A 121,896-nucleotide genomic window follows, 5' to 3' on the forward strand; every position below is an offset into this window, starting at 1 on the left:
TGATGCTTGCCGAAGGACATTTCTAATGTGCATATAAATAACTTCTCATTTTTCAATTATTCCATTTTTCGACACTAAAAATCGATACAAATTGTGCTCTTCCCGATAAGGGTGGCAATTAGGTCATATGAGCCGAACTTTAGCCAAACTTACAAGATCAATAAGATTCGACCTCATAATTATAAATATAAACTTAACAACAAAAAGTAAACTTTTCATGTTATTAGTTGTTCTGATTTGTGTCTTTTTTCTTTCTTTAAGCGTGGTGGAAATAGCCTTGCCCATTCTCTTGCTCAGATTGAACTTGTAAACTCTATGGAAGGTGAATCTCTTCCTGTTATCTTGGTATAGTGTATATATGCCCAATATTAATTATTGATTTTCAAAAATAAAAAGCTAACAATATACTCATTTATAAAAAAACAAGGGTAAATTACAATCACCTCCCTAAGGTAAACTCTATTTAAGAAAAACCTCTTATGTTTTAGAAATTACATTCAACCATTTGTAATTTGTAAATTTATTACATCCACCCTAAGAGTGTCAACAAGTCGAACTCGAGCTCGACTATTTGTACTCGAGCTTGAGCTCGGCGAGTTGAGATTTTCTGGCTCGAGCTCGAACTCGCATCAGCTTCTGTGAGCTCGCGCTCGAGCTTGAATTCGGCTCAAGGTTAAAAATAAAATTAGCTCATCATCAATAAAATAATTCTATTATTATTATTATTATTATTATTATTATTATTATTATTATTATTATTATTATTATTATTATTATTATTATTATTATTATTATTATTATTATTATTATTATTATTATTATTACTAGTAAGCATGCTCGTGCGCTGCACGGGATCATATTCAACAAAATAAAAATAAAAAGTAATTGTTTAAATAAATGATAGTACAAATTGTAATAAAAAAACTATCAAATAATATTAAAATATATCTGTGAAATTTAAAATTACATTACTATTACTTTATTTTATTGTAGCATATATTTTTCATTCTACAATCCGTGTGTGTGTATATATAAATATATATATATATATATATATATATATATATATATATATATATATATATATATATATATATATATATATATATATATATATATATATATATATATGTATGTATGTATGTACCACGTACACACACCGATTGTCAATATATAAAATATATATTAAATAATAAATAATATAAATTTAACAAAGGGAGCTGCAATTTCAAATATCAATTGTTTCTCATTCAATGCCGGATAAATAATAAATAGAAATAACATCTATACGTTTAATGAAAATCAATATCACACAAACATAAAAATCTCATTTTTCTTTCTTTAATATAACTCACACAAATTAAACCTCTCACACCCCTCTGTTTCTTCTCACAAACCCTTTCTCCCACTCATGTTTCTTCTTCTTCCTTCTCCTCTTCTTCTTCTCATCTTCATCCTCATCCTTCTCCTCCTTCTTTTGCTTCTTCTTCATCGTCTTCTTCTTCTTTTTATTTTTCTTGTGTTTCTTCTTGTTCCCGCTTATTCTTCATGTTTTTTCTTGCTTCTTCTTCTCCTCCTCTTCTTCCTCATCTTCTTCTTCTTCTCCATCTTCTATTTCTTCCTCTTCATCATCTTTATCATCCTCGTCTTCAATATCCTCATCTTCTTGCTCCTCCTCTTCGCCTTCCTCCTCGTCTTAGTCTTCCTCTTATGCGTCTTCATATCTCCTCTTCTTCCTCATTGTTCGTCTTCTTCCTCTTCTTGATGTTCTTCTTCTCCGTGTTCTTCTTCATCTTTTTTCTCTTCTTCTTCTTCTTCTTCTTCTTCTTCTTCTTCTTCTTCTTCTTCTTCTTCTTCTTCTTCTTCTTCTTCTTCTTCTTCTTCTTCTTCTTCTTCATCTTCTTCTTCTTCATCTTTTTTTCTTCTTCCTATTCTTCTATTAATCCTTTCTTCTTTTTCTTCATTTTTCTCAATCTCCTTTCTCCTCCTCCTCCTCCTCCTCCTCTTTCTCCGTCCTCTCCTTCTCGTTCTCCTTCTACTTCACCTTCTCCTCATCCTCTTTTTTATTCTCCTTTTTCTTCTTCTTCTCCTCCTCTTTCGTCTTCTTCTCCTTCTCCTCCCTCCCTCTCCTCCTCCTCCTTCTTCGTCTAGGTTTTAGTTCAAAATATATTTTTTTTATATATAAGATATCTATTTACAATAAATTATTAACGGTCAATTTCCATTCAACTCATGTCTTATCCAATATGTTATTATTTTCTCAACATTATATTGATTACTACTTTCATGATACAGTTTTCACATTTAATTATAAGTAAATGAATGTACGCTAAGTAATAAATATTTTTCCCAATATTTTAACATCAACCAAGTAATTAAAACACGTCAATACAAATAAGCCACTGAAGCAATATGGAATAGTACATTGAAAGGAAGAAGAAAAACTTTTTATTTGTAGATTAAACTTGACAAAGATCATACTAACACTAAACATGAGAAATTATAAAGACATTGACCAATCTGAAAGAATACCCATCAACCCACTCCATGCATATCATGTGCAAATGTAAATATATTATTGATTTATCAAAGGAGTATAAGCTGTCTAGAAAGTGACATAAAAGTTGAGAATTTGTATCTCAGTGCTAAGACAATCCCGATTAATCTCTGAATTAAGTCAATCCTACTTAATCTCTGAATGTAAGAAAGGAAAAACAACGAACCATTAAACATCACGGACATCGAGCAGGAAGATTATTGAGAACCAAATTTTCCGAAAAAAACTACAACCGTTTTTTCTGCTGAAGGTTCAAAAGTTGAAGATAGGAATTTCGATGAATCGGTAGTGTGTAAAGAAATACCTTTGGAGATGGGAATTTCGATGAATTGGAAGATCTGCATTCTTGTACTGGTGTGATGATGTAGCATAAACTGTTATATATCTTGTACTGATATGTGAAAGAAGTAATAAAGATGAACAACATATATATAATGAATAAAACAAATTTGAAATTTTGTAATTTGGCTTACACATGAATGTCCCATTATTTATTCATATATAAGAAGAGTGGTTGTTGTGAGAAGTTGCGAATAGCAGTTCACTGAAGATCGTGGGTTTTGTTGCCTTGCGGTTTTCCTGAATTTACGAATCGTGAAGAAAAACTCTGTCTAGTTATGGGATCGTGCTTTTCTTTTAGAAAAATGAAAAGAAGAAAAAAAAATAGGAAACAAAAGAAGAAGAGGTTTTTAAAAGAATAAACTAAATGTAAAACGGAAAACGACTAAAATACCCCTAGGTTTAGGTTTAGGGTTATAAGTCAAAATATCTTCTTTTTATATATAAGATTATTATTATTATTATTATTATTATTATTATTATTATTATTATTATTATTATTATTATTATTATTATTATTATTATTATTATTATTATTATTATTATTATTATTATTATTATTATTGTATAATATATAAATAAATAAATAAATAAATAAGAAGCTCGTAGCCGGCTCTCGCGAGATTTCGAACAACTATCTAGAGCTCGAGCTCGAGCTTTTGTACGTCAAGTCAGCTCGTCGAGCTCACGAGCCAGCTCAGCTCGTTTACCACCACTAATGAACCCCCCTACAAAATGTTGTTAATGTAAGAAATTTAAAATTGCAGGGATGGATACAATTATGGAAGCATGAGAGGGTTTTTCATAAATAAACCTTACCTCAAGGGTGCGGTTGTAATATTTGCCCTTTAAGCTTTCTTCAAATAGCACATCTTATATTTTATGTATAAAAGAAAGAAACGTTGGGCAACCCTAGAAAACCCTAATGGTATTTCTGTAATTAAATATTTTTTCTACTAATTTCTAACTATAATTTACTAATTTTTTAACTATAATTTTCAACAATTATCAATCTCCTATTTTTCATCAATATATTTCAAATCTTAAGAGATAAAGATAGAAATTCGATTCGTTATTAATCTATATATTTGGATTATAAATCTTAATATGTCAAATTTAAAAAACCTAGTGTTATATAAAATATGAATAATATTACATTATTAAATTTTACTATGTTAGTATACTATATTTTCTTATGATGTATTAAATTGATTATTTTTTTTTCACTTTAAAATAATATCCCGTGCATTGCACGGGGAAAAAATGCTAGTTGTCTTTAAAAAAAAATGATTAAAAAATATGGCATTCCTACTGCCGGAGGAGTTTTAATTCTTACATTAACAACCTTTTGTATATTACATTGGATTTTAAACTCGTGGTAGATTTCTAAATTTACCACGTTTTAACAAATCGTCACACATTTTTTTTTTCTTTTTTTTTTTTGGCACATAAAATCAAGGAATATATGCTCTCAGAAAAAGAATATACCATCATGGAATATGCCATGAAAGATATCTATATGCTTTGACTTTTTATAATATGGTTAAATATTGTTCAGAATAACATTAATCTCGGACCTGTTATTACCATTTGTACTGAATTGCTGTAATATCGTTATGTGCTTGATTAACATCTGAACAATCAAACCACCTATAAAAGAAAACACTAATTAACATCCAAATTCACCACAGATAAAAAAAAATTACAAGAAAAATGATTTCCAACACTGTTAAAAATTTGTTACTATTAATTATCTTTCTATCGGCCATTTCTTTCCAAGCGTCAATGTCTTGTTCGATCACGCACTAGTACGAGGTTCAAGTAGTCAATAAGCTCCCACCTAGGGACAGTTCGTTGTATCTGCATTGTGCGTCTGGAAACAATGAAGTTGGCAGAAGAACAATTTACGTGGGCCAAAACTTCGGGTGGAAATTTTGCGAGAATTTTATGTCGAATACTTTATTTTTCTGTCATCTCTGGTGGGGTTCCAAAAATCGTGCTTTTAATGTGTTCAAATCGAATCATCGGAATGATTGTAACAAGTATGTATGCATTTGGTCAGCGAGGAGTGATGGTATATATTATCAAAACGGATACTGTTGAGTGTAGATTTTACACTCAATACGTTTACTTTACGTGGATCTTTTGTTTAGATTTAATTATATTTGTGCTTTAATTGATTGATTTTGTGTTTTATAGGTGAAAAACGAGAATTAGGTGTCCATGAAGGAAAAAAGATCAAAAAGAAGGAAAAAGTTGCAAATAAGGAAACAAATCAAATTGGAAGAAGGAATCTCGCCACAGCTTTGACAGTGTCCACGATTTCGAGCATATCTCTCTCATACGAACTCCGAATTAGGTGATTTTGTCGGCATTGGAAAGCTAATTTCAAGGGCTACAATTCTTATTTACACAATATTCCAAAATTCGGACTCCAACATGGCGAAAATCGAATAACAAGTCCTGATAGGGGGAAAGTGGCGGAAATTGAGTCCTATTAGGTTTCTACTACTTCCTTATCAAGAAACGCCTATAAAAGCAACATGTCTCTACACCATAAGGACGAAAATTTGACACCACAAACGCGAAGAACGAAGATCAACGAAGACTCAAGCATAGTTTTTCTTATTTCTTTTATTTTTATTTTGTTTATCATAAGAATTACGAGTAGCTAAGTTTTTATTCTAGGATTTTGTTGGAACCCTATGTAGGGATTGCGAACCCTTTTTCTTGAGATTATGCAATTATGATTTTATGATTATTTCTTCTATTTGTTATGATTGTTAGTGCATGAACTTGATCAATTTATGTGCTTTATCTGTGATTATTGGGATTGACTCGACAGAGCTATTTTGATAATTAGACGGTAAGTAAAAGAGCCTTCGAGTAGTTTTCACCGGATGAGTGTGTCAATTGCATGTGGTGTCGTAGACATACAGATATCACCTTAGGTAGCCATTTACGAGACTTGTTAGTTAATGCTTTATTTATAATTGGTTTGCATAGACATATAGTGAATCGTTTATGAATAATAGACTCATAATACACGCGACAGCGGGTTATGAGTAAATTAGTGTCTCGGGTTAATAATCATGAATCATAAATTTCATAATTGAGGGAATTTGGGTGAGCAATTCTTGCGTAGGGGGAAGATAAAATCCTAGGTCTGTTTTAATTGATATTTTCCCGTGTTATTTGCTTTCTTAATTAGTTTAGTTGTTTAATTGATTTAATTTGACAAACTTGCGTAGGCTGGATAAAAATCATAATTGTTAGAATTTGGTACTTAGGATTAGGTAATTTGCGTATTCCCTGTGGGATCGACATCCGACTCTCACGAGTCCACTTTATTACTTGTTTGCGATACGTGCACTTGCGTGTTGGTATTTAGCACCCAACAAGTTTTTGGCGCCGTTGCCGGGGAATACGACTAAATTATCTATTTATTCTAATATCAAATTTGAGCAATTTTTCTTACTTCAGCCATTTAATTTTTATTTTTTTTATTTTTTATTTTTAATTTTGATTTTTTGTTTTTTTTTTACATGTCTGGTTACAATGTTGGGGCACCTCAAACGGGATATGAATGGCTTCCATCTGACGAATACCTCCAAAACACCTATGATATGCCTCCGTTTTGTTCAGCATGTGGTAGAAATCATTTTTCCGATCAATGTTGGGGATCACCAAAGGCGACAAATTTCGTCGAAATTACCAACGGGGGTTATTGGAACACTTACACCAACACATACGAGCAAAGCTTTCAAGACCAAGATTTGAACGAGTTTCAACATAGAGAGCCACAATTCGATGATTTTCAAAATTATTATCCAATGCAGCAGCAGACCACTGATGAACAACTTGATTTGGTATCCGTTATTGCCGAATTCATGAAGTCCACTCAATCATCATTTCGAAACATGGAGATACAACTGGAAGAAATGACGCTCAAATTAAAATCTGAATCTCTTGAAAATATTCCAGACGAAATCGGCAATGGTTATATCAAAGAAAAATCGGGTGAAGCCTGCGGTGAGAAAAATCTTCTATATCCGGAAAATAGTGTCGATGTGATAGAAATAGAAATTACGAAGACACTTGAGCATGATGAATCTGAGAAGGCAATCGAGCTAAACCACGAAGATGCCTCAGAACAAGAGAAGAAGGAGATGGATGTAATGATTGAAGATATTCTAGTGGTGGACCCTGTCGTTGATCTAAATGTAGATTTGAAGGCATCAATAGAGGTTGACGAGAAGACGAAGGTGTTTGAAGTGGAGGTTATACGCGGACGTGAGGTTTTTGTGTACCGATTTGAGGGAGCGGGTGATGAAGATCCCATCTTAGCTTCGTACCGATTAATTACAACCAAGAAAGACTACAAGCTAAGGTGGACCCTGATATATTGCAATGCTATCCATGCATTGGTTGCAATTAAAGTGATAGAGCTCATGGATGGATGCGCAATCTACAAGGCTTTGGATTGGACATAACAGTTTTAAGAAGCAAAGTCTGGCTGAAGACTTAAAACTTAGCGCTTCTCGGGAGGCAACCCGAGCTTTCGTTTTTCTTATTTTACGTTATTTTAAATTTTTATTTTTGTTTTTATTTTATATATATATATAAAAAAAAAAAAAAAAAAAAAAAAAAAAATTTAGGGGCACTAATACGAAGTTTTTATTTTGCAGGGACCTAATTGCAATTATTCACACGGCCGTGCAAGGAAAAGGCAGGAATCTCACACGGCCGTGTGAGATTTCGGCGCAGCTACTGGACAAAAACGCATAATGGCGCGGCCGTGCGGATTTCTTAACTAAATCTCGCACGGCCGTCCGAAATTCGAAGCCGCTACTGCCCAAATATGGAAAATGGTGCGGCCGTGCGGATTTCACGCTTAAATCCCGCACGGCCGTCCGAAAAAAAAAAAAAAAAAAAAGGGGCAATTTTAAATACAATTTTTCACACATTCTTGAGCCGGTACCCGAGCTTTCGGATGATGAAGATGATGGTGATGCTCATGCGCAAGGTGGAGTTGGTGAGCAGCCCGACGATGGTCCCGACATTTAAACAGGTGTTTTCTATCCTTACACTCCGGGCGAATCACATTGAGGGCAATGTGAATTTTAAGTTTGGGGGTGGTAAACTACTTGTTTTCGTTTATGTGCGCTTTATTTGTGTCTTAATTTTTTTTAGTTTGCATGCTTTAGTTTTGTTTTCGTTGCATCGATGAATTATGATGATGAGAGATGGTCAATGTTTGATGATGAGACTACTTGTTTTATGCTTTTAAGGAGTAGATATTTGTTCAACTTTCGATTCAACGGAACGTAGAAGTGAATTATTGCTAGGAATCACACCTTGTGCATTGCTTTGGTTGAATGTTTTGCATTTTAAATTTGGAATTTATTTGTGCTCAATCATGCTTTGTTCGGTTTTAAATCTCACCTTAGGACATTTATGATACGAAGTGTTGATAGTAAGTGATTTGGGATATGATTTGGGCCTTCTTTGAACCGTTTGAGCCTTTCAAGCCTACCATTTTTGTCAAATTATCCTTAGAACCTTGATTTGAGCCTCGGAGAAAATGTGTTCTTTCTTTTAGCCAATATGTAGAAGGTAGAAAAGTGGAGATTTTTGAATAATTATCCCTTGGTGGTCGGTCGAAAAATTCTTATAAGATCTTTCTTCTTCTTCGATTAAAAAAAAAAAAAAAAAAAAAAAAAGAAAAAAAAAGAAAAAGGATAGATATATATGTGCATCTTCATATATATATATATATCTAAATTCTTCGATTCGAAAAAAAAAAGAAAAAAAAAAGAAAAGAAAAAAAAAAAAAAAAAAAAAGGGAGAAGAAGAAGAATAGATTAGAAGGGAGAAATAAGGACTAATTGTGAATTGGGTTGAAAACTTGATCCATTGCCTAAAAGGCGAAAGTGTTGACGTGTGAATTTTGGAGAATCGAGTTTATTTAAGTCCCTAGAGGTGAATTCATTGTTTAAAACGCCTATCTTTCAAATTTTGGCGTAATCACCTCAATTCAAGACAATTAGCCACACATACCCATATTACCTACCTCGGACCAAAGAGCCTAACAATTGAAAGCCACAAAGTCCCTATGATCCCAATAGCTTATTGTTCAAATATTAGTTGAGTAAAATAATTTGGTGAGTATTTGGAGTCAAATATATGCATGTAAGTATAAATTTTCTCTATTTTTAACTTGCAAATATTGGATACTTGAAGCAATTGTATGATTTGTGGTTTTTGGTAATAGTAAGTGACTAAGTGCCGTTGAATGTTAAGTTTGCGAATACCTAGGAATTATCATCATAATTGCAAGTTCTGAAAACATGAAGTTGATCAATCGATCTATGTAATGAGATGTATTGTCATGGTTTGTGTTCTTAATTTGATTTTACTTGAGGACAAGCAAAAGTTCAAGTTTGGGGGTGTGTTGAGTGTAGATTTTACACTCAATACGTTTACTTTACGTGGATCTTTTGTTTAGATTTAATTATATTTGTGCTTTAATTGATTGATTTTGTGTTTTATAGGTGAAAAACGAGAATTAGGTGTCCATGAAGGAAAAAAGATCAAAAAGAAGGAAAAAGTTGCAAATAAGGAAACAAATCAAATTGGAAGAAGGAATCTCGCCACAGCTTTGACAGTGTCCACGATTTCGAGCATATCTCTCTCATACGAACTCCGAATTAGGTGATTTTGTCGGCATTGGAAAGCTAATTTCAAGGGCTACAATTCTTATTTACACAATATTCCAAAATTCGGACTCCAACATGGCGAAAATCGAATAACAAGTCCTGATAGGGGGAAAGTGGCGGAAATTGAGTCCTATTAGGTTTCTACTACTTCCTTATCAAGAAACGCCTATAAAAGCAACATGTCTCTACACCATAAGGACGAAAATTTGACACCACAAACGCGAAGAACGAAGATCAACGAAGACTCAAGCATAGTTTTTCTTATTTCTTTTATTTTTATTTTGTTTATCATAAGAATTACGAGTAGCTAAGTTTTTATTCTAGGATTTTGTTGGAACCCTATGTAGGGATTGCGAACCCTTTTTCTTGAGATTATGCAATTATGATTTTATGATTATTTCTTCTATTTGTTATGATTGTTAGTGCATGAACTTGATCAATTTATGTGCTTTATCTGTGATTATTGGGATTGACTCGACAGAGCTATTTTGATAATTAGACGGTAAGTAAAAGAGCCTTCGAGTAGTTTTCACCGGATGAGTGTGTCAATTGCATGTGGTGTCGTAGACATACAGATATCACCTTAGGTAGCCATTTACGAGACTTGTTAGTTAATGCTTTATTTATAATTGGTTTGCATAGACATATAGTGAATCGTTTATGAATAATAGACTCATAATACACGCGACAGCGGGTTATGAGTAAATTAGTGTCTCGGGTTAATAATCATGAATCATAAATTTCATAATTGAGGGAATTTGGGTGAGCAATTCTTGCGTAGGGGGAAGATAAAATCCTAGGTCTGTTTTAATTGATATTTTCCCGTGTTATTTGCTTTCTTAATTAGTTTAGTTGTTTAATTGATTTAATTTGACAAACTTGCGTAGGCTGGATAAAAATCATAATTGTTAGAATTTGGTACTTAGGATTAGGTAATTTGCGTATTCCCTGTGGGATCGACATCCGACTCTCACGAGTCCACTTTATTACTTGTTTGCGATACGTGCACTTGCGTGTTGGTATTTAGCACCCAACAGATACGATGGAAAATTCGTAAAAAAGTATGATTGGAAATAAGACAATGTTTAATGTATTCCTTAATCCTTACGAACGTCGGATAATGTAACCTAGTTACTTCCCCCTCTTTATTTTTTTATTTTTATTTTATTGTTTTCGTCTTTTTGGTATAGTTATGCTAAATGTACTCGTTCATGTTTGTTACGTTCTTTGGTGTGGACATTAAAAAAATAGAAGTTTCGAAACTTTCGATTCGAAATCGTCCAATGGAGATTGTAAAAGTCATGTATGCATTTGGTCTGCATTGAGAAACGGCATCTATCATCAAGACGACCCCTCAGGAGAATTGGCCAAAAAAATACAAATATGGATTTCTAATTTTGTTATCGCCATATTTATTTATTTTCAAATTATATTTCTTATTGCTTCGGTTATATTTCATTCGATGTAGTTACGAACAATGTGGAGAAAATTAAATATGTTGAACAATCATCCCAATCATTGACGGAGCCAGGATTTGCGGTCAGGGTGAGCTAAAATTTTACGGGGTTCGGAGGTAGAGTCCCTGAATTTTTTTAAGAGTTTTTTTTTCAAAAATATAGAGCAAAATAAATAAAAATTTGTATATTTTAATTAAATTATATATATTAAATTTTATATTGTCCAAAATATAATTATTAGAGCTCTTTAAACTATATTACAAATTTGTTGGGTGGGCTAATTAAAATAGATTAGGAATAAAATATGTGTAAAAATAATAACTAAACATAATTAGCATTAAAATATTCCATAAAAAAATAAACGAGCACCCTTCAACGTGGCTCCGCCACTGATCCCAGTTAAGAGTTTAAAGTGTTAGGAGTGAGATGTATCACTTAATATCGGAAAAATTGGCTAAAACTCCCTCAAATATATTTTGTACAGCTAACAGTGCGTTCGGATGTTTTTAATTTGTTAAAAGTCCCTGTGGCAGTTTAGTTAGACAAAGTTAAACTGAAAATAAACAACTTAGACGGATAATGGACACTTTAGTTAAAGAATTTGGATTGGAAATAGACATATTAGATGAAAATAATATTTTTTTTTCAATAATGTTGCGATGGAAATTAGGCGATCGCCGGCATGGGACTGGTGGAGATAGGCGAAATAGTGGAAGAAATACTTTTCTTTTTTTAGCATTTTGAAGATGGATGAGTTGGAGGATAATAATGTATTTTTAGTTTAAAATGATTATTTTCTGACTTGACTCTGTGTACTTTCCTTTTTTCTTTTTTCTTTTTATCAATCAACAAACCGGTCAACCTTACTATGTATTCGATTAGGGGAAATATGCAATACCCCCCTCAAATGGAAAATATTATGAGTAAAACCCAATTGACTTTTAAGACTTTTGCACAAACCCACATCCCAAACTTAATTAGTGAAACCCCCTTAATTAAACATAATAAGACATAAGTACCCTTATTAATAGTTTTTTATAATAAATCAAATATTCAATCACGATATCTTTCCATAACCGTTTCCCTTTATTATAGGCGGACGTGATTCTCTTTGATAGACAGACGTGAGTTCAGTCGAGATTAGGAGAGAATAGAGATTTCATCGCCATTCAACCATTCTTTGTTCGTTGCCGGAGTTAAACTGCGTTTGAAGGTTAGAGATTCTTCTTTATTTTTGTTGGTTTTCGTTAATGGGAAACTGCGTTTGAAGGTTAGAGGTGCTGCTTTATTTTTGTTGGTTTCGTAAAGGGGGCTGGGCTGTAGTGTGTGTATTCAGATATGTGTGTACGTAGAACCGAATTTTATTGTTTATTTTTGGGTCGTCTTAATTGGTGTAAAGGATTGTTACTGATTCAAAATTTTATTCCGTTTTACACAGAGTCATGTTGTGACTACTCTGTAAATTAGTTGTTCGTTTTGTGGTAATTGATATGCTAGTGTAATTTATTGTAATTTGTTTTTTGCGTTACTTGATATGTTAGTGTAAGTTTCAATGTGTTTGTTGTTGTAGAATTGAATTCGGATAATATTATGTGATTTGCATTTACAGAGTAGTGCAAATTTACTCATCAGAAGTAGTCACATAGTAGTCACATTCTGAAATTTTTTTGGTGTAGTGCTGCACAATATGTCGTCAACCTTGATGATTGTGTTGAAGTATGGAGGCTCGTTTGGGGTGAAGATATGTCAGGGTGATTTTGTGTATGAAGACCTCGTTGGCTTTGTCACCGATAAGTGGTGCAGTTTGAATGCGAGGGATATATCGATGACTTACAACGTTGATGGATATGGCGAGGGTATGCTTGGCGATAATGCTTGTAATTTGTTTTTTGCGTTACTTGATATGTTAGTGTAAGTTTCAATGTGTTTGTTGTGGTTGAATTGAATTCACATAATATCATGTGTTTTGCATTTACAGAGTAGTGCAGATTTATTCATCAGAAGTAGTCACATAGTAGTCACATTCTGAATTTTTTTTGTGTAGTGTTGCACAGCATGTCGTCAACCTTGATGATTGTGTTAAAGTATGGAGGCTCGTTTTGGGTGAAGATATGTCAGGGTGATTTTGTGTATGAAGACCTCGTTGGCTTTTGTCACCGATAAGTGGTGCAGTTTGAATGCGAGGGATGTATCGATGACTGACAACGTTGATGGATATGGCAAGTGTATATTCTCACTTACTGACTTACTGAATATGACTCACATAATAGTCATATTCTCATTGTTCTGTTAATAATTATGACTATTGTTGATTCATCAATTAGTGATTTATGAATTTCTTGTTTGTTCCCCACTCTCTCTTTCGATTTTTTTTTCCAGATCTGAACAGCAGCAGTAACATGACTATAGTCATATTCGAATATGACTATAGTCTTATTTATGTATTTTCCGAATATGAATATGACTATTGTTGAATATAATCTATCTTCTCGTTTTCAAGTAGACTTCTAGTAAGTAGATTCAAATTGATTTTTTGTGTGGATACTGATTGGATTGTTTTCGTAAACAATAGGAAATATTCGTTGTTTTATATGATTTGGTAAACATGACTATGCCATATAATCGGAATTTTTAATTTCAAAAAAAAAAAAACAACAATGTAAAGAAAGAATATGACTACAGTTAATATAGTCACATATAGTCATATTCAATTATAGTCATATTCGGGTTGCAAACTTGTGGAGAGAAAAATTTCAATTTTTTGTTTTAAAAAATAAAAAAACATTTAAAAAATTATTTTTATTAAAAAATATTATAAATAAAAATAAATAAAAAATGGCTAAATAAAGTCCGAAAATAATATAAAAATAAAAAATAAAAAAAATAAAATCCGAAAATATATATTTTTTTTGATTTGGTAGCATTTTTTTAGGAAGTTGAAAGCACATTTTTAGGAATTAAATTATTATTATGGAAAGAGAGAAAAAATAAATAATTGAGATAAATTATACTAATTATTCCTAATTGGTGGGATTTAGGTGCCTCATTAATAGGAATTTTGTAAATAGTAGATAATTATAATAAAAAACGTGCAGGATTTAGTTTCCTTATTAATAGGAATTTTGTTAATATTAGATAATTATTAAAAAAAAGTAGTATAAGGGTAAAATTGGAATTAAATATTATAAGGGGTTTTCACAAAGAAAGAATTATGGCATGGACATATCACTATTTTTTATCTATAGGAGGGGTGTATTGCTAATGACCCCATTCGATTAACCATTTGTATTGTAATAATCTGGTGTATATATATATATATATATATATATATATATATATATATATATATATATATATATATATATATATATATATATATATATATATATATATATATATATATATATTGAAATAAAATTCCATTAATTATTTTCTCAATTTGTTAAAGATTTCATTTGATTAATGACATTAATTTGTAATTATCTGACCTTGACTATTTGAGCCAAATTCAGTTCTTGAAATCTTGTTTTCTATTTTACTTTCTTGATCTGTACCAAGATTTGATAATTTATTTATAAATATAGACCCATATTTTATTATAAATGTCAAATGATATTTCAATAATATTATTAACCAATTCAATTAATTACTCAAAAAAAAAAAAACTACCTATAAATTGGACACTAATCATCAACATCAACACAATGCACCACATAGAATTCCAATTTCTTACAAGAAAAAATGAATTCTTCCAACACAATTAAAAATGTGTTACTAGTTATTTTCTTATCAACCAATATTTTCCGAGCAACGAGTTCTTGTTCGGGTACTAGGAAATATACGGCCCGAATAACCAATAGTCTACCTCGTGATTCTGCTCCATTGCATTATCATTGCGGTTTGGATTTGGATTTCGGCACAAAAGTACTAAGAGAAGGACAAACGGCGGAGTTGGAGTTGTGTGTGAGCCCTATTGTCGAATATTCCGCATTTTTCTGTCGACTTTGGTGGGGATCGAAAAATAAAACTTTCGAGATTTTTAATTCAAAAAAATCAGATGAGTGCAAAAGTCACGTATGCTCGTGGTCTGTGATGGGTGACGGCATCTATTATCAAGACGGACCCTCGGGAAAATTGGCCAAAAAATATGATTGGGATTCAAACGCAATGTAGTTCTATTTTTGTTTATAATTTTCGAATAATAATAAATTGTTGCTCCGGTTATTCTTCTTTTTCGGTATAGTTACGATTAACGCTTGCCAACGGACATTTTTAATGTGCGTAGGAATAATTTCAATAGTTTAGAATTAGTAAAAAGTACTTGGCTCTTCCTTTACTTGATTTGTGACGCAATTGAATAAATGTATTCGGCTTAATTTAAGATAAAATTTGTTTTTTAAATGAATAAAATAATCATGTTTAAATCTCTTGTATTATATAAAGCATGCACCAAAAGATAAAATTCTATAATATAAGGCTTTGAAGGAATACACAATCTCTAGGGATTAATTATTTCAAAAAAAAATTGAGATATATTTTTTTTTTTTAAAGATTGAAGGATTTCACTTGTACTATAACAAGTTACACAATTAATTACTTGTAATCTATTTATTAATTCATATAAGTTTCTCGGATTATAAATTTATAAGTGATAATTTTCTCTAAGTGATTTTTTCTTTAATATCACTACTGCAATTATATATATCACCCTTTGAAAAACTATAAAAAGAGTAAAATAAAATCACTATTTATTTTTAACAAAGTAGCAAAAAAAAAATGGCTCATATAATAGCTACAAAATTGTCACTAGTCTTCATTCTTATTTCTTTCATAATTCTAAAAGCAACACATTCATGCCATTTTACGAAAGAGTATAACATTTCGATAGTCGATACTATCCATTTACCCGAGCTAACATTTCATTGTGCATTTAGTGAAACCGATCTCGGGAATCATACGATTCGACTACTTACAAATTGGAGTTGGACATTTTGCGAAAATCGAATCAGCAATACCGTGTTGTACTGTATTTTTTGGTGGGGTTCGAAACATCAGGTTTTCCAAGTTTACAATTCGAAATGGGGGAAAAGAGAATGTGGAAGCGGGTTATGTCGTTGGATTGCGAAATTTGACGGTTTCTATCTGAGCGACGACAAGTACACGCCTGTGAAAAAGTACGATTGGCTGACATGAGTATTTTAGTATGATTTTTCATTGTATCGTTTTACTTTTAAGGAATCGTATAATTAAACAAAAAATAAAATTGTTGAGCAGATAGCGAATCGTATAATCTAAACGAGTACACGCCTGGTAATTGGAATGAGTACAATCTATCCCTTAACGATGATCCATTGGAGGGTAAGTGTCTGTAGTTGCAGTAATATTACGGTCGAAGACAGCAAATTGCAGGCCAGGACGATAAACTTAGTTAATACAGTAAAATTACTGTCTCGAACAGTTAAATTACTATCTCCGACAGTTAAAATTACTGTCTCGAGACAGTAATATTAATGAAAATAATTTTTTTTAAGAAAAAAAAAAGGTTTCTAAAAGAAACAAAAACAAAATAGTCAACACCGGAAACCGCCGGTCAACGGCGGTTTACCTGCCGGAAAAAAAAAATCAGAAAAAAAAAAAAGTCAACGCGGTGATCGGCTGTTTACAGTGGATGAGCAGTGGCGGTTAAAATTGGGCTACATTGGGGTGTAAATCATGAAATTGGAAATGAATTAAGGTTTCAAGGAGTTGGGGGTAATTTTGGTGTATAAAAGAGTTTTCCTTATTTGCAAATAAGTTTAAATGAGATGGATTTATTTACAAGACACAAAAGTTATATGTCCCTTTTTTAATTAATTGTTCTTGTGATTGACCTATTTGCCATTTACCCTTTAATATATCAATTACATAAGTCATATTATATTGAGTTGAACCTCAGTCTATATTGTATATTACATAATAAGCCAAATTATGGTCACCCCTGATGTATGGTCAAACTACGGAAAAGCTTTTATGTTTGGGTAATTACAATTACCCACCACAAATATGTATTGTCTTACGAAAATCCCCTCCCTCAGTAGATAAACTGAACACCGTAAAAATAGACGTGTAAGACAATACATAGTTGAGAGGATGATTGTGATTACCCAAACAGGAAGAGTTCTTTTATAATTTGACCATGTCTCACGGGGTGGCCGTAATTTGCCCAACATAATATAAAGATCGTATTATAAATCCAAACATAAGATATCTGATCTAGATACTAAATTATCATGGAATATATATATATATATATATATATATATATATATATATATATATATATATATATATATATATATATATATATATATATATATATGAAGATGAACAAAATCTACTTCTATGTACCAGATTTTAATTGCAACATAGTTACTGATTTTCATCAATTTCGCTAATAATGCAATGGATTGGAACAATTAAAATATGTCAAAAAAAAATCGTATATAATAATTATTTTAAATATTTAACGATATATTTAATTAATTTGCAATCTAATTATTAATTATAATTAATGCTGAAATCAAGAACCATATCACCCTTAGAAGTACTATATAATAAAGCAGAGAAGGGTCATTTTTTTCCAACTCAAGTATCCAAAACTATGGCTCATATAATATCTTCAAATTTGTCTCTAGTTTTTATTCTTATTTCTTTTGGCATTCTAATAAAATCAGCAAATTCATGCCATTGGACTAAAGAATATCAAGTTATGATAGTCAATAATATAGATGGACAACCTTCCGACCTAAGATTTCGTTGTCAATCTAAAAACGACGATCTCGGAAGTCACACGATTTCACCATCCGCGAATTGGAATTGGACGTTTTGCAATAATCTTTTAAAAAGAACACTATACTTCTGCCATTTCTATTGGGGTTCGAAGCAACAGGATTTCAACGTTTTCACTTACAAATTGGGAAAGGAAGAATGCGGGACCGGTGTATGTAGTTGGACTGCAAAATCCGATGGCTTCTATCTAAGCGATGGTACATCCACACCCGTGAAAAAGTATGATTGGCGCTGACGTGAATTTTATTATGATTTTTATTTTATTGTTATTCTCTTTGGAGAATTAATTTAGTGTAAAACTAAATAAAGTTGGTTGCGAACGATGTTAAAGAGTTGAATTGTTATTTGATTATTTAAGTAAAAGTCGAGATTTCCTTCCCACGACTTGTATCATCTACAAATTCTCAAGGGCAAGAGATGTGAGCAATCTATTTATAACGTATTTTATTATTGTGGTACAATATATACAAGGTTAATCATAACTATTTTTTCATCAAATCGAACAAATTCGCAGCCAACTATACATATAGTTGCATTGGATAAATATATTATTAATAGCTTGCAAATTAGACTAAAAATGTTAAATACACTATACATAAGTTGTATAATAACAGACTAGATCTAGAAAGAGTTTGACAATAGAATATGAATTCGGATTATTTGATTTTATGCTCTCTTCTTTCACCAACTAAGTCACATTACAACCAGACTAGTATTATTTTCTTGTATTGACGATTGGTGTAAGTAGTAGGACTGGAAATTGAAAAGGAATTTCCGATTTCCACAGATATTGATCTGAAATTCTCCCATTTTTGGAAAAATATTTTTCATTTACAATTTTGAAATATTGATTTCATTTTTGCCGATTTCTTTTCTATTGTAGTTGGATTAATTATGAGATTCTAAATTCCTATCCAATTTTAATTTGTGAAAAGAATTCCAAAACTTCTGATTATCTTTTTTCAAAAATTTCACTTATGATATCATATTATCATTCTATGCATTTTAGGTGAATGAAAAATTGGACCAAGCCCAATCAGAAAATTTCCAATTTTGGATGAAGATTTTCCATTTCAATGTACGGAATTTTTATTTTTTTCATATATTTTTTGGAACGGAATTGAAATTAATTTTCCACTTTCTCCTTCGTTCTCATTTTATTTCTTTCTAGTGATTTTTTTATATTTCAAACTAGTTGTCACTTTGGATTTCCAGTAAAACATTTATTGTATTTTTCTCATATTTGCTCTTACTACTCTTAATAAAATTAGATGAAGCAATTAATGAAATGGATTTTTAGTCATTTTATTATGATTTTCCCAGAATTCATACATATTTATTAGTTTTTTTTTTTTTTTAATACGTGTGCATCATTTCAAAACGACAAATAAAATGGGAATAATAGAGTAGTAATTATCGGAATCCGATTTCTTCATTTCACTAAAATAATGAGTAATCTTGAAAATGCAGTAGTCTAGTTTTCAATGCTACTTCAGTTTAATTAAATAATTCAATGCTGCTTCAGTTTCAAAGTATAATTTATTTAATGTAACCTAATAAAACACTAAATGCACTCAAAATATTAATCCCAAAAAAAAAAAAATTTCCCCACTATATATTTTGAAGCAAAATATAAATAAAAAAATAAATCCAAAAAATAAAAATATGGCTTCAAACATGACTAAAACCTACTTATCAATCCTCTTCCTATCAGCTAACCTCATCCAAGGAATGGCTTATTGTTTCTTCACGGACGAATATACCGTCAGAATATACTCCGACGAAACGCTCGGCGATTACACTCCGTTGACGGTGCAGTGCGCTTCCGGCAAAGAAGATCTCGGCAGACGTTCAATCGACAGGCACCAAGGACAAAAAATATACCAGTGGAAATTCTGCGAGAACTTTATCGGGAAATCGATATATTACTGCCATTTCTGGTGGATGGGGAAGAGTAAGAGGTTTGAGGTTTTCAATTCGGATTTCGCGAAGAGGAAGTGCACTTCCGGCACGTGCTTGTGGATAGTGAGGAACGATGGGTTTTATATTGACAATGAACTCTTTCGGAAAAGTGATAAATGGTACACGTGGTAGAGTCACGCTTTTGTTGTAATCGTGTGTTTCTTCTATAATGAGAGATTAATAACCAAGTATACCAGATTTAAATTATGATAACAACTTGGAATTTTTTGTATATATATATGGTCTCATTATCGATGAGAGGAACGTATGTCAGTTGACATAAGTTCGAATCTCCTTCTGTTCATGTCAACTGACACCATATAGGTGCATAAATATACAACTAACTTAAAAGTTGGTTATCGTGAATATCTTCAAAAACACAACTTTCTTACACGAGAGTTTATAATTGTCCTGCTTAGAACATGTATTTGTTGAGCGATCACCTCGACTAAAAAATTAACGAGCATTGAAAAACTTAACAATGCCTCTAAAGACTTGAACATTAGAGAAATGTGGTGATGATTATGATGAAAAATTTGTAATTGATTCATTCAAGTGGCAGAGGTTGATATATCGAAATATTGTACCTTTATAAAGACTACAGTATAAAGAATAATTTCTCCAGGTCCCGACTCAGTGACAACGTACTAAATTATTAATTCGATAAAATTTAATATTCCAATAAATTAATAGAATTGTCCGTCCCAATTGTATTAATTTATAGAAGTTTAAGTGCATGAGTGTGTATATACAAAAAACATACTTTACAGTAGGCGAAAAAATGGCTTACCAATCACCATTGTTGAGCTCCTCTGAAAGAAGACAGTGTTTTCCTACCATCTTCATCCTCCCCAAGAACCTGAGCTCCATCAGCACCACAGATTTATGTGTGTGTGTGTGTGTGTGTGTGTGTGTGTGTGTGTGTGTGTGTGTGTGAGAGAGAGAGAGAGAGAGAGAGAGAGAGAGAGAGGGGCTAATGATAAATGTACTGTACAAGAAAATGATTCATTATAGAAAGAAAAAATAAAATGAAGTCAAAACCAGCCACTATTATGCATTTATGTTTATATTGGAAACAGCCATGGCAGCCATCATTTTTAAAAAAATTATAAATAAATATATAAAAAATAAATAAAAACGCTCAAGTACACTATGAGTATAAAGATTCAATTTTTTTTTTACAGGAACTAGGAGTTGTTAACAAACAAACTAGATAAATAAAACACTACAAAAATCAGGAGGGCGAAAAGTATCAGGCAAATGCAACAGCACTCTTCTGCTGGGATGTGTTGTACAGAGTGTCCGATACTTTCGACGGAGGCCAATACCGAAAGACCGATCTACCAACAATGTTTCTTATAGGCAGTGGACCCCTGAAAATTTTATTAAAAATTCAACCGGTATTTAGAATATCAAAATTTCACCTCAAAACTTTAACACGAAAGAATACAAACTTCCGCGATATATATGTGATTACCAGTTATGTGAGTCGAAGCTGTTATTGCGATTGTCTCCCAATACGAACACGTAGCCTTCCGGAACAAGCTATAGAAAAAAAGTGTAATAATTTAATATGCTTTCGCCTCGTTATAAAATATTAAATAACGATCACAAAATAATTACCACTGGATCCATTTCGTAGTCGAGTGGCTCCAAGATGAAATCCTCGTCTTGAGCCACACCGTTGACCATCAATTTCCCACCACGAACCTGTAACAAGGCATATTTTAGATTTTCCGATAAGATGTGTGACAGAAGCTAAATAGATTCAAACACCACTTGATAACTACTTACTTCTACATAGTCACCAGCTTTCGCTACAATTCGTTTAATAAATACATCAGATGGACTGAAACCAATTTGCTGCAGAGAAGGTCAAACAGACAATAACAAAGTCAACTCCATCACTAATCATGGCTATGGAAGCAACTATTATATAAATGATGCAAGCACCCAATTCTAAAGGTACCTGAAGAATTAAAGGAGCCTTGAAAATCACAATGTCCGAGATTTCGGGCTTCTTAAAAATATACGATACCTGGGAATCAACCAAAAGAACAAGAATCCATAAGAATTAGCCGTTCTCTCATATGAAAGCTCGGTAGAACTACATCAGCATTCTGGAAATTTAATATTATATCCACACCATCAACACTTACTTATGTACGTTGAAGGATGAAGCCCGCGTTTACAGAAGAAAATGGAACCTAACATCTTGCAACTAGTTACAATCTTCTACTACCATTTTATGGCTCAATAAAAACTGAAAAATACGTAATTGCTCAAAAACAAATTCTCTTAGGCCATGCAAACAAATGAGTAGACCCTTCATACTATTTATGTCATTGTTTTTCCGAGAGTTACAGATTCGAAAGGCTTTCTCAAGAACACTAATTTAAAAGAAATACTATAACCCCTACATACAGTACAGACACGTCGGATATGTAAAGAAACCAACATACAGGAAATACAGTTAAACCTATATAAATTAATACATATGGGACAAGCAAAATTCTATAAATTTAGAGGATTATTGAATTATCAAATTAATTATTTAGCACGTTGCCACCGAGTCGGACGGGGAGAGATTATTATTTACGTGAGGTTATTAATTTATCGAGGTTCTACTGTATACATAATTCACTTAAAACTATGATACTAATGCATCGGACACGAGCATCTTGATCAAACCTACTGCTTTATTACGAAATTGTATATATATATATATATATATATATATATATATATATATATATATATATATATATATATATATATATATATATATATATATATATATATATATATATATATATATATATATATATACTTCAGCAAAACAAAGGTCTTGTTTTTCATCTATGTACACAACACCAATTGATAGACTAAAGATTACACAATTCACTTATAACTACAGCAATCACCAACTAAAAACCTATTCATGCTACTCGAAAAGTAAAAACTAAAAAGCCATTAAATGGCACTTAAAATCAACAAAATTTCAGCCAAGTTGTAAATCTATTACCTTCTCGGCTAGAACACGATCGCCTACATCAAGAGTTGGGTACATAGAAGTGGAGGGAATCGACCTCGGTTCCGCCAAAGTCGACTTAAACAAAATGCTTACGCTGAAAGCAGTGAAAGCCGCCTTAGCCTCCTCAGAGGTGAAACACATGTTCATCACTTTCAACAACCAACTACTGCTATTGATTCCGCTACCGATTCCGCCACGAGGTGGCGTAAGATTCAGTGTAGGACTCGGCGCATCAATATTCTTTGCCATGGCAAACGCCTCCCCCTCCAAACCCTTAGCCTTACCCTTAGCCTTAGCATTACCCTTACTACTGCTACCACCACCATTGACAATCTTGGTCTCGACGGTTACTTCCTTGCTGCTAGCGGCGGCAGAGCTACTTCTAACAGCAGCGCCTCCTCTATCGACATCCGTGCTCGTGGATTCGTTGCACGGTAGCCACTTCGAACCGGGGAGGAAAGGAAGGATTGTCGATGCCTTGATGGGGGAAATCCCTAAAACGGTCGAATTCGAAGAAGAGCCGATCGACTGCTTCATCAGAGAGATCAATCCCATAACAACCGGACATTGCGCCTGCCCGCCGAGAACTTCCCCGGCAAGAGACGAATAGACCGAATTCGGCTTCGATTTGGGGCGGCGGAAGTCGGAGTAGTCGGAGTCGGGCTTCTGCGAGGGCGGGTGCTGGAAGAATCTGGATCTGTAAGCGCACTCTTGGAAGAACCGAGAGGCGGCGCATTTACTGGACGCCGTGGAAGAGGAGGCGGCAATGTTTGAGGCGACGGACGCCGAGAAGTTCATGGTGAATCGGATTGCCATGGCGGCGGCGGAAATTCAAATTCAAACGAAGATGTGAAATTTTACAGACGAGCGAGGGCTCTACCAGAGAAATGATGTCATCAGAAGAGAAGAGATCGCCGATTAATCGGAGGGGAAAAAGGGGGGTAATTGAGCGGTGAGGGTTTATCAGTGGGGAGGGTGGTGAGATGGGGACGAATTGGGGTGCATAGTTCGGAAAAAGCAAAACCCTAGGTGGTGCGGCGGCGATAGGGCGGAGCTTCCCCGGAGAAAGGGGAGGAATCGCTGGATGGGTGGGAGGCGGGTTTTGGATGGGAAAATATTCAACGAGATCGACTGGATTTGGGATTTAATTAAAGGATAATTCGTCACTACTGTTTGATGAAGCTGATTGTGGGGTAGCCTCTTTCTGTGAAAGTACATATATGCCCCTTTGTTCTTTTTATTTTTTTAATTTAACTTTGTGAAGTTAATATTATATTGTGTTGGGATAATTTATTTATACTATAAAACAAAACAAAAACTACTAATTTTATTTGTTGGTCAATGGAAAAACAATAACATAATTGATGAAGTTCAAAACAATATTAATTTCAGCTAGGAAATAAAATGAGAATTGAATCAATTATGTCTAATTTTAAAATATATTGTGTATAAGTATAAATTAATTTATGTATTTTAATTTAAGAGGGGATTCGATACGATTGTCAAAAAAAAAATTCAATATCGTGTACCAGTCGTATTCTTCAATACTAATATTACATTTACCGTACCAAAAATTGTGGTATACCAATATTCGGTATACCGTTACTTTCGGTAGGATATGGTTAGTACGTGATATTATATCACCAATCATATAGAAATAGACTTGAATGGTGTTATACAATTTTTTTTTTTTTTTTTGGCAACATTTGAGAACTTCCCCAATTTATTTTTGTACAAGAAAAAAATAACTGGTGTGAGTCAAATAAAAACATTAACCGAGTGTTTCATATCTTCACGAAAAGTTTGATTTATGTCTTTAATATGCTATAACCATCATTCATGAGTGATATGAAAATTAAATCTTACTCATAGGTTTTAACTTATGTATTACTAATATTAAGTAGTCATTTATATTTTTGGTATGGTACTAATATTGTGTCGGATGCATTGGTAATCGTTCTTTTCGTTATGTTTTGATAATTTTAATCCAGTTTAAAATCCTCAAAATAAGAAAATAGGATAACAAGGAAAAGAAAATAGAAAAATTGGCTAAAAGTCCCTCAAAAATATTGTGTATAGCTAACGGGTCGATAGATATTTTGAATCTGCTATAAATTCCTCATAGTTAGACAGCTTAGACCGAAAACAAACAGTTTAGTTGGACAACTTAGGCAAAAATAAACTTTCCAAATCCAACTAAATTGCCCCAGGGACTTGCATCAAAATACGAAAATATAAATGGTTGTTTAGCAAATTGCCCTAAAAGAAAAAACAATGATCCAGACCCAAATTGGTAATTTAAGGCTCATACGTAGGTCCATATATTTTTTATCTATTTTTTTATTAAGATCATTTTGTTGACCGAGACCGCGTCTTGATTCGTCATCACTTGCATCAATTCCACCTCTATTTGCTTTCACACCCTAAACTTTTGGAATATGCACACGCATCATATCACAAAATCTAATTTTCTAATTTCATAGTCAAAATGAGAATACATAAAGTTAATGAAATACTTATAATAAATTTTTTTTTAGTAAAAATAGGAATTATTAAGATTATCATTTATGAGAAAAAATGAATGTGACGAACTAAATTCAATAACGTTCCGAAAATATCGGAAATCAAAATAGAAAAACTTGTTCTCGATGAATTTCAACCATTGCGTTTCAGTATTCACCTATAATATATAAAAAAAAAAAATTATATATGTTAATATTGTAATATAGAATACTAAAATATTTCAATATTATATAACATTAAATTTTATATCCTCAAGGGTATTGACTAGATTCAATTTGTCACCTACTCACCTTAACCACGAAGCAAAAAATAATTTTGCTTATATTATTTGGGCCAATGAACTACGAATTTAAGTTAAAGATTAAAATTCTTAATAATAAAATGATTTAATTTGTTTGACTAGTGAAACGAGACAGTGAAGTTAAATTCTTAAGACTAGTATTGTGAAATATATGTTCAAGTGTAAATTTTGAAATTTAATATATTGTTAAATTTGAGATAATTTAGTCGGTTTTTTGAAGTGTTTTCGAACTTGTTTTTTTAGTAAAAATATTTTGTTACGTAGAAATTAAATTATAGTTCACAGAGGTGTATGTACATGACTTCTTTATACTTTCACTATGGCACATATTTCCCTAATATTTTAATAAACACATAATCCTTTTGTACTTAAAAAGAATTATCCTCCTAACGAGCATGATTGTTTACCAAGTGATATACATAGGGGGTTGATGTTCTTATATTAAAAATATAAGGGGTGTTGTGCACAAAGGTTAAACTACGGGAGGTCATGTACTTATATTAAAAGTGCAAGGGGGTAATGTGCACAAAACTCAAAGGAGAGGGAGTTAAGTGCTATTTACCTTAAAAAGAAAAAAAAAATGCTACATGGCCAAGTGCTGCCAGCCCATCTCTTTTAGTGGATATAAACCATACAACAAATAAAGCCCATGGACTGACCCGTTTACAAAACGAATTTTGGCTAATGGGTCAAAATGCAATTCTTTCAAATTCTTCTTCTAATTTTCTCAAAATATTGTGGAAAAAAATAGATAATATTGATGAATATTCATTGTAAAAAAAGTTGAGGGTTGTTTCGAAATTTGTGCGCAATTGGGAATTTTTTGGGAATTTTCTCAATTCAATTATGAAATCTAATTTCACATAAATTTTGATTTGTTTTTTTTTTTTGAAGTAACATATTGTAGAATTAACATTACTATTTTTATTTTATTTTTGTAATGTTATAATTGTAGCAGCTCTGAAAGAAAACTACAAACATTACTATATTTTTTATATTTTTTATGTAATAATAATAATAATAATAAGGGTAAATTACAAACACCCCCCTGAGGTATGGTCAAATTACAAAAAACCCCTCTTGTTTGGATAATTACATCTACCCCCTCAACTATGATTTTTTCTTACACATCCACCCTTATGGTGCCAAATTCAACATAATCATCTAGATTCCGTGAAATGTGCTCTAGTTTGTACTCATTTTTTGTATAAATACAGTTTCCGATGCACCACAAACTGATATATACAAGCTAAAAATCACATATTATGATCATCTTGCTTCATAATGTAGAGTTTGAATGGGATAAAACGGGTACAAAAATGATAATATTCCATATAATCTCGAAGATTCCACTAAATTTGAGGAGTTGAGGGGGTGATTGTAATTATCCAAACAAGAGGGGTGTTTTTGTAATTTGACCATACCTCAGGGGGTGTTTGTAATTTACCCTAATAATAATAATACTACATACGAATAATAATAACAAATAAATAAATAAAGAAAGAACACTAATGTTGGTAGCTCCACGCCACGTGGGGCCAATGAATCATGAGATTTTTTTTAAAAGTAAATGTGATTAATTTACTTTTATGTTCCAATTTATAATATTAAAAAGAAAAATAATTATAAAATATTTGAACATTGTCTATTATCATATCTTCTGTGGTCTGCCCAAAGTTTTATGGGTGTGTGGGGTAATGTAGCTTTTGTCGGCTAATAATCGGCGCATTCTTCTTTATTCCAAAGTTATATTGCTGCCATGCTTTGCCTTTTTCTAATCTATTTATTAATAATCAAATTATTGAATATTTATATTGTAATTATTTTAGTGTGTATTACACTAATTTAGCATCATTTAGATTTAATAGTTAAAAAAAAAAAAAAAAACCTTTTTCCATTAAATTTATTTAATTGAAATAAGTCCGATGCTTATTAAGATTGCAACACAATGAGGAAAATTGAACTACAATTCTCCTCCTATTGATTCTCAATTCAACTAGTTTTACCCATTGAGCTTGCACTTACAAATTTATTAAATCAACTGATTTCATTCAATTATTTATCGACCAACTAATCGATTCAACCGATTACAAAACTAATTCGATTGAGACAAGTGAGTAAATTAATTAAATATTTAATCATATGTTTTCGATTACTTGAGTGGTGATCTTAAAATTAATTGAATCAATTGATTAAACTGAGATGGGAGCACTAGACGAGTCAGTGATTGAGTTCTCGTGCGCGGGAAGGTAAGGCAATGTTTGGCTTGGTTTCCATTTCGATTTTATTTTTATAGAAAATGAATTCGTATTTGTTTAACTTTCGAAAAATAATTCCGACAACAATTTCAAAAGTGTTTATCTCCTCCATATATGATTTGACTGCTACAGTAAAAAGATTTGAGCAGTAAAAAATATCTTCACTTTATTTTTCTAATTCTTTTTATAAAATACATTTTTCCAACATATGTATCAAAATAAAATAAAAATAACTTCCAAAACAATTCTAAATAACTTTTAATTAATAAATTTGTCAAAAATTCACCAAACATACAACAAAATGTAAAAAAATGAGATGTAGACTGATTTAATCACATGAGGTACTCTACGGTCAACGTCAAAAATCCTAGGAACGCAATAAATATATATATATATATATATAGAGAGAGAGAGAGAGAGAGACTTTTTGAATTTATCGCTAACATCGCTGTCCGTGACGCAACATTTCCCTATTTTCACGCACACCACTGTCCTGTCCCTCCCCACCCCTCATTATCCTATTATTCTCGTTTTATAATTTACAAGAAAATATTGGAAACTGTAATTACCTTTGTTTAAAATTTACAATTTCATAATTTTTTTTTTTTGACATTTCATAATGTTAGGGCATTCCATTGGGTAATAAGATGGGTCTTTAAATATCATTTTAGAGACTCAGATTCTTAAAAAAAAGTCATCTAAAATGAATTAATTTTATGTATTTATTTATAAATTATTTCTTGTTATAAATAAATTATAGCTTAGTTTTGTACATTAAATTTTCGATAGTTATTTTTTATTTGCATTATTTTAATTTTTTAATATATATTTCACTTAGAAAAAAAATTGACTTTTATGTTTTTGTATTTTCAACAACAAAAATAAAAATTTCAACCACAAAAGTAAAAAAAAATTATTTATTTTATACCTGAATTTCATGGTCCAGTAATCATATCTTGGCAATCAAACGAGGGTATTCTAATTAGGGTCGTTCATTCGATAAAACCATACCGGAGTTTCGGAAAACCGAAAATTTGGTACATCAAAATTTTGTACCGGTAACTTAACTAAACTATTCGGTTCGATAGGGTTAATTCTAGTTTTTCGATTTGGTACTGGTAAAACTGAAAATATATTTTCTTAATTTTAAAAAAATGTAAAAAGGATATTTTAATTAATTTTTGAATTTGACAAATAATCGACCTTAAAAACAAAAAGTTCATCAATAGAGGCTAATTTTTAAATAATGAAAAAAATTATCAATGTACAAGTATTTTATAATTTGTTATAATCTTAAAAGGATTTAAAATAAAAATAAATAAATAAATAAATACATATTAAATATTTTGGTATTCGATATGGCACAATATACTGCTCATCAATACCGTATATCGTATGGAACACCACAATTAAAAAAAAAAAAATACCGAAAACCGTATTTTTAGCTCAGTGGTTCGGTAGGTTTACTGACCAGGTAAACACTCATAATTCTAACATAGTAACGATAGAGAATACTCATTTTTATCTTTTTTACTTTTGTTCGCAATCTTGTTTATGATTTTTCTCCTTGTTCACGTCTTCACTCTGCATTCGACTCGATCAATGCTCGTTCGACCTCGAAATATCTTCACTCCAAATAAAGTTTGGTTCGAACTCGACTCATGCCCGCCTAATTAAAGCTCGACAATTATTTGTCACACCAATATGAAACGCCAATTTGAACATGAACTCATTTACACACTTTTATATACGTAGCATAGCATGTACCATAAGAAAACAAATTTCGGACAGTGTAAATTTGGAACCACGCCGGAGAATCACCATCATTACATCACTTGTCATCATTTTCTCAAATAAAAAATTACTTCTACACAGCTGATAACTCCACCCCACCACACCACCACCAAAACTTTCATCAAATTTGATTATTTATGTGCCTGCATTTTCAAACCTTCAGTCAGAAAACAGACCCCCTCTCTCTCTCCTCTCTCTTTCTCTCTCTCTCACACACACAAAAACACATAGGGATTCGCGCAGAAAGAAGTAAAGCAAAGCAGCTGTACGAACAGCCAAGATCAAATCTTGACAACAAAAAGTCACACATTCTCTCTTGCATGCTCACTGTTCACTCCTCACTCCTCACTCTCACACTTCTCTCTCTCTCTCTCTCTCTCTCTCTTCTTTCTCTCTCTAGACTCTACAACCCCTCAAACCAAAAACCCCACGCAAGAACACAAACACACGAAACCCATAATGGAGGAAAGGCCGGAGACGGAGCTGATATCGATACCGGCGACGCCACGCGCCTCCACGCCGGAGATACTGACACCATCGGGGCAGAGGTCGCCGCGGGCAATGGCCAGGGAGGCGGCGCTCGGCACCGCCACGGCCAAGTCGTGGACGCCGACGTCGTTCATCTCGCCGAGATTCCTGAGCCCCATCGGGACCCCGATGAAGAGGGTGCTCGTCAATATGAAGGGCTACCTGGAGGAGGTGGGCCACCTGACCAAGCTCAACCCCCAGGACGCGTGGCTCCCAATCACCGAATCGCGTAACGGCAACGCGCACTACGCCGCGTTCCACAACCTCAACGCCGGCGTCGGCTTTCAGGCGCTCCTCCTCCCCGTTGCCTTCTCCTTCCTCGGATGGTATATATATATGATACTTTCTCTCACTCCATTAAAATATTTCTTAATTTTGATTAATTCAGACGAAATTAATTAAGGCAAAAAAACTCTGATTAATCGATACATAAATAAATCAATAAAATCAATTGGATTTGTAACATAGCCTTCATCAAATGGATTCTTGTAGGAGAGAGCCTCTATTCGATGATTTTCGGAAACTATAGCATCTCGATTTTTCGAGTACACTTAAACCTCTATAAATTAATATAGTCGGGACTAGGGAAATTCAATTAATTTAGCGAATTATTAAATTTAATCTATTATTTAACCAATTCGGGATCGAGAGAAACTATTATTTAATCTAGGTTGTTAATTTATCGAGTACTTACATTGTTGTTCTTGTTCGTTGTGTTTGCCTTTGGAGAATGCTGAAAATTAATTTCTGAATTATATATATAATCGTGGGCCGATCGATTCAGCAGATTACATTTTGACCCGATTACAGTTACATTTGTGTCCACTAATTTAATTATGTTATATAGACGTAAGTTTCGACCTGTCTTTGTGATTCTATTTATGCTCTCGATTTAACGAAATGTTTGTCACGTTATTTGTATGTTCTTATAGGAGTTGGGGAATAATAGCATTAACCATAGCCTACTTCTGGCAACTATACACATTGCGTATACTCGTTCAGCTTCACGAAGCAGTTCCCGGAAAGAGATACAACAGATACGTCGAACTTGCTCAAGCTGCATTCGGTGAATACTTGCTTCTATTGTAACTATTTGACTAATCGAGTTTATTGCAATTAGTACCCCCGTGTTATATCGAATTGCTAAAAAAACTATCGCTTGTTATTTTATTGGCAAACATCCCCATTTATGGGGGTTGTGTGGAAAAAAAAGAAAAATAATTGAAGGGTTTCGCGAATGAAATAGCATGGGGTGGTTTTTTAGCAATTCGATATAACACAGGGGTACTAATCGCAATAAATCCTTGATTAATTACTCTTTCTTGAAGAAAAAAAATTGTACGTCACGAAGTTTTTATGTATCTATTTTTTTTTCTACTAGGGGAGAGACTAGGTGTATGGCTCGCGCTGTTTCCAACCGTGTACCTATCGGCCGGTACGGCGACTGCATTAATTCTTGTCGGAGGGGAGACAATGAAACTATTCTTCCAAATCGTGTGCGGCCCACATTGCTCTTCTAATCCGCTGACAAGTGTCGAGTGGTACCTCGTTTTCACTTCCCTGTGCATTGTGCTGTCACAACTGCCCAATCTCAACTCCATAGCTGGACTCTCGCTCGTGGGCGCGGTGACAGCGATCACCTACTCCACTATGGTGTGGGTCCTCTCCGTGAGCCAGCAAAGGCCGCCCACGCTCTCGTACGAGCCTATTTCGATGCCTACTTCAACGGCTTCGGTTTTTACCGTGTTGAATGCACTTGGAATTGTTGCGTTTGCGTTTAGAGGCCATAATTTAGTTCTTGAAATTCAGGTTTGTGTATTCTCTATTCTACTCTTTCTTACGTACACAAAGTATTTTTTTTTTCTTTCTTCATTTGCTCGAATTGTGATATTTTTTTTAGGCGACGATGCCATCAACTTTCAAGAAACCGGCCCACGTGCCGATGTGGAGGGGAGCGAAGGTCGCTTATGTCTTTATTGCTATGTGCGTTTTCCCCGTTGCTATTGGCGGTTATTGGGCTTACGGAAATCTTGTGAGTATCGTTTATTTTTTCCTTTCCTTTTAGAGGGCCACCATATAAAGATAAATTTGGTATAATGAAGTGTTATTTGTGTGTGACATGAGGGTGTAACTATTATTGTTATATATGAAGCTATTATTAGTTTGAGTTTATTATTGCAATTGGTACCCTGTTTAAGGGGTTGTAGGCTAAAAATTTTGAATCGTAGGGGGTTTTTGCCAATAAAATAACATGGGGTAGTTTTTTAGTAATTCAATATAACACAGGGGCAGTAATAACTGCAACGAACTCTTGTTAGTTTTGTTATTTAAATTTTGTGTTTATTGCATTCAACACCCCTATACTATACCGAATTGCTAAAAAACTCTTCGTCCTATAAATATTAGCAACAAAACCCTATGATGCATTTTTTTAGCACACAACCCCTCCCCTAAATGCTGCACTTTTAGGGGGTAGTTTGCTAATAAAATAGAATCATAGGGTGTTTTTGGTAAGATAAATACATGGAGTTTTTTGTGAATTAGAGTAAACGAAGGAGTGTTCAATGCAATAAACCCCCTTTAAATTTCTCCGATTTAATATATTACCGTTTCACTTAATACCATTTTACAAGCAAAATGATCCCTTAAAACCCTTATATTTGGAGTTACTTGTGCTAAAAACATATTATTTACCATTTTGTCCTTACTATATGTATATCAACAGATGCCCTCCGGAGGAATCCTCAACGCCTTATTCGGGTTCCACAGTCGCGACATTCCAAGAGGACTACTCGCGGTGACGTTCCTCCTCGTCGTATTCAACTGCCTGAGCAGCTTCCAAATCTACTCGATGCCCGTTTTCGACAGCTTCGAAGCGGGCTATACGGGTCGGACCAACCGACCCTGCCCGATTTGGGTCCGGTCCGGGTTCAGGGTGTTCTACGGGTTCATCTCGTTGTTCATAGGCGTGGCGCTCCCGTTCTTGTCCAGCCTGGCGGGGCTGTTGGGCGGGCTGACCCTACCCGTGACGTTCGCGTACCCGTGTTTCATGTGGGCCCTCATTAAAAAGCCCGTCAAGTACAGCTTCGACTGGTATCTTAGCTGGGTGCTCGGCTGGTTGGGTATTGCGTTTAGCTTGGCTTTCTCGATTGGAGGGATTTGGAGCATGGTGAATAGTGGACTCAAGCTCAAATTCTTTAAGCCGCCTAGCTAAGAACTGGAAATTGTGATTTTGTTTTATTGTCAATTGAAGATTGTTTAATATAATGTACTACTTTGATTTGTTTTGTTGCATGGTTTTGATGCTAGAAAATATTTTAGCTTTTTTAAATTTTATTTTTTTATTTTTTTTAATTTTTATTTTTGGAAGACTTTTATGAAACTATTGTGTGTAAATTTATAATTATATAGTCAATCTTGATGATGCCCTTTTTCCTTATTTTTTCTTGAATACATATATTTGGCCTATTTTGGAGCAATGAATATGAAATTTCTTGCTATTATCTACCCCTTATGTGGTTTGCAATCTCCAATTGAAGGGGAGAAGAAGGATCTAATACATAAATTCAAACTAAACTTGGGTATGAGGCGGTTTATACTATGTTACACCCGGTTAAACACGATTTTATTTACACATAAATACACACATGTATGTTAGTTTTTATAGATCAATAATAAAATTCATATGGTGTAGCCTAGAAATAACCGGATAAACTTTGATCACAATTCATTGATAGTGAGCAAGAAGAGTTGTCCACTTGGCAGAAGGTGTGAAGCTGATTTAAAGCAGTTTTTTCCTGAGGGACAACTGAATAGAGCCTGAATAACTAAATGGATGATGAGCTGGCGCCTGGCAGCTTCTCACTGGAGCTGGCAACACATCACACGTATAAAGGATTATGCTCAGCCGAGTGAATTAGTTAGTTAGTTAGTTAGTTAGTTAGAACACGTACAAACACATTCAGTTGGTGAAATATTGTACTCTAAGTTTTGTGTTCGATTGATCAATAAAAGGCATTGCTCTCTCCCCGTGAATGTAGATCTATTTTGATCGAACCACGTAAATTTTTCTCGTTCTATTTACAAAGATCGAACCCCGTGAATGTAATTATATGAAGCAAAAAGAGAAAAAAAAAAATTTAATAATAATAATAATATAATGTTTTGCCTAATGAAAGTCCACCCAAATGGGCCATGGTCGGCGATATGTCAATTGATGTGTTATCCCAATTGTGGAACAAAATCAAGATGATGTATATTCACTGACATCGACATATAAACCAGCTTACCTCTTTATCCCCAAACACTAGAAATCACACCTTTTATTTCTAGGTTTAATTTTCTCTATGAGTATATACATCCAATTAGGTCACATTTGTACTACATTATTCGATGGATTGTAAATAAAAATTAAATTTACCATTCATCTAAATTACAATATAAATATATATACTTTTCGCACCTAGGGGTGTAAATCGGAATGGAATTCCAAATTCTATCAATTTTGATCCGAAAATTTCTGAATTTGCAATTGTATTTTTCATTCTGATTTTTGAAGTTCCATTTTTTTGGAATTTATTTAGAACGTAATCGGAATTGTATATAAAATTATTAGAAATTACAATTTCATATCCGATTTTAGTTCCGAATATTTCGATTGTTTTTCAAAATTATTTTATGATATATTCCATAATTTAAATTATATTATATTTTCTATGAAAAGTATAAATATTAGAAACTATTTATTGGCATTTTTTCTTATCAGAAAACCTATGTTTCAATTTGTTGTTCCAGTTTTATTTATTGCGTTTTGTCAAATATTCTTTTAGATTTTCTTGTGAAAAGAAAAATATTGTGAAAATTTCTATCATATCCGAATTTGGAACAGGATATTATAAACTAACGTAATTTCCGAAATTCCACCGATTTCGAGGCATTCCGATTTTCTTCAATGGAAATTGGAACCCATTTTTTACTAACGAACAAAATTGATTTTTTTTGAAAAAACTATTTCCGATCAATTCCGTCGGATTTCCACCAATATTCACACACACCTAATAACATGAAATTCTTTGGTATACATTTTATATTTACAAACAAACTCGCAATCAAATCAAATTGTGCATCGAAAAACTTTGTTCTTCTATAAGATGAACTCTATTAAAAATGCATGCAAAATCTTTTCTTTAATATCTTCTCGTTCAACATACAATTAAACCTCTATAAATTTATACATTCAGAAATTACAAAATTCAATTAACTTTTGAGCTGATAATTTATTACGTTTTTACCGAAACTTTGAAACAAAAATTTATTTAATCGAAATTATTAATTTATCGATGTTGTACTCTAATTTGAACTCAGAACGAGCAAAAAGTTAATCAATTCAATTCCAAGTAAATACAGACAGAAAAATAAACGACAAACATAAACAAGAAAATATCACAGTATAGTACACATAAGATTGTTATTACAGATTCCCCAAAAACACATTTACACACAACCCCATAAAATTAAAAAAAGACATGAAATTAAATGGCTGTCTTTTCCCTGTAAATTCTTATGCCTACCAAAATATACTTATTAATTACCCAGTAAGAAAACATGTCAGATCATTAACATTTAACCCTACCAAAAGTGAACTAATTAATATCCATTTTCTTGAAAATCTGGAAATATTGATTTTCCTTTTTTTTTTTACTTTTTCCAGATCATTTAACGTCCTTAGCCGCCGGTGTGGAAATAGCAAGATCCGGCCAAGAAAAGTAGTCACCCGTCTCAGCCGCGCCGCCACCTTCACCACCGCCACCACCCATCTGCCACGTGCTACAAACAGGAGTGCTCTCCCCGGAAACCACCGCAGCATCAGTGTCTCCTCCGCCCATCGCCACTTGCTCGAGGGGCGGCCACTCTAGAACATCGGGCCCACAGCCCATACCCGACCCGATTCCCAACCCGTACCCGTCGACGAAGGGGAAAAGCCCACCACCCGAACCCATTTGTCCAGCAGTATTACTCCACCAGCAACTTAATACACTCCCGGATTCCGCCACAGCATCCTCGTTCAAGTTCACCCCAACACCATGCTCGTACCCGGAGCCCGGGCCCGAACCCGGGCCCGGGCCCGTATTCGGGACAACCGGGTCGGTGTATCGAGACTGCGCCGTCGCGTCATTTTCGCTGCTGCAAGAAACCACCAAGTTGTTGTTGGAGCTGCTGGTCCTCGGGGTGGCGGTGGCGGCGGTGGGAGTTGCTAAACGGCGGCGTTTGTTGGAGGAGGAGGAGGACTTACGGGTGCCGCCGCCGACGGGGACCTTGCGCAACGCGCCGCCGCGAGTCCAGTAGCGGCGGCAGGACTTGCAGAAGTGGCGGGGCTGGGAGAGGTTGTAGTTGTTGTAGTAGCAGAACTTGGTGTCGGTGGAGTCGCAGCGTGGGCAAGGGGGATGCTCCGCCGTGCCGGAGAAGAGGCGGCCGCCGGATTCTGGTTGTGGAATTGGAGTTGTTGTGGGGTCCATTGGAAGAAGTTGAAAGAGAGTGGGAAAAAGGGGAATTTTTCTTTGTGGGGGTGAAGAGTTGGTTTAAATAATCGATTTTAATTTGTTTGTGTGATTCAATGGGCTCTCATCTTAAGTTTATGCAAAACCTCGGACAATTATGATCAAATTTCGTTAATGGTCCCTAATCTTAATATTTAATTTCACATTTAGTCCCTCGTATTTCTATTGTCGGTAAAATTACAATTTTCATCCTTCAAGTTTGCACGATTTCACATTTAGTCCCTCATGTTTATAAACAACACTTTTGGTCCCTCATGTTCTAAAAATTTAACATTTTTTGTCATTTTCGTCAATTTACTATTAGTCCGTTAGTTAAGTCGGTGATGAGCACACACTTGATCCAGTTAGTTTTAACGGAAAAGACTAAAAATGTTGAATTTTTGAAACATAAGGGACCAAATGTGTTTTTTTTAAACATGTGAGACCAAATGTGAAATCGGTGCAAACTTGAGGGATGAATACCATATTTCTCCATCTATTGTCTTATTGTTATCAATCATCCCTATAATTCATCTCATTAACATCCACTCGGTGGATAAATTTGTTAACTTTAACGGAATCTTTTTAAGAACGGATGAAATATTTCACTGTTAGAATTATTTTGGTAAAGAGCAACTTACGGCCACCCTCTGAGATATGGCTAAATTACGAAAAAACACTCTTGTTTGGGTAATTACAGCCACCCCTCATTTTAAATATTTTTTACATAAAATTTATGTAATTCAGTTATTTACCAAACCAAATCGTATATTTAGTCCAGTAACCGGTATGAAATGTTGGCGTACCGAAATTTCGGTTCGGTTTTACTGAATTAACATCCCTCAATTTACCTATACAGGGGTCTTTACGTAAGATAATACATAGTTGAGGGAGTGGTTGTAATTACCCAAACAAAATGAGAGTTTTCTTAATTTAACAATAACATAGGGGTGACCATAATTTGCCCTTTGATAAAATATGAATGTTGTAATTTAAAAATTATATTTGCAACTAAGAAAAATATAACTAATAAAATTACCATTTTTTCGAAATATTAATTTATATTAATATAAAATGAATTGTTTATTTTGTGTGGATACATGACTTGAATTTAGAAATGTATGTTAAGAATTATAATATGTCACTACATATGTTCTCTATCAAAAAAAAAATTGTATTTTTTTTATGAATCTTGTGTTAATATTTAAAGAACTAATTCAATTATATATGGTTTTTTCTAGTATTTATAATTTATTTATAGTTTATGATAAATAATTATAAAAATAGAATTTCACATATAATAAGTAAAAGATTTCATTAAAATTAACTAAATTATAAACAAAGATTCCTACCTTCAATCTTCTTACAAAATACTCCCTCCTTCCCTCAATAGTTGTCACTTTTGTTAGTTGCACACATATTAAGAAACTCAATAAATATGCATAGATAGTAGCAAAAAGTATAGTAAATCACTAAAATGCCCATGTCATTAATTAATTTTTTAATAATTATATATCAATTAATTATGAGTGAGAAATGGCAAAATTGAAAAAATTGCAATTAATTATTCATTGGAATAGTAAAATGGCAATAATTTGAAATATAAAAAAATGGCAAAAATAACAAGTATTAAGGGAAGGAGGCAGTATTATTTTTCGTCTCAACCCAAAATTCATGGTTCAGCCTATTCTCCGAAGCTAACAACTCCTGCTGAGAAACTCAAACCACCTATCTTTATAAAAGTATTTTATTTTTATATAAATTAAATAAAATATTAAATAAATAAAATAACCGTTTCAATAATTCACAATTTCCAATATTTTTCAATTTGTTAACAACAGAGGTGTCCCGATCCATCGAACTTGAATTAAAATGAAATTTTGGAGTATAGTGAAAATTGAAAAATAAATGGGTTATATGTATATAATATATTACATGTATACCCCTTTTGGTTTAAAAAATTAGTTTGCAATTTTTGAGGTGTAATATTAATCAACATTGAAGAAATTTATATGCTATTGACTTTTTTGAAATTCCTTTTTATCCTTGATCATATATTGAATAATTACATCGACCTCCTTTTAGATTGAGTCGAGTTACATACATACTAACCCACCACTTTGCACAAAGCAAGGGCTCGAGTCGAGTAAGTTAATCTCAGAGGATGATTCTAGCACAATGATAGCTACCATCGTGGACAGTAAACAGGGGCAGAACCACGTGGGGCTTCCGCCCCTGCAGAAAATAAAATTCACCTATATTCTTTTACTTTTTTAATTGCATTTTGGTATTTATTTATTGATTTATAGACTTTGGCCCCCGAATTTTAAAATTTGTATACTTTTAGCCCATAAAAATATATTTTTCCCCTGACGGTAAAGAAGACAAGTCGATGTACAGGTCAGTTGTGAATGATATTCAAGAAGTTGAAGGCTCATTTCAATTATTCCGTATCCGAAGAAACGATAATCAAGTGGCACATGAAATGGCTTGACTTTCATCAAAGGGTTCATGCTTCTTAACAAATCTTCCTTTATCAATTAGAGAACGTGTAATCTCATAAGCTTGTTCTTACGGCTCTAAAGTTGATTATGAATAAAAAGAATTATTTCCTCTCAAATTATTGGTTAAATTGTACCCACACCCCTGAAGTATGCGTAAATAACTTTAAGAGCCTTGTGGTGTCGATAATTACACTCATCTCTTGAAACATTGTGAGAAACTCTAATGAAAAAATGCATTGGATACGTTATTTCGATAGAGTTCTAACGGACTGTTACTTTTAACTAGTGGTGGAGACAACATAGAGTTAGGGGGTGACACGACTCCCCCAACATTTCTTAAATCACCCATAACTCTTTGTTGTCTCCACCACTTCCTGGAACTAATAGTCCGTTAGAACTCTATCGGAATAACGTATCTAATCCGTTATCTCATTAGAGTTTATAACTATGTTTCAGGGGGTGAGTGTAATTATCGATACTACAGGACCTTAAAATTATTTTAGCATACCTCAGAGGTGTGAGTGTAATTTACCCCAAATTATTTTCATTTTTGACCTAAAAAAAAGAAAGTTAATATATAGCGTGGTAAATTGATTAGACACATCGTGGTGACGTTATCTAGGAATAATAATAAAACAGAAGAAATTAAACGGAAGAATGAATTGAATGGTACGTACAAGCCTACAATGCGTGGAATAACGTGCTGCTGTTGCTGCAGATGACGCAGCACGCATACACAGGGTGTAGAAGCGGGACTGTGACTGGTGGTGCAGGTCGCCGGTTGCATATCTACCGTACAAGATGACACGTGTCTGATTCTTATGGCTTTCTTCAGGCACGGGCATTTGTTGGTGTAATTTTATTTAGGCTAAATTACACTTTACCCCCTTTTTTTTGGCTCGATATCATTTTACTCCCTTCTACAGTTCTACTTTCGATTGCATCGAGTTGGCCTCCTGTACCTTGAAAAATTGTCTCAATGTGGCCCTCGTTGTTAGTTATCAGACATGTGACCTTAAAATCGTTTGATCTAATTCTGAAATTTACAAAAAAAATCACCCCTCCCAATTTAAATAGTTATTAAAAAAAATAATAATAAAAAATAAATTGTGACTGACATCGTGGATTATATTTCTCGTTGTTTTGAATTTTTTATTATTTTATATTTTGTTTTTTTAATAATTAGCATTTTTACCCAGTGATGGATCAGAATAGTATTTCAAAAGTTAAAATTAGAGACTTGGTCAAGAAAACAAAAGGCTGAAAAAAAAAATAATATAAAGATGTCATTAACGAAGAAAGTGGAAGAACAAACAACATATGTTACCAGAAAAAAAAAAAAAAACAGAAACTTATAGAGGAAATAAAATTATTCAAAAAATTAGAAAATTAGTAGAGAAGAACATAAAAAATTAAATAAAACAAAAAAATTAAAAAGACATCAAAAAAATTGCAAAATATGAGATAATGCCCGAAAAATTGTAGCTCAATCTGCTAGGGGATAGAATTTGTTTATTGATTTAGTAGTAGATTATGATTGAATAACAATGGGTTAAATTTGTTATGGAAAAATAGGCTAGAAATTAAGACCAGAAAAATTGGAGATAACAAAAGATATTTATTACAAAAGTTACTGAATAATTACAATAATATTATTATGGTTTCTTAGGTTGTTCTGCCATTTATTACTTTTATATATAAGATTATAATAATATTATTAGGATTTCTTAGGTTGCCCTAGTGTTTATTACTTTTATATATAAGATTATTTAAACTGAAAGATGTGGCATTTTTGTTATTTCAGAGCTTAGATCAAACGGTGTTAAGGTCAAATGTTTGACAACTAACAACGATGGCTACATATAGACAAATTTTCAAGTAAATGGGGCGAATCGATGCAATCGAGAGTAGAAGGGGGTAAAGCGATACCGAACTAAAGGACAAGGGGAAAGTAAAATTTACGCTTTTGTTTATTTATTTATTTTAATTGTTTTTTTTTTTAGGCTTCTTAATCATGTTTCAACACGAACAATTTTTACACGCTTCTTAACTCTAACCTCGATACTTTTCGGCAAGCTCAAACACAGTACCATGTAGCACAACAACATTTAGAGTCGCATTGGACTCCCCCCACTCGAGGGTTCAATCAAAATAAATTTTGACGCGGCCATTCCTAATTGGGAAAATTATTATTCGGTCTCTATCGTTGCCCGGCATTGGAGAGGAAACTGTTGTTGGTGGGCTGTTCGTAAATTTCCAGGACATCCCAAGGCGATCGAATATGAGGCACACGCGGCGCTTGATGCGATCTCGACGGCTAGATTAAAAGGTTGGAGATCGGTAATTGTGGAGGGAGACTGTCTAGAGCTCCTCAATGACCTTAAACGCAGGAACTCCTCCATCCTCGACTCATGGAGCTTATATTGAGGAGATTTTTTCTATTGATGAATTTTTTGAGTATGTGTAATTTTTCCTTTGTTAAGCGAACATCCTTGCAACTGGTTTTGAAATAGCATGTAACGAAGGTCATGTACTTCCTGATGGATTGGCATGATGCCTAATAATATCCTTTTTTATTAATTAAAAAAAACTCTAAGAATCTTTAAAATTAAATTAATTTATCACAATATATTATGTCTCTAAAAGAAAGATAAATGGCGTGAAATTATTTAAAGTTCTTGATACTCCATCCATTTCGTTTTAATCGTCGTTTTTTTAGTGTAAAGATTGAAAATTTTATTAAATGTGTCTTGATTTTAGGTTTAAATTAAATTGACCTTGTCTTATACTTAATAAGAGAGATAAATTAGTTAAAAAAAAGTTTGGAAAGAGTTAATAATAGGTTTAAACTGAAAATTTAGTTAAGTGTTGGAAATTTAAAGTGAGAGATAATAAAAAAATTCTTTCGCAAAAGTAACAGATATTATGAATTGGATGGAGTATTTAGTAATAAGAAAACAATTACTTCTAAGGTGCATTTGGATGCAGGGATTTGGATGAGGGATTTCAAATCCATAATAACAAATCCCTTGAACTTGTTTGGATTGAGGGATTTGGGGATGAATTTCAAATCCATACCCTTAATTTTTAGTTGTTTTTTGAGCATTTGTGGTGGATTTCAAATGACTCCACCACATTGGAGTCATTTGAAATCCCTCCTTCAAATCAAATCTCCATCCATCCAAACGCACTCCTAAGTTCTTTACTCTCCTAAGTTCAAATCAAATCTCCCTCCGCAAAACACAACGACTTTAGAAAGAAGGGCCGAAAAAGTGTGGCATCTTTTCGTAGAGACCAAACACCAATTCGAGTTAAACAACCACCTTTCAGATGGTGATGCATCACTTGCCGCGCACGTGGATGGACATGTTCGCCTACTGGACAATGATGTCATTCGAGGACACACGTCGCACTCCAATTAACTAGAAATAGTAAATTCGGATTAAATTAGTTAAGTTCACCGAACTTATAAATTAATTTAGGTCAAAAACAAGCCCAACTCCAAACTAAATATATATTTAAATTATTAATTACACTCTAGATATCAATATTACACCATTTAAATTATTAATTTCTCATAAATCAAACGTCAATTTTGCCGACTGAGTGAATACCTCTCATTAATTATACTTCTAGCTATCAATATTTATCAATTTAAATTGTTCTCATCAAAACTCATTATTTTTCAACGTGTTCATAAATAATCTAATTTAAGTGTTCATCTTTATGCATCAATATTTCATTCATTAAACGTCATATTAAAAAAAAAAAAAATAACTACATCAGATTCATCTATTCGAAACATAGCTCGTAAATATATATTTTATTTCAATTTTTCGATAAACAGAACCCACTTAAATATTTTATAAAAGTTAGGTCTAAACCCAATTTTTTCAATATGTATATATGTAAATAAAAGTGTTACTACCATCTATACATGACATTAGTCCAATCCAAGTTCAAATGGAAGGCATCGGTATGCACGTACCAAGTGCACGTACTCTCGTATTGACAAGCCTTGTCCGAAAAAGCCGAATTAAAAACTTGAAATCGTATATTTTTTTTATGCCAATGAAAATCACAGGTATATACCGAGTTCCCAATTAAATTTTCGCAAAATTTCCATCCGAACGATCTGTATCCGTGGGCAGTGTAATCACCGTAAAGTTTGTGTATGCCCAGATCTTCGTTTCCCGACGAACAATGTATCGTCAATGGAAGTTTCGCACCGAGTGAGGGATCCGCAATTATTTGTACCGTAAATTCGGTTGTGAAAAAACACGCTTCGAGAATGTTGGCCGATAGCACAAGAATTGTTAACTGAGTTATAATATTAATGTTTATTTTTGAACCCATTTTTTATTTTAATATTGAATTTTGTCTAATTTTATGCATGTTTAGTCTCCTATTTATAGGTAAAAATATATTTTTTAATATACATATATATTGTTTTGATTTTTAAGTTTGATTAGTTAAGTTACGTTACCCAAATATTAAGAGGTTACGTTATGAAGTGGTAAAAGCAATTTTGAGATAATTAAATATACTAATGTGAATATCTATATCAACTAGTATATTATTAGAAGAGTGAATTATTAGAAGAGTGAATTTAGTGATTTACTCGGTTACATTAATGAAATTAAAGCCTGCAACAATTTAATGGTATTAATTTAATGTGCAATTTGCTAGAAGTCATCCAAATTTAAATTTATTAGCATAAAATACACAATTAATTTTTTTTATTTTTGATAAAAGTCCCTCACATATACATTTTACATAAATACCCCTATAATTTTATTAGCTAAAAGTCCGCAACAAAAACATACTTGTATTTTCCTCTCTTCCCAGTGGGGTTAATCTTTTTCTTTTTTTTTAGAAATTCCAATCATGTTACAAATTGGGAAAATAGGGGAGGGTGCAGGATGTGAAATTGTATTTTCTTACTAGTATCGATACTAAATGTAGAATGTAGGGATAAATAAAATTTTATCTTTATATATAAAAGAAATAGACAATCTAAAAAAATTCAAATGGCATATTTGTAATATATATATATATATATATATATATATATATATATATATATATATATATATATATATATATATATATATATATATATATATATATCTTATTTTGCAATCATTTTTTTAATTACTTTCAAACTAAATCTTGGCTAGCACAATCCTAATTCGTTGATCTATATCTTTTCAATTGTTATTATTGTTTTTATCTCCCATTTTTAGTCTATTTTTTATAATTCTTCTTTGTTTCATTTATTTAATGATCAATTTCTTTGATTTTTTTTCTAAATGAGTTTTTATTATTAAATTTGTATAAAAATATTGATGTTATTACCGATATCACTAATAAATTTTGTTATAATTGTGTCATGTATTGAACTAAACATTATTTTTCACTTTTGAAATGCACGGGGAAATGCTAGTTTTGTTTAATAAGAGGTAATTAGTCATTAAGTAAGATCAACTAATTACCAAAAGCTTATAATTATGATAAATTTGTAGGAGCATTTTGATATCAGGATTTTTTAAATGGATATTTTGTTCTTAGGAGTGTTTGCATCTAAGATTTATTCATAAGTTTTTTGTATTTTTCCTATATTTTATTTTCTATTTGAGACAAAAGATTATTTGAAGTCGATTAATACTTAACGAACAATCACTTACCTCCTTCAGGTATCAAACCCTAAACCTCGACCTTAATAATTACTGCATTGTATGTTTAAAAAAAAAATTCAAATAGATATGATGTGAAAGAGAAAAATACTCGACCTTAATAATTACTGCATTGTATGTTTAAAAAAAAAATTCAAATAGATCTGATGTGAAAGAGAAAAATAGCAAACATATTTTTACTTTAGTAAGAAATAATACTTTCTAATCTCAAGAAAATAAAATATTAAGAATAAATTTTAGTTAAACATATAACATGTTTATTATACAATGTACATACTATGATCAAATATATTTTACAATTTATTGACGGGTATAAATGTTTTTTTTTCCAATAAAGGAACCCGTAACCAACCATATATGTGCACTGGGTAAATCTACACTCTCGTATAATAGCTTGCAAACTATATGAGAGACGTAAGCTGCACTATGCTAACCATGTGTGACAAGCTCGACCTAGCGACCGTTGGCAAGGAGACTTGAACTTGGGTCAATTGATACAGAACCATTTGTTCCAACCATTAGGTCATCCCTTGCGGGACGTATAAATGTATTTTTCATATTATTGTTAATTGTATTAAAGGATTTTAAAAGAGATGGAAGGGGATAAGTGATTCATCGAGTGACTTTTTTAAGCTTCATCTAAGAGCAACCGTTCGGTTTTTTTCACATTTTTTTTCAAACCCCACTCTCATCACAATAATGATATTAAATAATAATAATTATTTAATATTGAAAATAATAATAATAATAATAATAATTTACTTATAATAATACAATATTAAATAAAAGTAAATAAATAATCTTCAACTAATTACGAATAAATATATAATTCAAAAGGAAATAAAAAATAAAAGAAAAAGAAATGGAAAAAAAATATTTACAAATTAAGTGTTTGATTTTATTGAAATTATGTGATATTAAATTATGTAACTATATAAATGAAATAAAATAAAATAATGAAATAATATAAAAAATAACTAGAAAAGAAAAGCAAAAAAATAGATATAAAAATGACATGTAAAAGAAAAGAGAAAAGAAAAGAAAAAGGAAAAAAAATAATAATAAAAGGAAACTCGTTTAACAAACAAAAGAAAAAAAAAAGGAAAAAAAAGGGGGGCGAGTGATCACACGAATAAAAGGAAACTCGTCTAACAAACAAAAGAAAAGAAGAAAAGGAAAAAAAACAGGTGGGGGGGGGGGGGGGGTGATCACACGCTCCTTCTCCCCATCCCCTACCCACCCCAGACTCACACCCCCTGACCCACCTTAATTGGAGGTGGTTTTACCATCGCATCCCAACTTACGCTCATATCCATTGGAGATGGTCTAATAATTAATTATGTTACACAATTCTGAAAATTAAATGGTCAAATTAGGTCTCTCTTTCTCTCTTGTTAGATTTTTGTTGGTGGGTTTTATAGATGCTACACTCAGTAAAGACGTCGGATAATCATGTATCATTAATCTACACATAATAACATACACACACTTATGTATATGTGCGCTTAGTAAATAATTATTTATATAGATCCATATTGTAAAATCACCTAATACTTTCACCAAGTCTATTTGAACGTGCAAAATCCGTTTTTGAATATAAGTTGTTGAAATGAAAAAAGGTACAAGACAATACAGAAAATCTCAAATTATTCCAAGAAATACATATATTGTATATTATCATCATATAATTATCCACGTGTGTCTTAATTAGTTACTACCATTTATAGCTACGACGATCATTCCCGTTCAAATAGAAGCCATGTTTCTTCACGTGCCAAGTGCACGTGCTCTCTACCGCACAGTCGTGGTCCGACGTATCCGAATTGAAAACTTGAAACGTTTTATCTTTCCCGTTCCACCAAAACTCGCACGTGTATACCGACTTGCCGATAAAATTCTCACAAAATCTCCAGTCGTACTTTGTTATCCCATCGGCAAGGTACATCATATGTGTGCCCAAATCTTCGTTTCCCGACCAACAATGAATCGTCAGCGGATAAACGAAGCCGAGTGAAAGATCTAGATCAATCAGAACCCTATACTCGGTTGTGAGGAAACACGCTTCTAGAAGGTTTGCTGATACCACAAGAATTGCTAACTGAGTTATAACAATATTCACTTTAGAAGCCATTTTTTTTTTATTTAAGTACTGGTATATATATTTATGTATATTGTATTAAACTTTGTCTAGTCTCCTACATATATGGTGCAAGGTATATATATGTTTTATTTAAGTTACGTTACGTCATGTTAATATTAAGAGGTTACGTTATGGAGTGGTATAAGCAATTTTGAGATAAATATTCTAGTGTAAATTATTACTATATTATTAGAAGAGTAAATTCAGTTTTTTTTGGGTAAATTCCACTTTCCCCCTATGCTTTGTCTCGGTATTACTTTACCCTCTAAATTGCATCGATTTATCTCCTTGTACTTGAAAAATTGTCTCAATGTAACACTCATTATTAGTTGTCAGACATTTGACCTTAACACTGTTTCATCTAAGCTCTGAAATTACTAAACACCACATCTCCCAGTTTAAATAATTATTACAAATAAAATAATAAAAAAATCAAGACAATGAGAAAACATAGTCCACGACGTCAGTCACAATTTATTTTTTATTTTTTTTATTTTTTTAAATAATTATTTAAACTGGAAGAGTGTTTTTTTTTTGTAATTTTGTTAAGGTCGAATGGCTGAAAACTAACAACGATGGTCACATTGAGATAATTTTTCAAGTACATAGAGGACAAATTGATGCAATTGAGAGTAGAATGTGGTAAAGTGATATCGAGTCAAAGTATAATGGAGAAAAATGGAATTTACCCTTTTTTGTAGGTGTTTTTTGTTTTTGCTTCAGTTGACTATTGTTTGTATTCTTTTGTGGAATCTTGGGTTTCATCGACGGCGTTACAGTTATTTTTGTTAATTTTAGTAGTTAATAATGGAAGGCTACCTCAATAATCAGTAATGTGGATTAAAATTCAACAATCGAAACAAAAATTTGAAATATATACTAAATAAATGGGAGGCATTTTCTAACATCATCTCTAGGGGTGACATTGGTAGGAATACCAAAGTTTTTTACCGTTACAGTGTACCAAGCGTAATTTATGGTAATGGTAAGTTTCATACTATTACCTTACAGAAAAATGCAGTACACCGATATTTGGTATACCATTACTTTTGGTACGATACCATAGTACATGGTACTCTAATGAACAAATTAAGTTTGAAAAAAATATATTGTCAATTTTTTGCACCAATGAATTTCGGTAATTAATATTTTTCTTTGAGAGAACTAAATATCTTTTTGAAAGAGTGGGTGATGATTCAATTCAATCATGGTATTGATGAATTAATTTATGTTTGTATTTTCTTTTCGTCTATTGGTATACAAATATAGAACAGAACGAGTTGGAGATTCGAGTTAGTTCACGTGGACCAGCGCACATATACTTACACTGCCGGCCGACGGCCACTTTTCTGTGTCTTACAGTGTCTCTTCCCTTTTCGTGTTGTGCCCTTCTTATCAATTTAAATAATATTTTATTCGTGTGAAATAATTTAATCTTGAAAAAACAATTATTTGTTACCTTAATATTAAAATTTCAACTATGCATTTGTCAAAAAAAAAAAAAAAAAAAAAAAAAAAAAATCAACTATGCATTAATTACAATTTTTTTTTTAAATTTGCTCTTAGTGGAAAAACAAATGACGATAAATAATATTTTAGCGATTTTCTATATTTCTCGTATATTTACTAATTTTCTTAGTACACACGAAACAATTCAAAACAAGAAAGAAAATGACACCACCTCCATCTCTTCATTATAATTTTATTTAAGGGTAAATTTCACTTTTCCTCCTTATACTTTCACTCGATATCACTTTAACCCCTTCTACTTTCGATTACATCAATATGCCTCCATGTACTTGAAAAATTGTCTCAATGTGGCCCTCGCCGTTAGTTTTCAGACATTTGACATTTACATCGTTTGATCTAGCTCTGAAAATTACAAAAAAACCACCCCTCCCAGTTTAAATAATTATTAAAAAAAATCAAAAAAATAAAAAATAAATTGTGGATGGCTTCGTGGACTATGTTTTCTCGTTCTCGTGATTTTTTTGTTATTTTATTTTTTGTTTTTTTATTCTTTTTTTTTTTAATAATTATTTGAATTGGGAGAAGTGGCGTTTTTGTAATTTTAGAGCATATAGATCAAACGGTGTTAATATCAAATGTCTGACAACTAACAGCGAGGGCCACATTGAGACAATTTTTCAAGTACAATGGGGCAAATCGATGCAATCCAGAGTAGAAGGAGGTAAAGTAATACCGAACCAAAGTACAAGAGGAGAAAGTGGAATTAACCTTTATTTAATGAACATATATTCACTTAATTTATTTTGAAGTTTTTTAATGTGATATGAATTTGAACTAAAGCACATGTTAATTAACGATGTATTTTTGTTTTTCCTAAAGAAATTATAGATAAATTTTGAGCAACTCCTCAACGTGACGAATCAGACGAGGAGCGACGGTTTTCCCAAGTTCGAGTTGCGAACTCAACCGAGTTTATCTTCACTAAATGTCCAATTAGTCGGAAAAGAAAAGGAAAAAAAAATTCGTCTACTCCCAAAATTAACGAGACGAACCTCGAATTTTTGTATTATCAAGGCGAAAAAAAACACACACCATGCAAATTATATTGTAGATAAATGTGATATACCATAACTAATGAAGTCCAAAAACAATATGGAAATAAAACTTTCAATACATATTCATACTATATAATCCTCATAAATTTTATCATACTACTCGGAAAAAAAAAGATGGCTCAGAAAAAAGTGCATATTAGACCGAGATATTTCTCGATCTTCACTAACAAATCAAGAACCGACGAAATGTTTTATTGCCGTAACTAATATCCTTAACTTCACTCAGTTCGGTTTCTAGGCTTTATGTTGGTTAGCAAAGGGTGAAGCTTATGAGTAGTTAGCCCCAAAGTATCGACGTTTGCTTCTTCACCGTCTTTCAATCTCCACTCGAACTCCTGCACCAACCGACCAATCGCAACGCACGAAATCAACATTGCTTGTAGAGCACCCGCACACACTCTCTTTCCACCGCCAAACGCCATTGTCTTGTGCAACTCCATCGTCTCGTCTTTTCTACCAAGAAACCTCTCGGGCTTCCATTCTTCCGGATTATCCCACATGTTCTTGTCCATATTGCACCCGTATATATTTATCGCTATCTGCAAAAAAAAAAAAAATTGAAGCGGGAGGTTGCTAATATTAATAACACGAGGACTTTTTCAGCAATTCTGTATAACACATGGGTACTAAATGCAATAACCTCGGTGCCTTGTGGGATATTATAACCTCCTAATTGTGCATCTTCGTGCACGTATCGGAGGGGTACTATTGGAACCGGGCTGTGTTTTCTTAGCGTCTCGTGAAAAACGGCAGCCAAGTACGGAAGCTTGCACAGTTTCTCCTCTGTGAGTTTTTCGAATCCGCATGCATTTTGAATTTCCAGCAACAAACGGTTCTGTTTCGACGAAACGGAATAAACATTAATAAACAATGGCAAAAATAAATGAATATTAGAACATTAATTAAGATATATTTGATATATACACTTCAATCTTTATAAATTAATACAGTCGGGATTGGCAAAATTCTATTAATTTAGCGAAATATTAAATTATCAAACTAATAATTTAGTAGCATTTTATCAAGTCTGGACCAGAAGAAACTATTATTTAAGCGATGTTATTAATTTATCGAGTATTAACTAATAATTTAGTAGCATTTTATCAAGTTTGGACCAGAAGAAACTATTATTTAAGCGATGTTATTAATTTATCGAGTATTAATTTATTGAGGTTCTACTGTATAACCTGTTTTTCTTGATCTTTGGAAAGTTCGTAAACGGCCCATTCCGAGGTGACTAGTACGGTATCCGACGCTTCGATAATGGCTTCCCACATAAGCATAAGTAGTTGTTGTTCCGACAATGTTTTTGCTTCGGACAACAAATAGTCGAAATAGCAATTGAGTTCCTGTCACAAAAAATATTGATTATAAATATCATAGTTACAAAAATTAAATTTAGATGTGTATTTAGGAGAATTCTTGAAAAAATCGAAAAAGTACCACGCCAGAGGCGACACGTTTTTTCTGCTGCTCGATAATAGCTTTCATCACAGCTTGCCTACGGAAATGCATTTGCTCGATTCTTTTTTCGAAGGTTTTGTTAGGTATCCATTTTAGATATGGGAAAAAATCTCTCCAATCGACTTCAATAGCACCTTCCATCGGGTCAAGTACTAAAATCTTGAATATTTCTTGCCTCGACAAAGTAGTGCCGAACTCCTCCACGTAAACGGACCCCAAGTCCTCTCCGATAGCCTTTCGTCAATAAAAGAAAATCAGTTTTTTTTTTTAATTTATTTATTAAATATAGTAGTTTACGAAATTGATTAAATTAGAATCTTGAAATACTCACTTGTTTGAGAGATAATCCGAAAAGTTCGGACTGGAATATTTTCCGGAAGTTGACAGCTTCGGAAGGAAACGTTTTCGCGTGGGCGTGAAATTGTTCGCAGATGTTATTCATCATGGTATCCCTATGAACGCGGTGGCGTTTCTGCGATTAGCAAACGGGATTAGCACTAATCTCATGTAATTAAAAAGAAATTAAGAAACGTTTTAGCATAGAACAAAACCTGAGCATTAGTTCCAAGAGTACTCGTAAGTAAATTTCTTTTCGCCGTCTTGTAAAACTCGTTGTAATCACTCATAGCAACCATACTCTTATCGGAAGTGAGTATCTTCAAAGCGTTCGACAGCTTCCGTGTCGACATAGACGAGTATTTCGTCACCATTGCCTAAAAAGTTCAATAACTACCGGATTATTTCACTAGAACCGATCTGAGAAAAAGACAATCGAATATCCGTTTTTTTTTTTTTTTTTTTTCCGAAAAATTACAGAATAATATATATAAATACCTCTTTGGCAACATCATTAGTATTGAGGACAACCATATTACTGGAGCCAGTTTTAATGGAATAAATTGGACCATATTCTTCAGCCCATTTGGTGAAGGTTTTGTGGGGTTTCTTCTCTTTCAATTGCAGCAAGTTTCCAATCACTGGTAAACCTGGTACTTCTGCACTCAACAAAATCCAAATTTCTTTTTTTAGTTTCTTAATTATTCATTTAATTTAATTAATTAATTAATGGCATAATAAATAAGGGTAAATTACTGTCACCTTACTGAGGCAAGGTAAAATTACGAAAAACTCCCTCATGTTCGGGTAATTACAACCAACCCTTTCAACTATGAAAATCTTCTTATACGTCCACCCTTGCGGTGTCAAATTTAGTGAAATCTTCTAAATTATGTAGAATATTATCCAGTTTGTACCCATTTTACTTTACCCAATTCGAGTTTCACATTTTGAAACAAGATGATCGTAAAATGTATCTTTTGGATTGAAATATCAAATTATGTTGCATCAAAAACTGTATTTTTATACAAAACGAGTACAAACTAGAGAACATTATGCAGGATCCAGAAGATTCTATTGAATTTACATCATAAGTGTACGCGTAAGAAAATTTATAATTAAGAGGGATGGTTGTAATTACCCAAACATAAGTCGTTTTTTCGTAATTTTACATCGTATCTCATGAAGGTGGCCGTAATTTACCGTAACAAATAATTATAATAAATTACTTCACCAAATAAATGGCCACAGTTCATAGAATAAAACATGAGAAACTCAATGAGGTTTTGATACACAAAATTGGATCTTTATTCAGATGAGAGAGAGAGAGAGAGAGAGAGAGAGAGAGAGAGAGAGAGAGAGAGAGAGAGAGAGAGAGAGAGAGAGAGAGATTACCTGGAGGAGGAGGAAAGGGGGAAGATTTCTTCTTTTGATCCTTAACATATTGCCTGATGAAGAACAGAGAAATACCACCAAGAGCAACAGGGCCTCCAATGGCGGCACCCATAGGCAAAGCTTGAAGATTCAGAAGTGTATCCATTTTTTTTTTCAGTTTAACTCTAATTTGGGTGTTTGTTGAGTGTGCTTTATATATATATAGAATTTTGATACCCTTTGATACGGTTCTAATATATGCTGAAGGGAAACACGCCAAAAATGAATGTGAGAAAAGAGTCCCTATCGCTAAATCGCTGAACGAAGATAATAAAAAGAAAAGAAAAGAAAAGAACAGTAGCAGTTGGATTGGAGTGAGGAAGATGACAAATGTGACGTCGTTTTACTCAAATTAGGCTGTGTGATGGAATATAAATATTATATTGTTGTAAGAAAATAGTTATTCTTGGATGGGGTTCATTATGTTTTTTCAGATTTTATTACATAGGAATATCTCAAGGTATTTAATGTCATTAATTCAGTAATCCCATTGACATATTTCTTTCTTTTTTTCCTTTTGTTTCTTTTTTCCTTTTGTGTGTGGGAAGAGGCGGTGAAGAAAATGTTATTAATTTATCGAGATTCTAATGTATATATAGGCGCATTAACAGAAACAGGAAAACAACATGTCTCAATATATGGCTACGAAAACTTGGAGGAATGTGTAAATATAAACAATACAGTGGTATATTTATAAATATGCTCAATAAACATATATACATTTTTATTTATAAATAAATTTTTTTTTTTTCTCATACGATATATTCAAAATATATTTTTACTATCAGCTATCAATTTGCAACTGATCATTAAATCGTGTAAATAATTAGGGAAGTAACAAAAATATTTAGAAATTTACTATTCAAACGTATGTCTAGCTTTTTAGAATTGCAAAATTACTCATAAGGTGGTCTGTATGTGTCCTCGAGTGTTGGACACGAAATGTGTCTGAAATACAGAAACGTTAAGAATTTGAAGTTTCCGTGTTACACATATTATCAGTGATTTGCTTTTAAATGGCAGCTACTATTTAGTTATACGCGGAAAATTAGATGCTACATTTGGTTATTTACACTAGGTAGATTCAAACCAGTAGATCTACACATAATCATACACACACCTCCATGTATATGTATGCTTAGTGAATAGTTATTTAATCAAATTTACGGTTCAATTCAATCCGATATAAATAATTGAGTGTAACATCTAACTTCCCGTATACATCTATTAAGCATTTAATTAAAAAAATATAGAAAAAAAACATTTCAGATAATGTGTAATTTTATTTTATCTTTTTATTTTAAGATTTCAAAGTATGATCTGCTTAAAATGAGTAACTGGACTGGCCCAAATTTAACGTCATTTTTTGATGTGGGCTTTGGGAGAAGAAGTGGGCTGGGACACTCTTCTTTGTTTTTATTGTTTTAATAAACTATTTTATTTTCTTAAATTTTAGTATTATTTAGACGTTTAAAATTGCGTTGTTAAACTTATAAATAAGGGTAAATAGCTTTTAGCCCCTAGCTTCGATGTTTGTGCACATAACTCTTTTATACTTTTAATTTTATTATATAACTTTTATTTAGTTTGAACTTTGTGCACACAACTTTCTTGTACTTTTAATTTAAGCACATAACCCTCTTATGATATTCCATTAGATAAATAATCATACTCATTAGGAAGATGGAGTTTTTGAAAGTACAAGGAGGTTGTGTGTTTATATTAAACTACAACGGGATCATGTGCAAAATTGAAAGTACAAGAGGGTCATGTGCATAAAGTTCAAACCACAGATGGGGTTAATGCTATTTACCTTACAAATAAAGTAAATTACGGCCACCCCTGAGGTAAGACCAAATTACGAAAAAACTCTTCATATTTGAGAAATTACAACCAACTCCTTCAACTATGAATCTTCTTACACGTCCACCATTATAGTGTCAAATTCAACGTAATTTTCTAGGTTATGTGGACTATTCTGTAGTTTGTACTCATTTTAATCATAATTTTTCCGTACAAACTTCGATTGAAATAATTCGAGTCGTACTGGAAAGTCCATAAAAAAATTATATATTTTGAAATTCATCTATGTATATATGCTAAATAAAATCAATAATGTATATCTTATGAAAACAAAAAACCTCATAGGTAAAGGAAAAAGAACAAAAACAAAATATACAAAAAAATAAAGAAAAAGGAAAAAAAGAAAAATCCTAATCTTTTGTGTTTGCATAATTACACAAAAGAAGTAATAATGGAAGATCCTATCGAACTGAAGTCCGTTCTTATGACACGCGCCGGGTATGCCGTGGTGCAACCCACGCAAACGAATTTCATAGATTTACAATTTTTGTGCCAGAAAAAAAAAAAAAAAAAAAAAGGGACCCCTTCGCTTCAAACCCTTCCTCCTCAAATCACTCAGTCATGGATTTCTCTGCTTTCTCCGCTCCTTCCTAATCGATCATGAACTCAATTCGATAATCTCAATTTGAGAAGAGATAAGAGAGACGGAGAGAGATTTTAGAGAGAGAGAGAGAGACGGAGATAGATTTTAAAGAGAGAGAGAGAGAGACGGAGAGAGATTTTTAGAGAGAGAGAGACGGAGAGAGATTTTAGAGAGAGACGGAGAGAGATTTTAGAGAGAGAGAGAGAGAGAGAGAGATGTGGCATATGAGGAGACCACACTTCCTTTTGGGGTTCGACTCGTCTCTGTCTTCTGAAAGACTGGTAAATCTCTCCTCCAATTCGTTAAATGCATTTGATTAATATGGATGTGTGTACTTAGCTATTCTGCATCTCTAATTATTCAGTCGATTTTCAGCTCTGAAATATGCTAATGGAAGATGTTCCTTTGATTAATGAATAAAAAATTGTTTAGATTCAATGTAGTTCAAGTTTCTTCAATTGCTTCTGAATGAAATTTACGAGTGATTCAGTCGATTATCAGTTCTAAAATATGCTAATGGAAATGTTCCTTTGATGTAATGAAAAAAAGTTGTTTAGATTCAATGCAGTTCAAGTTTTTTCAATGGCTTCTGAATGAAATTTACGAGTGTTTGAAATCTGTATTCGTTTTTTTGTTTTCGTGTTTAGGAAACTAATGAATCATGTCAAGTGTTTTTTTTTTGTTGCTATAAATGTCGATGCTCGAAGGTGAAGGTGTTTATGAGTAGTTTATAGCGGAGATACACGGTGCTTTAAACTACATACTCCAATCGTTCCGTATGTGAATATCAATGAGTAGCACTGATATATATAGTTCCTTTTTTTCCCCTTCAGAATATTCCGTACAACTTTGTTAAGCATTTGGAAGGAAAAACACCTGGCACCGCACTTTTAGTGGGCCCCAGTGGGAACGATTGGTACGTTAACTTGATTCACACGGACAACGGTTTATTCCTAAATGACGGATGGGCAGATTTTGTTAGAGACCACTTTCTCGAGCACGGTGATGCTATGGTTTTTAGATACGATGGGGAGTTGCATTTTACGGTGCAAATATTCGACCAGAGTATGTGCGAGAAGGAAGCTGCATTTACCGTCGAAAGCAGCCAAGATTTAAGTAAATACGATGTTAATGTTGTGAGAAAACGAGGTAGGGAAAGATCGGCTCTGCTTGATAGCATTATCGAGGGTGTTCCCAAAAGAATGAGGACGCAATCCGGAAGCTTCCGGAATGTTCATGAGAACAATTTGACCGTGGTTGACCAAAACCATAATTGGATGCAGCAGGTTGATTGTGGTAGTAACTTGAAGAGTAATGTTACTGTTGCTGTACCTCTTACGATAGTTCCTCATGAAAACACAGGTAATGATATTGCTTTCTTGAATTACCGTATTTTTATTTTTTTTGGCTTTTGGATACTATCTTTTTTAATTGCGGTTTTTGATGCAGATCCGTCAATCGGGAATCAAACCACGAAGCTAGATATGCTATTATTGTCTGCATCAGAGGCAGAAAGAATGGCCGGATCGTTTACATCTTCTTACCCCAACTTTACAAAAGTCATGAAAAAATTCAACATAAGCGGTTCTTACACTCTGGTGAGTAGTTCATTTCTAATTTTATCGTCGAAGTATATTATTTGTATAGAGTAATAGTATGCCCGTTGTGAATAAAAGAGTAGGTAATGAAATGAAAATACTGGGTGACAACTGTGTCCCGCAATTGCATCTTTTAGTCAAGGTGGTTAAAAGCCCGATTAAAATCCTAAAATTCTAGGATTTTTATGATACTTGTTAAAACCTAGTAGAATCCTAATCCAAGCGAAAATCATAAATTTTGAGCATTGTTTTGTTTTTTCTCTGTATGAAATGTAAGAAACCAGACAAATTGAGCATTGTTGTTCCTACTCTAACGCGAACTCTATCTTTTTACTATCTCATTTCAAATTTTTTTTTTCGTATGCAGAATCTACCGTATCAATTTGCAACAGAACACCTCCCCAAGTGCAAATTGAAGATTGTGCTTCGTAATTTAAAAGGAGAAACCTGGACTGTGAATTCCATCCCCACTACAAAAGTCCAAACGTCGCATACTTTCTGTGGAGGCTGGTTGGCTTTTGTTCGCGATAATAATATAGATATTGGAGATATCTGCATATTTGAGCTCGTGCGCAAAGTTGAATTCAATGTGAGGATTCTTAGAGTAGGAAAGGAAGGAACAGACGGTCATAACCGCGGAACAGCTAATGGAGGGAGAGACAATAGTTGTACCACATCGAAAAAATTGTCGAGGCGTAAATCGAAAAAGAAAAGTGATAATACCAGTGTTAAGGCACCTCCTCTCTGCACTCAATCGACCAATTGCATTGTGGAATCAGGTAATTTAAATCTTCCGGATTTTTTATGTATTAGTAACCGTCATTGATACTTGATTTTTTTTTCGTGCATAATATTTGAACAGAGATTCATAAAAGATTTGGATCACTCGACAAACAAGGCTCTCACGCTAAAGGTTGTATGTCGATGAAGTCGGTGCCGGAAGAGAAAATGGCTGCTCAGTATTTTGTTTCAAGTTTTCCTCATTTTGTAAGAGTTATGAAGAAGTTCAACATCAGTGGTTCATTCACACTGGTGAGTCCGTTCGATGTGCTTTCTTTTGTTTTATTCTTCTTTTCTGTATTTTGTTGAAGCATATCTTTATCCCCCATCCACTAGCTAGCGTTGTTATGAAGAATGCCTCTTTTACCCTTGATCAAATTACAGTTGACCAGTCAAATTCTATTAATTTAGCGAAATATTAAACTATAGAATTACAAAATTTAGTAAGTTTTTACCGAGTCGGGAACCGGAAGAAATTATTATTTAAGTGAGGTTATTTATTTGTCGAGTATTAATTTATCAAGGTTCTACATTATTGGATAATTGTACCAATCTCTCAGGAAATTAGGTCCAATTACACGTAAACCTCCTTGTGCTTGAAAATGTTACTTAAACCTTCCTTACGGTTTGGTTTTAGCCAAAATACAATCTAATCCAGTAGATAATGTTTTTATTTTAACGAAAATATTCTTTTTCTAAAGAAAAGCATAAAAAAGTTGCTAACAGTGACAGCTAATGTTTTGCTGTTCGATATCTAATACATCAAAATGACTCGCCATTGCATTTTTCTTTATCTACTTCCATTGCTATTGAGATCCAATTAGCGGTCCTTTTCTTTGTAAATGTGAGAATTTTTTTTTTGTAAATTCCTGAACTTGAGGGTGTCTAGGTATAATTAGATATAACTAAAAGTAGGGTGATGTAATTTACCGTAGAAAATATATTATGTCGAGGGTAAAAATGTAAATTATTGAGTTTGGGTTGGAGTTTTAACCTAAATCAAAACCTCAAGGGATTCTAGATGTAATGTGACCTTTTAAAAAAAAAATTAACTTGTAACCGCTCACTGATGAAAAAAATTGAATTTTACGATCCAGAAAATTCCCTATCAGTTCTCGGTAGAACACCTGCCGGCCAGCAGAACAGAGATTCTTCTCCGTAATTTAAACGGAAAGTGCTGGACCGTAAACTCTATCCCCACTACAAAGGTGCAGGCTTTGCACACTTTCTGTGGTGGATGGATGGCTTTTGTTCGTGACAACGACATTCAGATGGGAGATATTTGCATCTTTGAGCTCGTCGGTAAATGCGAAATGCGCGTTCACATTTGTGGAATCGGGAAAAAAGGGTTGAACTATCAAAATGGTACAACAAGGAATCTTCCCATGCCATGAAATTCAAAGAGAGAGAAAGTCGATTCATAACCTAACTACTACCTACGGTGAGCACTGTTTTTTTTTTTTTTTACTAATCTCTTAATCAATTGATTTATTATACCTTCGAAATCAAATTATATTTTTGACTTTATTTAGCGTTGTGAAAATGTGTGCAGGTGAACTTTCCAGCTAGTGAAAATGTGTTGTGAAATAATCGATAAAGACGACCTCTTTATGGTTTTTAGATGTTAGTGTTGAACTGTAAACATTTGTCGGATGTCGTTTTTTTTTTTTTTTGCTGTATGCATCAAATCTTCGCACTCTTCTGCCCAAAGATGACGAGACTGATTGCACTGTGTATAGTGTATTAGTTAGCTATTAGAGCGTTTTCTTATTCTTTTTTAGTTTCCTGTAATTCTGTTTATATGGGCTTTTGTAACTTCGTCATTTGTTTTTTCGGCTCTGCGGACTTCTTTGCAGCTGTTATTTTTTCATGTAAAATATTTAGACTGAGTATTACGACTTGCTTTCGCTCGTTGTGTAATCAAAGCTTTGTTTAGATTCTCTTAGAAAATGTATTTGAGCTTTCGATCCATCTGCTGGTAATTGATTCGACGTTATGGATTATATTCCGTTTCGTGATTTTATTTTTTCGGATTTGTATGCTTCCAATTCAGGACTATATATAATGAATGTGGAATTGAACTCGTATCATAATATGGAATTTATATCACGTTTTTTCATTATCGTCTTAGGCTTCGTTTGATTTTGCTAAAAAAATAGTCATAATTAATTATATAAAATGATTCTCATTTCGTATTTGGTTTTAGTTCAATAATGTTTTGGTTTGGCCTCCAATTGTAGGGAAAATGAGTTATTATATTGGTTGAGTGAAAAATGTGTACTGGAAATCACATATAAAAATAAAATTGTAGATTCTTAATTTATCTGCATTTAATTGCACATTACATACATTGTATGATTCAACTAGATATGCATACAAAATAAAGGGTTAAATACAGTTCACACCACTAAAGTATACTCTATGTAATACTTACACCCCTCAAGCACAATATAATTTGTATTTTAAATTCTAATACCTTAATTTTTTTCTCTTTTATTGAAAGGAATAACTAAAAATAATAATTAAATTATACAACTAAAAATATATGTGGAAAAATGCAATATTTTAAAATTTATAAATATTATAATTCAATAGCACATATTTAATAAATAACATCTAATTGTTATTGGACCAATTAATCAATATATTCATATCGATAATTTTAAATATTAAGTATTTAAAATTATTTAAGTTCATTAATTTCTTAAAATATATTTTCATTCATTATTATACAATATATAACTTTGTAATTTTTGTCCAATAATCTAATTTTAGTTAATTTTGAATTTTATGTAATCCAGTAATTATTAGATTTTTATTTTTATTATGTTATAAAATTTAAAATAATTGACATTGGGGTAAAATTGTATTAAACAAAAACAAATAAGTTAAAAATAGGACAAAAAAAGGTGAAAGTCCAATTAAACCAGCCCAATCGACTTTATCGGGCCCAAATTGCACCGAACCGTAATCCTTCCACTGCAGAGAGCGGGAGGTAATCGCTGCTCTGTGAGGCCAGCCTGACGCGGTGCCCTCCACTCTAAAGGCCGCGAATCTCAACCCTTCGATTGAAACTCACGACCCAACTCACCACTTGGAATGGGCGGTCCAGATTACGCAATCAAGGGTCCAGCCAACCGGCCCGGTTCAACGTCCAATCACCCTTATTGCCTCCACTCGGATTACAAGCCCACGCGACTAGGCTCGGCGATAGTTATACGCGGGAAAATAATTAATATATTGGTCAGAAGATGTTTTCATTTACGATGTGGGAGGAAATCACCTTTTTCATTTCAAATTCCAATGGAATTAATTTCAAATTTCCAATATTTTTTTTCTGAAAAATAAAATCTATATATCATCAAGATTATTATGTATTTTACAATATAAAATAAATATTGAATGTTCAGATTCCGCTACAATTTTGGAACAAGCTTTTTTCATTCCAGTTTTCGAAATTTTGATTTTCTTTTATTATTTCGAAACGAAAATTGCAATTAATTTTTCATTTTTCATAAATAATATCCTTTGTTTTTTGGAAACTTAGGAGTGATCCTGCAATAAATCTTTTAGTGCATTATTTTGACCCACCATGCATAAAATTCTGGCTCCGCCATCGGTCGTAGAGGAAAAGTATAGGATTGATCGTGCAAGAACATTGCAACAACTTAGCAAATCCGTTCTTGAGAATTCGGGGTCCTAGACGAGGTTTAAAGAACAACTGAAAACTTTGGCCCCGATTTGGTAAACCATTTTTTTATTAATGGGTGTTCGAAATTGAATGTACTAAAAAAATATAAATAGTATTTTCTAAAAATGATGACATAAAAGATTATGGGGGTTCGGGGACAATGCTCCTATACTTATGCTCTACGACCGTTGGCCGTGATTGACATATACCATTATTTATGGATCAAATTAAATTTTAATTCTTATTTTTGTTGTACTTACTCATCTTGACGTAGAAGGCACACGAGTTTCAAGTGGCCCCACGTATTGTGTAAAAAACATTGGATAGATGATTCGAACTTGTATCATTTGATTCAACACTCTCTTACTCACCGACTAAGACTACCCTCACGAACCAAACAACCGAATCATAATTTAAAAATGTGTCACAAAAAAAAAAAAAAAAAAAAAAAAAAAAAAAAAAAAAACAACTCACCTCATAATTTAAAAATGTGTTAAAAAAACAAAAAAAAAAGGTGAAAGTTCAATTTGGACAAGCCCAAGTGACTTTTATCGGACTCGAATTGCACCGAACCGCAATCCTTCCACTGCCGAGAGTGGGAGGTTATCGCTGCTCTGTGAAGCCAGCCTGACGCGGTGCCCTCCACTCTAAAGGCAACGAAACCCGACCCTTCGATCGAGCCTCGAGACCCAACTCCCAGCTTGGAATGGACGGTCCAGATTAAGCAATTAAAGGTCCAGCCACTTAGGCTAATCAAATGTCCAATCACCTTAATACCTCCACTTGGATTATAAGCCCACGTTACTAGGCTCGGTGTCTTAATCATGCAATTAGTGGATTAATAAACTCATCCCAAGATGTATCTTCTAACGATGTGGGATAATTTGCTAAATCTACTAGCTCTTATCAAACCATATTTTAGAAATGCACAACCAATGTTTTGTCAAGAAAGAAGTGCATTATTCCTTCTTTTTGAAATTATTTTACTGTTTTACACTTATTTTTTGTACAAGTCATATTTCAGAAATTGAAAGTTGAGAGAATTTCGAATTTTATAGGAATGTTTTGAAATAGTGAACAAAATCTCAATGTGATCAGTAAATGTCCCGCTGCAATTAGCATTTCAAATTTATGAATCAATATAGTCGCTTAAACAATCGATGTAGCACGGAAACTTCAATTTTTTAACGTTTCCACTTCTCGGACATGTTTCGTGTCCCAGAGGACACCTGCCGGACACTTCATGGGTCATTTTATAATTTCTAAAAAGTTTGAGACATGTGTGGATATCAAAATTTTTAAATATATTTGTTGTTTCCTTAATTATTTGCATGATTTAATGATCAATTACAAATTGATAATAAAATATATTTTAAATATGTTTGTATGACAAAAAAAAGTTATATATGAATAAAAACTTATATATGTTTATATATATCATATTTATAAATATACTTCTATATTTTCAATATTTACATATTTCCCCCAAACTCTCCGTATCTCCGTTTCTAGGGCATGCCGTTTTCATAGCTTTTATACATATGTATTTTTTCCTACCATGGAATTCTAAATACTTATTTAACACTTCATTTTTATATAACAAATTTGATTTACTTCCTATCATATTCAAGGTTGCAAATGAGGGATACTTTGAAAAGGAACAATAGAATTCCGATTTCTTTGCAAAATATCGCTTATGTGTGGGCAATTGCAGTCGAAGTTTACGGAAGAAGACGAAAGAAAGTACAAATATCGCTTATGTGTGGGCAATTGCAGTCGAAGTTTACGGAAGAAGACGAAAAAAAGTACAAATATCGCTTATGTGTGGGCAAACAGAGGCTATTTTACTAAGATTACTAGAAGCTATTTTACCATTGACTGAAATCAACAGTGTAATACAGTTAATTTTACTGTCCAAAAAAAATGTAAATACAAAGATAATACTTCTGATAAAAAGCTATTCATAGAAATTTGCTTCTTCCGTAAAAAAAAACATATGTTTAATTTCTGGGTCTTGTCTCAGTTAGACGGTCTTTGACAAGCAGAAAATAGCTGCCAGCTGACGAAAGCCATCGCCAACGAAGTGAAAAGCTCGAATCCTACTACTTTTGGGAATTGCCATTCCAATCCCCGTCTCATATAGCTGCAAGAATCTCCAAACAACACACAAACGGCATAAATAAGTGCGTGCATTATATTAACAGATAAATCGTCGTAATACATTGATAAACGATAATGTAAGATGGAAGTGTAGGCAGAGAGAAATCACACCTTGTGATAGATGGCATTGTTGCCAAAATCCCTGCACAAGCGTATATAATCGGAATCAAGGTTTTGGGCTTGTTTTTCCTAAGCCACATCAAAGAGCTCAACGAAGCAAGTGATATACTCAACACCTGAAACGGTTGACGAGACATAATTATACATACACCTTCCGAAAATAAGTAAACAATAGAGTAGAATTCAAGAGTTTTTAACTGGATTAAAAAAACGAACAAAACTAGTAATATAACCAATACGATAGAAGAAATTCCGTACCAAATTGGCATTTGCTTCGAGACCCTGCAAGATGTAGTCCCATGTGAATTCTAAACCTCTAGCACCTACCCAAAGGGGTGCCAGCCTATGCAGGACAGCATCGGCAAAAGCCCAACCTGCCAAAATTGAGAATCGGAACTTAAATATTCCGAAAGGAAGCAAATGCATATATAGATAGCCATTGGAAGTAGGTTAAAATAAAACGAGCATTATATAAGTGTCATTCTGATTTTATCCCCTCATTTTAATTTTTTTCAAGCTGCTGTCAAGTGCCTAATAAAAAACGAACATTGAGAATCATCAATAGATATTAGCTTGCATATTGAAGCGATAAATGGTCTTATTTATAGATTGATTGACACGTTAAAAATACTTGGTGGACTCTGTAATCGTTACGTCGCGGGTTAATATTTTTATACCATAATTACGATATGGAAACATCAGATAGTAACTAAAGAAAGAAAATAGCACAAGCAAGAGAAAATAATTATTCCAATTATGAACCACTCTTTTCTCCAGCATTAGTAATAACTAAAATGTAACATTATTTGTCCATGTTAAAACGTAAGTTGTCGCACTAAATCAACAAAATCTCGAGCAGTGAACTCAGAAGAAAAGATACAAAAAGAATAGAGGAATTACACTCACCGAGCCCAACCGCTTGGAATTTGTGATTTTGAGAGATATTCCTGTGAGTCAATTGTGTCAAGGCGAAATAAATCCCGGCAACATCTACGAACCCAATCAACGCTTTCAACAATTCCTGATATAAAAAGAGAATGGAACAACAGCAATTCAAAATTATTCATGATCCAATAAAATATATCTGATGAATAAATAAATATGCCAAAATTAGAAAAACAATCATAAGTCCAACAAGTCAAAATGCGTAAACTAGAGAGATTACCTGATATGGATCGAAAGTGTCGCTTTCAGATACCTTAAGAAACGTTGCAAGACAAACAAGCTGCGGAAACAAAATGCGTCTGGGTATTATGATTTCATAGCAATGAAGAAAACAAACCATTCAATCAACCACCAACCTTCACCAACGCCGTTACGAGATAAACGACACCTGTTCTAATCGAAGTGCCGATTGTATCATATTCAGATCTGTTGGAATAAAACTAGTCAACACTCAATAGTCAATACAGATGCAATTTCACATTTTCAATTCATATTTACTATCTACCAAACCAACAAAAAAAAAAAAAGAACTATTTTTTATTTAATTGAAAACTGAAATACACAAATTGCTGCAATTGAAAGCGCAACCTAAAAAACAACGAATTTACCTAGATTGATGAGAAATTAGGTAATCCAACATTCATCTCAGATAAATTCAATGGGTTTAATTTTCCGCAAATACATACATACGTCTATCATTGCCCAAAATTGACAGAAAAAAAATGAAAAGTTTGAAATTCAGCTTCAACAGCAGTAACAATGGCGGCCTTGTCATTCACTAGGAGATCTGATGAAATTATTAAATATCACGTTGTAGAGATTTGGGGGGGGAAAATTATAGTAAAAAACTTACAACGGCGTAGCTGAGTAGTAGACGGCGTGAGGGCCAAAAGTCAGAATCGCGCAGTTGAAAAAGTGAAATAATGTCATATTTACTCAATGTGTTTCTGTGTGAAAGAGAGAGAAGTGTGTGTGTGAGAGAGAGGGAGAGAGAGAGAAAGAAGAGAGAATTTTGGCAATGGAGAAGTTGCAGAGCTCAGAGGTGAGAGTCGACGGTAACTGGATTTAGGCTGTAAATATTGATTGGGCTTTAATTATTATTAAATAAATAATTAATCTTTTTTTCTTTTTTAGGAATATAGCTTTTGTTATTGAGCAAATTACGGCCACCATGAGACTAAAAAAAAAAAAAATTTCTTTCATTTAGGTAATTACAGTTACCCCCTCCTTTTAAATATTTTTATATAAAATTTATGTAATTCGGTTTTTTACCAAACCAAATCATATATTCTGTTCGGTAAACGGTATGAAACGTTGGCGTACCGAAATTTCGGTTCGATTTTACGGATTTAACATCCCTAAATTTACATCTGTATGGATTTTTTCGTAAGATAGTATATAGTTGAGGGGGTAGCTGTAATTATCCAAACAAAAGGGGTTTTTTATAATTTGACCATAAAGGTAGGTGGCCGTAATTTGCGCTTTATTATTTATTGAACAAAGAGATGAGTCGCGACCGGATGATGTTCGAATAGTCAAACTTTATTGAATCATTGAGTAGTTTGATGTGTATAAACAAAGATCCGACATCTGGTGAAATACACTATGTGGCTTTGCACTATAGATCTACATAAATAATTAACCACTAAGAACATATATACATGTCTATTTTATGCTATACTGGGTGAAATACACCAGAGAGGTCTTTACCATTCATATAAACACAAATATATACACCCGCATTGGTGTGTGTAGATCAACGGTAAAAAATCACCCAGTATAATCTACACCAGATCTATCATAGAAATAACCACATACACATTAGTGTGCGCATTATTATATGTAAATCAATGATCTGTAGCTATATTATATATTTCACCAGGTATAAGTTCTACAAAATCAGTAATTCAACGCTCCATGCATCGAAGCATTTTCTTCGTTGTCATTGTTGTTGTCAAAACAATTTTTTCCACCTTTTGTCTATTGATGTTTACAAGTTATAACAATTCTTTGAATTGAATTATAACATGTCACGATCCATGATAAATACATGCTCCAACTTTACTTATTTAGATATATAATATTTATTTTATATTTAAAATATTAAAAAAGAAAAGTCAATCAACACAATATTGAATATTATACAACAAACAGAAAGATACTTAAGCAAATTGAAAACCATTGCTCCTAATAAAGTAGATCAAGCATATAGGTGGGGAGACAATCTTGGTGTAAGAACAACTTCAAGTGGAGTGACTTTCATACTAGTAGCACCAAAACTCCCAGTCATATCAACACCTTCACCAAACGGCACCGTTTCAATATCGAAACCATGCAATAAACTAGCAAGCGCGTACTCCGACATTTGTAGAGCGAACGCAATTCCAGGGCATACCCTTCTCCCTCCGCCAAACGGGAGCAGCTCAAAGTGGTTGCCTCGAACATCGACCTCTTTATGGCTCGTAAGAAACCTCTCGGGCTTGAACTCAAGCGGTTCGGGCCAAACACGCGGGTCCCGGTGGAGCTTCCATATATTCACGATGAGTCGTGTGCCAGCTGTCACGTGGTACCCGGCCACCGTGCAGTCCTCGACCGACTCGCGTGGGGCCGGGAGTGCCGTGGGTGGGCAGAGTCGGAGTGTTTCTTTGATTATGGATTTGATGTATACTAGGTTTTCGGTGTCGGATACCCTCACTTGCCTTTCTCGTCCGACGTGGAGGTCTAGTTCTTGGCGGGCCCTTGTGATGACGTGGCGATTGTTGAGGAGCAACGATAGAGCCCATGTGAGGGTGGCGGTCGTCGTATCGGTTGATCCTAAAACCATTGTCTGCAAACGAGGATGTAATATAGACATACATAATGTGATTAAAGAATATTTATTATCTTTCTCATGTTTCAAACAACATCATCTACAATTATTAAAAAATACACCCCCAATGCTATCAATTATATCTAATTGTTCAGAAAAATCTCATTTTCAACAGGTCTCAGTAATTGCATCTCATCCATTAATTTAGTACTTTTATCCAAGAAATATCATTAAGAAAAAAAAAAAAAAAGCCAATGAAAAAGTTGCAAACAAAACCATATATATTACCTGGCAAATCGCTTTATTTATCGTATCAGCATCATAGGCAGGAAATTCGAGCGCAAGCCGATCAGAAGCAACCATCATCTCAGACATAAACCCTTTATTCTCTTCAAAATCATCATCACAACTATTGCCCTTGTTTTTCTTACATCGGTCTAGCCACACTTGTAACATACAATCCATCTCGTTCGCAGTTTTCTTAAACGCCCTGTAATAATCCGTCCCACCAAAGAAACCATCAAACCGCTTGAGAAACGGAAGCACGTCAGGTACCGTAACAACCCCCATCATCCGAAAAAACTCGTTGATCGCCCCCCGCCACCTGTCACTACTCCCCACCCCCAATCCATCCATCTTATTCTTCTCCACATCGCCCGCTACTATCCTCACAATCAAACCGAGCGTCATTTCCCCAAAGAATTTCTTCATATCCAACGGCACCTTTTCTCCATAAAGGTACAACGACCTCATCATGGCAGTAACCTCCGTTTCGTACAAATTTCCGAGCTTTGCGACTTTTCTGTTCGAAAGAAGAGTATGCATGGAAATCTTGCGAAGCTCCCGCCAGTAGGGCCCGTAGTCGCTGAATCCAAACATGGCGAAATTGTAGCACATGTGCTGAATTGCAGCGGTTTGCGGGCGGTTGCAGAAGATTAGGTCGTTTGTGGTGAAGCATTCTTTTGCTATTTCCCAGCTGCTCACTATCAGGGCTCGGTGTACGCCTAACCGGATAGTGAAAATCGGGCCGTATTTGTCTGCGAGATTTGATAGTACGATGTGAGGGAGCTCGGGCCCTGAAAGCAAGGACAGGTGTCCGATTATAGGCCAACCACCTTCAGCTTCTGGGGGTAGTTTTTTCTTGATTCTTCTTCCTCGTATGGTTATTACAAGGAAACATAAACTAACGGTTAAAATTATCGATATAGTAACCAACGCAGGAAGCGAAATAGTCGGTCCCATTTCCATGGCTTGATATATAAACTAGTGCTTATTATAGAATGAACTAGTGATTGCCTCAAAAAGTTTGATTATTGTCCGGAAAACGAAACGAGTGAGTGAAACAATTGGCCAAGATCAATGATATATAAGGTTGAAGTAGAAAGTAACTGAAAATGGACCAAGGTGTCTGAACAACTAATAATGCAAATGCGGACAAAAAAGCAATGGCGATTTTTTCAACGGGACCCCACGTATTGATGTAACAACAAGACATGGAAATGAAGAAAAATCAAATAAGAAAGGTGAGGAGACAATCGTGGGGGTAAGAACAACTTCAAGTGGAGTGGCTTTCATATTAGTCGCACTCAAACTCCCGGTCATATCAACGGCCTCACCAAACGGCACCGTTTCAATATCGAAACCATTCAACAAACTAGCAAGGGAATATTCCGTCACCTGAAGCGCGGAAGAAATCCCGGGGCATACCCTCCGATCCTGCCGCCGCCAAACGGAAGCAATTCAAAGTGGTGTCCTCAAATATCGACCTCTTTATAACGGCTCGTAAGAAACCTCTCCGGCTTGAATTCCAGTGGAACCGATGGAGCTTCCACACGTTGACGATGAGCCGTGTGCCAGCTGGCACGTGGTAACCGACTCGCGTGGTGCGTAGAGTCGGAGGGTTTCTTTGATTATGGCTTTGATGTAGACTAGGTTTTCGGTGTCGGTTACTTTCACTTGTCTTCCTCGGTCTAGTTCTTGGCGGGCCCTCGTCATGACGTAAAGATAGATCCCACGTGAGGGTGACGGTCGTTGTATTTGTTGCTCCTAAAACCATTGTCTGCACAAGATTATATTATATATACATACACAATCTTTGTTAAAGAAGGTTTAATGTATTGTTACATTTTTTCAAATTTTAATGAGATATTTGTAACTTGATATATTATTCAAAAAGATTATTGCAATGAACTCACTGATTAGTTTAATAAAATACTACATTCAAACTAAATATCCAAAATGGACCACACCACTATTAATTTCAACCAAACAACATATTCTAATTAATATAATTCAAAGCAGACAAAAAAAATATCATTTTCAATAGATCTCAATAATTGCATATATTCCATTAAATTATTACTTCTCTCACAAATTTTCATCAATTTAACAAAATCCAAAAGATATACTAAACCAAACATATTCTAAGAAAATTATCTCAACATCATGGTATCAGGAAATCCAAACAAAAATGAAACCATATAAACCTACATTTAAAAAAAAAAAACCAAAATACCTGGCAAGTTGCTTTGTTAATCGTATCAGCATCGTACGCAGGGAAATCGTTAGCAATCGTATCGGCGTAAACCAGCATCTCCCTCATAAGTCCTTTATTCTCTTCACAACTAATACTTCCCTCGTGTTTCTTATGGTGGTCTAGCCACTCTTGTAGTATACCATCCATATCTTTCGCCGTCTTTTAAACGCCCTGTAATAATTAGTTGCGCCAAAGTAACCGTCAAACCGTTTAAGAAACGGAAGCACATCGGGTACTGTAACAACCCCCATCATTCTGAAAAACTCGTTTATCGCCCCCCGCCACCTGTCACTACTCCCCGCCGCTCCGTCCATCTTCTTCATCTCCACATCACCGGCAACTATTCTCACAATCAAACCGAGCGTCAGATCCCCGAAAAAATTCTTCATATCCAACGGCAACTTTTCTCCGTAAAGGTACAACGATCATCATTGCACTCACCTCCGTTTCGTATAGATTTCCGAGCTTTGCAACTCGGTTGTTCGACAGAAGTGTAAGCATGGAGATTTTGCAAAGCTCGCGCCAGTAGGGCCCGTACGGGCTGAAACCGAACATGGCGAAATTGTAGCCCATGTGCTGAATTGCAGCGGTTTCTGGGCGGTTGCAAAAGATTAGGTCGTTTGTGGTGAAGCATTCTTTTGCTATTTCGCAACTGCTCACTATCAGTGCTCCGTGTACACCTATTTGTCTGCGAGGTTTGATAGTACGATGTGAGGAAGCTCGGGCCCTGAAAGTAAAGACAGGTGTCCGATTATCGGCCAACCCCCTTCAGCTTCTGGGGTTAAGTTTTTCTTGATTCTTGTTCCTCGTTTGGTTACTACTACAAGGTAATAAAAACTGACGGTTAAAAGCGTTGGTAAAGTAACTAATACAAGAAGCCAAATAATCGTGTCCATTTCTGATGAACTAAATACGGTTGTATCGAATATTGCTTATTATGGAATGAACTAGTGACTATCTCAAGCAACTTGATTGTCAGAAAACGAAATCAATGAGTGAAACAACTAGCCAAGATCAATGCTAATAAATGAGTAGATATGAAAACAAAATTGTGGACACGGACAAGAGTTAAAAATGGACCAACTTGTATGAACAATTAATAACGCAAATGTGGACAAATTTAAACAAATATTTCTTTGAACGGGGACCCCACGTTGATTTGCAACTTGTATGACAAGACAAGGTGGGAAAGAAAATGCATGTATATGATAACGAAGATACGTTTAATAAGAAAGATACTTAACAAGCCTGATCTCAATCACCAACCTTCACTATCGAATCTGTGGAAATAGAAAAGCTAAGGATTTAATATCAACCAAATAATACCAAGGGGAGAACATTCAATAAAACTGTTTCTAGAAATATATCTGGAAAAAAATCACTTTCCTGACGTCATTTTTAACCAACAAAATGAAATTTCCGACACACAGGAGCAAGGCTCGAGACAACGGTTGCATACGCTGCCACGGAAACCTCTGTTATAGTTCCATTGCAATGCCACTGCTGGAACATATAATTTTGTATACGTTTGCTATCATATTTTCTTACAAAGATATTACTTTTCGTAAGTTTACAATCACATTTATCTAGTTTATTGTCAGATTGTGTATATGCGCTCGCCTGTAAGATACTACTAAAACTGAAAATTATAATAATTATTATTATTAAACTATAAAAATACGAAAAAACACCATAAATAGTAAAATAGTCAAATTGCAATCCTTCTATAACTTGAAAATTCTTAAAACATTCCAATTTACAGAATTCAAATATCTTTAAAAAATCACCAGAAATATATATTAAAAATAAACACACGTTTTTTCCGTACCTCAACGACATGCGCCACATCAGCTATATCACTACCACGTCCAGACACATCGGTTGCAACCAACACATTATACTTCCTAGCCTTAAAACCTTCGTGGCTCCCCTCTCGAGATTCTTGTGACTTCCCACCATGAAATATCGTCACTCGATAATCCTCTCTCCGCAAAACCTTAAAAAAAACTATCAACAACATATTTTGAGTTGACAAAGACAATAGCTGTCTTATCATTGCCAAGATCATCCAACAATTTCTTCAATCTATACATCTTATCATTCTCCCTAACCATAGTAACACGTTGGGTAATGAGTTCAGTTTGCCTTCCTGCAGTGCCGATGTTTACGACAGCTGGACTTTTCAAGTACTTTTTCGCCAGCCGCTCAACAGAAGGCGGCATCGTAGCACTGAACATACAAGTGGTTCTGTATAGCCCTTTTTTAATTAAGCTCTTCATCTTCATCCTCTGATTTCATGTTGCTCGACGGAATCGCGTCTTGTACACCAACAACTTGTTGTTCGAAACCCAAATCAATCATGCGATCAGCTTCATCAAGAACGACACAACTACACTGATTGAGAACTAAATAGCGCCTCTCCAGCCTTTGTAAGAAATGCTGAAATACGCCCTGAAAATTCTCCGGTCTCTCTCGGTCATTTCGTCGAACACCTTGCGGGACCAGTGGCGATCGACCCTCATCTCAAAGGTATCATAAGAATCATAAGCATGTTCCTTCTTCTTCTTCTTCTTCTCGATTCCATCCTTGTCATTCTTCTGTTCACTCCGTGTGGGTTTCGGTAGAGGGAGTTGATGGTCTTCGTGAGCTTTTGAGGCTCCTCTTTGGTGAGAAACGCCGGGATTCTTCACTCCGTTCATCACTTCGCCGGAGGACCGACTAGTCGGAATTGTTGGGAATTAGGGTTTGAAGCCCTGGCAAAACCATATACTGTATGTGGACTTGGTTCAGACTTCAGAGGCAAGGCAACGGCTCCATTTTTTTTTTTTCAAATGCATATATAATAATGATAAAAACAAAATATTATTTTAATAAAGCAAGAATTATGCATAATAAATATTTTAATTTCAAAAAACAAAATTTACAGCAATTGTTGAATCTATTTACTAAAAAAAAGATATTTTAATATTTTTGAGAAACTTAATAAGTCATTCAAGCTTCCCACATTTCAAAACTAAACAACATTACTTAAAGTTTCAAATTGCAAAAATTAGATTTAAACTTTAGCCAATCACAATCGTCGTCTTTATATCGTTTTTTTCTTTCTTTCTTTCTTAGATGTGAATTTCCGTCCCGTAGTTTTCCAGCCGATAATGGTGCTTCTTAGAGCTGTAATGTTCTTTCCGGCGTTTAATTTAATGGTATAATTGTCTGGGTTCCTGTAGTCGAGCTATTTCTTTTGATAGTGATTTTGTATGATTTGGAGCTATGGATCTGATTATTTGGTCGTTTTACCGGGCATGCATGTGTATTTCGAGGATGGTGGTTCTTTTTGAAAGGTAACTTATTTTCCGGCAGTCGGAATTTGAGGGGTTAAATACACATCGTTGGATTCCTCTTGTCGAAATCTATATATTTTTATGTTAATTATGTCCAATTTGATAGTCAAATTTGTTTCTATGATTTTTTTTATTGCGCACGTTGAACCTTGTGTTTTTTGTTGTTGTGATTCGTCACGTTCGCAACTATGGCCTTTCTCTTCATCTCTTGTCTCAATTTTCATTGATTTTTGAGTTTTTTGAAGCTTCGTCAATTTATACACGAGCATGTATAAATTTTTCAAGAACGTCATATTCTCCGAATCGCAGGTTGCCTCCATATATAACCATGGTTAAGCTCTGCAAATAATTTCATGATTTTTTGCTGTTAAGATCATAAACAAAATTGAAAAGAATTCCCAAAAACACAGATTTTCCTCACTAGCTTAATTAGCATAATTAGACATAATCATTAATAAATTAGTCTGTCATTAAAAAAAAAAGGATTAATTAACATCTAAGAAGGGAGGAATTAGAGGGTTCAATTTGCCAGCTTGGTCTTCCTAGGCTAAATTCTAGATCAAGCAACACATCAGAAGTACCAGAAGACAACCTACTCAAACTACTCTCTAACTTCTCCTTGTCTGAAAATCGCATTTTCTCGTCCGCCACCTCAGCTTCATTTACCTACACGAATCGCACCGATCGATTTTTTTTTGTTAATTATATTATACTAATTATTTAATAATCGATATAATCGTTTGGTAATTAAAACGTGCATATATATGTATTATACCGTGATTAAATCGAACCCTGCTCGGGAATTAGTCGAAGTGGAATTATCTTGCTGGCATGAAGGACTTGGTACAAGGTTGTCTGGATATGATGATGATGATGATTTCCATTGAGCCCTGCTTGTTCATAAGATTCAAAATTTAAAAATAATAATAATAATTCACAAGCAATTATTATACAAGCTAATAAAATGCAAAATTGTAAGATTGTGAGTGACAATCTATATAGTTTTATTTTCTTTCTTGTTTACAAGATTATTATATTTATTATATTATATCTTTTCATATATCTATTTGTATATTTTTATTTAATTTTTACATTACATCTGACTTTTTACTCTTGTTTAGATTCTAGCAATTCAGCCGTCCAGGAATGAAGTCAACAAGTCCAGCAAAGCATTTTTTCAAACAATATTTATTATGGGACAATTATTTTTGCCACCCTCGAGGTAACGTCAAATTAAAAAAAAAATTTTTACAAGAAACCCCTTGTTCACTGGTAAGTTTGACACCGTAAGAATAGATGTTTAAGACAATACATAGTTTACGAGTGATTGTAATTTCTCAAACATAAGAGATTCTTTTCGTAATTTAATCTTACGAACGAGGTAGTAGACGTAATTTATTCTTTATTATGTGACCCCTAAAATTGCACCAAATGTCACCCTAAGCTGGCATTATTACAACATTATATTGAGATTTGAACCTTCTCTTTGACTTTCTTCTTTCTTTTTTCTTGAGATTCGTACTATGAAACATCTAATTGATGTGAGGTGTAATTTTATTTTATTTTTGTTTCAAGATTTTATAGGTAAAATACAAATGACATTAAACAAACAAACAAACAAAACCCTATATATATGGTATCAATATTTTCAAATTCCATTATTATCCTCACACCATTTATTAAGTACACAAACACTTATGCAAAGAAACTACATTCTCTGATCAATTTATATAATTAACCCAACTAATTATCTATATAACCTCAATCAATAAGATATATAAACTACTAAATTAATAGTTGTAATCAAAGTTCGAACTTCGAAGCAATTACGTTATTATGGCCTTACAACACTAATAATGGTACTGATACTGGTACCACTCAGCTGTAACAGTATAATAGTTATACTATTTGTCTTCTCGATTATCATAGAAATTTGTAAGATTCGACAAAATCTAGAATCAATGGAGTTTATATATAATCATCATGCCACTTTATTTATTTAAAAAAATTAAAAAATAAAAAAAAAATCATGATGATTGATGGCAGGATATAAGAAGATATAAGCCACAATATATGGTACCATACAGAGAAAGAAAGAGAGGTCCCAGGCCAATATATAGTGTAGGTGGATATATTCTTTGGGAAATGATGGAAGAATATATATATATAGTGCAGTACTTATATACAAGAATATATAGTGCACCTATTAGGACATATAAAAACAGACAAAAATTCCCGAAAAATAAAAGACAAACAAATTTAGAGAGAGAGAGAGAGAGAGAGAGAGAGAGAGAGAGAGAGAGAGAGAATTATTACACTAACCTTTGATTATTATCAGACTTTTCATCATCTTCTATTTCTGTAGTAATATGCAGTTTCAGCCCAACATCTATCTCCCCTTGACCTGCAATATTATTATTATTATTATAAATTGATATAAAAGTTATTCCATTCTAACGAGTACGATTGGACGAGAATTTTTTTATTAGCAGTTAAAAATTTTGAAGAAAATATGACTAAAATATTGACGAAGTTTAGATAAATAAAAAACTCACATTGTTCATATTAACGAGTACGACTGGACAAAAATTTGTTTCAGTATAATTAAATAAAATATAGTAAATTTCAACTAGGTGAAACTCTCTTTCATTAGGATTAATAAAAAATGCAAAGATTGTTTGGAAAAAAAAATCTTGCAATAGATAAAAATTTCATAGATCGAAGAAGTCAATATCTAACTAATCACAATTGATCCTAAGACATTTCATTCACATTAAATGCAGCAACACACGTAAAAAAAATTCAACAAATACTTGTAACAATGTAGAGTAAGTAATATAGTTATGATTATTCAAATTGTTGAATTATTTATAACCATTATTATTTGAGGTCCAAATTTTTTTTCTTCTACAAATCAGGGGCCCGTGGCGACCGTCTCTCGGTCCATGATGTTCAGTACGATTTATGCTTCTGAATTTATTTATTTTGTCGCCGAAAAAATCATGATTAATGGAAGCACAAACAAAGAGAATAATATGCAATAATGGGACCTTTTAATTTTTGGAGGGGGGGGGGGGAAAGAAAATCCAAATTTATTTACCTGTTCCTCTGTCAGTGCTCTTCACTGTTCTATACATCTGCATGAAAGAAAAAATAAAAAAATAAAAAAAATTATAAGATAATAAACAAGAATTCCACATTGCAAAGATTATAACATGTACTTTTTTGTAGAGAAGAAGATGCCCTTTTGTCCTAACCCATTTTGTACCCAAACTCCCACATTCAAACCAATATATACATACATATATATGTATAACCATCATTTCAGTTCCATTGCAATTTGCAATGTCGCAGTTATTTCACGGTCGGAATTTTTTTTTTTTTTTAAATACTAAAATAATTTGGAATTGTTTAAAAATATTATTACATGCTAGAGTTATATATATAGTTGCAATAATTATGGAAAATATAATTAAAAAAGTACGTTTGCTGCATTAATTAAAAAAAAAACTGACCTGCAAGTGACTCTTAACGTGAGCTAGGGTTAGATCCTTCACATTCATCAGCTCCAATACAGACTTTGGTGTTGCTCCTGCAACAATTATATTATATTTATCAATTAATTAATTAATTTACAAGATTGCCACATATATATATATATGTATGTATATGTATATGTACTTTCATGGCCGCCGAGAAGCTGAACTGCGTGCACGAAATGGGCATGTAGGGTTGAAGTCCATCTCATTCTAGGAGCACGAACGCTTCGTCGAACACCATTGTTGCTCACTCTCGAGCTTCGCTTGAACTCTCCGCCGCCGTATATCTGTCGGTGATAATGCTGGTGGTGGTGGTGGTGGTACAAGTTCGATCTCGGCGGCGGTAATAAATTATTATTATTTAATGATCCCAGACTCAAGGTGGGTGGCTGGAGAATTACTACCGGGTTGGTGTTGAAACTCCGGCCGGAAAACCCATTTTCATGGCTCAGATCGCTTCCGCCGCTGCTGGCGGAATCAGCCGCCGCCGTAGAGGAGCTCCGACGATCGCGGCGGCAGTTAGGCGGAGATGGTGGTACTGAGGGGGGGCTGATCTGTAACGAGAGATCGGTCATCGCGGAACCGGCTTTGGCCGCCATTATCAAAGGGTTTGAGCTGATGAAATACATTTTTTTTTTGTGTGTGTTTTCTAGAGAGAGAAAGAGGAGAGAGAAAAAAAAGTAGGGTTTTGGGGAAGAGAGAAATGAAATGGAATTAAGGAGCAAAAGAGCAGAGTGTGATTATATCATGAGTACCTTATGATTTGCATGGCTGTCTCTAAACAATGTCTCTCTCTATATATATATAAATATAGATACAGTCACTGTGTTTTTCTAGAGAGAGAGAGAGAGAGAGAGAGAGAGAGAGTAGGCTTTTAAAGATGATATATAGGTAATAGGGATGAAAAGGAAATGAAAGAAGGTGAACAGAGAATTAAAGGAGTTGCAGAAACTATGACTAGTTTCAAGAGAGATTCATAATAATTAATTAATTAATAATACTGTAAAAAAAAAGATATTTTTTTATTTTATTTTTGGGGTGGCTGAAATTATCAGGAAAGAAAAAGGTTTGCGAAAAAGGGAAGTTGTGTATTTAAGAATGCAGAGGCATCAGGGGGGGGGGGGGGGGGGTCAGATGAAAGAGGAGGTGCAGGCAATTTTCGAGAAAACAAAAAAGGGATGAGTTAATTAATTACTACTGTGTTTTTCCCCTGTTTTTATTTTCTATTTTATTTTTTGTACCTGAAAAAATGAAATTCTAATCTCTTAATAAATTGATGGATGTGAAACGCGGGAGTTATATGCTGCATCGAGTTAATTACAATGGGTGATTGTTAATCGTAAATGAGTTAATTAATGATTTATAGACAACCCTGCTCGAGTGTTGTTTTTCTTATAAAATAAATAAATAAGCTGTACATAGATTAATAAAAAAATTTTAAAAACAACTAATAAGCATACATATACGTGAGTGTCAATATATGACTATGCAAATTTATAGTTAACAAACACTCGAAGTAAATAATCCGGTGCAGCATAGAATTTCCCGTGAACCGGCCCTTTATTTTCATGTGGCTGGTTAAAATATCAATTTTTTAAGCCTTTTACTAATTAATAATCATCTTCATATTTCATTTATGCTTTTCCTTTTCTTAAATAAGTTAGATGTACAAATTAATTTCTGGAATAAATTTTGTATTTTATATATCTATATGTAAATTAATTTCTAATAACTATTTAAACCTAAAATTCAATACCATTTAATTTGTAAAGCTGTGTTATGAATATAGGCTCTAGGTCTAATTAGCACCAAGGCCAATAAGCAAAAAATCTTAGTGTTGACCACTTTTTTGTTGACTTTTTAGTCCAGCTTGTTGTTTTGTATGTTTGGCAAAATTGTAAATAATAGTGTTGGTGTGCACGTACGTTGATAAACATCCAGCTGTACACGTGGGAATTGCCAATGACCAGCCAAAAAAAAGTAAATGCATTTTTATATATATTATATATATAATATATATATTGTGTAGGGAAAGGGTAAAAAGAGAATAAGAAGAAGAAATGTGTGTGTCAGAGAGGCGACACCCGCCCTCACATGCACATGCACTCTCTCTCTCTCACTAATAATAAATGATAGGGTAAATTACAAACACCCCTGATGTATGGTCAAATTACAAAAACCCCCATATTGTTTGGATAATTACATCTACCCCTCTCAACTATGATTTTTTCTTACCTTTATGGTGCCAAATTCAACATAGTCATCTAGATTCCTGAAATGTGCTCTAGTTTGTACTCTTTGTGTAAAAAATACAGTTTTCGATGCACCACAAACTGATATATACAAGCTAAAAATCACATATTATGGTCATCTTGCTTCATAATGTAGAGTTTGAATTGAATAAAACGGGTACAAAAGTGATAATATTCCATATAATCTCGAAGATTCCACTAAATTTTGATGAGTTGAGGTGGTGGTTGTAATTATCCAAACAAGAGGGGTGTTTTTGTAATTTGGTCATACCTCAGGGGGGTGTTTGTAATTTACCTTAAATAATAATAATAAATTTTATTTATTTATTTTGCCCTACTTTTATTCTTACTATTTTGCAAGTTGATGAACATATCTCAAGGTACAAATTTTTGTCTGTAATTATGTATTTTTTTTTTTTTTGTTTTTGATGATGGAAGAACAAATAATTGTTCTTTCCTAGATATATAGAATTTATTTTGTGATTTGTGGAGAATTGTAATTAATAGTACTTGGAAAGACTAAATAGCTTCATTATTGTAGAAAATTCAAAATAATTTGTATTAAGAGTAACATAATCAAGATACGTTGATCGAATTTGGGATTAATTTATCTGTGTGAATACCTGATTAGTAAAAAAGTTTGAACTCCGTTTTTTCTTTCATTAGATAAAATCTATTTCGATCACAATTTATGTATTTTGATGTGGTTTATTCCATATAATTAAAATAAAAGGAATTGATTCCATCGTACATTTAATCTTTAGCATGATCAACATTTTTAAGGTATATGATCTCTTATTGACTTAATTGCTTTTCAGTATTGAGTTAATTATCGACAAGCAATATCGTCTGACTTGAGCATCGAAGTGTAATCGTCTGTTAACACCCTCACGTGTAACATAGTACTGTGTTAAGTGGTTTTTGCAGAAAATTAAAGACGAATATGCATCGCACACTTACCCAAAACTCGTGGCATTCGAACTCGTATTCCTTTCAACTATTCATCTCAAGTGATCCTGCATCACGTTGTATCCGTTCGTACGAGTTTTTTATTTTTATTTTTATTTTTATTTTACTTTGAACTTTATATATGTATTATGTATATATAAAGTGATACCAACAAGCCTTGTCTATTTTGTGTATGTTTAATTGGTTTAGGATGAAATATTTTAAAATAAAACAATCGACATCTATGATTAAAAAAAAAAAAAAAACACTAATCAAAGTGTTACGCAAGTGTGTGTGTGTGTGTGGAGTAGTTGCTTATGCGTAGAAGTCGTAAATTAATTTTAACAGATTGCATTTGTTTATGCAATAATCTATGCAAAATTATTATGTTTTCTCTCAATACCAATATTCCCTCCCCGTGTCCAAATATGAAATATTCTTTGGCTTTGGCCTAATCCACCCCCACCCACCCCCCGGCGCGTCGAGCCCCACCCCCAGCGCGTGCCAGAAAACCCCAACCACATTCCTCGGCGTCAACATGGCAACCCCTCACGTGACTTGTGGGCGTGACCCTGTCCACCTCATCATATTATTCTTTATTGTTTTCTTCTCTTCTTCTTACCGTGATCTTCAATATCTTTTTCCTCTATTAAAATAAAAAATAAAAATTGAATATTTTCTTTCTATTCTTCCGAGTTTCATTATGCAGCTGGGTGTATATGAACCGCATGAGCTGTACATCACTCGTTTCGATTTTTTTGAAAGGTTATAAACATGGCTCTTAAATCGTAAATCGATTTATCGAAAACTCAAATCGTAAATTTTTTATTCTTTTAAAGATAATATGAGTAATAAGGATATATAAATGTTATGATCAAGAAATTATATAATGTAATAACAAAATTCGATATTTTTTTAGAATTTATGAAATCAATTTATAAAAGTTGTGTCTTGATTCTTTGGAATTGAAATTCAATAGGTGTTTTAACAAAAAATTCAACACCATAAAATCAAAAGTTATAACATTAACATATATTTACATCTATTTCAGTATATCTATTGCAATTTTCTTTTAATACTTTGTTTTAATAATATTTTAAGACGATACACTATTGAAGAGAATGTGTTAATCAAATTAAATATTTATAATTAAATTCCATATATCTTTTTAATTAAATTTTATCATAAAAAAATATAGTAAACTTAAATTTCTTTATATTGTAAAAGTCACAAACCATAAGAATCGAATCGTAAATCGTATGATTTAATAGATTTTTGGACATTTGATTAATTAATCATAAACTCGAATCGAAAGATTTGAATCGTAAATTATAAGATTTTAATAATCATGATTATAAAAATATAAACGCAACGTCCTAGGGTTTCAAAATTTAACAAAAATCAAAATTACAATAATTAGAGTAGTAGCAATGCAGTAAAATCACCAATGTAATGTGATGTGGTGCATCTAATCTTAGCTAATCCCAACTCATAATTAATTAAATTAAATCAAAGTCGCATTTCCCCAAAAATCGCTAATTGTTTATACGAATGGGATCACATAAACGAACAAGACGAGAAATTCTGCTTAATTGTTTTTTTAAATCATTAATTAATATATTTTAATTAATTAATTAAATAGTTTCCCGGTCAGCGCCTGATGCGCTCTAGATTCTCCGGGAAATGAGTTATTTCAACCTCATCCCACTTGTTTAAATATTCCCTTATTTTAAAGTTTAAATATTTAATCACCCACCCGTTGGATTAATTAATCCCAATAATCAAGATTAACTTCTAACGTACACACACAAAAACACACACATATTACATATATATATAGATATATGTTTATATATATATATCCGGTCAACATGTCTCACTCTACGGCTAGTTTTCAATTGCTTATAAGACACTATATTCCATATTCCTTGTGTTTGTCCTCTCCTCTCTAGTGTATATTAATCTATATATTGTCCCAACCTCTCTCTCTCTCTCTCTCTCTCTCTCTCTCTCATGGGACGGGATTATTTAATCCCAACCCTAATAATGTGCCGGGCCGGTGCGAATCTAGCTAAGAACTTCATATGGACTGCATAAATTAAATAAAAAAACAATACAATTTACATTTTTCCGAAAACCAAACAAGAAAAAAACTAAATCCGATTCCACTCCAAAACCATCACCCTAAAAAATGAGAGATTAGTATATATTTAGGGGATTATATGTTACATCTGGTTATTTACACTGGGTGGATTTCAACCGTATATCTGATTAAATAACTACCCATTAAACACATATACACATGAGTGTGTGTCATTATATGTAAATACACGATTCATATCCAACCACTGTAAATAACCAGGTGTAGCATCTAATTTACCGTATTTATGGCTAGAAATTAAGTCTATATCCATGTTGAACGATGTGGAATATAATAATGAGCAAGAATAATAGTTTTGCCTTAGTTATTCGCATGGAGGATAATATATATATATATATATATATATATATATATATATATATATATATATATATATATATATATATATATATATATATATATATTGCTTTAGGAATTGGAATATGATATTCCATTTCTCTAGAGAGACTACAGAAGAGAAGACAAAAGAGAAATTAAGGAAGGAATCAGCGGAATGATCGCCGTTTCGACTCACGTGAGATACCACGTGTATATATATCTTACCTCATTTTTTATTATTTATTTATTTATTTTATTTTATTTAATTTTAGCTGTATAGGCAAAATAAAATAATATTTCCTAGTCTTTTATTTTTCCCATGCAAAATTTCTTACCCCAAACATATACTACAGCGGCATTTTAGGTAATACACTGCTGCTTGCCTGCTTCTGTAGATATTCATTGATTTTTATCTACAGGGGCAAATGTGTTGAAGCTGGATTTTAGTAGGGTGGAAATCGGAATGAAATTTTAAAAATCTCCGTCAGTAAAAAATTTTCATGTCGATTTTCACTGTAATTTCTTCAATTTTTTTATTAATTTAGATATTGTATATTGATTGGAAATTAAATAAGGCTTAATTGAAAAAAGAAAAATTAGACATCTCACATCATAAACAGTGAAATCACTATAGAAATGAAAGAAAACATCATAATTAACAGCTGTACAAATTAAATATATCATATATTAATTGTTGTTGTCGTTTGTTTTTATTTTTAAATAACAAAAGAAATAACAAATTATATATATAGGTCTATCGAGTAAATTCCCAAGCTCGTGCAGTAGCTTGTAAACTATACGAAAAATTTAATCCCGTAAAACAATATCTCATATCATATATATTTGATTGAATGGCCAAACAGAGGGTTCCTATATAAAAATTAACTGGCGTTCACAAATATATATGTAAAATTTATATACTTTACTAAAATAAAAAAAAATAAAAAAAATTGAATTCAAGAATAATATACATCATACATCACCACATTCAATTCACATTATTAATTTATGTGAATTAGTTTCTAGCGACAATCAGTAGCAAATAGAAAAACGCGATATATATCGAAAAAAAGATTAAAAAAAATAAAAAATAAAAATCAATGTAGTTTGTCCCATATTGAAAATGTGTATAAATTATTATTACAGCTTCAACGTTGAATGAATTAGATGAAAGAATTTACGAATCGCAGAATGTACAGAGTCCTACATGCATATGCTTTGGCAGAGCATTTCTTACCTTACTGATTGCACTGAATGTATATATATATATATATATATATATATATATATATATATATATATATATGGCCACCCCCGACTTATGGTCAAATTATGAAAACCTCCCTCCTGTTTTGGTGATTACAGTCACCCCTCACTATGTATTATCTTATGAAAATACCCCTCAAAAGGTAAATTTAGGGATGTTAAATCGGTAAAACCGGACAGAAATTTCGGTACGATAACATTCAATACCGTTTTACGAACTGAATATACGATTTGGTTAGGTAAATAACCGAATTACATAAATTTATGTAAAACTTTAAAAAAAGGGGATGGCTGTAATTATTAAAACAAAAAGTTTTTTTTCTTCATAATTTGGCCATAACTCATGAATGACAATAATTTATCCACATGTATATATAATATTATATATATGGAGTAGGATAGTATAGTAATTTTTGCTGACACAAAATATTAAAACAATGTTTAAGTAATTAATTTCCAGTAATGGCTATGCACGACAGGCGAAATAGTAAAGTGTTGTTGGACCAAAATGCCCCTATCAACCACCTCTGAGGTATGATCAAATTATGAAAAACCCCCTCTTATTTGAATAATTATATCTTCTCCTGAACTATGATTTTTTCTCACACCTCTATTCTTATGATGTCAAATTCAACATAATCATCTAGATTTCGTGGACTATGCTCTAGTTTGTACTCGTTTTGTGTAAATTTACAGTTTATGATGCACCACATTATGATATATATACAAGCCAAAAAACACATATTATGATCATCTTGCTACAAAATGTGAAAATCGAATGAGATAAAACGTGTACAAAAGTGATAATATTCCATATAATCTAGAAGATTCCAATAAATTTAAAACCGCAAGAGTGGACGTGTAAGAAGATTTTCGTAATTTGACTATAGCTCAGGGTGGTTGTAATTTACCCTAGTTTCTTACATATATATATATTACAATAAATGAGTTTATATTACATACAGTATCTGCAAAATTTCTATCAGATTACAACTTTTGACCACAGAAATAAAATTAGTGACGGTCCCTTTTCATCAAACGACCTAAATTTACTGTACATGCATATCATAATAAAGGTGACAAGATATTGTAAATACTAATGAAAATTATCATAAGTCAATCTCAGATTTTTGAAATTACGTATACTCTTAGTCTATATATACACACGTGCTTGAGAATGACTCTATCCTCGTACAAACAACATAACTAAGTAATATAATTCAAGAAAATGGCTTCCCAAAAGATGATTTTCTTGGCCCTCTTTTTGCTTATTGGCCTTGGTTAGTGTCTCTCTTCTATATAATAATTAATCATCAATTCTTGGAGTTAAATTTTTTTTTTGATTTTTTTTAAAATTTTATCTTTATTAAATAATTATGGCTAAAATAATTTATCGAATTAAAAAATCGTACAACTCACGAGCTTCTTGAAATGAAACCGACTACGCACGTTAGCAATTTCGTTTTCAATCGAGTTCGACAAATAATATTTCTATCTATTTATTAAAACCACGGTCAAAATAATAATCGCGCCCCCGATTTGTTTTAGGAGCTATTTATATTTATAATAATCCCCCCCTTTTTTTTTTGAAATGGTTGACAGTGTCGGCTCAAATTGATGTGTACAAATGCACGGTGGACGACGACTGCAATAAGTATCCAATGATTTGCTGGTTCGACGGCAAAACTGCGTCGGCCAAATTTGGATCGCCAGTTTGTTTTGAGGGATTGTGTCACTGTAGATCTTCGACGGTCTGCTTTATGAACGAAAATTGCGCCTACTTGAAATGCGATGAAGGTCATTCGCCGTTTTGTTATGAGCTATCTTGTGTTTGCAAGACGGACACCCCGGCTCCTGCCCCGGCCGCCAACATACACTAAAGGCGACGACATTATCGAAAACAAATAAAATAATAATAATAATGAAATTAGTGCTATTTTGTTTTTTTTTTATACTAATTAATCGAGTTTGAATATATATCGATGGTTCATTAATTTGAGTTTCCGGGGATATTTTATGTTCTTGCTCCAAGTGCATTGTGAAATATTGTTGAGTAGTCACTCGAATCAAGAATGGTTTAGTTCGAGTATTGTGCATCTATAGTCGACAAGCCAAACTCCGGTTAGTAAGCCTGAGTCATCTGCATTAAGAGCGACGTCCTAGCCAATTTATTGTAAAAAACAAATGTGATTAATTATTAGACCTTGCAAAGTAAAAAGAAAATAATTAATAGTCGACAAATACGGCCCGATCTTCGGTATCCGATTAGGTGTGCATCGGGCCCTGATAGTGAGCAGCGCGCTGGGAAATAGCGAAAGAGTGCTTCACCGTACCACAAACAATGTACCTAGTCCTCTGCAACAAGCCCGAAGCTGCGGCCATGCAGAAATAATTAAAAAGAATAAGATCCCGAAAATGAAAATAATAATATAATAATACTAATAACGACTCGATAATGTGGTGATCCTGCGTAGAAAATTATGAAATAAAATCCCGGACGTCATCTATATATGCTACAAGTTTGTTGTCCATATTTATTCATAAGCCGAGCCAAAATCACTTAGGAGCTGAAAAAAGAGTGTTATACGATACATTTAAGGTACTCTTGATTTTGGTATTTTTATTATAAAGAGGTGTTGAAGCAAACTTCCTTGGATTTTGCGATTGGGATTGGGCAGGATTTGTTGATGATACGAGAAGCACATCGGGCTATGCATTTTCTTTTGGCTTTTTGGTATATTTTTGTGTGCGTCGAAGAAGCAACAAATGGTGGCACAATCGTTGGCCGAAGACAAATACATTTCGGCATCATTGGCAAATGGCAACCGATCAAGTAATGTGTATAAGGAGGATTCCGGAAGATATTTGTTTGAAGTAAGACGAAGCTACTAGTCTCTTATGCGATAACAAAAATATGCTATTGCGAATTGCGATGATGAAGAACCCCGCCTATCATAGTCGCACAAATCACATTGTAATCAAGCATCACTTTCAAGTTAAGTATTATTAGACCACATAATATTATCTCATAAAATGATTTTTTTTTTCTATTGTCACCGTAGTTATGTTAATTGTTGTATGCTGTAATTTTACAAAATGCATTTCTTTAGGCACGTAGTTTAAACCGTAAATCTACATAAATAACTATCCACTAAATACACATACACATGGGCGTGTAGGTGCCCAACTGCATACACTTGATTTAAGAAAAAAATATTTATCTGTGTATATAATATAAGATTACATGTACCAGGTTTGACACTTTCTTAATTATGTTTTTTTCATAAATATACTTGTAAATATATATATTAGATTAAATTAAAAGGGTGTTTTTTCCCCTGCAAATCTCTAATAAAATACATATTTTCCAAACATTTTCACCAATTTTCTTTCTAAATATTTCCTATATTATCCTAGAATTTGCAAATGATTTTTTAAATTTGAAAGTTTTACATAATTTTATTGTTTGATGTATATACCAATAAATTAATAAAACTGGGGCGCTGGCCCTGAACTCTCGTAAACTTTTAGTCCACCAATTTTATCATGTATTATTTATATTTTTTTATTAAACTCAAATTTGAACACCCTCGACAAAATCATGGATTCGCCATTGAGTATGAGTAGATTAATAAGGTAAGACTACATAGTGTATTTCATCAGGTGTAGGTTGTACAAAACCGACAAATAGGTGCCAAATGTGGAAATAAAATTAATAAAATTTTCGAAATGAGAAACAAATAATAATCTATTCCTATAATATATTGTCCGATCTTTAAAGAAGGAAACAAGAAAAAAGAAAAAACCTTCCCATTTTTTCATTTAAATTAATTACCCAACAATATATAGTTGGTGTAATGATTTGTATACAATTTGGAACAATATTATGAGAACTAAATTTACTGTATGTATTTTATAAATACTGTATATTTGGAAGTTGGAACAATATTATGATAATTAAATTTTATTACTTTATATATTTTATAATAAAAGTGACGTGATCTTGTAAATATAAAATATGCTTTTATGTAAATCTCTGAATTGAAATTACAATATTACAAGACTCTATCAACTATATATACTTGCCTTACGACAACTCAATACTCACTACAAACAACATAATTTCCTGTCCTTGCAATTACAAGTAATAATAATTCAAGAAAATGGCTTCCCAAAAGATGATTTTCTTGGTCACTTTTATGCTTATTGGCCTTGGTTAGTCTCTCCTTTTTCTATATAATTAATTAATTATCAGGGAAAATTGCACCTCGCCCCCTATAAATTTCTAGTTTTTGCACTTCACTCCCTAAAAATTTGGAAATGTGAATGTCCCCCATTAAAATGTTATTCTTGTTGCACATTGCCTCGATAGTAAAATTTCGATGGATTATTCACCGGAATTGAGTTGTTGCACGTTACCCCTTTAAATATTATTTTTGTTGTATCTTATCCCTTAAAAACATCATTTTTTTTTTCATGTTGGCACTTTAAAATATTATTTTTGTTGCACAATACGCAGCATCAATTGACTTTTGGGGTGCAATCAAAATAATATTTTAACGGGGTTGTCCATTTTTTTTCAGGGAAAAATGTGAAAATGAAAATTTAATAGAGGATGAACTGCATTTTGTCCTAATTATTAATTATAACAAACACCTCTATCTATTTATTAATTATAGTGAACTGTGATTGGTCAATTTGTTTTTCTCTTTTTTTTTTAGTATAAGAAAATTCAAAGAGGAATTTTTACCTTTGTTGAGATTCAATAAAATGAAATTACTATCATTTTGTAAGAAATTAACGTTTTGAAGAAATTTGAAAAGGTGCTTTATATAATGATAAATCTTGCTTTTTTGTTTTCTTTTTTTAATTTATTTATTGAATCTAAAATTTTTATTAATGTTTGACAGCGGCGGCGGGTGAAAGCAAATGCAGGGTCAACGACGACTGCAAAAATGAACCTATATTTTGCCCCAACGCGGCCAAAATTGGATTAGATGAGGGGCCAATCTGTTACGAAGGAAGTTGCATCTGCAAATCTTTGATTCCACAGTGCGACACCGATGAATTCTGCAAACGTGTGAACTTGATTTGCACTAACGGCGAACCAATCTGTGATGACGGAGTTTGTGTTTGCAACCCAGCTGCTCCTGCTGCTGCTCCTGCTCCGATCAACACACACTAAACATGTAAACATTATAATGTAAACATTTATTAATGGCTATATAAATAATAATAATAATAATAATAATAATAATAATAATAATAATAATAATAATAATAATAATAATAATAATAATAATAATAATAATAATAATAATAATAATAATAATAATAATAATAATAGCGATATTCGCTTTTGAGTTTTAATTAGTTCGATGCGTTTTTTTTTTCTACAACTGTTTGGCTAAGCTTTTAAACTATTAAAAACAACTTAGTATATGTTTAAGAGTTTATAAGTTCTTCTGAAATGTTTGATAATTTAAAAAAAAAAAAAACAGTAAAAGTTAAAAAAATAAACGGTTAGAGAACAAATAAGAATTTTTGTAAAGTACCTCCCTCCACCCAACATTTTTATAATGAGTTAAAAAGAGCTTGTAAGTTGTGATCATCATCCTAAAACACTTTAAAAATTAATTCTAATAATAAGACGTACAGTTTATCAGCTCTTAAAACAACATATCTGACGTAAAAAATTATCAGCCATTTAAAATAAGCTCAGTCAAACTAATTAATCGAGTTTGAATATATCGATCGATCATTAATTTCAGTTTTTTTTAAAATAACCAAGACGAACACGTCAACTAGCTGACTCATTGATTACCCATTTCAGAATTATGTTGTGCCATAAATATAATACATTTTTATTTTATTTATTGCAATATGTATATATAGTTGCATTACAATACAAACATGCATGCTAGTTATAGCAGCCTTATTAATTAATCAGACACTAATTATTTATTATTATCCCGATTGAACTAATTTAAAAACTAATCGGGTACTTAGGCTGCCGGTTCGGGAAAAATAACCCGAAATTCTTCTCAAACTCGGGGCTCTTCTGATTCTCATCAAACAAACCGAAAATGTACGTCTCGATCGCCCGGCCGGGCCGTTTGGGCGTCCCGTCCCTCACGCGCCGCACCAAGTTCGTGTTGTACGTCCTCGCAAAGTCAACGGTGGTCGTGTCCCCACCCGCCGACGGCCAGCCGGTCTCCGACACCACGATCTCCAGTGACGCGGCGCCGCTCTTCTCCAGCGCCGCGTACATGGCGTCCACGATGGCGTAGAAGAGGTTCTGGTACCGTATGCCGCCGGGGACCACGATCCCGTCGGAATTGAAAAGCGCGTACTGGAGGTCGATCTGCGCTTTGTTCCCGATGTAGGAGAAGTACGGGTACACGTTGACCAGCAGCGGCGCGCCGGTGCTGACCAGAAAGTCGGTGATCGGCCGGAGATATGAGTTCACGTCGGATCTGAAAGCACCGTCCGCCGGTGGGAAGGAGGTGCCCAGAACTCCGGTCTCGATGGAGGTGGAGACCCGGATCTGGTTTCCGAGGCCGGCGGAGCTGACGGCGGCGCGAATATTCCGGAGGGCCGGGAGGACGAAATTCACGTACCGGGAAGTGTCGCCTCTCAGGGGGCTGACTTCGTTTCCGACGGCGATGTACCGGAATCTGACGTTGGGGTGGTTCCTGACGTTGTTTTGGATCCACGTGTTGGCGTTTGATTGGCTGGCGGCGATGGACTGGAGATCGGGGTTTGGTACGCCGAGGGTGAGTTCGATGTTCGATCCGGCGAGTGCTCGGAGAGTCGCCTGATCGGGATCGTAGATTCTCATTCGCCGGATGTTGTTTTGGTTGCATAGAGCCACTACTTCTGCCGGCGACGGCAAATTGTCGCCCAGCCTACCGTAGCAAACTCCCGTCTGAGCATCTGCGTCGCAATTAATTATTATTAATGAACGAATATTAGGGGTGGAAATTGGAACAGATATTCTGAATTCCTGATTCCGGTTCGAAAATTTGAATTTTGGAACTATATTTTCCATTCTGAATTCCGGTTTTTTGATTTTTTTTGGAACGTAAATTGGAATACATACTGCATTCCTTTCGATATTCGATTTAAGTTTCTGAAAATATTTTCCGAATAGTACACTTGTAATATCAATATTAGTCTATGTCTTGAATTGCACATAGACTTAGATTTTGAAAATTCGTAAATTCAACCGCATCGTTCCAAAAATTTCCTATTTTCTTTTAAGAAACGGAATTGGAATTAGTTTTCCACTTCAGTAAAAAAAAAGTGACTTGTTTTTCGAAATTGTTAATTAGTCCAATTTACGCACCTAAATAAAATGAAATAAATAAAATAGAGTTTGGTGCATATTTGATATTTCTCTTTACAATACATAAAGTTTAGCCTAATTGGTATTATTATGCAAGTAAAAAAAAAAAAAAAAAAAAAAAGATTTTATTGCTGTTTACCAAAGTTATTTGTTTAGTGTACCCAATCACATTCTAGAAGACGAAATTGTAGTAATTTAACACACAAGATATCAAGATATTGCATATTATATTAGTACAGAGTAATTTAATATATATATATATATATATATATATATATATATATATATATATATATATATATATATATATATATATATATATATATATATATATATATCTGTAATTAATTAGTGGAAATAAAAAACATAATGCAAACCTGTGAAATCCAGGGTGATTACTAATATTACGAGCAGCGCCCACAGAAGGCGAAGCGTCGAGATCGAGGAGAAGAACCGGTTTACGGTGCAAGACATTGAGAATTACGGAAAATAGTATGATAATTATTTAAATTGTGAGATGAATAATTTGTGTACCAAAACCTCCCATTTTATAGAGGTTTTGTAGAGTGCAAAATGTGTTGTATATTTTTTGTAATTTAATAAAATGATTAATGGCTGCTAATATTTTCCTGCCAAACTAGCTAAGCTACTCTCTCTGTGGAAAATAAGAACACAAACAAATAAATTGTAAGAACCCCACCCAATTAATATTCCTACTAGATATATATCTATATATGTTTTTAATTTGGACGTATACATTGCTACAAATTGAAAAGTCATTGGTAAAATTCTTGTTCCCTAATGAAAGATTTTTGCTAGTTGCAAGTATTTCTTGAAATATTTTACGACACGTTGTATAGATATTTGTTATCTTTCGAGTATTGTTGTATAGTCGACCTCTTCTAAAATTCTTAGTTTATATTAGGGTGGGCTAACGTTTTCGGAGGTTCAGAGGCAGCGCGCATAACTTTTTTTTTTTTTTTTTTTATAGAAGTTATTAGCAAAATATATCATAAAATAAGTAAATTTTATGCTCAAAATGTAATTATTTGTAAAAAAAGACTATGGGTAGGGGTGCAAGTTGGAATGGAATTTCCAATTTCCGCCGATTCCGATCCGAAAAGTTCCGATTTTGGAACAACTTTTTTCATTCCAACTTCCGAAATTCCGATTTCCGAATTTTTCCGATTTTTTTGGATTGGAATTGGAATTATATAAAATAAATTTGGAATTTCCAATTTCCGATCCGATTTCATTCCGAAATTAATTCCGAAAAATTCCGATTTTTTTCCGAAAAATACACCTATAAATTTTGTATTAGGATTTTGACATAATGAATTGTTATTAGAAGTTTTATTGGATATTATGATGTGTTTATTTTTATTTATTTTTTTGAACTGAAATTTAGTAGTTATTAGTTTTACTTTTATCGACGTGGATGTTCTTATTTTTGAAAAATTATGACAATTTTAGAAAATTTCGGCTAAGTTTTGAAATTTTAAAGCTTATGTGATTTTCGATTTTTTTCCGAAATTCCGAAATTTCCGGGCCTTTTGGAATCGGAATGAATTTTTAAATTCCGAAAATATTGGTATTGGAATTAGAATTGATTTTGTACTTCCAGATTTTTTGGAAATTTTTCGAAAAGGCTTATTCCGATCCGATCCGTCCGACTTTCACCCCTAACTTTGGGTCAACTAAAAATGAATTGCGCTAAGGGGGCTAAGAAAGGATAACAAATCCGACTCGGCTAGTAGTTGCGAGATTAATCTAGTTTTTGTCTATATGACTTTAATTAATTATAGATTACTCCCTGAAGTATGACAGATACCTTCTAATCTATGCTGCACGAACACGGATACGTGGAGACGGTGATACGCGGATACGGACACGGTGATACGGCATTTCCAAAAAACTAGGATACGGACACGTGGTGGATACGGGTAAATATAAAACATATAGGGGTATATTTATAAATAATAAAAATATAGGGGTACATTTATAAATTGGAAAAAATATGTATAAGTCCTCATCGCATAAGAGAACCGTTCGCCCTTGTTGCTCGTGTTCTTGGTCGCCGTTGCATGCTAGACTTTTGGAATTTTGGGTGGACTCACAAAGAAAACAGAAGAAATATGTATTACATCGAAAAAAATGCGTATTTTTTTTATTAGGGCTCTCTCTTAAAACGTAAGAGAAGTGTTCTAACTTTTTTAAAATTGTGGACACTGCCCGACACGGGTGTCCTACTGTTAGCGAGATTACGATACGGCCCGACACAGGTGTCCGAGAAGTGTCCAGGTGTGTCCGAGTGTCCATGTATCGAATACGGTGACTCTTCACCTTCTAGAAGTGTCCGTGCAGCATAACTTCTAATGTATCATTTGTAATAGATACCCCCTCTATCCACCAACTGTGATGTTACCGGTTGAAAATGCTGACATGGCGGTGCGTAACTGCTGAATAATATAGCCGTTGGGACTGTGGACGAAAATACCCCTTGATTAATTAATCATATTATCTATATATATGTACTAGTGAAAATAAACATTTCTTAAATATCAATGTCACAGAAATTGTGTATAAGACTGTATACGATATGCCTAATATATGTTGTGAAGTACAAATAGAAGTGACATTTTTTTTGCGAATAAATAGTATTTGTGATGATTTAGACTTGAAATAGTCGATTATGTAATACGTGGGGCCCGGTTTCATGATAAGTTTCTTGGTGTCGTTTATCGGATGTAGCATATATATATATATTTACTTCATAAATCGATCAAGTTTATATACGTATATAAATGTGTATACAGTGAAATATTATGTGCTAACCCTAATTGATGTCAATTTGTAAGTGTGGAGATAAGTAATCATGTAATGCCAGAGGAGGACGACGACTAGCAATGCGATCGTCGGCCAAGACTATGGAAAAATAGCACAGGCCGGCATGGAAGAAGACTTTGTTAAAGACTTGATTTTCTAAGTCTTCCCTAAAATTGATTGCGAGTCTTGTGACGATAACGAAACAACGTGGCGGAGCCATATATAATTTATTTTTTTGGGACCATATATACATTAAAGTATATTCGTTTACTAATAGTGAATTTTTATGGTTAAATACAATTTGCACCCTCATACTGTATTGATTATTGCATTTACCTTCCTATATCTCTGAAAAATGCAAAACAAACACCTTGTTTTTAATTAAAATATCAAACAAATTGTAGAATTGAAAGAATTAAATAATTATTTTACCCTTTTTAAGATGTTGAGATACCATTTTACCCTTTTAAGTTGTGTAGTTACCATTTTATCCTTACTTTATTCGTTATTAACTGCCGTAGTCTTGCTCCATCAACAAGAAAGCAGGCAATCACTACAAGAAGAAATGGCATTAGTGACATCCCACGATCCCAATTGTGCCAACACAAAAAAAAAAAAATCTCACTAAATGGCATTAAGTGACAACATTTTTTTGTTGTTGAACTAATAGTTTTTTTTATTGTCACTTAATTATCCTATTTCGTTGTCACTATACATTAGTGACAAATATAGTGACAATATTATTTTACCTAATCATATGAAAATTGGTGTTGTACGTTAATGAATTGATTTTTTTTATTTCTTTTAGTGAATGGAATTATCATAATTTGAGAGGCTATGTCAAATGGTAATGTCAAAATATGTGTTTTAACTTTTAATTCAATATAAAGGGGCCTATGATTCATCTTTAATATGATAAAAAAAATAAGGGTAAATTACAACAGCAGTCCCTAAGGTAAGGTTTATTTACGGAAAAACGCCTCATTTTTCCATAATTACATCCACCCCTCATCATTTGTAGCCAATTCCAACTTTGGATCATTAGTTCAATCCGATTTAATAAATGTTAATTTTATCTAAAACAAACAAATGAGTAGAATATAAGAGAACCATATATATATGTATATAACAGCCATATTTATTATTCATGTCCTTATTTCAATGGAGATAGATATACATACAACCGTTACTATATTGTAATAAAACCAATTAAAATTTAATCGGGTACTTAAGCTCTTTGTTCGGGTGAAAAATCCCCCAATTCTTCTCATACTCGGGGCTCTTCTGATTCTCATCGAACATCGCGAAAATATACGTCTCGATCGCCTTCCCGGGCCTTTTCGGCGTCCCGCTCTGCACGCGCTGCAGCAAATTCGTATTGTAAACCCTAGCATTATCAACGCTCGTCGAGTCGCCGCCCGCTGAGGGCCAGCCGGTCTCGGAAACCACCACCTCCACGGACGAGCCACCGCTCTTCTCCAGTGCGGCGTACATCGCGTCCACCATAGCGTAGAAGAGATTCTGATACGTCACGCCACCGGGCATTGGCACGCCGCTCGACGACGTGAAGAGCGCGTAGCTTATGTCGATCTGCGCCTTGTTCCCGACGTAGGCGAAGTAAGGGTACACGTTGGCGAGCAGCGGGGCGCCCGTCTTGGCCAGGAACCCGACGACGGGGTTGATGTAGGACGCCACGTCGGATCGGAAGGCGCCCGCGTCGGGCGGGTACGAGGTCCCGAGCAGCCCCATGTCGACCGCGGTGGAAACCCTAATTCCGAGCCCGGCCGAGGAAATCGAGTTGTGTATGTTCTGCATGGCGGGGAGTACGTACTGCACGTACTGGGACGACTCGCCTCTCAGCGGGCTGATTTCGTTTCCGACGGCAATGTACTTGAATTTGACGCCCGGGTAGCTTTTGATGTTGGTTTGGACCCACGTGTCGGCGTTCGATTGGCTGGCGGCGATGCTCGGGAGATCCTCGTTTGCGACGCCGACGGTGAGCTCGATGTTGGATCCGCCTAGGGCTTGGAGAGCCGCTGGATCAGGGTTGTAGATTCTCATCCGTTGGATGTTGTTCTGTTTGAATAGACCGACCACGTCGGATTCTGGCGGTAGGTCGTTTCCCAGCCTTCCGTAGCAAACTCCAGTTTGAGCAGCTGCATTTATAATCAATAATTATTAAATAAAAAAGCTAATAATAGTTAAAAAAAATTAATAAAAATAAGGGCAAATTACGGACAGTTAGTTATGGTCAAATTATGAAAAATTCCATTTTGTTTTGGTAATTACAGCCACCTCCTCAACTATGTATTATCTTACGAAAAAACCCCTCTAGAGGTAAATTTAGGGATGTTAAATTGGTAAAAGCGAACCGAAATTTCAGTAATTCAACATTTCATATCATTTACCAAGTTGAATATACGATTTGCTTCGGTAAATAACCGAATTACAAAAATTTTATGTAAAAATATTTAAAAGGAGGGGTGGTTGTAATTACCCAAACAAGAGGGGTTTTTCATAATTTGGGCATTCCTCAGGGGGTTAATCGTAATTTTCCCTAAACATAATAATAGTTGAGGAGAAAAACAGGCAAGAAATTAAAAAGAAAAACGGAAAACAAAATGTGTCTTGATTTTATATATATATACACATGGGAATTTAGAGTTTATTGCATTTAGTACCCCTATGTTATAACGAACTGCTATAAAACCCTCTTATAGACGGAGATTTTAGGAAATAAAATAAAATAATATGAGAATTTTTTTTAACAATTAAAAAATACAGGAGTGCTGAATGCAATAAATCCGGGAATTTTAAGACATAATTAACGACAATAATACAGTCTGAATTAAAAGAGTTGAAGAATAATTAATTAATATATGGGAGAAAAATTAAATAAAATATAAACCTGTGAAATCCAGGGTGGCAATTAAGAGCAAAGCCAGAATAGCAATTGAAGAACTGAACTGGCTTAAGGTGCCAGCCATGGTGAAATTAATTAAGAAAAATAATATAAATTAGAGTTGTGTACTTGTTTTCCAAATAAACTTCTTATTTTATAGAGGTTTTGGAGATTACATATTACATATAATTTATAAAAAAAAAATGTGATTTAATTTATTAATTATCATACTGTCCAAATTAGTTTGTGTGGAGATTATTATTTATTACAATTAGGTAGCTAAAGCATAATTACTTTTTTTTCTAATGAAAGATTAATGCAATATTTGTGTATTATGACAATATGCAATAACCCTATTGAGAAAATCTGAATGGTAGTAAAGCAAATTAGTAAGCTTAATTGCATCACTGTGACATGTACAGTTGTTTAGTTACTATAATAAAATAGAACAATAATATAATTTAAATAAAAAAAAATGTTTCATGGGATTATTATTTATTTGACTAATTTCAATAAATCACAAGAATTTACTTTTTGGATTTCATTTTTCTTTTTTCCAATTAATGATTATGAAAACCTCAATCTCCAAACACATCTTATTTTAACAAAAAAATACATTATCAATATTATATGTAAATATATTTTTTAAATGATTTATTATCAATATATTATAAAGTGGAAATTATATTGTAGTTTTGGTCCTCTATGTTGGCCTATTTAGGGATTTAGTGCCCTAACTTGTCATGTTACAATTTGCACCCTAATAACTTTGCGAACATACTATTTTTGGCCCTATAATTTTGCATCAATTTTAAATTTTTACTTTATGATGGAGGAACAAACTTAACATATTTCACTTATATGGGCGCTAAAAATTATAAATTTGACCTCTAACTTAGCCTTTATATAACTTTGATCACGCAAGAGGGCGAATTTATAAACCAAGTTAGATGAATATTTGTAATTTTAAACGTATGTATAAATAAATTTCGACGAGTTTGTAATTAAACAACACTAAAATTCAATGTTTTAGTGGAATGGGACCAAAAAAATGCTAATTTGGCCTAGTTATTGTATGTAATTTGGCCTAGTTAAAGGACTAAATCTCTAAGGAAGGTCAACATGTTGGACTAAAATTACAATTTCCTCAAATAAAAATATGTATGACGTACTGAAAGGTATTTTAAATTTTAGGCATGTCTCTAGTACTTGTATATGAATATACGATGTTCAACCGAAAAGACGGACATAAATGAAAAACTATAGCTCGTGATAGACTAAAGCGTTTTTCTACATGCGTATAATGTTTTGACGACGGTAATTAAAGGATCCAGGTGCTGTAGTGTCAGCTGCGTTGATAAACTTCAATTCGAATTTCGATAATTCCAATGTCCGAATTTTTAGACTTTGTGGATTGAAGCAAGAATTTTATTTTACTTTTCCAATTTTCGATCCGATTTCATTTCTCAAAATTCTGATTTTTTTCATAAATTACCTTTATAATAGAATATTATTATAAATTCTAAATTATAGATGAATAAAACAATAGAACGTCCCAATTTGCGCCTATTAAAAATTGATCAGAATAATTCTAGTTTTATAACAAGTTTTTTCCATTCTAATTACATTTAATTTTTTTATGTTGCTGTAATTAGGAATTTCTAGCTAATTATTATTCCTATAATAAATTTTAAATTGAATAAGGAAATTTAAATTAAACGATTATATAGAGATATGAAATCTCTTGAAAACGCAAGTGAAGATTTTATAATATTCGTGCTAAATAGGTCACATGTTATAAATTATAATACCTTCAAATGAGTACCCCTGTCAGAATTCATCTGTTTAACATGTGACATATTCTCTATAAAAATCTGAAGATATTATTGTAAGAAAAATTTAATTGAATTTTTATTTTTAATATTTAATTATACCTTTTCTTATTAAAGAAAAAATCCGAATACCTTGTAATAACTTGCAAACCACATGAAATATGTAGACCATAGTATTAATTAGTAGGAATTACAAGACATTTGTGACAATCTTGACCTAAAAACTGTTGACCAAAAAAATTCAAACACGGGTTATTGTTATAATATTTGGTGCACAAAATAATAAAAAGATTTAAGAAATAGTAATCTTGAAAACAAGAAAGATTTCAAAACTCAATGAATAGAATGTATATACATTGTTGGAAGATTACATAATATAATATCTAATTAACACCAAAGATTACAATAATCAATGACATTTCACATTTCACAAATGGCTATAAATATCTCAAAACAACAGTTTCTTTTTTCACAAGAAAAAAAAAAAAAAATAAATGGCGGCAAGTTTTACTCCTTATCCCCCTTGTTCGACTTTTCTATGCAGCGATCGCGAATGTTGCGGTACTAAACAAAAGTACGATACTGTATGGCCGAATCTAGTTGGTATGGTTGCAGAAGAAGCTAAGGCAATTATTACGAAAGATAACCCTCTTGTTACTGTTGTTCTTGTGCACATAGATGAGGCCACAATCGACAATTTTTGTTGCAACCGTGTTTGGCTTTTTGTCGATGAAAGCAATCGTGTTCGTAAGGTGCCTATGGTTGGATAGAAGAACACCAACTACAAAATTAGATTGATAAATAAATAAATAAATAAATAAACAAGGCCTGAATTTATAAGGTTTTATAAGTTTGATGTAATCCTATTATCATATATACAAAAACTTTTTCTACAATGCGTTTTTTGCTGTTACTTTTCTTAGCTTTTGTTGTTACTGTCTAATTTGTTTATAATCACGCTAGCTAGTAGTTATTGGGTAAAATTAATCCTAAAATTTTAGATAAGATCTTTGTTAGTATTTCGAAATAATACAGGGGTCTTATTGTAATTTGATCAAATAAAAATCTCAAATGCAGCCCTAAGTCAACCGTTGACTTGACTGTTAGTTGTTGACGGTTAAATAGACAATATGATTGTGTATTTTGCTAACGACGGCAACTGGGTTATAAAAGTGAAAAACGTGCAAATTTAAAGGACCAAAACTATAATTATCCCAATAAAAAAACCCGTCAAAATTTGCAAATACTAGGTGAAGTTTTTTGAAATATGACAACTCGGAGGACATATTCTTTAGATAACCATGCTAATTTCACAAATCAGAAAAAATAGAAATAAATTAAAACCAAGAAAACATCCATCGTAGAAATTTTTATAATCAAAGCTTGATGGATTTTAAAAATAATTCAATTTTATTTTCATCTCTTATTCTCTTTAGGATAAATTACGAAAACCCCCTGAATTTAGGCTAATAGTGAAAAACACCGCCACTTATCCGAAATAACTAAAATCCCCCTCTGATTAACTGTAAATCGAGTTTTTAACAAAACAGGTGTACAGTTTATTGTACATTCTATTAAATAGGTAAGAAATAAAAGAAAATATCTGAAATTGTGTAAAGTGTATTACCTTGAATCAAAACAAATCCGTGAAAAGTCACATTGTAAGGGGGTTGGTGTAAGACATAAACAAACCTCATGGGGGTTTTGGTAATTATGAATATGTGGGGGCATTTTTTGTTATTTACAAAAAAATAGAGGAATTGAAGGGATTGCGGATTTTTATCTTGAAAAGACAAAAAAAAAAAAAAAAAAAGAAAGAAATCCGCTCCAAATCGCATGTGCAACCCACATGGGTCTAATTCCGGCCATTTTTCGCATGGAAATTTCAAAGAAAAGGTTATTGAGTTCAGGTGGGTTCGGAGTTTTTTTTTTTTTTTTTTTTTAGATAGTAATCCGCAAAAACGGACAAAGTTTAGGTGGTTTAATGTTATTTACCAAGACACAAGCAAAAGAAACCCAATAAAAAAACAGAACACCGGAAGGTTCATTAATTAGAATAAAGAGATAGGAAGTGAAATTGCTTGATGCTTCGGTTTAGGAGATGGAGTTGTTGCCGGATGCTTCGGCGGTGGCAAAGGGGGGGCTTTTTTTTAGGGAAAATTAAGTGAAAAATTAACTTTTCTTACTTGAAAAGTCTTGAGTTGAAATTGAATTTTGATGTATACATGTTTTCATAAAAATACTTATTGATGCTTTTGTTGTATGTACAATGTATTGTATCCAGTAATTTATAAAGGTTTCGAACTTGTTACTTGCTTACTGATGTTTGATCTTCGTGCATTCTGATATTTACTGGTCTTCCCTATTTATTTTAGGGTTAACTGCAAAAAATCCTCTAAACTTTGGACATTTTTGCACTTTACTCCCTGAACGGAAAAAAGTTGCACGGGCATACCTCAACTTACTATATTGTAGCACCGGCGTTGAAATTGACCATTTTTAGCCAAATTATTCCCTGAAATGCACACGGGCAACTCACACGTGCAAATAAAGGGGCAATTTCGCCAACTCACAAAGTTTTTGAAAAAAGAAAAAACAAAAAAAAAACAAAAAAAAAAGAGAGAAAAAGGGCCTGAATCTTCTTTATCCTTTTTGGCACCAGAACATGGGAGATCAGGAGGTTTTCACCTATGTAGCACGGATACGGATACGCGGATACCGCGATACGTGGATACGAACATCGGGATGGATGCGCGTAAATATTAAAAATATAGGGGTATATGTGTAAATATTAAAAAATATAGGGGTACAGTTATAAATTTCAAATTATATATATATAGGGTAAATTACAAAAAAAAACCCTCTTGTTTGGATAATTACATCTACCCCCTCAACTATGATTTTTTCTTACACCTCCACCCTTATGGTGCCAAATTCAACATAATCATCTAGATTCCGTGAAATGTGCTCTAGTTTGTACTCGTTTTGTGTAAAAATACAGTTTCCGATGCACCACAAACTGATATATACAAGCTAAAAATCACATATTATGATCATCTTGCTTCATAATGTAGAGTTTGAATGGGATAAAACGGGTACAAAAGTGATAACATTCCATATAATCTCGAAGATTCCACTAAATTTGAGGAGTTGAGGGGGTGGTTGTAATTATCCAAACAAGAGGGGTGTTTTTGTAATTTAACCATACCTCAGGGGGTGTTTGTAATTTACCCATATATATATATATATATATATATATGTATATATATATATGATGTATATTTACGAAAAAATTACAACAGAAGCAAATCAATCTGTTACGAATTCCTTCCTACAGGAGGAAACAATTAACAGTTTAATATTCAAAAAATAAACAAACAAATAATTAATTAATCAACAAACGATAAAACATTGAACAATTCAAAATCTAAAATCCAAAAGATAAATATTTCAACATTCAAATACTTAATTCGAGTGCTTAAAAAAACAATACTTAATTCGAGTTTTAATTAAAAAAAAAAAAAAACATAATAAAATTCAATAAGCACCTTCCATCAAATTCCCAGTCTCCACGTCTTCGGCAAAAATTACACCCTCCAATTCGGGTTCATCCAATGAAAGTTGAGCAATATCAAGAACTCCTTCATCTTCTATATTGCCAAAATCATCTGCACCCATATCCCACATTTTTGTCTTGTCGTCATAGTATTGAGCACTACTTCTAGACAAAAGACGAAGATTGGTATGAATGAAGACCAAATGCTCCGCACGTTTAGGATTTAACTTATTCCTTCTAAATGAATGAACGAAAGAATAAATACTCCAATTCCTCTCGGAACAAGATGAAGAACTAGGTTGTCCAAGCACTTTGAAAGCCAACTTTAGAAGTAAAGGAGCACTCGAACCATAACATGCCCACCATTCCCTAGGCTCAACATCATATCTACTCACAATCGAATCCGGATCTCCAAATGGCCCAGTCTTGAGAGAGAAATTTACAAATTCATCAATTGCATTCGTACGCTCCTCTATACTTGGAAAAAATCTTCTAAAACATTTGATTCTTTCGGATGAAACTTCCCCATCCATATGAGGAGCCAATCTACCTTGTCCGTCTAAAAGCCATTTTTCACTGTAATACCTTCAAGAGAAAAAAAGAAAAAAAAAAAAAAAAAAAAAAACAAAGAGTAAAAAACAAGTAAAAAAGAAAATAATAAATAAATAGTAGAATAACACTTAAGGAACAAATATAATTAATTAAAAACTCACTTCGGGTTTAGAGAGTGAGCCAAACAATGAAGAGGAGCATTGTTTTTTGCCCATCGGTCAACTAGAATTTGTTGGATCACATCAAAGAAAGCAGAAAATCCATACATCGATTTTTTCTCATGGTCATAAATAACTTTCTTCACATTTTCAATCATAGCATCCCACATCTCATAAACTAAATGAAGGCATGGCTTATCCGTGTCACAAACTCTAATCATCTCATATATGGGTTCAGTGAAGGTTAGAATGTATGAATTTTTTTCCCACCACTCTTCACTCAACACTGTGTCCCTGACAAATTTTGTTTTGCTTTGATCATCTTCTCGGTATGCTGTCCATTGGTTACACGTCAGTAATAGTTGCATTGTAAAGCACGTTTGATAAGCATAAATCTTTTAAGCATGACAACAATAGACGCAAATCGAGTGTCGGCAACTGAAAGCAATTTTAAATGGGCAAATCGATTGTATATAGCCAATATCATCGCATGATTCATGATAAAAATTTTGACTTGCATAGCATCCCCATGAACAATGGTGATCCAACTACACAAATCATATGTCTCTAGATTGGATTCCACATTTTTAGCCGAACAAATATTCTTCAAAGCTAGATTCAGAGTGTGAACAACACAAGGAGTCCAAAAAATATGAGGATACCAACCTTCAATGAGTTCACCAGTCGCCTTACAATTGCTCGCATTATCAGTAATGATTTGGACCACTTTTTTATGCCCCACCTCATCGATAGTTTTTTTCAGTAAACTCGCGATAAATTTTTTATCTTTTACTTCACCAGAACAATCAACAGCCTTGATAAACATCGGCCCACAGTCAGAAACAACCATAACATTAATCAACGGCCTTATTTGTGGGTCACTCCAACCATCACTCACGATGCTAACCCCTTTCTCTGACCATGTGCTCTTGATCGACTCTAACAATCTCTCGACATGCGTTTTTTCTTGTTCGATCAATGTGGTTCTCAATTTGTTATAACCAGGAGGAAGATAATCAGGTATCGAGTGATTACAAGCAAATAAAAAAGCACTCACATTATAAGGATTCCTTGCAAAATTAAAAGGCAAACCTGCAGTATAAAACATTCTGGCAATCTCTGCATCCAATTGATTCCTAACATTAGCATCAAAAGCTTTAGTAATAGGATTATCACGATCGCCGGCTTTATGCCTTTTCAAAACATTAAAAGTATTTTGTTCGCTTGTACCACCAGACAACAAACTCATGGCTGTATTTCCGGTAGTAGGCAAAGACACATTTTAGGTTGTGAATTCATGGCTATTTGTGTCGCCGCTTCTTCTAATTTTTTCATTTCGGTGATACTTTCTCTACTCACTTTTTTGCAAGGAGTAATCCCTTTATTACTTATTTGGAATAGGTGAGCCCTAACTCTAGTGTAACTCCCTATTTTTTCTTCATTACAGAAAGTACACAACCATCTACAATTACCACCGGCACCTTCCCCCGCTTTACCAAGTTTAATCACATATTTCCACAAAGGATGGAGATCGTTATCCTTAGTTTTTGTAGTCGCCGATGTGGAATTAACACTACTACCGGTAGATTGAGAATCCATATTACGATAATCTCTAATCAGCCAATGAAAATTTACCTTCACCGTCCAAGCACCCACTCGATGTTGCCGCGCTAGTTGATTACTTGATTTTATTAGGGTTGGTTTTTTGTTCAATGGAATAGGGCATATAGAAAACAAAGAAGAGATTCTAAGATTTTTATGTGTTTTTGTCTTTCTGTTGTTTTCTGTTTTAATTAGAAAATAAAATATATGAAATAGTGAAAGGATTCCTAATAAAATAAAAAGCAATTATGAAAAAAAAAGGAACGTGTAAAGACGTAAGTATCAGCCGCCGTGTCCAAGTTGGGAAGTATCCTTTTCTTTTTTTTTGCAAAACCGCCCGACACCCCACCCCAATACTTTATGAAATTCGGATACGGCCCGACACCGTGTCCGAGCCGTGTCCTGGCGAGTCCGCGCGAGTCGGGTGTCCGTTATGCGGATTCTCCTAGTGTTTGGCAAGTCCGTGCTAACTAAGTTTTCACCTCTAATAAATCAGAAAAAAAAAAATTTCAGACACCACCACCACCATCTCTGTTCCGCCGTTGCACCACCACACCACAACCGCAACACCAATTTCATTCCTCTCCTCTTTTCTTGACAAGAGGATAAATATAAATAAATCACAAAAAACAGGGAAGAAAATCTTCTTCTTCCTGTCATCAACACCCCCACCAAATTAATCTTCATCCACCCTTGGAGCAAACATGGCCCACAAGATGAATGGAAAGAACACAATTTTGGAGGTTTTGAAAGGAATTAACGCAATTTTTGGGGGTTGATAGTCAACGGCAACCAGAAAAAAGTCAAGAAAATTGCTTGACGATTAAGAGCGGGGCGACGGTGCACTGGTCCTCTATTTCCGGTGGGTCCGGGGAATCGACGGCGATACGGATGGTGCAGTGGTTTTATGATCCGATGAATGGGAGATTTTGATTGGAGGGGTTGATGAATTGGGTCCTCTATTTTCGGTGGCGGCAAAGCAGAGGCGGCGGAGGGCGGCGAATCAGAGTCGGCAAGCGGCGGACGACGGTGGGCTGAAGAAGGACTAAGAGTAATTTTGGTTCTTCGTAGTGGTGACGTGAAGAAGATGAAGTCTTTTTCCTTTTTTTTTAAGATTTATTTATATTTATTAAAAAAATGAAGAAAATAGTAGTAGGAGGAAAAGATCAATTTATCCCAGCTCAAAACATGTGGTTCTCACGTGTTGCGGATTCCGGTCACTTTTTGCTAAAAATGGAAATTTTTTGTTTCGATGTTATAAATTAGTAAGTTCAGGTATGCTCGTGTAACTTTTTTCCGTTCAGGGGGTAAAGTGCAAAAACGTCCAAAGTTTAAGGGATCTTTTGCGGTTAACTCTTTATTTTATTTTGCTTAGTTTTTCTATGCAAAAAAATTATTTATGATAATCAAGACCTACATGATTCTTTTTATTTCATAAATTCCCAGGCATACAACATCATGATCAGACTTACGTTCATAAAATAAATACAGCATCATGATCAGACTTACGTTTATAAACTAAAATGAAGTTGATATTCTTATATGATCACTATGGGACTTTTAACCACACTTTTCCCCTTAGACTCGACCTGACTCAGTGAACCAAATGTCTTATTCATTATGTTACCTTCAATCGTCAAAGTAAAGTTCTTCTTCTCAAACTTCCTTTTGAACTCGATTCTATCCAGCGACATGCTGACACTCAAACCATCATAAAACTCTTTAATCCTTGTCGTATAAACTGAGCTCCCCTGGCCGACATAAGTAACGGTCCTTCTAAATTCTCTCACTGAACTTGTTCCATTTGGATCAGAGAAGGTAATGAATGAGGGATAATTCATATCCAGCGACAGGTTTGTGCAACCAGAAGTAACCGACCTAGTAATGGTCTGGATTTGATTCTTGGTGAAGTTCATCGCGCAAAGAAGATTCACGTAATCTTTGGAGCTAGTGTCAAGGCGTGGGTATAGGGCCTTGTGGGATCTATATGACCTCCTCCGATGCCGAGAGGAGAGGCAGGTTGATTTTGTGGGATGCGAGGTCTTGAATTGAACATAGGATGCTGTCATCATGGCTGAGCGAACCGCTGCAGGACTCCAACGGAGATGTGCCCCTTTAAGAAGGGCCGCCACTCCCGTCGCATGTGGACAAAATATCGATGTGCCCGATATGATATTGAAATTTCAGAAGAAAAATTCTGAGGTCCCAAAAGATATGGGAGAGACGGGAGACCACGAGGCCAAAATAGAGTCACCTGGAGCGGGTATATCTGGCTTCAAGATGTAAGCAAAGACCCTCGACGGGCATCTAGAGCAGTACTGTGCCAATTGTGGAGAAGACTTTTTATTGAAGCGTGTTTTGTGGAACTTGAAGCTTGCCTGTTTAGCCTGGGGGAGCCGTTGATGATGTAATCGATGAGTTTATTTCCTTGTTTGAGTTCCAAAAATAGGGTGGGATTTGTAGTCTGGATAAAGAACTCGATCGTATCCGTATCATTCGGTACACAGATAGCTAAAACGACGCTTGAGTTTTGGATGCGGACTACTTACATGCTCAACGTATTAGTTGTGTCAACGTATTAGTTTTGTTCATAGAACATAAAATTATTAGAAAGCAAATTAATGGGAAAAACCACACATCATGCTCCAATATTTTCAGACAAGTCATGATATTAACTGAAAAAATATATTACAGTTCTTGAATTTGTAAACATAGCAAAGATGTATCGGCATAGAATAAATTTGTATTGATATGCCATGTCGAATTGATCCCACCAAGGTTGAAGTTCTTTAAACCAAAACAAACAGGAAATAAAAAGGGTGAGTTGAAGGGCCATTTGTCCTTAAGGAATGATGTGACTGTAATTCTTTATCTGAAATAAATCATACATATTTGTAGTTGATTTTTTTGATGTATTTAGTTTTTGTCATTTGACATAATCACAAAATTACCTTTTTGTCCTTTCAGAATCATCATCACAACCACACTAGCTCCACAGTATGCTGGGGGTGTATGTACTCATCTGATGGTGGGGGGAGAATTTTCTTCTTTTTTTTTTTTTTTTTTTTTTTTTAATAAACTCCATATGTATTACATAAATACTAAAACTAAAATTTGTACTACTTTTAATTAAAAAAAAAATATGTATGTTTACTGACTTTTTAGCAATTTCATTTTTAGGCAACAACATTTTTCTAACAAAAAAAATTCGGAAATCAAATACCAAAGACCCAGGACTAACAAACACTTATTATTACTGGAAAATAAATATACAGCAAACGAGAAATATGTAACCTCAGCTCAAAGACCCAGGACTAACAAACACTTATTATTACTGAAAAATAAATATAAAGCAAAGGATAAATATGCTACCTCAAGATCTGGGCCGGAGGATGTTTGTCGATCGTGTGTCTTTATCCTCTTTGGTTGAAAAATCTGAGTGGAAGAAATGTTATGGAACTCTAAAACCTAAGGAATGAGAAGAGAGAGTGGAATACTGACATATAGATATTATATTTCTAGAGAAAGAAAAAAAGAAAAAGAAAAAATCAAATAAGTAGTAATTTAGAATGAGGGTTTAGTTTGTTTGTTTTTTTTGAGGTAAATGAGTTTTGTTGCAGCTGGGAGAATCTGATTTCAGAGGATACGAGGTACTGTTGTCCTTTTTGCAGCAGAACAGCCATAATGATATTATTCACTCTCTCACCATGGTATCACGTTATTACAAGCACACTTTATCCCAGCTCAAAACATGTGGTTCTCACGTGTTGCGAATTCCGGTCACTTTTTGCTAAAAATGGAAATTTTTTGTTTCGATGCTATAAATTAGTAAGTTCAGGTATGCTCGTGTAACTTTTTTCCGTTCAGGGGGTAAAGTGCAAAAACGTCTAAAGTTTAAGGGATCTTTTGCAGTTAACTCTTTATTTTATTTTTCTTAGTTTTTCTATGCAAAAAAATTATTTATGATGATCAAGACCTACATGATTCTTTTTATTTCATAAATTCCCAGGCATACAACATCATGATCAGACTTACGTTCATAAAATAAATACAGCATCATGATCAGACTTACGTTTATAAAATAAAATGAAGTTGCTATTTTTATATGATCACTATGGGACTTTTAACCACACTTTTCCCCTTAGACTCGACCTGACTCAGTGAACCAAATGTCTTATTCATTATGTTACCTTCAATCGTCAAAGTAAAGTTCTTCTTCTCAAACTTCCTTTTGAACTCGATTCTATCCAGCGACATGCTGACACTCAAACCATCATAAAACTCTTTAATCCTTGTCGTATAAACTGAGCTCCCCTGGCCGACATAAGTAACGGTCCTTCTAAATTCTCTCACTGAACTTGTTCCATTTGGATCAGAGAAGGTAATGAATGAGGGATAATTCATATCCAGCGACAGGTTTGTGCAACCAGAAGTAACCGACCTAGTAATGGTCTGGATTTGATTCTTGGTGAAGTTCATCGCGCAAAGAAGATTCACGTAATCTTTGGAGCTAGTGTCAAGGCGTGGGTATAGGGCCTTGTGGGATCTATATGACCTCCTCCGATGCCGAGAGGAGAGGCAGGTTGATTTTGTGGGATGCGAGGTCTTGAATTGAACATAGGATGCTGTCATCATGGCTGAGCGAACCGCTGCAGGACTCCAACGGAGATGTGCCCCTTTAAGAAGGGCCGCCACTCCTGTCGCATGTGGACAGAATATCGATGTGCCCGATATGATATTGAAATTTCAGAAGAAAAATTCTGAGGTCCCAAAAGATATGGGAGAGACGGGAGACCACGAGGCCAAAATAGAGTCACCTGGAGCGGGTATATCTGGCTTCAAGATGTAAGCAAAGACCCTCGACGGGCATCTAGAGCAGTACTGTGCCAATTGTGGAGAAGACTTTTTATTGAAGCGTGTTTTGTGGAACTTGAAGCTTGCCTGTTTAGCCTAGGGGAGCCGTTGATGATGTAATCGATGAGTTTATTTCCTTGTTTGAGTTCCAAAAATAGGGTGGGATTTGTAGTCTGGATAAAGAACTCGATCGTATCCGTATCATTCGGTACACAGATAGCTAAAACGACGCTTGAGTTTTGGATGCGGACTACTTACATGCTCAACGTATTAGTTGTGTCAAGGCATAAAACAATCTTCCCCCTTGCTTTCTCTAATGATCCCTCATTTTAGCATGCATCAACGTAGACGATCGAGAAGTACTCTTCGGAGGGAAACTTTTCGGGGTAGAGGGATTGTCTCGTGACAGAATAGATATTGCTGAGGTGCAGGGTCCCTTCAAATTTCTAGTGTAATGTACCGGCAGCTACATTCAGAACCTTAGGATATCCATTGTGGAGGGGTCCCGTCGCTTGGCCCCGCATTGTCTGCTGATGTCGAGACAAACATTCCTTTCTCCATGGCTGCGAAGGCCCCCACAACAATAGGATACTCGTCCAGGGCTACGGTATAAAAGTCTAATGACGTGGACAAGACGTCAACACCGCCGTCGTCAATAGCCTAATCCACCCCCGCAAGAATATCCGACACAACCTAGTCTTCGTCCCACACTACCTTGTATAGTGCGATTGGGACCTTTGGAGCTACGCCTCTGGCAGTCCCGGGGGCACAATCGTAGAAGTTTGCACCCTCCACATAATTACCAGAGGCGGTGCTCGATGTGTGGGTCCCATGCCCGCCCGTGTCGCGGGGCGAATTCATAATCAATTTCGGTTTCTTGGCGAACATGCCCTTGCTGAAGGACCGGACTCCAATCAATTTACAATTGCACGAGTATTTGAAATCCGCGCAACTCTGGCATGTTCTCTCCGCCTGGACTGAATCTCATCAATGCCGTCGTCGTTGAAACTTGTACTTTCTAGCCAGATCCCGGTATCCACTGGAACGATGATGACATCGCCATAACAAAGATGAATTTTGTTAAAAGAAAATTATATGCTCAATTCATTAATCAATCACAAATATATTGATGAATGTCCATGCAAACTGAAAGTTTTCTCAAAGTTAATAGAAAATAATCAATGGCGGAGCTAGTATTTCATATATAAGGGGCGAAATATACACTCAGGTTTTGTTTGATTACAACGAAAAATCTTATCGATGAAGTAGTATCGGCTAATAAGATGTTCGGTTGAAAATAACTAATGTGACTCATGTATGAAAAAAAAAATATGTATTAAGTCCCACGATATTTAAATGAATTAAGAGAAATGATATCTAATACTATATTCCAACATGTTTAATACCTTAAAAGTGCACAATATTTTTGCATGTCACATTATCATACTAAATATTTCAGTTATGTATTTTAACATAACATCAACGAATTAATATGAAAGAATATCATCTTTCTTTTATTTTGAATCATTATTCATTCTTAAAAATATTCGTTTTGAAAAATAAAATTTTCACGTATAATCACATAATCACGTAATATGCACGAGATTCGCACATGATATGCACTGAATTTGTACGTGAATTTGGTCTGTGTAAAGTTAATGAATTATGTGCAGATCACCGACATCAATATTTAGAACCCAATGGATCCCATTGTGCATTGTACGTGATTATGTAAACTTGTTACTGTTCCATTGGAAATTCTATTAGATTATCCAATGAATTTAATGTCATCTCGGGCATATCCAAGGTCTTTCCCCACGCCATGGAGATTACTGTATTTATAAGAAGCGCGCACCCAGTGTGGAGCATGTCAGCGATAAAGTCCGCCATCATGACCACTGCGAACCACCTGGACAACACATGTAAAGCTATTCGAGATTCCCTGCTCAATTACGAGGCCGCAACACCATTAGAAATGCGGTCCTGCCATATCAATCATAATCCAGCGCTCAATCCAAGATTGATGTACGATATCTCTCGCTCAATCCAAGATTGATGTACGATATCTCTCGCTGGGATTACGTCAAATTTGTATAGGGGGCCAAAACCGCAAATTCAGATCTGGATATGAATAATAACTCCGGAAGAGACATCACGGACCACGTCACACACACCTCGTCCACAGCCGCTGGAGACTATGTCAAGCGTGCTTCCTTCTTCGGTTATGCATCGGGGACTGCGAGAGGGGTCACCCCTCGTGCTAGCGTTGTTATGTACAAAGTCCACTCAGGTTCCCGATTCCCTCTTGCTTCGGATGTATTGGCAGGTATGGATAAGGTTGTGGCCGATGGTGTGGATGTTATATCTATATCAATGGGCTTCGACCCATATCCCCTGTATGAGGACCCGATCGTTGTCGCTCCTTTTGGCGCATTTGAGAAAGACGTATTTGTATCTACTTCCGCTGGAAATGATGGTGGTACCACGACTTCGCACAACGGGATCCCATGGGCGTTGACAGTTGCAGCAGGCTCCGTCGATCGGTTCTTTACCGGAACACTGAAATTGGGAAATGGAGCAGCAGTTCTCGGATGGTCTATGTTCCCAGCTTCTGCTCTCTTGGACAATTTGCTTCTCATCTACAACAAGACGCAATACTCTTGTAATTTCATTGACGCTTTGTCCGAAATTGGGCACGTCATTGTCATTTGTGAAGACGAACCAGTTTTTATAGAACATATGTTATCTCAAATGTCGCAGCGGCTATTTTCATTTCGGACAATCTGGAGCTACAGTTGTCAAGTCACTTCCCATCTCCCGGTGTCCTGATCAATCGTAAGGACGCATCAGTCTTGATCGAGTACGCAATAAAAATTGCACGTCTTTCTCCATCTGCTACCATCAAGCTACAACAGTCACTCGTGGGGACAAAAAGGTTCCAGCTGTTGCTTTCTATAGTTCTAGAGGCCGCGCACGAGCTTGGCCATACATATTGAAGCCCGAGGTGATGGCACCGGGATCCCTGATTTTGGTATCGTTGGTGCCAAATAAATCAACAACTTTTATTGGCGGTTCCATCATCTTATCTAGTGAGTTCAATACGATCTCAGGTACTTCCATGGCATGCCCCCACGCTTGGGGGATTGTTGCGCTTCTCAAATGCGCACCCGAAGGGGAGCCCGTCGGCAATAAAATCGGCTATCATGACGACATCGAACCCCTTCGACAACACCTACAAGCCCATTTGTGATTACCTGCGCAATTTCGAAGCTGCAACTCCGCTGGCAATGGGATCGAGCCACATTGATCCTAATTGAACACTCATTCCCGGACCGATTTACGACGTGTCCAGACAGGACTACGTCAATCTCTTGTGCTCCATGAACTTTACACGGGGGCAAACAAAGTCGATCTTGAGGTCGAGCTACGACTGCTCAATTCCTTCGTCAGACCTCAATTATCCGGCCTTCATAGCAGTTTATAAGCAGAAACGAGAGGGAATGGTGATGACTAGGGTGTTTAAGCGGAGGGTGACAGAGCTGCAACTGCAACTGCCAAAGTACACGAAAATTATAACGCGGCCTACAACTTTGGTCTTCAGCAAAAAATACGAGAAGTTAAATTACCAGTTGACCATATCTTACAGTGATAGTAACGGTTCTCTTCCCGCATATGGCTCCATCACATAGACCGAAGAAACTGGAAGAAAACACTCGGTCTGGAGTCATATTATTATTTCCGCCCTTTGAGACGTTATGGTCCTGTAGATGGTTGTAACTTGTGGAGAAGTATTTAGTAATAATAAGACAATAAGGTTAAGTTCAATCAATCAACCATGTATGTCCAAGTATCCCATGTTTAGAAGTTAAGTACATTGTTTTAGAATTGACAACAAGAAATGACCCTCTATTTGGTTTTGAAGAATTAACTTGTTTTATGGTTAAACCAAGTTTGCTGCACTAATTATATAGTTTGTGTTGGATTCACAATTTCTGGACTAACAATGAAGTAACAGTATTTCTAAAGGCCCAAGAGCCAAATTCATTGATTTTTATTTTTTCTTTTTCTCCTAATAAAATGTCTTATCAAAAAAGAAAAGAAAAGAAAAAAAAACAATAGAAATGATAGCATATATTTATTTATTGCATAATTATTCCAATCACATGCAATTATTGTTGTGTTACCTGTCATGAAAACAACTCCAAGTAATTGGTGCGGTGCGCAGTCATGTCATCATCACGAGATCTCATCCGTTCAAACCCTACCATCCGTCATTTTCGGACAATCTCGTCCGTTCAATTCAAGCCTCACTCATCCCTTTCATTCATGCATGGATACATGCAGTTTTCATTTCAGACAAAAATTAAAAAAAATCAACTTAATTGCATTTATCATTTCTAGATGTTTTTCAATAAATTATTTTGCATAAATAAGTTATCTATTTTACTTCTCATATTTTAATTATAATATACTAAATAGTGGTAAACCTCACCTACAATCATTACCATTTAAATTCTATTAATTTACCAAAATATTAAATTATCGAACTAACTTTTAACACGTTGTCGTCAAGTTGGAACCGAATATTAGTTAATCGAGGTTCTACTGTATTTCAATTTTCAATCAAACCAAATAATAAAACTAGTGTCATGTTTTTTTTGGAACATTTATTTGATTTTTAATTGTTCATTTTATTGAGAAAAAAAAATACATTTTCACTAGGTTTTAATTTTTTTTATATATATAAACCGTTTCATGCTTGACAATTAAATCCAATTAATTGTAACAATGTATTTTAATAATAAAGGTTTAAATTTCAAAGTGCAACAAGTTGTATTTAAAATTAAAACTCATATAAATAAATAAATAAAAATAAAAATAAAAAATAACTAGCATTTAAAACTCTACCAAACGGTCCAAATTACATAGCTCTCACTCCCTCCAACTTCCCACGTTACCGACAAACCGCCGTCGTCTCATGGTCCCGTCAAATCCACCAGGTTTGCCTCGCCGTAGCGGCGGCGATACGGCGGTGAGAGTGATCGTCGCAGTGAAAGCAGAGAAGGTAATCTCCAAGTCCGCCTTGGCTTGGGCTCTCACCCACGCGGCCCGGCCCGGCGACTGCATCACCCTCCTCGCTATCTTCTCTGAAAACAGAGCCGGTAAATTCGAGAAAATCTGGATCAAAATTCCACAATTAGATTTCTCCCCCTTTTAATTTTTTTCTGACATGAAATTGATTTTATAGTTGCTGTGGGTGGAAATAAAATACAGGTGGGAGGAGATTTTGGGGATTTCCGAGGTTGAAAGGGGATTGCCGGAGCTGTGACCCGTCCGAGTTACCGGGTCGGATTCGTCAGATCTCGGAGTCCTGTTCTCAGATGGTTCTTCAACTGCACGATCAAATTCAGGTACCTAAATTATTGCATTTTATTGTTGTTAAATTTATAATTGTTTGCCTTAATTGGGACTGAATTTTGGGGAATAAATTTGGTTCAAACGACGTAGTTTTGGAATCTTTTCGAAAATTGATTCTCTGAGTTTGTATGGCTGTGAAATGGAGTTTAATATAATCAAACAATGGAGTCAATGGAAAGAGCATGTGCCTCGGAAAAGTCGATTTGCAATAAATCATTATTATAAGTGCCCAAGCATATTTTAAATCGTTGTTTAAGTTTACGTTCATGTGATTGATTATTGATTATGTTCATGTGAACCAATGCCTTTTATTAATCATTGATAACAGCACCTTACGCTCAATGAATTCTGTAAAGCAAGTGGAAAAAAAGAATTAAAGTCTCGATTCATCGTGTGAAAATATACATCAAAGGACAATTCAAATTAACAACACTAGAATATAGTTCGTGGAAAAAATTTCTGAACTTGTTCAACTTTGAAATTGCGTTCATATGTGTGTGTATGTATATATACACACACACACACACACACATTATAGCAACCTGAACGGAGTCAAATACTTTAAAATTGTCATCGTTAATTAACATTTAAAATTTTGTGAACTTTAGTTAGTGAAATAGAGGATCTATTGTTTGAGTGAGTATCTAATAAAGCTTAGTTTATCATTGTGTAGGTCAGAGTGAGAATTAAGGTTGTATCAGTTATCGCTGCTGGTGCCGTCGCAGCTGAAACGAGGAGTAGCTCAGCCAGCTGGGTCATATTGGACAAGTAAATAAACGTAAATATGTTTTTACTTTTTCCTTGAATACTTTTCTCTTGGCTGGTATCTTCACAGATATACTTCCACTCGCATAACGACGCTACTAAAATCCAAATACGAACACAAAATAAGTATTTTGGGTATGTGTTATGTATGTCAAGGCTCGGTAACTAAAATGGTTAACTTTTTTACGCATTTACAAATGCATGTCAAATATTTGTTGTAAATGGATGGATTCGGTGCTTTTAATATTCGCTGTGCAGCTATAGAAAGGAAGCAAGTTCTTGCAATAAATTCGTTTTTAAATTCCTTAAATTACTATATAATTTAAATGAGAGTATATTCATAATGTTGTTATTCCCACAAGACAGGAAACTAAAGGGAGAGCTAAAGCATTGCATTGATGAACTGAATTGTAATATTGTAGCCATGAAGGGTTCAAACGCAAAAGTCCTTCGACTCAACCTAGCTTGCCCTAGTGCTATCCAAACGCCCTTTTACTCTGCTGCTACTTCGCCTATTAAAGATAAAGAGACCTATAATATGAAGCATACCACCCCTGTTAGCAGCCCCGAGGATCCAAATACTTCCTACACAAGAACCTCTGGAGATAATTCCTTATCAAGTCCCGACACGGGATCTTCTAGTTACGTCGTGTACGAACAAAACCCTCTTTACGACGGATTAAATAAACGTAAGAATCCACCTAGTAGGCAAAATACGTTTGATGGTGTAGATTATGTACTGAACGCTAGCATCCGTGAGGCTGTCTCTCTAAAGAAAACCTCTTCGATTTCACCTCCGCTATGTTCGCTCTGTCAATTCGAGGCTCCGGCATTTGGGAAACCCCCGAAGCAGTTTCAGTACACGGAGCTCGAGGAAGCTACAGATGGTTTTTCGGACACGAATTTCGTTGCAGAAGGTGGGTTCGGTTTGGTTCACAGAGGAGTTCTTAGGAATGGTTTGGTCATTTCGGTTAAGGAACTCGGGCTTGTGGGCCCGCAAAGAGACGCTGATTTCTGCCGGGAAGTGCGTGTGCTGAGCTGTGCACAGCATAGAAACGTCGTGTTGCTGCTAGGCTTTTGCATCGAGGGGAAGAAGAGATTGCTTGTCTATGAATATGTGTGCAATAGCTCCCTGGACTTCCATTTACATGGTATTTTTTTTTATGTTTTGCTTCGTGATTTGTATTTGTCCTAACACAGCCCTGTGCTTTGTTCAGCCGTTGTAATGCGACCTTCGTTTGCAGGAAACGGAATGCCGATATTGGATTGGGGGGCACGTTTAAAGATAGCTATTGGGACTGCGAGAGGATTACGGTACCTTCATGAAGATTGCAGAGTTGGATGTATAATTCATCGAAATTTGAGGCCAGACAATATTCTTTTAACTCATGATTTTGAACCTCTGGTATGTTCTATCTATGTTCTGTTTCCTATATATATATATATATATATATATATATATATATATATATATATATATATATATATATATATATATATATATATTATGTTCTATCTTGTTCTGAAAGCAAGTAGATTTCAAGTACAATACATATCGGTTATATTAATATCGTATATTCCTATTATAAGTCATTACAAAGTCAATCAGCAAAACGTGATTATTTTATTTTAGTCCAATTACACTGTTGTCTTAATTCAGGTTGCTGAATTTGGTCTTGCAAGATTGGACAATGAGTGGAAGTTCTATGATAAGAACCAAGTCGTCGGAGCTTCAGGGTAAAATTACTTCCTTCATAAAAGTTTAATTGTTTTTTTTTTTTAAACTATCTCAATTTCATTTTCCCGATTTGCAAGAAAGTTTTAATGATGATTGTAATTCAAGTAAAACTTGTTTGCTGACATCAAGCCCCCGTTTTGTTAATTAATTAATTTGTTTAATTTCTACTTCTTTAATGTCTATAGGTATCTTGCACCGGAATATTTTAATGATGGAAAAATGACGGAAAAAGTCGACATATATGCATACGGCCTGGTGCTGTTAGAGCTAATCACGGGCCGAAGAGCCCGTGATTTGCAATACTGCACGGAACATCAATTCTTGCTGGATAATATAGATGCATTATCTGCAATTGAACCAATACATATACTTGCTTACAAGCATCAACTGCTGGACCCACGCTTGGCCTCGTTCGAACCACAAGGCGGTTTACCCTACGAGCTTCACGCAATGGGATTTGCTGCCTCGTTGTGTCTACAGCAAGATCCTGACCTCAGACCACCCATGTCAAAGGTTAATTATTACCATTTATTCATTCTTAATTTGAATTTGTGTAGATTTTAATGAATTTAAATTCTTTTATTTTATTTTATTTTCATTTTATGAATAGGTTGTTAAAATGCTGGAAGGGGTAAGTACAGCTAGTCTCGACTTGGATTCGTTTGGGTGTAGAAGTGGGCGCATTGAGGGACTCAATTCGAATGCACTAGAGTCGAAGAGGAGGCACTCTCGAAGGCTTTCATACTGAAGAAATATCGAATTTTTCAGTTACGGTATCGAAATTATTAAAATGGTTGTTTCGATTATTAGCCCGTATGTACAAAGAAATTGTGCAACATCTATTGCTTGAACACATCTTTATTTTAATTGAACATTTTGTAATGTGACTATATTGTGAGTAGGGTCAGGTATTGGTGAGTTTGAGATTATGTAGTTATTTTTTAATGATGACTACAGGTTGTTGTAATTACAGAAACACCCCCAGCTACAGTGTGCAAATAATTATTTTTTTAAAGACCAAGTCTTATGGTCATACTAGTTGTATGAATTTCAAGAAATGCACTGGTTATTTACATTAGGTGATTGTTAACTGTAGATCTGTACATAATTACATACACAGTCATGTATATGTGTGTTTACTTAGAAATTATTTAACATCATCTAAGGTTAACAACCACCCGATATAAATAACCAAGTGTAGTATCTAACTCCACTTGACATGCCATTCTAGCTAGTTACGAGTGATTACGGCATACCCATGATTGTTCGTGATTTTGTTGGGAATTGGGATTGCAGTTGATACTCGGGTCGTCCCAAATTTAGCCTCAAAAAGTTTCGAAATAAATAAAGTGGATTATCGTTTCTCGAAATTGCTATTTCGAGAAAAAGTAATAACTAGAGAAGAACCTTTCATTGGTAAATTAAATTTTATTATTTGAATTAAGAGAACCCTCTTACATATCAAATGGGATGTGACGAGCATATGGTTATTTACATTAACTGGATTTTTAGCGCCGATCTACACACATTAATGTGTGTGTTTAGAAGTGAATTTGCAACTGAAAAAAAAAACGAAAATTTATTCCTCTAATATTATAATAATACTTAATTAAAATCATATAGTAGTCATAAGTCACAATGAATTACACCAATTAACAACACATACATACATATAGAAAATAAACTCTTAATTTACATACGCCCATGATCACATAAAAAAATCCACTGTTAATTAATTAATATTTTTCTCTCCATCAATTAATTAATTAAATAATTAATTAATACTTGGCCGACGGTATGGAATCCCAGTTAGAATTCCCATGGCCCATCTGCTGCAGCTCCGGCGCCATTTCCGACACGCTCCACACCTTCACCGACTTATCCAAGCTCCCACTGTAAACCACCCACTTCTTATCTCCGCCGCCGCCGTCCGCGGCGGACTCCTTGTCCTTCTCCACCGTCAGGCACTTCACCGGCCCGGTGTGCCCCGTCAGCACAGACAGACACGTGTGCACCGCCCCCTCCCTCCTCCACACGCATATCGTCTTGTCCGCCGACCCGCTGAAAACCAGATTCCCCGCCGCCTCAAGGCAAAGCACCGCCAGCTTGTGGCCCTTCAAAACCCCGCCGTGAGAAAGCTCCTTCTCCTTCTCCCAGAAATTCACCAGCCCGTCGGAGGAGCCGGAGTACACCACCGTACCGTTCTCGTTGACCGCAAGCGCCGTGACGGCGGACTCCTGGCTGAGAAGCGTCTGAACGGAAGTGTGCTTCACCGACTTCCCCTTCTGCTCCCTCTTCCACACCTTCACCGTCCCGTCGGCGGAGCCGGTGTACACAATCCCGTCAACGCTCGCCACCACGGAGTTAACGGCGTCATCGTGCGCCCTAACGGACTCGACGCATTTCGAGTTATCGGCGCGCCAAACCTTGAAAGTCCGGTCCCACGAAGCAGAGTAAAGAAGTCCGGTCTCCTGGCTCATGCTCAGGCAGGAAATGGCGTCGGTGTGCTTGATCCAGACGGCGGTGCGGTTGCGCTTCACCTCCACGTAGCTGCTCGGCTTGATCGACGCCTTGAATATGTCGAAGAACGTCGGCATCGTGCCGGAGCGTTTGTGCACGCTCGGGTCTTTAGGGCTGATCTTCCAGACACGTATTTTCCCGTCCTGGTGGCCGGTGAATATCTTGTCGCCGGAGATTATGATCGCCTTCACCAGGCCGCTATTGGATTTGAAGGCGGAGAATTCTTTCAGGCTTTTCCAAACGCGGATGTTCTTGCTGTCGGAGCCGGTGTAGAGGAGGTCGTTCTTGGCGGCGAGGGAGTATATGTGGCCTTCTTCACGGACCAGGGATCCGATCAGGCTGTTCTGCGGCTGGTTCTCCGACGACGACGTCGTTTTCGACGAGTCGGGGTTCGAAGACCATGAGTTTGCGAAGGGGGAGGGTTGGTTCCAGGGTGACATCATCATTGGGGAGCCCTCGCCGCTCGGGCGGCTCGGGTCGTAGGCGGAGAAGCTGCTGTTGCGGGCGGCGAAGTCGTCGGCGCCGGAGCTGCCGGCGCCGTCGGAGGCGCCGCTGGAGGAGGAGAAGTTTGGATCGGGGTGGACCATGTTGTTGTTGTTGTTGTTTGTCTTATCTTCTTCTTTCTTCTTCTTCTTCTTTTTGTTTTTTGATCATCAAATGTTTATTACGTACAGGTTTTTTTCTTTTTTTTTTTTCTTTTAAGGTGTTGTAATAATCTAATAATATTAATGATAATATTAATATTATTGTGAGAAATTGTGAAGAAGAAGAAGAAGAAAGATGGAATGGAAATGAGAAATGAAGAGAGAGAGAGAGAGTGAAGGAGAGAATTTGTAGGGAATGTTTGAGAGGATTTTGCTTCTCTAATTGCAGTTTTTATGTGTGTGGTGTCGGATTTCTTCAAACTGTTTTTTTTTTTCTTTGGTTGGTTCATTTAACATGACAAAATCAGGGGAAATTCTATGCTACACCCGGTGAATATAACCAGGCACCATAATTAATAAGATTCTCACTACGGGTTCAGTTATGGCCCAATGGGTTTTTAGAATATAATTATAAAATAAATAAAAAAGGACACATGTCAAGAAAAGAGCCACCCGATGAAAATCACCAGGTGTAGCATCGTATTCCCCATCAGGGTTATTTCGGGGATTTAGATGCTACCGTGGATTTAATTAAATAACTACACGCTGAGCACATATATAAATGTGTGTGGTATTATATTTGAATCTACGGTTCAAATCCACACATTGTAAATAGCTAAGTTTAGCATCTCATTTGCCGTTATTTTTATGTTACACCAGGTGAAGGTTATATCGAGTAGATTTTTATCGTTGATCTACACATACTAATATGTGTGTGTCTGTGGACATATGAATTGTTGTCGATATATTTCACCTGGTGTAATACAGTGTAAACCAAGAAACAGTGATGATATATATATATAAAGAACCAATTTCTAATGTATGTAACTATTTTAGGTTTTCACAAGCTATTATACGAGGGTGTAGATTTATCCAGTGCACTTATATGGTTGGTTGCGGTTCCTTCATTAATATATATATAAATATATATCAATTTTTTTATATAATATTTTTAATGTTAGTTGTTGGTTTGTATCATTTGTATATTTGTCATTGGCCACACTTTCGGTTTGACAAAAATTGAAATTTTAAATTAAAATCCATGTCAACTGTATTAAACTTTTGTCAATTACATATAAATATTTTCTTAAATCTTAGATGTATACATTCGAATTTTTTATTTTATTTTTTCCCTAATTCAATATTGGTCGATGATTCTGCTCGGAATCCAGTCTAGCAAGTCACGAGTCTTCAAATAAGTGATTCTGCTCGGAATCTAGGCTTCTTAGTCATTTTATAAGATTTTTCATATAATTTATACATAACTTTTAGTTTTCTT

General features: G+C 34.1%; 20 protein-coding genes, 1 long non-coding RNA gene, 2 other non-coding genes and 2 pseudogenes across 25 annotated transcripts; 6 read left to right on the forward strand and 19 right to left on the reverse strand.

Annotated features, from left to right (window-relative positions):
* Window positions 1-1,366: 1,366 nt before the first annotated feature.
* LOC148771884 (uncharacterized) lies at window positions 1,367-2,549 on the reverse strand. The gene is made up of 4 exons (XM_088815271.1): window positions 2,533-2,549; window positions 2,045-2,147; window positions 1,736-1,928; window positions 1,367-1,698 (listed from the first exon to the last, which is right to left on the reverse strand). The coding sequence occupies exons 1-4, from the start codon at window positions 2,547-2,549 to the stop codon at window positions 1,547-1,549; spliced, it is 465 nt and encodes a 154-aa protein (XP_088671397.1). The 3' UTR covers window positions 1,367-1,546.
* A 17,016-nt stretch (window positions 2,550-19,565) lies between these two features.
* On the forward strand, window positions 19,566-19,994 carry LOC148771885 (S-protein homolog 2-like). Its single transcript, XM_088815272.1, has one exon. It carries the CDS (start codon window positions 19,566-19,568, stop codon window positions 19,992-19,994), a length of 429 nt encoding a protein of 142 aa, XP_088671398.1.
* An 897-nt stretch (window positions 19,995-20,891) lies between these two features.
* On the reverse strand, window positions 20,892-24,061 carry LOC105964744 (thylakoidal processing peptidase 1, chloroplastic). Its single transcript, XM_012989243.2, has 6 exons — window positions 22,888-24,061; window positions 21,832-21,900; window positions 21,657-21,725; window positions 21,486-21,572; window positions 21,340-21,407; window positions 20,892-21,235 (listed from the first exon to the last, which is right to left on the reverse strand). Exons 1-6 carry the CDS (start codon window positions 23,710-23,712, stop codon window positions 21,115-21,117), a joined length of 1,239 nt encoding a protein of 412 aa, XP_012844697.2. The 5' UTR covers window positions 23,713-24,061; the 3' UTR covers window positions 20,892-21,114.
* Window positions 24,062-29,710: 5,649 nt separating this feature from the next.
* On the forward strand, window positions 29,711-33,739 carry LOC105965454 (Transmembrane amino acid transporter family protein). Its single transcript, XM_012989997.2, has 5 exons — window positions 29,711-30,626; window positions 31,233-31,366; window positions 31,682-32,109; window positions 32,201-32,332; window positions 33,026-33,739. The coding sequence occupies exons 1-5, from the start codon at window positions 30,232-30,234 to the stop codon at window positions 33,512-33,514; spliced, it is 1,578 nt and encodes a 525-aa protein (XP_012845451.2). The 5' UTR covers window positions 29,711-30,231; the 3' UTR covers window positions 33,515-33,739.
* Window positions 33,740-35,747: 2,008 nt separating this feature from the next.
* LOC105966486 (dof zinc finger protein DOF5.8) lies at window positions 35,748-36,893 on the reverse strand. Its single transcript, XM_012991042.2, has one exon. The coding sequence runs from the start codon at window positions 36,813-36,815 to the stop codon at window positions 36,012-36,014; it is 804 nt and encodes a 267-aa protein (XP_012846496.1). The 5' UTR covers window positions 36,816-36,893; the 3' UTR covers window positions 35,748-36,011.
* A 9,857-nt stretch (window positions 36,894-46,750) lies between these two features.
* Window positions 46,751-47,167, reverse strand: LOC105966495 (S-protein homolog 5). The gene has a single exon (XM_012991052.2). The coding sequence runs from the start codon at window positions 47,165-47,167 to the stop codon at window positions 46,751-46,753; it is 417 nt and encodes a 138-aa protein (XP_012846506.1).
* A 2,632-nt stretch (window positions 47,168-49,799) lies between these two features.
* Window positions 49,800-53,361, reverse strand: GA3 (GA requiring 3). Its single transcript, XM_012990009.2, has 8 exons — window positions 52,957-53,361; window positions 52,060-52,220; window positions 51,777-51,938; window positions 51,557-51,697; window positions 51,205-51,459; window positions 50,949-51,110; window positions 50,402-50,596; window positions 49,800-50,300 (listed from the first exon to the last, which is right to left on the reverse strand). The coding sequence occupies exons 1-8, from the start codon at window positions 53,099-53,101 to the stop codon at window positions 49,980-49,982; spliced, it is 1,542 nt and encodes a 513-aa protein (XP_012845463.2). The 5' UTR covers window positions 53,102-53,361; the 3' UTR covers window positions 49,800-49,979.
* Window positions 53,362-55,279: 1,918 nt separating this feature from the next.
* On the forward strand, window positions 55,280-59,788 carry LOC105965473 (B3 domain-containing protein Os01g0723500). Of its 2 annotated transcripts, XM_088815596.1 has the most exons (8): window positions 55,280-55,609; window positions 55,641-55,722; window positions 56,275-56,803; window positions 56,891-57,039; window positions 57,407-57,818; window positions 57,902-58,071; window positions 58,917-59,260; window positions 59,372-59,788. In XM_088815596.1, the coding sequence occupies exons 2-7, from the start codon at window positions 55,657-55,659 to the stop codon at window positions 59,211-59,213; spliced, it is 1,623 nt and encodes a 540-aa protein (XP_088671722.1). In that variant the 5' UTR covers window positions 55,280-55,609; window positions 55,641-55,656; the 3' UTR covers window positions 59,214-59,260; window positions 59,372-59,788. The 2 variants fall into 2 exon arrangements, with proteins under 2 accessions (XP_088671722.1, XP_012845475.1); XM_012990021.2 differs by having other exon boundaries at window positions 55,280-55,722.
* A 936-nt stretch (window positions 59,789-60,724) lies between these two features.
* On the reverse strand, window positions 60,725-61,028 carry LOC148771886 (signal recognition particle RNA). Its single transcript, XR_016030596.1, has one exon.
* A 992-nt stretch (window positions 61,029-62,020) lies between these two features.
* LOC148771887 (signal recognition particle RNA) lies at window positions 62,021-62,325 on the reverse strand. The gene has a single exon (XR_016030595.1).
* Window positions 62,326-63,366: 1,041 nt separating this feature from the next.
* Window positions 63,367-65,807, reverse strand: LOC105966504 (uncharacterized). The gene is made up of 7 exons (XM_012991065.2): window positions 65,589-65,807; window positions 65,092-65,161; window positions 64,956-65,015; window positions 64,697-64,811; window positions 64,049-64,164; window positions 63,782-63,906; window positions 63,367-63,653 (listed from the first exon to the last, which is right to left on the reverse strand). The coding sequence occupies exons 1-7, from the start codon at window positions 65,663-65,665 to the stop codon at window positions 63,530-63,532; spliced, it is 687 nt and encodes a 228-aa protein (XP_012846519.1). The 5' UTR covers window positions 65,666-65,807; the 3' UTR covers window positions 63,367-63,529.
* A 993-nt stretch (window positions 65,808-66,800) lies between these two features.
* Window positions 66,801-68,819, reverse strand: LOC105965482 (strychnine-10-hydroxylase). Its single transcript, XM_012990032.2, has 2 exons — window positions 67,833-68,819; window positions 66,801-67,562 (listed from the first exon to the last, which is right to left on the reverse strand). Exons 1-2 carry the CDS (start codon window positions 68,790-68,792, stop codon window positions 66,936-66,938), a joined length of 1,587 nt encoding a protein of 528 aa, XP_012845486.2. The 5' UTR covers window positions 68,793-68,819; the 3' UTR covers window positions 66,801-66,935.
* A 134-nt stretch (window positions 68,820-68,953) lies between these two features.
* LOC148771888 (strychnine-10-hydroxylase-like) lies at window positions 68,954-71,530 on the reverse strand (annotated as a pseudogene). The gene is made up of 2 exons (XR_016030336.1): window positions 70,060-71,530; window positions 68,954-69,603 (listed from the first exon to the last, which is right to left on the reverse strand). The product of XR_016030336.1 is annotated as a strychnine-10-hydroxylase-like (transcript).
* LOC148771889 (DEAD-box ATP-dependent RNA helicase 21-like) lies at window positions 71,479-72,302 on the reverse strand. Its single transcript, XM_088815273.1, has 3 exons — window positions 72,120-72,302; window positions 71,909-72,076; window positions 71,479-71,580 (listed from the first exon to the last, which is right to left on the reverse strand). Exons 1-3 carry the CDS (start codon window positions 72,300-72,302, stop codon window positions 71,479-71,481), a joined length of 453 nt encoding a protein of 150 aa, XP_088671399.1.
* A 1,516-nt stretch (window positions 72,303-73,818) lies between these two features.
* On the reverse strand, window positions 73,819-77,729 carry LOC105966514 (putative transcription factor KAN4). The gene is made up of 6 exons (XM_088815597.1): window positions 77,100-77,729; window positions 76,934-77,010; window positions 76,519-76,555; window positions 75,741-75,822; window positions 74,194-74,308; window positions 73,819-74,084 (listed from the first exon to the last, which is right to left on the reverse strand). The coding sequence occupies exons 1-6, from the start codon at window positions 77,584-77,586 to the stop codon at window positions 73,908-73,910; spliced, it is 975 nt and encodes a 324-aa protein (XP_088671723.1). The 5' UTR covers window positions 77,587-77,729; the 3' UTR covers window positions 73,819-73,907.
* A 7,356-nt stretch (window positions 77,730-85,085) lies between these two features.
* On the forward strand, window positions 85,086-85,962 carry LOC148771890 (uncharacterized). The gene is made up of 2 exons (XR_016030337.1): window positions 85,086-85,182; window positions 85,505-85,962. It is a non-coding gene; the product is annotated as an uncharacterized LOC148771890 (long non-coding RNA).
* Window positions 85,963-89,742: 3,780 nt separating this feature from the next.
* LOC105965497 (glucan endo-1,3-beta-glucosidase, acidic) lies at window positions 89,743-91,956 on the reverse strand. Its single transcript, XM_012990052.2, has 2 exons — window positions 91,628-91,956; window positions 89,743-90,838 (listed from the first exon to the last, which is right to left on the reverse strand). Exons 1-2 carry the CDS (start codon window positions 91,722-91,724, stop codon window positions 89,889-89,891), a joined length of 1,047 nt encoding a protein of 348 aa, XP_012845506.2. The 5' UTR covers window positions 91,725-91,956; the 3' UTR covers window positions 89,743-89,888.
* Window positions 91,957-95,166: 3,210 nt separating this feature from the next.
* LOC105966524 (lichenase) lies at window positions 95,167-97,198 on the reverse strand. Its single transcript, XM_012991087.2, has 2 exons — window positions 96,985-97,198; window positions 95,167-96,232 (listed from the first exon to the last, which is right to left on the reverse strand). Exons 1-2 carry the CDS (start codon window positions 97,061-97,063, stop codon window positions 95,286-95,288), a joined length of 1,026 nt encoding a protein of 341 aa, XP_012846541.1. The 5' UTR covers window positions 97,064-97,198; the 3' UTR covers window positions 95,167-95,285.
* Window positions 97,199-102,139: 4,941 nt separating this feature from the next.
* On the reverse strand, window positions 102,140-103,352 carry LOC105952541 (uncharacterized). Its single transcript, XM_088816058.1, has 2 exons — window positions 103,080-103,352; window positions 102,140-102,951 (listed from the first exon to the last, which is right to left on the reverse strand). The coding sequence occupies exons 1-2, from the start codon at window positions 103,295-103,297 to the stop codon at window positions 102,348-102,350; spliced, it is 822 nt and encodes a 273-aa protein (XP_088672184.1). The 5' UTR covers window positions 103,298-103,352; the 3' UTR covers window positions 102,140-102,347.
* Window positions 103,353-103,428: 76 nt separating this feature from the next.
* LOC148771891 (uncharacterized) lies at window positions 103,429-104,325 on the reverse strand. Its single transcript, XM_088815274.1, has one exon. The coding sequence runs from the start codon at window positions 104,323-104,325 to the stop codon at window positions 103,429-103,431; it is 897 nt and encodes a 298-aa protein (XP_088671400.1).
* Window positions 104,326-106,216: 1,891 nt separating this feature from the next.
* On the reverse strand, window positions 106,217-106,747 carry LOC148771892 (subtilisin-like protease SBT3). Its single transcript, XM_088815275.1, has one exon. The coding sequence runs from the start codon at window positions 106,745-106,747 to the stop codon at window positions 106,217-106,219; it is 531 nt and encodes a 176-aa protein (XP_088671401.1).
* A 2,032-nt stretch (window positions 106,748-108,779) lies between these two features.
* LOC148771893 (subtilisin-like protease SBT3) lies at window positions 108,780-109,310 on the reverse strand. Its single transcript, XM_088815276.1, has one exon. The coding sequence runs from the start codon at window positions 109,308-109,310 to the stop codon at window positions 108,780-108,782; it is 531 nt and encodes a 176-aa protein (XP_088671402.1).
* A 2,044-nt stretch (window positions 109,311-111,354) lies between these two features.
* On the forward strand, window positions 111,355-113,221 carry LOC105966234 (subtilisin-like protease SBT3 pseudogene; annotated as a pseudogene).
* A 1,208-nt stretch (window positions 113,222-114,429) lies between these two features.
* Window positions 114,430-118,511, forward strand: LOC105965515 (inactive protein kinase SELMODRAFT_444075). The gene is made up of 8 exons (XM_012990073.2): window positions 114,430-114,694; window positions 114,807-114,943; window positions 115,624-115,718; window positions 116,082-116,866; window positions 116,960-117,120; window positions 117,376-117,452; window positions 117,639-117,966; window positions 118,064-118,511. Exons 1-8 carry the CDS (start codon window positions 114,511-114,513, stop codon window positions 118,199-118,201), a joined length of 1,905 nt encoding a protein of 634 aa, XP_012845527.2. The 5' UTR covers window positions 114,430-114,510; the 3' UTR covers window positions 118,202-118,511.
* A 504-nt stretch (window positions 118,512-119,015) lies between these two features.
* On the reverse strand, window positions 119,016-120,817 carry LOC105966550 (protein JINGUBANG). Its single transcript, XM_012991115.2, has one exon. The coding sequence runs from the start codon at window positions 120,558-120,560 to the stop codon at window positions 119,232-119,234; it is 1,329 nt and encodes a 442-aa protein (XP_012846569.2). The 5' UTR covers window positions 120,561-120,817; the 3' UTR covers window positions 119,016-119,231.
* Window positions 120,818-121,896: the final 1,079 nt, after the last annotated feature.

This window comes from Erythranthe guttata, chromosome 3, assembly GCF_056151865.1.
Source record: "Erythranthe guttata isolate IM_541 chromosome 3, IM_541, whole genome shotgun sequence".
Lineage (NCBI taxonomy): Eukaryota > Viridiplantae > Streptophyta > Magnoliopsida > Lamiales > Phrymaceae > Erythranthe > Erythranthe guttata.

What these genes read in the sequence shown, in the direction of transcription:
- LOC105966495 (XM_012991052.2), bottom strand. Translation starts at nt 47,167, where the DNA reads ATGGCTTCTAAAGTGAATATTGTTATAACTCAGTTAGCAATTCTTGTG.
- LOC105966550 (XM_012991115.2), bottom strand. Translation starts at nt 120,560, where the DNA reads ATGGTCCACCCCGATCCAAACTTCTCCTCCTCCAGCGGCGCCTCCGAC.
- LOC105964744 (XM_012989243.2), bottom strand. Translation starts at nt 23,712, where the DNA reads ATGGCAATCCGATTCACCATGAACTTCTCGGCGTCCGTCGCCTCAAAC. An exon ending in AGGCTCCTTTAATTCTTCAG is followed by an intron (nt 21,726 to 21,831) that starts GTACCTTTAGAA and finishes CCTTCTCTGCAG; the next exon opens with CAAATTGGTTTCAGTCCATC. An exon ending in AAGCTGGTGACTATGTAGAA is followed by an intron (nt 21,573 to 21,656) that starts GTAAGTAGTTAT and finishes GCCTTGTTACAG; the next exon opens with GTTCGTGGTGGGAAATTGAT.
- LOC148771893 (XM_088815276.1), bottom strand. Translation starts at nt 109,310, where the DNA reads ATGACAGCATCCTATGTTCAATTCAAGACCTCGCATCCCACAAAATCA.
- LOC105966486 (XM_012991042.2), bottom strand. Translation starts at nt 36,815, where the DNA reads ATGGACCCCACAACAACTCCAATTCCACAACCAGAATCCGGCGGCCGC.
- LOC148771892 (XM_088815275.1), bottom strand. Translation starts at nt 106,747, where the DNA reads ATGACAGCATCCTATGTTCAATTCAAGACCTCGCATCCCACAAAATCA.
- LOC148771891 (XM_088815274.1), bottom strand. Translation starts at nt 104,325, where the DNA reads ATGAGTTTGTTGTCTGGTGGTACAAGCGAACAAAATACTTTTAATGTT.
- LOC148771884 (XM_088815271.1), bottom strand. An exon ending in AAAAAGAGGATGAGGAGAAG is followed by an intron (nt 1,929 to 2,044) that starts GTGAAGTAGAAG and finishes ATAGAAGAATAG; the next exon opens with GAAGAAGAAAAAAAGATGAA. An exon ending in GAAGAAGACGAACAATGAGG is followed by an intron (nt 1,699 to 1,735) that starts AAGAAGAGGAGA and finishes AAGAGGAAGACT; the next exon opens with AAGACGAGGAGGAAGGCGAA.
- LOC105966504 (XM_012991065.2), bottom strand. Translation starts at nt 65,665, where the DNA reads ATGACATTATTTCACTTTTTCAACTGCGCGATTCTGACTTTTGGCCCT. An exon ending in ACACTTTCGATCCATATCAG is followed by an intron (nt 64,812 to 64,955) that starts GTAATCTCTCTA and finishes TTTTTATATCAG; the next exon opens with GAATTGTTGAAAGCGTTGAT. An exon ending in ACAATGCCATCTATCACAAG is followed by an intron (nt 63,654 to 63,781) that starts GTGTGATTTCTC and finishes AGATTCTTGCAG; the next exon opens with CTATATGAGACGGGGATTGG.
- GA3 (XM_012990009.2), bottom strand. Translation starts at nt 53,101, where the DNA reads ATGGATACACTTCTGAATCTTCAAGCTTTGCCTATGGGTGCCGCCATT. An exon ending in CCCCTTTCCTCCTCCTCCAG is followed by an intron (nt 52,221 to 52,956) that starts GTAATCTCTCTC and finishes TGTTGAGTGCAG; the next exon opens with AAGTACCAGGTTTACCAGTG. An exon ending in AACGTGTCGCCTCTGGCGTG is followed by an intron (nt 51,111 to 51,204) that starts GTACTTTTTCGA and finishes TTTTTGTGACAG; the next exon opens with GAACTCAATTGCTATTTCGA.
- LOC105965473 (XM_012990021.2), top strand. Translation starts at nt 55,657, where the DNA reads ATGTGGCATATGAGGAGACCACACTTCCTTTTGGGGTTCGACTCGTCT. An exon ending in TAAGCGGTTCTTACACTCTG is followed by an intron (nt 57,040 to 57,406) that starts GTGAGTAGTTCA and finishes TTTCGTATGCAG; the next exon opens with AATCTACCGTATCAATTTGC. An exon ending in TCAGTGGTTCATTCACACTG is followed by an intron (nt 58,072 to 58,916) that starts GTGAGTCCGTTC and finishes TTTACGATCCAG; the next exon opens with AAAATTCCCTATCAGTTCTC.
- LOC105966524 (XM_012991087.2), bottom strand. Translation starts at nt 97,063, where the DNA reads ATGGCTGGCACCTTAAGCCAGTTCAGTTCTTCAATTGCTATTCTGGCT. An exon ending in TGCCACCCTGGATTTCACAG is followed by an intron (nt 96,233 to 96,984) that starts GTTTATATTTTA and finishes TTATAAATGCAG; the next exon opens with CTGCTCAAACTGGAGTTTGC.
- LOC105965515 (XM_012990073.2), top strand. Translation starts at nt 114,511, where the DNA reads ATGGTCCCGTCAAATCCACCAGGTTTGCCTCGCCGTAGCGGCGGCGAT. An exon ending in AACTGCACGATCAAATTCAG is followed by an intron (nt 114,944 to 115,623) that starts GTACCTAAATTA and finishes ATCATTGTGTAG; the next exon opens with GTCAGAGTGAGAATTAAGGT. An exon ending in AGCTGGGTCATATTGGACAA is followed by an intron (nt 115,719 to 116,081) that starts GTAAATAAACGT and finishes CCCACAAGACAG; the next exon opens with GAAACTAAAGGGAGAGCTAA.
- LOC148771889 (XM_088815273.1), bottom strand. Translation starts at nt 72,302, where the DNA reads ATGCCGCCTTCTGTTGAGCGGCTGGCGAAAAAGTACTTGAAAAGTCCA. An exon ending in GCAATGATAAGACAGCTATT is followed by an intron (nt 72,077 to 72,119) that starts GTCTTTGTCAAC and finishes GTTTTTTTTAAG; the next exon opens with GTTTTGCGGAGAGAGGATTA. An exon ending in ATGTGGCGCATGTCGTTGAG is followed by an intron (nt 71,581 to 71,908) that starts GTACGGAAAAAA and finishes ATGTTCCAGCAG; the next exon opens with TGGCATTGCAATGGAACTAT.
- LOC105965497 (XM_012990052.2), bottom strand. Translation starts at nt 91,724, where the DNA reads ATGTCTTGCACCGTAAACCGGTTCTTCTCCTCGATCTCGACGCTTCGC. An exon ending in AATCACCCTGGATTTCACAG is followed by an intron (nt 90,839 to 91,627) that starts GTTTGCATTATG and finishes ATTGCGACGCAG; the next exon opens with ATGCTCAGACGGGAGTTTGC.
- LOC148771885 (XM_088815272.1), top strand. Translation starts at nt 19,566, where the DNA reads ATGGCTTCAAACATGACTAAAACCTACTTATCAATCCTCTTCCTATCA.
- LOC105952541 (XM_088816058.1), bottom strand. Translation starts at nt 103,297, where the DNA reads ATGATTAGAGTTTGTGACACGGATAAGCCATGCCTTCATTTAGTTTAT. An exon ending in GCTCACTCTCTAAACCCGAA is followed by an intron (nt 102,952 to 103,079) that starts GTGAGTTTTTAA and finishes TTTCTCTTGAAG; the next exon opens with GTATTACAGTGAAAAATGGC.
- LOC105965482 (XM_012990032.2), bottom strand. Translation starts at nt 68,792, where the DNA reads ATGGAAATGGGACCGACTATTTCGCTTCCTGCGTTGGTTACTATATCG. An exon ending in TAAATAAAGCGATTTGCCAG is followed by an intron (nt 67,563 to 67,832) that starts GTAATATATATG and finishes CCTCGTTTGCAG; the next exon opens with ACAATGGTTTTAGGATCAAC.
- LOC105965454 (XM_012989997.2), top strand. Translation starts at nt 30,232, where the DNA reads ATGGAGGAAAGGCCGGAGACGGAGCTGATATCGATACCGGCGACGCCA. An exon ending in ACTTGCTCAAGCTGCATTCG is followed by an intron (nt 31,367 to 31,681) that starts GTGAATACTTGC and finishes TTTTTCTACTAG; the next exon opens with GGGAGAGACTAGGTGTATGG. An exon ending in ATTGGGCTTACGGAAATCTT is followed by an intron (nt 32,333 to 33,025) that starts GTGAGTATCGTT and finishes GTATATCAACAG; the next exon opens with ATGCCCTCCGGAGGAATCCT.
- LOC105966514 (XM_088815597.1), bottom strand. Translation starts at nt 77,586, where the DNA reads ATGTATTTCATCAGCTCAAACCCTTTGATAATGGCGGCCAAAGCCGGT. An exon ending in ACGTTAAGAGTCACTTGCAG is followed by an intron (nt 76,556 to 76,933) that starts GTCAGTTTTTTT and finishes TCTTTCATGCAG; the next exon opens with ATGTATAGAACAGTGAAGAG. An exon ending in CAGGGTTCGATTTAATCACG is followed by an intron (nt 74,085 to 74,193) that starts GTATAATACATA and finishes CGATTCGTGTAG; the next exon opens with GTAAATGAAGCTGAGGTGGC.